The 144,179-nt window shown below is 48.4% G+C and overlaps 2 protein-coding genes across 2 annotated transcripts; both read left to right on the plus strand.

The window, feature by feature from the left end:
• The first annotated feature begins 1,341 nt into the window (after nt 1-1,341).
• Nucleotides 1,342-51,234, plus strand: LOC147106466 (CD9 antigen-like). Its single transcript, XM_086009667.1, has 8 exons — nt 1,342-1,496; nt 8,283-8,385; nt 13,995-14,092; nt 28,781-28,855; nt 38,151-38,249; nt 42,579-42,644; nt 47,923-48,006; nt 48,090-51,234. Exons 1-8 carry the CDS (start codon nt 1,434-1,436, stop codon nt 48,150-48,152), a joined length of 651 nt encoding a protein of 216 aa, XP_085865793.1. The 5' UTR covers nt 1,342-1,433; the 3' UTR covers nt 48,153-51,234.
• Nucleotides 51,235-96,885: 45,651 nt separating this feature from the next.
• On the plus strand, nt 96,886-125,043 carry LOC147106467 (guanylyl cyclase inhibitory protein). Its single transcript, XM_086009763.1, has 5 exons — nt 96,886-96,956; nt 101,036-101,168; nt 114,244-114,393; nt 115,218-115,323; nt 123,994-125,043. Exons 1-5 carry the CDS (start codon nt 96,886-96,888, stop codon nt 124,134-124,136), a joined length of 603 nt encoding a protein of 200 aa, XP_085865889.1. The 3' UTR covers nt 124,137-125,043.
• The last annotated feature ends 19,136 nt before the right edge of the window (nt 125,044-144,179 follow it).

The raw sequence follows: 144,179 nt of genomic DNA on the forward strand, positions 1-144,179 counted from the left end.
CTGCCCCTCTGACAGTGCGGCGCTCCCTCAGTACTGCCCGTCCGACAGTGTGGCGCTCCCTCAGTACTGCCCCTCCGACAGTGCGGCGCTCCCTCAATACTGCCCCTATGACATTGCAGTGCTCCCTCAGTACTGCCCCTCTGACAGTGTGGCGCTCCCTCAGTACTGCACTGGAGTGTCAGCCTGGATTATGGGCTCAATCTCTGGAGCCGGACTCGAACCCTGACTTGGAGGTGAGAGCTGCCCAATGAGCCAAGGCTGACAACTTGACCGTCCCTGCAAACTCCATTCACTCACCACCGATTCCATCCCCTTCTCCGGCCACTGTCTCAGGCTAAATCAGACTGTTCACAACCTCGGTGTCTTACTTGACCCTGAGCTGACCGTCTGTCCCCATATCCCCTCCGTCACCAGGACCGCCTACATCCACCTCTGTCCCATCACCCCCCTCCCCCCAAATGCTGCTGAAACCCTCCAGTCTCGACTATTCCAATGCTCTGGAATAGGTCCTGGGAGACGAAAGGGAAGTGATCAGAGGGAGGGCGTGCTTGGGATAGAGGGGGGAGTGATTGGGAGGGAGTGGAGGCGATCAGGAGCGGGCCGAGTGGGAGGCGGTGACGGGCTCTCATGGTCCCTTTAAGGATCGCTGGTTAGGCCACATGTGAACCTGGTTTTCCTGAACGCAGATGGCTCCGGCACAGGCTGTGTTCAGGGAAGGCCAATTTTGCAAAGGGGGCCTCAAACCAGGTGTTAGGACCCCTAATTTGCATACAGTGCGTAATGAGTGCGCCATGTTGGATCCTTAGGTTCCCGTTTTTGCGCCTGGAATACGATCGTGGCGCCGTCTAATTTCTAGGCAACAATTTTTCTGCTTAATGCCCCTATATTCCCCCCCGCGCCACCCCCCCCCCCGCCATGTCATCGCAGCTGAGGTTAATGTTCAGTTCCTGGAGACTCCAGGCCAATCCTGCTGGGTTGGGAACTCCAATCCAAGTCCGGGTCGAGAGTCATTCTGGATGATTCCCATCCAATATGGGATTACGTTGGAACAGCTGTTAACTTTTATTAGCTTTTATTTCCCACTCTTGTACATTTGCTCACTTCTAACTCAGCTGCCCAAAAGTATGAAAACATTCAAAAGTAAAAATATCTTAATAAATCTACCAACTAGGATCTAATTTGGTGGACCCTTTACGCTGTTAGCTTTCCGCTTTGTTGGCTGACTCCCACTGTGGAATCTCTGTAATATTTAGGGCTCCTGAGTTTGATTTCACTGAGGAAGTGTCGCCACTTGCAGCGAGTCACAGGGTCGACAGGAAGCCGCCCGCTCTGCTGATTTTATTTAAATACCAGGATGCCACTCACTTTGGGCTGGTTATGTTCTGCATCAAAACAGTGCAGGGTGAAAGGTTTTGCTAAAAGATTCTGTCAGAATGGTGGCAGTTCAGGCACAATGCATCAAATGCTGTCTGATCATCCTCAATCTGCTATTCACAGTAAGTTGGATTTTCTGTCTGTTTTTTTATTGTTTTGTGTGCGTGTCTGTTAAATTGTTTTTTTTAACTATTTTAACAATTTCTGATCTGAATATTGGCCACAATAAGGTCATTGTCGACCCTGGGCTGTATTCGAATCTGTTGGGGTTTATTTTCGGTTTTGTTCATTGTTCGGTTAATAATGTGCCGATATCTATTTCTTCTATCAATTTGCTAATGCTTCATTTCAGCTGGAGTACTGCGTCCAATTCTGCGCACTACACTTTAGGAAGGATGTGACAGCCTTCGAGAGGTTGCAGAATAATTTGTAGGGCTGCAGCGAGAGGGCGGGGGCGTGGGTGAATAGCTCTTGCAGAGAGCCGGCACGGGCTTGATGGGCCAAATGGCCTCCTACTGTGCTGTAACCATTCTATGATTCTTGATCCTATGATTTTGAAATAATCTAAAAGGATCATGCGAAAAGTGTGTTTCTTAAAAGCATTTTTATTGTGTCTTAAAATGGGGATAAAAACAAGGCGATTGCACTGGAGAGGGTGCAGGGGAGATTTACCAGGATGTTGCCTGGGCTGGCGAATTTTAGCTATGAGGAGAGATTAGATAGGCTGGGGTTGTTTTCTTTGGAACAGAGGAGGCTGAGGGGAGACCTAATTGAGGTGTATAAAATTATGAGGGGCCTGGATAGAGTGGATAGGAAGGACCTATTTCCCTTAGCAGAGAGGTCAATAACCAGGGGGCACAGATTTAAAGTAATTGGGAGAAGGATTAGAGGGGAGTTGAGGAGAACTTTTTTCACCCCGAGGGTGGTGGGGGTCTGGAACTCAGTGCCTGAAAGGGTGATCGAGGCAGAAACCCTCATTACATTTAAAAAGTACTTGAATATACACTTGAAGTGCCGTAACCTACAGGGCTACGGACCAAGAGCTGGAGAGTGGGATTAGGCTGGATAGCGCTTCTTCAGCTGGCACAGAAGCGATGGGCCGAATGGCCTCCTTCTGTGCAGTAAATTTCTATGATTCTAATACAAAATATGATGCAACACAGGAAGAGGGAGGGGGAGAGGGTGCTAGTCTAATCTTCAGAGGTTCTCTGGATGTGTTTCTGAATCAAAATACAGATAAAAAGAAAGTCCTGCATTTCTGTAGCGCCTTTCACAATGCCCCAAAGCGCTATTGACAGCCAATGAAGTACCTTTTTGAAGTGTGGTCACTGTTGTAATGTAGAAAACGTGGCAGCGAATTTGCACACAGCACGATCCCACAAACAGCAATGTGATAACGACCAGATCATCTGCATTATTAATGATGTTGATTGAGGGATAAATATTGGCCCAGGACACCGAGGAGCACTCCCCTGCTCTTCTTCAAGACAGTGCCGTGGGATCTTTTACTTCCACCTGAGAGGGCAGACGGGGCCTCGGTTTAAGGTGATTGGCAAAAGAACCAGAGGGGGGATATGAGGAGAATTTTTTTTACACCCTTTGTGTGAAGAAGTGCTTCCTGACATCACCCCTGAACGGCCTGGCTCTAATTTCAAGGTTCTGCCCCCTTGTTCTGGACTCCCCCCACCAGAGGAAATAGTTTCTCTCTCTACCCTATCGAACCCTTTAATCCTCCTAAACACCTCGATTAAATCACCTCTTAATCTTCTAAACTCGAGGGAACACAAGCCCAGTCTGCGCAACCTGTCCTCGGAATTTAACCCTTTTAGCCCCGGTACCATTCCGTTGAATCTGCGCTGCTCCCCCTCCGAGGCCAACATATCCTTCCTGAGGGGCGGGGCCCAGAACTGAACGCGGTCACTCCAGGCAGGGTCTGACCAGAGCTCCGTACAACTGTAACTGTAACTCCCTCACTTTTGTATCCCAGCCCCCGAGGTAAAGACCAACATTCCATTAGCCTTTTTCATTATTTTTTGTACCTGTCCACCAGCTTTTGGTGATTTCTACACTTGGATTTCTAAATCTCTCTGCTCCTCCAATTCCTAGCAGCTCTCCCTTTTAGAAAATATTAATACGACCAAGATGTTAGCAGTCGTTTTATTATTGTGTTATTATTGTAACACTATGGGCTGGATTTTCATTGCGGAGGCGGGTAGGAGGCGGGACTACAACTTTCGGGGTTGTAGTCCCGCCTCCATCGAGTTCTAGCCAACCCACGTGATTTTGACTTGATTGACCTTGTTGAGCCCGCCCAGCGGGTTCAGCAGGCCAATTAAGGGCCATCCGGCAACAGGTGACGTCACAGATTGACATTTCATCTGTCAAGACCTTTTGACAGATGAAATATCAGCGTTTCACAGCTGTTTGAAGCTGTCAAACACTGACAATCTGTACTCCAGGTTAATTCCTTCCTCTCAGGATGATTTAGAGATCTCTCCAGAACAGAAAGCAGAGGCTGCAGATTTTGACAGCTGGCGGCCATTCTGCTTTCTGTGCCGGTGAGATGAGAGACTCCCAAGACCTGAAGGAAGGAAGGCTGTAAAGGTAAGTAAAGGTTAGTAGAACTTCTTTAAACACTTTACACACACCAAACACACTTACCTCTGCACTCATGCACCCATCACTCACCTGAACACCGGACATCTCGACCCCTCCATACCCTTCATCCCGACGGCCCGTCTCGCTAACTTGGCGTGGTTTGGAGCCATCGGGAATCCCACATTTCAACAATAAATATAGGGATTAGGCTAAAAACTGCCTGTTAACTACCTGTTAACAGGCAATTAATTGGCACTAATCCCCTTCCCGCCTCGGGGAGGCGGCTCCCAGCACAGGTCGGGTATCCGCCTCCTTTGAAACTGACATGGAGGCGAGTTGGGGGCGGGATGGGGTCGGGACCCCCGATTTCGGGATTTTAACCCCCCACACGCCGCCAATCCCGCCTCCACGGCCCAATGAAAATCCTGCCCTGTGTGTCTAAATGCTGCATAAAAATGAATTGGGGGCGGGGGGAAGGGGAGGGTGAAAATCTAAAGTTCTCCTGGTCATCCTGATCGTAAAAGCCGACAAATCCTCTGGACCTGATGGCCTACATCCAAGGGTTCTAAGAGGTGGCTGCAGAGATAGTGGATCTATTGGCTGTGATCTTCCAGAATTCCATAGATCCTAGAACGGTCCCCACGGATTGGAAGGAAGTAAATGTAACCCCACTAATTAAGAAAGGAGGGAGAGAGAAAACAGCGAACTACAGACCAGTTAGCCTGACATCAGTAGTAGGGAAAATGCTAGTTAGGGACGTGGTAACAGGACACTTAGAAAATCATATCAGGCCAACATTTGCGATCGGAGGCTTCCTGTGGGCGGACACCTCCGACCTGCAGAATGTCTACGAAAGTACCTGGTGGCCCGGGAGGTACGTAGACTCGTGATCCTGGGCCTCTCCGGGTCCGCGTGGGCAGAGCCCCACGGATCCCAGGGACGCAGGCGGTTCATAGGCGCTCTGGGATCACCTGGGCCGGCCCAACCAATGGAAGAAGGGAATCCCCATTCATACTTTTGACAGTTCTGTACGTACGGAACTGTGATAAGTATGAATGGGGATCACTTAAAAAATACACCAACACATGAAAATAGATTTTTTTTAAATTACATATTTAAAATGAATTAAAATGCCATTTAATTAAATATTTTAAGCAAAAATTTAATTTTTTGGAAAAAAAAGTGAAATGTTTTTACCGGGCTAAAAATAAACGTATCTTTTTGAAGAGTATTTTAAATTTATAAATGTGTGATAAAATTTTATTTTTCTATTTTTTAAAACTCTTATGCTGGTTTTTACCAGGCTAAGAATGTGACAGGCATTCAGCGGGTGGAAGTTGGGCAAATAGCACAACTCTCCGCCCGCAATGTCCCGTCTCCCGGGGATGCGGAGGATCTGTCCAGAGAACTCTGGACAGATCGCAACTGCCGAGTTTTAGTGCATGCGCTTTGCGCGGCTAAAATTGGAACTTGTGCGGCCCCTACGTGCACGTACACACCTCATACGCACCCGTGGGGGTCGCAAAATACGGCCCAACTTAGAAAATAATAATAGGATTGGGCAGAGTCAATACGAATTTATGAAAGGGAAACCATGTTTGACAAATCTTTCAGAGTTTTTTGAGGTTGTAACTCGCAGGATGGATAAGGGGGAACCAGTAGATGTAGTGTATTTGGATTTTCAGAAGCCATTCGATAAGGTTCCACACAAGAGGTTATTAAACAAAATTAGGGCTCATGGGATTGGGGGTAATATACTAGCACGGACTGAGGATTGGTTAACGGACAGAAAACAGAGAGTAGGAATAAACAGGTCATTTTCGGGTTGGCAGGCTGTAACTAGTGGGATACCGCAAGGATCAGTGCTTGGGCCTCAGCTATTCACAATCTACATCAATGGTTTGGATGAAGGGACCAAATGTAATATATCCAAGTTTGCTGATGATACAAAGCTGGGTGGGAATGTAAGTTGTGAGGAGGATGCAAGGAGCCTGCAAAGGGATATAGACAGGCTGAGTGGGCAAGAACATGGCAAATGGAATATAATGTGGAGAAATGTGAAGTTATTCACTTCGGTAGGAAAAATAGAAAAGCAAAGTATTTTTTAAATGGTGAGAGATTGGGAAATGTTGGTTTCAGAGGGACCTCGGTGTCCTTGTACACGAATCACTGACAGTTAACATGCGGGTACAGCAAGTAATTAGGAAAGCAAATGGTATGTTGGCCTTTATTACAAGAGGATTTGAGTATAAGAGTAAAGACGTCTTACTGTAATTATATCCCAGAGAGCTGTGGAAGCTGCAACATTAAATAAATTTAAAACGGAGATAGACAGTTTCCTAGCAGATACGGGAATTAGGGGTTACGGGGAGAGGGCAGGGAAGTGGACGTGAGTCTAGATTCGGATCAGTCATGATCCTATTGAATGGCGGAGCAGGCCCGATGGGCTGTATGGCCTACTCCTGCTCCTACTTCTTATGTTCTTATGTTCTTATAGGGCCCTGGTGAGACCACACCTGGAGTATTGTGTACAGTTTTGGTCTCCTTACCTAAGGAAGGATATACTTGCCATAGAGGGAGTGCAACGAAGGTTCACCAGACTGGTTCCTGGGATGGGGGGATTGTCCTATGAGGAGAGATTGAGTAGACTAGGCCTATAATCTCTAGAGTTTAGAAGAATGAGAGGTGATCTCATTGAAACATACAAATTCTTAAGGGGTTTGACAGGGTAGATGCAGGGAGGATGTTTCCCCTGGCTGGGGAGTCTAGAACCAGGGGTCACAGTCTCAGAATAAGGGGTCGGCCATTTAGGACTGAGATGAGGAGAAATTTCTTCACTCAGAGGTTGGTGAATCTTTGGAATTCTCTACCCCAGAGGGCTGTGGAGGCTCAGTCGTTGAGTATATTTAAGGCTGAGATCAATAGATTTTTGGATATTCAGGGAATCAAGGGATATGGGGATAATGCAGGAAAGTGGAGTTGAGGTTGAAGATCAGCCATAATCTTATTGAATGGCGGAGCAGGTTCGAGGGGCCGAATGGTCTACTCCTGCTCCTAATTCTTATGTTCTTATGTCTTCTGTAACTTCAGGCAAGAATTGCGGAAACACTGAATGAACAGCGTATATGAGGTCTCACCGTTTTTCTGACTTGTCCATAGCTCGTCCTCCGAACTTCTGGCAGACAATCAGAAGAACTGATGTGGAAATTCATGGCCAAAGAGCTATAAAATTAATTTTCTTAGTGTCTTTTTCCTTCCTTTTCTTTGTTGTCGCTTTGTGTTTTCTTGATGATCAATTTTGCTCTGTACTTTCTCGTTTACTTGGTTCTGCACGTATCCGTTTCACACTGCTTTGGCCAACCTACCAGTCACAGTGCTTAATGTGCACCTCTGATTGGCTGAAAACTAGCTTCATAGTCAATGTTTTCAGCCAATCAGGAGATTGATTAGTAAAGTCTGACCTGAGCACAGCAATAGGCAACTTGGCTGACTGCAGGAATGAAGCATTTTTTGTTCTTGGGTTGTGGGCATCGCCGACAAGGTTATAATTTATTGGCTGTCGGCTGGGGCTCAGTGGGCAGCACTCTCGCCTCTGAGTCAGAAGGTCGTGGGTTCAAGGTCCACTCCAGAGACTGGAGCATGTAATCTAGGCTGACCCTCCAGCGCAGTGCCGAGGGAGGGCTGCACTGTCAGTGGTGCCGTCTTTTGGATGAGACCTTAAACCACGGTCCTATGATACTATTTTGAAGAAGAGATGGGGAGTTCTCCCCAGTGTCCTGGGCCAATACTTATCCCTCAATCAACATCGTTAAAAAACAGATGATCTGGTCATTGCCACATTGCTGCTTGTGGGAGCTTGCTGTGCGCAAATTGGCTGCCGCGTTTCCTACATTACAACAGTGACTACACTTCAAAAAGTACTTCATTGGCTGTAAAGTGCTTTGGGATGTCCTGGGATCATGAAAGGTGCTGTAGAAATACAAGATAGATAGTTCTTTCTTTCTCTCTCTCTCTCTCTCTCTCTTTCTCCTCTCTCTTTCTCTCTCTCTCTCTCTCTTTCTCTCTTCCATCCCTCCTTCCCTGAGTAGGTGGTATTAAGCCTACACCTTGTGCTCCCATGAATGGTGTTAGACAGGAAATTCCACAATATTGACCCAATGATGATGAATCCGAGGATAATTCATCTGTCAGAATAGCTTGACCCATCACCTTTACTAATTGTATTAATATCTGCCACTGCTGCCCATAAAACGTTCAATGTTGACAATGTTGTGGCCTCATGAATCATCCCTTTATTTGTTGCTTTCCAGTTGCTGGGACTCATCATATTGCTGCTGGCATTTTGGTTTCGTTTTGATCAGAGGACAAGGAACCTTTTTGAAGTTGCTGAACATGCGACCAGTTTCAATTTTGGTGAGTTATCGAAGAGACTTTCTATATTGTGAGCGGCAATTAAAGCCTGAACTCTGGCTGCTTAAAGCTTTTGTTCCTCCCAAACTTTACTTCTTCTCCCTGCGCTCTGGGAGCACAAGGCGTAGGCTCAATACCACCTCTCTAGGACCCCTCTCTGCTATAATCCAAAACTCGGCTGACCGTGTCCTAACTCGCACCAAGTCCCGTTCGCCCATCTCCCCTGTGCTTGCCGACTTCCATTAGCAGCCGGTTAAGCAACGCCTCAATTTTAAAATTCTCATCCTTGTTTTCAAATCCCTCCATGGCCTCGCCCCCTCCCTGTCTCTGTAATCTCCTCCAGCACCCCCCCCCCCCCGAGATATCTGAGCTCCTCCAATTCCGGCCTCTTGCGCATCCCTGATTTCCATCGCTCCACCATTGGCGGCCGTGCCTTCAGCTGCCGAGGTCCTAAGCTCTGGGATTCCCTCCCTAAACCTCTCCGCCTCTCTCTCCTCCTTTAAGACGCTTCGTAAAACCGACCTCTTTGACCAAGCTTTTGGTCACCTGTCCCAATATCTCTTTATGGGACTTGGTGTCAAATTTCATTTGATAATCGCTCCTGCGAAGCGGCCTTGGGACGTTTTACTTCGTTAAAGGCGCTATATAAATACAAGTTGTTGTTGTTGTACACCTTTCTCCAGACAGGTAGACTCTGTCACCAGGTGTCATTTATTGTCCATACCTGGACCCGCAGAATGACAACAGACCACTTGAGTTGGCATGCGTGTGTGGAGGAGGGGGAGGTGGGGAGGGGAAGGAATGTGCAAGGGGGAAAATGAATTTCCCATCCCTCGCTGTCAGGCAGGACCTTTTCTCTACTTGGAATTTAACCCAATAGAATGATACAGCTCAGATTCTACCCGCTGTTATGTTCATTAATAACTAGTCGTTTTTATTAAGAACAACTAGCTTTTGCTAGACACTTTATTGAGCACATGTGGACTAGGTACAGTATCTGTAGAGGCCTCCATCTTGACTGCTGCCTTGTGGGTAGCCTAGTGCATCGTGGGTAGCCCACTCTTATATACATACAGCACCACCTAGTGTACCATTCCAGAATGACAGGTTACTGATCATTACATCCCCCTTTCTTTGAGGTTAAACAAAATCAGTATCAATCAATATCAATCAATAACAACATAAACATCTTCAACAGTCAATACATTTTCAATGTAGTTTTCTTTGTACTCAAAGATTAAGTCTATCAGGCTTTTTTACTTCACATGTGGACTAGGTACAGTATCTGTAGAGGCCTCCATCTTGACTGCTGCCTTGTGGGTAGCCTAGTGCATCGTGGGTAGCCCACTCTTGTATACATACAGCACCACCTAGTGTACCATTCCAGAATGACAGGTTACTGATCATTACACCCGCCGTGCCGGTACCTCTTTCAAGGAGCTCTCCAATTAGTCCCAGTCCTTCTGCTCTTTCCCCATAGCCCTGTAAATTGTTTCCCCTTCTAGTATTTATCTAATTCCCTTTTGAAAGTTACTATTAAATCTGCTTCCACCACCCTTTCAGGCAGCGTATTCCAGATCACAACAACTCGCTGCGTAAAATGATTCTCCTCATCTCCCCTCTGGTTCTTTTGCCAATTATTTTAAATCTGTGTCCTCTGGTTACCAACCCTCCTGCCGCTGGAAACAGTTTCTCATTATTCACTCTATCAAAACCCTTCATGGCTGACTCATGATGTGGACTTTATTATGTAGGGAAATGGGGTAAAGTGCGTGGTATAACATGGTTATCTGCCCCAGTTAACACTCAGCCATCTGAATAAAGACGATCAAGCAGATGGTAAATTATGATTCATAAAATACACCTGTTTCACTCTATTCAGGTCTAGTCTGCATCCTTTCTGAGTTTAATGAGCGTCACAGTTTAGTTTACCCGGACTTCAAGGGTTAAGTTACGAGGAGAGATTACACAAGTTAGGGTTGTATTCCCTGGAATTTAGAAGGTTAAGGGGTGATCTGATCGAAGTTTTCAGGATATTAAGGGGAACAGATAGGGTAGAGAGAGAGAAACTATTTCCGCTGGTTGGGGATTCTAGGACTAGGGGGCATCATCTAAAAATTAGAGCCAGACCTTTCAGCAGTGAAATTAGGAAACACTTCGACACAAAGGGTGGTAGAAGTTTGGAACCCTCATCCGCAAATGGCAGTTGATGCTAGATCAATTGTTAATTTTAAATCTGAGATTGATAGCTATTTGTTAACCAAAGGTATTAAGAGAAACGGGGCAAAGGCGGGTAAATGGAGTTAGGTCGCAGATCAGCCATGATCTCATTGAATGGCGGAGCAGGCTCGAGGGGCTGAATGGCCTCCTCCTGTTCCTATGTGCCTGGGGTGGGGAGGCGTACAAAACACTCTGACGCCTAGAAATTCATTGACACGCCGCCCATTTTAAACTGGTGTGAAACTGGTGCAGAAGCATCCAATATGGTGGAGGCGCAGATTCTGAGCCGAAGTGCGCCACCCGCCATATTGGTATCCGCATCAAAAGATGCTTCCAGGCCCGCACCTGAAAACCAGGTCTACATGTGGCCTAACCAGGCGGACCTTAAAGAAACCGCTACAGACCACTTGAGTTGGCATGTGTGTGTGGAGGAGGGGGAGGTGGGGAGGGGAAGGAGCTGCACATTGGAAGGAATATGCAAGGGGGAAAATGAATTTCCCACCCTTGCTGTCAGGCAGGACCTTTTCTCCACTTGGAATTTAACCCAATAGAATGATATAATATAAAATACTGACCTGTGTGTGGGGTCGGGACGGGCAGCAGTGCTGCTGGACACCGCTCGCACCGCTCCCGACTACCTCCCCCTCCCCTCCCCTTCCCCACTCCCTCCCCTCCCTCCCTCACCCCCTCCCCTTCCCCACCCCCTCCCTCCCTCACCCCTCCCCTCCCTCAATCAATGCCCCCTCCCCCTCCCCAACCCTTCCCCTCCCCTCCCTCACCCCCTCCCTCACCCCCTCCCTCACCCCCTCCCTTCCCTCGATCACTGCCCCCTCCCCCTCCCCCTCCCCCTCACCAACCCTCCCCTTCCCCCTCCCGCACCCCGTCCCCCTCCCTCACCCCCTCCCCTCCCTCCCTCCCTTCCCTCGATCACTGCCCCCTCCCCCTCCCCAACCCTCCCCCTCCCCCACCCCCTCCCCTTCCTTCCCCCGATCACTGCCCCCTCCACCTCCCCCACCCCCTCCCCTCCTCCTCCCTCCCAGGGCTAAAAGGGTTAAATTACGAGGACAGGTTGCACAGACTGGGCTTGTGTTCCCTCGAGTTTAGAAGATTAAGGGGTGATCTAATTGAGGTGTTTAAGATGATTAAAGGAGTTGATCGGTTCGATAGAGAGAAACTATTTCCTCTGGTGGGGGGAGTCCAGAAGAAGGGGGCAGAACCTTAAAATTAGAGCCAGGCCGTTCAGGGGTGATGTCAGGAAGCACTTCCTCACACAAAGGGTGGTGGAAATCTGGAACTCTCTCCCCCAAAAGCTGTTGCGGCTGGGGGTCAATTGAAAATTTCAAAACTGAGATTGATCGATTTTTGTTAGGTAAGGGTATTAAGGGTTACGGAACCAAGGCTGGTAAATGGAGTGAAGATACAGATCAGCCCTGATCTCATTGAATGGTGGAACAGGCTCGAGAATCTCATGTGGGAGACTTATGTTAGGACCTGTCCCTGGGGTACAACACAAAGGACCCCCTGCGCGTCTATATTCAAGGGTGATATTCACCCTTCCTTCTGCAAATGCTGTAGATGTAAAAGTGTCAGTTACGCACGTGAAATGTACAGAAAATGATGCAGTTCAGATTTGCGGGAGTAGATTTATGGAGCAGGTCAGGTTGGGACTTCCCTAGCAGGAGACAAGCAAGTCAACAAGATGGGGCCACATCCACCTCTTCCTGTCCAAATCGGCCACTGATTGCTTTTAAACAATTACAAGGATTTGCTGAGCTGATACATCCAACCCTGCCCTTCCTTCATAAGATTAGCTCTCGTTGTGATTGAAATTCACAGCTCAATCTTCACGCTGGCCTTGGAGGGGGTGCTGCGTAGATACACCAGAATGATATCGGGGCTAAAAGTGTTAAATTATGAGGACAGTTTGCACAAACCTGGCTTGTAAACCCGTGAGTTTAGAAGGTTGAGTGGTGATCTAATCGAGGTGTTTAAAATGATGAAAGGATTTTCTGGGATAGAGAGAGGAACTATTTCCTGTGATGAGGGAGTTCAGAACAATCTTAAATTTAGAGGCAGGTCATTTAGGAGTGAAATCAGGAAGCACATTTTTACAAAAAGGGTAGTGGAAATCTAGAATTCTCCCCCTAAATAAGCCGTGGAGGCTGGGGGTCAATTGTAAGTTTCAAGCCTGAGGTGGGTAGATGTTTGTTGGGTAAGGGTATCGAGGGAGACGGAGCACAGATGGGTCAATGAAGCTGTGACACAGATCAGTCGGGATCAAATAGAATGGCGGAATAGGCTCGAGGGGCTGAATGGCCTCCTCCTGTTCCTATAAGCTCTCCCGCGCCTGCCCCTCTCGCCTACCCCCACCCCCCCCACCGCCCCACATAAACCCCAAGGACATCGGAATGATTTTCCGCTAAGCTGTAGGCTTGCCTTGGAGAGCAGCTGTAATAATAGAAATTCTGTTAATACTTTCTGCTGATCGTGCCAATCCTGGGGAAATATTTTCCCCTGTTGTTTAATGGCAATGATGACAGAGATGGATTAAACCTCAGTTCCAAAAAAAAGGGAGTGAAATTATTAATATTTCTTGTGAAAAATCGGATGTTGCTCATTATGGCCTTGTTATCAGAAACCAATGTGGCAGTTTCGTGCTGGTAGAAATTAAAATAACCTGTTAGCATCGAGGTCACCTGTCCGGTGAAGCTCAGGTGCAGCAACTCTTTCGGCAGAATGCCCATCGAGCTTGGTTCAGTGCTGCTATTGGTCGCAGTGGGCCTATTAGATACTGAGCACTCATCCCACTAACGACCATCAGCTTGTCTACCTTCCTTCCTTCCTTCCCTCCCCCTCAATTCCTTCCTTCCTTCCATCCTTACTTCCTACTCTCCCTCCCTGCTATCCTCCCTTTGTTCTTTCCTTTCTTCTTTCCTTCCCTCCTTCCACCCCTCCATCCTTCTTTCCTTCATTCCTTCCTTCCTTCCTTCCGTCCTTCCTTCTTCTGTTCTCTCCTTTCTTTTTTCTTTTCCTCCTTCCTTCACTTCCTTCTTTATTTCCTTCCTTCTCCCCTTCCTTTCCTACTTATTTACTTTCTTTATTTCCTCTTTCCTTCTTTTCTTCCTTCATTCGCTTCTTCTTTCCCTTTCTTCCTCCCTTCCACCCTTCCCTTCTTCTTTATACGATGCCGTTAAGAAGGAAAGAAAGACTTGCATTTCTGTAGCGCCTTTCACAACCACCGGACGTCCCAAAGCGCTTTACAGCCAATGAAGTACTTTTTTGAAGTGTAGTCACTGTTGTAATGTGGGAAATTAGATGAAGTAGGGTGGGAGGAGGCTCAAACAAAATGAAAAAAATGATCCTGAATTTTACAATTTCTGCTTCCCCACTAGGTATCTACGCCATGTGGACAGCAGGAGGTTTGCTGTTGGTCGCGGGTTTCACAGGATACTTTGGTACAACTCGGGAATCAAAGTGTCTGCTTTGGATTGTAAGTACACACTAGTTACACTCGGAGCCTTGTACGTGGGACTTGGAAATGTTATCAGCACTGGTGCAGGTATATCAATAAGAGTAAAAATGACTATTAAAACTTAATTATTCCAGTGAATGTGTAGTCTGGTATATTGGCTGTATGTGTATGTTATCTGTGTGTTTCTCTCCATCTACCCTATCAACTTCTTTCAAAATCCTAAAAACCTCAATCAAATCACCTCTTAACCTTCTATATTCCAGGGAATACAAGCCTAGTTTGTGTAATCTCTCCTCATAATCTAACCCTCGGAGCCCTGGTAACACTCTGGTGAATCTGTGCTGCACTCCTTCCAAGGCCAATATATCCAATCTATATTAACGATTTGGAGGAAGGGACCGAGTGCAACGTATCCAAGTTTGCCGACGATACAAGATGGGAGGGAAAGCAGTGAGTGAGGAGGACATAAAAAACCTGCAAAAGGACATAGACAGGCTAAGTGAGTGGGCAGAGATTTGGCAGATGCAATATAATGTTGGAAAGTGTGAGGTTGTGCACTTTGGCACAAAAAATCGAAGAGCAAGTTATTATCTAAATGGAGAGAAACTGCAAAGTGCTACAGTACAAAGGGATCTGGGGGTCCTGGTGCTTGAAACACAAAAAGTTAGTATGCAGGTGCAGCAGGTGATCAGGAAGGCCAATAGAATCTTGGCTTTTATTGCAAGGGGGATGGAGTATAAAAACAGGGAAGTCTTGCTGCAGTTATACAGGGTATTGGTGAGGCCACACCTGGAATACTGCGTGCAGTTTTGGTTTCCATATTTAAGAAAAGATATACTTGCTCTCGAGGCGGTTCAGAGAAGGTTCACTCGGTTGATTCCAGAGATGAGGGGGTTGACGTATGAGGAAAGGTTGAGTAGGTTGGGACTCTACTCATTGGAGTTCAGAAGAATGAGAGGCGATCTTATCGAAACATATAAGATTGTGAGGGGGCTTGATCGGGTGGATGCGGTGAGGATGTTTCCACTGATGGGTGAGATTAGAACTAGGGGGCATAATCTTAGAATAAGGGGCTGCCCTTTCAAAACTGAGATGAGGAGAAACTTCTTCACTCAGAGGGTAGTAAATCTATGGAATTTGCTGCCCCAGAGAGCTGTGGAAGCTGCAACATTAAATAAATTTAAAATGGAGATAGACATTTTCCTAGCAGATAAGGGAATTAGGGGTTACGGGGAGAGGGCAGGGAAGTGGACGTGAGTCTAGATTCGGATCAGCCATGATCCTATTGAATGGCGGAGCAGGCCCGAGGGGCCGTATGGCCTACTCTTGCTCCTATTTCTTATGTTTTTATGTTCTTTCTCAGGTGCGGTGCCCAGAACTGCTCACAGTGCTCCAGATGTGGTCTGACCAGGGCTTTGTGTAGCTGTAACAAAACTTCCTCCCCGTTATATTCTAGCCCTCTAGTTATAAACGCTAACATTCCATTAGCCTTTTTGATTATTTTTTGTATCTGACTACTACATTTCAGTGATCTGTGTACATGGACCCCTAAATCTCTTTGGACCTCCACTGTTCCCAGCTTTTCACCTTTTAAATAATACTTGGATCTCTCCTTTTTTGGTCTAAAATGGATGACCTCACTCTTACCTGTGTTGAAATCCATCTGCCACTGTTTCAGCCACTCACTCAATCTATCGATGTCTCTGTAATTTTATGCTCCCGTCAACACTACTTACTATGCGACCAATCTTTGTGTCATCGGCAAACTTGCCGATATGACTCTCTATTGTGTTACCTAAGTCATTAATAAATATAGTGACTAGTAGAGGTCCCAGCACAGACCCTTGTGGGACACCACTAGTCAATTCCTTCCAATTTGAGTACCTACCCATTATCCCTACTCTCTGTCTTCTACTGGCTAACCAATCTCCTAACCAGGTCAATAATTTGCCATAAATTCCATGAGCTTTAATTTTAGCTAACAGTCTTTTATGTGGAACCTTATTGAATGCCTTCTGGAAGTCCATATAAACTGTATCCGTAGACATTCTCCTGTCTGCTACTTTAGTTACTCCCTCAAAAATTACAATTAGGTTCGTTAGACATGACCTACCCCTTATAAATCCATGTTGGCTCTCTCTAATCAGCTGAAGTTTCTCTAAGTGCTCAGTCACTCTGTCCTTAATTATAGATTCCAATAACTTCCCACAACAGATGTTAGACTAACAGGTCTGTAATTTCCTGGTTTCTCTCTCTCACCTCTCTTAACTAATGGAGTTACATTTGCAATTTTCCAATCGAAAGGGACAATTCCTGAATCGAGAGAACTTTGGAAGATTATGGCTAAAGCACCTGCAATTTCCTCACCTCCTTCCTTTAAAACCCTGGGGTGGAAACCATCAGGTCCGGGGGATTTAGAATCATAGAAACTTACAGCACAGAAAGAGGCCATTCGGCCCATCGTGCCTGTGCCGGCTCTTTGAAAGAGGAGTCGTGCTTAGTCCCACTCCCTCACTTTTATCAGTCCTTAATGTCATTATTTTGTCTAATATCGTTTTCTTGCTTATGTTAACTTTAGCGAGTTCCAGTCCTTGATTCATTATTAGTTTACCTGGAATATCAGGTACATTATCCTCGTCCTATATTGTGAAGACTGACACAGTCATTATTCAACAAGTCTGCCATTTCCTTATTTTCATTTGCAATATTACCCATATTTGTTTATAAAGAGCCCACATTACCCTTGACTCCCCTTTTTCTTCTAATAGAATTACAAACCATTTTGTGTTAGTCTTTATATCCCTCACAAGTTTCATTTCGTATTTTTTTTGCAACTCTTAAAATCTTTTTTCTGTCTTCCTTTTCTGTTCTTTATATCTCTCCCAGTTCCCAGGTTTGGGCCGAATGGCCTGTTTCTGTGCTGTACATTCTATGTACCAGTAATTTAAGGCTTGACCCACGTTCAGGGTATGTGCACTGTACCGTGCTGAACACCCCATCATTTCCTCTTCAGCTGTCTGACTAATTTGGAAATTTATAGAAATTTGACAGATCTTATACAGAAGAGCAATTTGTTTAAAAATAGAACCAGGCAAAGTTTCAACAAACACCAGCACCTGACAGAAACAGAGTTTAGTCTGTGGTCTTGTTATAATCCGATGCTCTGTGACTCTCCCTCGAGGGAACTATGCTGCAGAATGCCTTATTATTTTCTGTGACGGTTGTTAAAACTTTTTGGACTTATGAAGTAAAAAGTACCAACAAAAGTGATATACCTATCAATTCATCCAATGAAAAGCGACGAGTTAAGATAGTAACTATAGGTTTTTATTGGCTAAATAACAGAGCCCACCCTCGTGGGCGATTGGGTCCAACAAGGAGGAATACCAGCCAGTCGACCACCTTTATACCTGGGCAAGCAGGTGGAGCCATGGGCGGAGTCAGCTGTGGTCAGCCCAGGTATAACAGCGTGACAAGAGGAGACCTTGTGTAGTGACACAACAGTGTAAACAGTGATAACCATAGTGTAACGATATATACAGTGATAACCATAGTGTAACGATAGTGAATGATAAAAGTGGTTTACCACATTCACCCCTTGTTTAGATTTGAGTCCGGCGGGGTGAAGTGTACTACCAGTTCGGGTATGTCAGTCTGTCCGGAGGCCTCGTAAGTCTTTCTGATCGGCGCAGCAGCGGCGGCGGTGATGCAGTATCCGATGTTAATGCTGGTGTCTGCGTGGTCGGCGAAGGCTCGTGGGGTTCCGGCATGCCGTCTACCTGGGCTGGATTTGGGGGGGTGGGGGGTAACGGTGGTGTCTCAGGGGTGCCCGAGGGTGCAAGGTCTCGTAAGGAGACTGTGTCCTCCCGCCCGTCTGGGTATGCCACATAGGCGTACTGGGGGTTGGCGTGCAGGAGGTCCACCCTCTCGACCAGGGGGTCCGTTTTATGGGCCCTCACGTGCTTTCGCAGCAAGACGGGCCCCGGAGAAGTCAGCCATGTTGGTAGCGAGGTTCCCGTAGTCGACTTCCTGGGGAAAACAAACATTCGTTCATGGGGGGTGGTGTTAATGGCCGTGCAAAGCAGTGACCAGATGGAATGCAGTGCTGCCGGGAGGACTTCCTGCCAGCGAGAGGTTGGCAGGCCCTTAGACTTTAAGGCTAAGAGAACGGCCTTCCAGACAGTCGCGTTCTCTCTTTCCACCTGGCCGTTCCCTCGGGGGTTGTAGCTGGTGGTCCTGCTTGCAGCAATGCCTCTCGCTAGTAGGAACTGGCGAAGTTCCTCGCTCATGAAGGATGAGCCCCGGTCGCTATGTATATAGTTCGGGAACCCGAACAAGGCGAAGAGGTCGTTCAGGCATTTGATGACCGTGGTACTGGTCATGTCTGGGCAGGGGAAGGCAAAGGGGAAACGGGAGTACTCATCAATGATGTTGAGGAAGTACACATTACGGTCAGAGGACGGGAGGGGCCCCTTAAAATCGATGCTCAAGCGCTCGAAGGGGCGGGTGGCCTTGATCAGGCTTGCTCTGTCCGGCCTAAAGAAATGCGGTTTGCATTCGGCACAGGTTTGGCAGTTCCTGGTCATGGTCCTGACCTCCTCGATGGAGTAGGGCAGGTTGCGGGCCTTAATGAAGTGGTAAAGTCTGGTGACCCCGGGGTGGCAGAGGTCGTTGTGGAGGGTCTGCAGTCTATCAATTTGCGCGTTGGCGCATGTACTTCGTGATAGAGCATCTGGGGGTTCGTTCAGTTTACCCGGCCGGTACAAGATCTCATAATCATAGGTGGAGAGCTCGATTCTCCACCTCAAGATCTTGTCGTTCTTGATTTTGCCCCTCAGCTTGTTATTAAACATAAAAGCGACCGAACGCTGGTCGGTGAGGAGGGTAAATCGTTTGCCTGCCAGGTAATGCCTCCAGCGTCTTACTGCCTCCACGATCGCCTGGGCCTCCTTCTCGACCGAAGAGTGTCGGATCTCAGGGCCCTGGAGGGTCCTTGAGAAGAAGGCCACAGGTCTCCCCGCCTGGTTAAGGGTTGCTGCTAGGGCGAAGTCGGATGCATCGCTCTCCACTTGGAAAGGGATGCACTCATCCACCGCGTGCATTGTGGCCTTAGCAATGTCTCCCTTTATGAGGGAGAAGGCTGCGCACGCTTCTGCCGTCAGGGGGAAGGAGGTTGACTTCATGAGGGGTCTGGCTTTGTCCGCATAATTCGGCACCCATTGGGCATAGTAGGCGAAGAGCCCCAGGGTTCTCTTCAGCGCCTTTGGACAGTGGGGGAGGGGAAGCTCCATGAGGGGGCGCATTCTTTCGGGGTCGGGGCCGATGACTCCGTTCTCTACTACGCAGCCGAGGATGGCGAGACGCGAGGTGTTAAACACGCATTTCTCCTTATTGTAAGTGAGGTTCAGCCGTTCAGCCGTACGGAGGAATTTCTCCAGATTAACATCGTGGTCCTGCCGGTCGCGGCCGCAGATGGTGACGTTATCTAGATAAGGGAACGTGGCCTGCAGCCCGTTCTGGTCAACCATCCGGTCCATCTCCCTTTGGAAGACCGAAACCCCGTTGGTGACGCCGAAGGGAACCCTAAGGAAGTGGTAGAGACGGCCATTCGCCTCGAAAGCGGTATACTGGCGGTCCTCTGGGCGGATAGGGAGTTGGTGATAGGCCGACTTAAGGTCGATGGTGGAGAATACCCGGTACTGTGCAATCTGATTGACCATATCAGATATGCGGGGAAGGGGGTATGCGTCCAGCTGGGTGTACCGGTTTATGGTTTGGCTGTAGTCGATGACCAGGCGGTTTTTATTGCCGGTCTTAACGACTACGACCTGGGCACGCAATGACCCCACTCCTAACTCATTTATTGGCCGAGTCTCGGTGATGTATTTATGGCATTCTGCACTAGCTGTTCACAGCTGCAATGCTAAATAATCTTATCCTGCGACCACAAACTAGAGAAAGTGTCAAACTAAGTTAAACTGTGTTAAACAAAGTTAAACTGTGTTAAACTGTGTTAAACTGTGTTAAACAAAGTTAAACTGTGTTAAACTGTGTCAGACTAAGTTAAACTGTGTTAAACTATGTAAAACTGTGTTAAACTATGTAAAACTGTGTTAAACTAAGTTAAACTGTGTCAGACTAAGTTAAACTGTGTTAAACTGTGTTAAACTATGTAAAACTGTGTTAAACTAAGTTAAACTGTGTCAGACTAAGTTAAACTGTGTTAAACTGTGTTAAACTAAGTTAACACAATAGCAAAATACTGCGGATGCTGGAAATCTGAAATAACAACAGAGAATGCTGGAAATACTCAGCGGGTTGGGCAGCATCTGTGGAGAGAGAAACAGGGTTAACGTTTCTGGTCTGTGACCCTGCATCAGAACTGGAAAAAGTTAGAGATGTAACAGATTTTTAAGCAAGTGTAGGAGCAGGGAAAGGGGTGGGGGGAGGGGAGGAAAGAACAAAAGGGAATGTCTGTGATAGGATGGAAGGCAGGAGCGATTTAAAAAAGAAAGAAAGACTTGCATTTATATAGCGTCTTTCATGACCACCGGATGTCTCAAAGCGCTTTTTAGCCAATGAAGTATTTTTAAAGTGGAGTCACTGTTGTAATGTGGGAACAGTAATGTGCCAAAAATGTGCCAAAAGCCAAAAGGGATGATGGTGCAAGGCAAAAGGAGTTGGTAATGGGACAAGTTAACATAGAAACATAGAAGATAGGAGCAGGAGTCGGCCATTCGGCCCCTCGAGCCTGCTCCGCAATTTAATGAGATCATGGCTTATCATCCAAATTCAGTACCCTGTCCCTGCTTTCTCCCCATACCCCTTGATCCCTTTAGCCTTAAGAAATATATCTAACTCCTTTTTGAATATATTTAATGAATTGGCCTCAACTGCCTTGTGTGGTAGAGAATTCCACAGGTTCACCACTCTCTGGGTGAAGAAATTTCTCCTCATCTCTGTCCTAAATGGCTTACCCCTTATCTTTAGACTGTGACCCCTGGTTCTGGACTCCCCCGTCATTGGGAACATCCTTCCTGCATCTAGTCTGTCTAGTCCTGTTGGAATTTTATAAGTTTCAATGAGATTCCCTCTCATTCTTCTAAACTCCAGCGAATATAAGCCCAATCGACCCAATCTCTCCTCATACGTCATTCCTGCCATCCCAGGTATCAGTCTGGTGAATCTTTGCTGCACTCCCTCCATGGCAAGAACATCCTTCCTCAGATAAGGTGACCAAAACTGCACACAATACTCAAGGTGTGGTCTCACCAAGGCCCTGTACAACTGCAGCAAGACATCCTTGTTCCTGTACTCGAACCCTCTCGCTACGAAGGCCAACATACCATTTGCCTTCTTAACCGCCTGCTGCCCCTGCATACTTACCTTCAGCGACTGGTGCACAAGGACACCCAGGTCTCGCTGCACTTCCCCTTCTCCCAATCTATTGCCGTTCATATAATAATCTGCCTTCCTGTTTTTGCCACCAAAGTGGATAACCTCGCATTTATCCACATTATACTGCATCTGCCATGCATCTGCCCAATCACCCAAACTGTTCAAATCATACTGGAGTTTCTCAGCATCCTCCTCACAGTACACACGCCCACCCAGCTTTGTGTCATCTGCAAACTTGGAGATATTGGGGGAGATATTCGGTATCACCCCATTTGGGGCTCAATTATCGGCCGGGTGCAAAGATTAACGCCTGGCGCTAATTATCGCCTCCAACTGCAAACTTGGCTTTTATCGCCCCTGGAGGTGATTGGAGCGCTAAATCAGGTGCTTCACATCTGTGTGAAGGCGCAAAGGTCAAGGAGCGAGGCGCTAACTCACAGCGCTGGCGAAGCTCATGTGATGTCAGTCAGCAATGGAACACAGGCACACTGGCACCGTCCAATTCTTAAAGGGGAGTTCTGATGAAAGGTCATCGACCTGAAACATTAACTCTGTTTCCCTCTTCACAGATGCTGCCTGACCTGCTGAGTTTCTCCAGCATTTTTTGTTTTTATCTTAAAGGGGAGGGTCGATCTTGCTCTCCATCCACATCCTGCTCATTGCAGCCTTGAATTTCGGCCTGGAGAGACCTGTACATCAAATCTGCTGGAAAGAACAATGGAGAGACCCAGGGAAAGAGCTCGGAGTGCAGCCCCCACAGTCTCTTCTAAATCGATACAAGGAAGGGCAAATCAAAATGAACCTGCAAAGTGCTGCTCAGTACCCAAAACTCCTTCACACAGCGTTGAATCTCTCCAGAAGTCTCTCTCTCTCTCAGAATGCGTGGTGCAAAAATGTCACCAACAAAAAAAGGCAGGAAGCGGTCGCCTTTAAATAGCGCTCCCCCAGTCCCTTTCTGACTGCAAAACGCTCCCCTCAACCTGTCTTTGCTAGCGGTAAGGCGGTAAGGCAGGGGGCGCCACTCAATTTCCAGTCCGGGGCGCTACCGGGGCGTTGCGCACTCGACTGACGTCACAATCTGCCGGCGCAGGAGTTCGTGGCTGCCGCAAAATGTCCGGTCAATTTCGCGAGAGGCGCAGATATCACCGCGCCCGGGCGCTAGTTGGTTTGCTCCCTGCTTAGCGCCCTCTTAAGGTGCTAACGGGTGGCGCTACCAACTGAATTTTTCCCCCATTACATCTAGTTCCCTCATCTAGATCATTAGTATATATTGTGAATAGCTGGGGTCCTAGGACCGATCCCTGCGGTACCCCACTAGTCACTGCCTGCCACTTGGAAAAAGACCCGTTTATTCCAACTCTTTGCTTCCTGTCTGCCAACCAGTTCTCTATCCAAGTCAGTACCTTACCCCCAATCCCATGTGCTTTAACTTTGCACGCCAATCTCTTATGCGGGAACTTATCGAAAGCCTTCTGGAAGTCCAAATACACCACAGCCGCTGGTTCTCCCTTATCTATTCTACCAGTTACATCCTCAAAAAATTTCAGTAGATTAGTCAAGCACGATTTACCTTTTGTAAATCCATGTTGACTTTGTCCGATCCTGTCACTGTTTTCCAAGTGCTCTGCTATTACATCTTTTATAATGGACTCTAGCATTTTCCCCGCTACTGTTGTCAGGCCTATAATTCCCCGTTTTCTCTATAGCACCTTTTTTGAATAGTGGGGTAACATTAGCTACCCTCCAATCCATGGGAACTGTTCCAGAGTCTATAGAATTTTGGAAGATGACCAGCAATGCATCTAGTATTTCTAGGGCCACTTCCTTGAGTACCCTAGGATGTAGATTATCAGGCCCTGGGGATTTATCGGCCTTCGATCCCGTCAATTTCCCTAACACCATTTCCCTACAAATACTGATTTCATTCAGTTCCTCCCTCTCATTAGACCCTATGTTCCCCGACATCTCTGGGAGGTTATCTGTGTCCTCCTTTGTGAAGACAGAACCAAAGTATGTATTTAATTGGTCAGCCATTTCTTTGTTCCCCATTATAAATTCCCCTGATTCTGACTGCAAGGGACCTATGCTTGACTTCACCAATCTTTTTCTCTTCACATATCTATAGAAACTTTTACAGTCAGTATTTATGTTCCCTGCAAGCTTACTCTCATCATCTATTTTCCCCATCTTAATTAATCCCTTTGTCCTCCTTTGCTGAATCCTAAACTGCTCCCAATCCTCAGTTTTGCTGCTTTTTCTGGCCAATTTATATGTCCTCTCCTTGGATCTTATGCTATTCCTAATTTCCCTTGTTAGCCACATTTGAGTCACCTTCTTTGTTTTATTTTATGCCAAACAGGGATGAACAAATTCTGTTGTTCATCCATGCGATCTTTAAATATTTGCCATTGCCTATCCGTTTAAGTAACGTTACCCAATCCATCCTAGCCAACTCGTGCCTCATACCATCGTAGTTTCCTTTATTTAAATTCAGGACCCTAGTCTCTGAGTCAAATACTTCACTTTGCATCTTAATGAAGAATTCTATCATATTATGATCACTCCGCCCCAAGGGGCCTCGCACAACAAGATTGCTAATTAACCTTTCTCATTACATAATACCCAGTCTAAGATGGCCTGATCTCTAGTTGGTTCCTCAGCATATTGGTCCAGGAAACCATCCCGTATACACTTCAGGAATTCCTCCTCCACAGTATTGTGACTAATTTGGTTAGCCCAATCTATATGTAGATTAAAGTCACCTATGGTAACTGCTGTGCCCTTATTGCACGTGTCCCTAATTTCCCATTTAATGCCACCCCCAACCTCAGCTTTACTGTTTGGGGGTCTGTATACAACTCCCACTAACGTTTTCTGCCCCTTGGTATTTCTCAGCTCTACCCATACAGATTCCACATCATCAGAGCTAATATCCTTCCTTACTATTGTGTTAATCCCCTCTTTAACCAGCAATGCAACCCCACCTCCTTTTCCTTTTTGCCTGTCTTTCCTGAATATTGAATACCCCTGGATGTTGAATTCCCACTGTGTGAATATGAGTATTGACATCACATGACCAGCGACGGTGTCGATTACTCATTTCTTATTTACTAATCAGAAATGCAATTAACCACACCTGGACTCCCCAATTAGCCAGATGTGGCCAGTGGCTAACGTATCGAACAACACTGGTATAGCCGAGTGGTACCTTGCCATTCCACCTGAGGGTCTTCCACCACCCCCCCCCGCAAGGCTACTCTTCATGTCCCACCGGAATCAGTGCAATGCCAGAGAAGGCGACTGATCCGCTCTACGATTGATTATCTTAGTCGAGTAAAGGTTTGGTGATGGCATGAGTTCCACTGAGGCCTTTCAAGAGGATTAAGGGAGTAATTCCGTAGGAGATCCTGGAAACTCCCTCCCACTCCGCACACCAACCCCAGCCCCAGGGTTGCAGGGATAGAAATCCCCTCCCTGGGTCTTCCCCGTCCAGAATTTAAAGATGCGGTTTAAATGGGGGTGGAATCCCGGCAGACTTGAATATTCCAGAATGATCCCGTGGCTAAAAGGGTTAAATTCTGAGGACAGGTTGCACAGACTGGGCTTGTATTCCCCTGAGTTTAAGGGGTGATCTAATTGAGGTGATTAAGATGATTAAAGGATTTGATAGGGTGGATAGAGAGAAACTATTTCCTCTGGTGGGGGGAGTCCAGAACAAGGGGGCAGAACCTTAAAATTAGAGCCAGGCCGTTCAGGGGTGATGTCAGGAAGCACTTCTTCACACAAAGGGGAGTGGAAATCTGGAACTCTCTCCCTCACAACCTGTTGAGGCTGGGGGGTCAATTGAAAATTACAAAACTGAGATTGATCGATTTTTGTTTGGCAAGGGTATTAAGGGATACAGGACCAAGGCGGGTAGCTGGAGTTAAGATACAGATCACAGATTAATGCGTGGCTAAAGAGTTGGTGCAGGAGGGAGGGCTTTAGTTTCCTGGATCACTGGATCTGTTTCTGGGGAAGGTGGGAACTGTACAAGTCGGACGGGTTGTACCTGAACCGGAACGGGACCAACATCCTTGCGGGGAGGTTTGCTACTACTGTTGGGGGGGAGGTTTAAACTAACTTGGCAGGGGGATGGGATACAGAGTGGAGCTATAGTAGGGGGTGATGCACATCCAAATATAGAGGAAAAAACAAGTAAGCCTGGAAGGCAGAGCAAATATGTAATGGCACAAGGGAGTATGGCAAGACTGAATCATTTATTTTAATGCAAGGAGTCTTGCGAGTAAGGCAGATGAATTGAAGGTGTTGATGAACACATGGGAGTATGATGTTGCTAGCACAGAGACATGGTTGAGGGAGGGGCAGGACTGGCAGCTCAATATTCTGGGGTATAGAATCTTCAGGCGAGTCAGAGGGGGGTGTAAAAGAGGAGGGGGTGTTGCAATATTAATCAAGGAGTCAATTACTGCTGTAAGGAGGGATGATATCTTAGCAGGTTCCTCTAATGAAGCCATATGGGTAGAAGTTAAAAACAAAAAGGGGGCAAGCACTTTGCTGGGAGTGTACTATAGGCCCCCAAACAGTCAGGGGGAGATAGAAGAACAGATATGTAGGCAAATCTCAGAGAAGTGTAGAAATAATAGGGTAATAATAGTAGGGGATTTCAACTTCCCCAATATTAACTGGGATAGTCAGAGTGTGAAAGGCTTAGAGGGTGCGGAATTCTTAAAGTGCATCCAGGAGAGCTTTCTGAGCCAGCATGTAGAAAGTCCTACAAGAGAGGGGGCGGTACTGGACCTAATTCTAGGGAATGTAGCCGGGCAAGTGGTAGAAGTGTCAGTAGGATAGCATTTTGGTGACAGTGACCATAATTCGGTGAGATTTAAGGTAGTCATGGAAAAGGACAAAGATGGACCGGAAATAAAGGTTCTAAGTTGGGGGAAGGCCGATTTTAATATGATAAGGCAGGATCTGGCCAAAGTGGACTGGGATCAGCTACTTGTAGGAAAATCCACATCAGAGCAGTGGGAGTCTTTCAGAAAGGAAATAGAGAGAGTACAACGCCAACATGTTCCCGTAAAGGTCAAGGGTGGGACCAACAAACCCAGGGAACCCTGGATGTCAAGGGATATACAAGAACGGATTAGGAAAAAAAGGGAGGCTTTTGGCAGATACAAATGACTAAAAATAGTGGAAGCCCTAGAGGAGTATAGAAAGTACATGGGGGTAATTAAAAATGAAATTAGGAGAGCGAAGAGGGGGCATGAAAAAACACTGGCGGGCAAAATAAAGGAAAATCCCAAGGTGTTTTATAAGTATATTAAGGGCAAGAGGATAACCAGGGAAAGAGTAGGGCCCATTAGGGACCAAAATGGCAATCTCTGTGTAGAGCCGAAAGACGTGGGTGAGGTTTTAAATGAATATTTTGCATCTGTATTCACTATGGAGAAGGACGATTTAGGTATAGAAATCAGGCAGGGGGATTGTGATATACTTGAACAAATTAGTATTGAGAGGGAGGAGGTACTAGCTGTTTTAGCGGGCTTAAAAGTGGATAAATCTCCAGGCCCAGATGAGATGTATCCCAGGCTGCTGTGTGAGGCAAGGGAGGAGATTGCAGGGGCTCTGACACAAATTTTCAGAACCTCTCTGGCCACAGGGGAGGTGCCAGAGGACTGGAGGACAGCTAACGTAGTAACATTATTCAAGAAGGGTAGTAATGAGAAACCAGGGAATTACAGGCCAGTGAGCCTAACATTAGTGGTAGGGAAATTATTGTAAAAAATTCTGAGGGACAGAATTAGTCTCCACTTGGCGAGGCAAGGATTAATCAAGGATAGTCAGCATAGCTTTGTTAGGGGGAGATCATGTCTAACCAATTTGATTGAATTTTTCGAGGGGTGACTAGGTGTGTGGATGAGGGTAGTGCAGTTGATGTAGTGTACATGGACTTTGGTAAGGCTTTTGACAAAGTCCCACATGGGAAACTGGTCAAGCGGGTAAGAGCCCATGGGATCCAGGGCAATTTGGCACATTGGATCCAAAATCGGCTTAGTGGCAGGAGGCAGACAGTGATGGTCAAAGGTTGTTTTTGTGACTGGAAGCCTGTGTCCAGTGGTGTAACGCAGGGATCGGTTCTGGGTCCTTTGCTGTTTGTAGTGTACATTAATGATTTAGATATGAATGTAGGAGGTATGATCAGTAAGTTCGCAGATGACGCGAAAATTGGTGGAGTGGTAAATAGCGAGGAGGGAAGCCTCAGACTACAGGACGATATAGACAGGTTGGTCAGATGGGCAGAACAGTGGCAAATGGAATTTAACCCTGAAAAGTGTGAGGTGATGCATTTTGGGAGGATTAACAGGGCAAGGGAATATACAATGAATGGTAGGACCCTCGGAAGGACAGAGGATCAGAGGGACCTGGTGTGCATGTACTGTACATAGATCCCAGGAGGCAGCAGGACAGGTAGATAAGGTGGTTAAAAATGCATATGGGATACTTGCCTTCATTAGCCGAGGCATAGAATATAAGAGCAGGGAGGTTATGATGGAGCTGTACAAAACGCTAGTTAGGCCACAGCTGGAATATTGTGTGCAGTTCTGGTCGCCACATTATAGGAAGGATGTAATTGCATTGGAGAGGGTGCAGAGGAGATTCACCAGGATGTTACCTGGGCTGGAGCGCTTCAGCTATGAAGAGAGACTGGACAGGCTGGGGTTGTTTTCCTTAGAGCAGAGAAGGCTGAGGGGGGACCTGATTGAGGTGTACAAAATTATGAGGGGCATAGATAGGGTAGATAGAAAGGAACTTTTCCCCTTAGTAGAGGGGTCAATAAACAGGGGGCATAGTTTCAAGGTAAGGGGCAGGAGATTTAGAGGGGATTTGAGGAAAAGCTTTTTCACCCAGAGGGTGGTTGGAATCTGGAACTCACTGCCTGAAAGGGTGGTAGAGGCAGGAACCCTCACAACATTCAAGAAGCATTTAGATGAGCACTTGAAACGCCACAGCATACAAGGCTATGGTCCAAGTGCTGGAAAATGGGATTAGAACAGAGGGCTTGATGGCCGACGCGGACACGACGGGCCGAAGGGTCTCTTTCTGTGCTGTATTACTCTATGACTCTATCAGCCATGATCTAAGTGAATGGCGGAACAGGGTGAAGGGGCTAAATGGCCTCCTCCTGTTCCTATCTTTGAACCAAGGAATTTGAGGGCCTATATCTTTACAGCAATAAAATAGGTCAAATCAGAGAAGTGATCATGCGAGCCCTGAGTTTCACTCACTGCCACCTTTCTCTTTCAGTACCTTGCCCTTCTGGTTGTTTTATCTCTAGTGGAAATGGGAGTTGCGATCTGGGCCTTTGTACAAAAAGATGAGGTATGTTTATTTCGTGTTTGATGCAACGTGCTTTTATTTATGATTTTCTCGCGGCCAGTGTCAGCTAACTGCAGTGTACGAATTTATTTTGCCAAGATAGTGTTGAAAATCGCATCAAAAATTAATTCCTGTGATCTGGATCCCTGAACGTTGTCACAGAATATATGAAATGTTGGAATCTGATCGAGTTATTTACAGCAATGTATCAAACTGAAGATGCCACCTTCAAATGCGATGTTGATTGTAATAAATTGCTTTTACAGAGGGAATCTTTACACTGTTAGATTATAGTGCGGTAAGGGGAGGTGCCAAACTACAAGTAAAAGTTTCTCACCCATCACCCTGCTCTTCGCTGACCGACATTGGCTCCCAATTCCCCCAACACCTCAAATTTAAAATTCTCATTTTTGTGTTTAAATCCCTCCATGGCCTCGCCCCCTCTCAATCTCTGTAACCTCCTCCAGCCCCACAGATTTTTTCTTCAAATCAATACCTGGGAAATTGAGTCCTCCCTGATTTCTCCATCCAATGATGGTATTGTAAGCCACCAAGGCTGGTTTCCCTTCCCATAAAAATCTCTCGGATGGACTTTTCCGCCCACTCAGGAATATCCTCCACCGTCAATAAGTACCATAGCTTAGATAGCAGGAGAGCGGACACCACTGTCGCTCTTTCTTGCACTTTCAACCACCTTCTTTCCCATCTTCCCAAAATCTTTTTAAATTTCATAACCTTTGGTTCCCAATTTAATCGATCCACTTCATCCCTGTCTTTCTTGCACCCCATATGCATCCCCAGAATTTCCAAAACCTCCACCACCTTAAAGGGGCTTTCCCCCAACCATTCCCCTTACCCCTTCCTGCAATCAGGCATTGGGACTTACTATAATTCACTCTGGCACCTGAAGCTCTACAGTACTCCTCCACTAGTCCCATAGCTTTCCTCACTAACTCCACATCTCTCAACGTTAAGGTTGTGTCATCTGCATATTGATGTATCACCGACACCAGCCCGGAACTGGGAACTGCAATCCCAACTACACCTTGTTCCTTTTGCATCATGTAACCTAATGGTTCTGCTACCAATGTGCACAACAATGGGGACAGAGGACAACCCTGTCTCACTGATCTCTGTGTCGGAAAATACTTGGATAAAAAACCATTACATTTAATACAGCTAAATGTGTTTGAATAAAAAATCCTTATCAACTCAATGAAATTTTTCCCGAAAACAAATGCTTCCAAAACCATCAATAAAAACCCCATGAGAGACCCTATCGAAGGCTTTCTCTTGAGCTATCTTTAACACAAAAGCTTCCCTCCCACTCACTTCCATGATCTCGATCGCAACTTGGATTGAGGCCACAGAGCCTGCGATGTCCCGGCCTATGGCTCCATAGGACTGAGAGTGTAAAGCTATCTGCGGCAACACCTCCTTCATACGATTTGCCATAACCTTCGCCAAGATCTTATAATCCACATTTAATAATGTGATGGGCCTCCAATTCTTCAGAACCCTTCTATCCCCTTTATTTTTATAAGCTAAGCTTATGACACCTCTCCTCATAGATGGGGCCAAGCTTTCCTCAATTTTAATCTCCTTAAAAACCTCTAAGAACAATGGACTTAAAATGTCTAAAAACTCTTTATAAAATTCTGCACTCTTTATAAAAAACTCTTTATAAAAGCCGATCGGACCCTGGGCTTCCCCCCCCCCCCTTCATTCCACTTATGGCTACTTTTATTTCTGCTAATCCTACTTCTTTGTCACACATGCTTCTCTCAACAAACCAGGGAAGGAGCTGACTGGTAAGTAGGACCTCATGAGTATTTCTACAGTCCAGTCATTGAAGTAAAAGTAAGGTCTCTAGTTTAGAGTAAGTAGTGTTTAAAGTGAAGTAAGGTCCCTAGTGTATTTAATATTCTTTAATTTAAAGGAAGTAAAGGGAGTAAATTAAGGGTAGGACATGGCAGAGCAGCTCGGCAGCGTGAAGTGCTCCTCCTGTGCTATGTGGGAAGTCAGGGACACTTTAGGTGTCCAGGGCGAACACATGTGCAGGAAGTATCTCCAGCTGCAGCTACTCGAAATCCACATTTCGGAGCTGGAGCTGCAGCTGGAGTCACTGTGGAGCATCCGCGAAGCTGAGATCTTCGTGGATAGCACGTTTAACGAGGTGGTCACACCGCAGGTAAAGAGTGCACAGGCAGACAGGGAATGGGTGACCGCCAGACAGAGTCAAAGAACTAAGAAGGTAGTGCAGGAGTCCCCTGGGTCCATCTCCCTCTCCAACAGATTTTCCATTTTGGATACTGCTGGGGGAGATGATTTTTCAGGGGAATGCAGCAAGAGCCAAGTCCGTGACAGCACGAGTGGCTCAGCTGCACAGGAGGGGAGGAAAGAGAGTGGGAGAGCAATAGTGATAGGGGATTCTATCGTAATGGGAACAGATAGACGTTTCTGTGACCGCAGGTGTGACTCCAGGATGGTATGTTGCCTCCCTGGTGCCAGGGTCAAGGATGTCACTGAATGGCTGCAGGGCATTCTGAAGGGGGAGGGCGAACAGTCAGAGGTCGTGGTTCACATTGGTACCAACGACATAGGTTGAAAGAGGGATGAGGTCCTGCAACTAGAATTTAGGGAGCTAGGTAGCAGATTAAAAAGCAGGACCTCAAAGGTTGTAATCTCTGGATTACTCCCGGTGCCACGTGCTAGTGAGTATAGAAAATGAGGAGAGAGCAGATGAATGCGTGGCTAAAGAGTTGGTGCAAGAGGGAGGGTCTTAGTTTCCTGGATCACTGGGTCTGCTTCTGGGGAAGGTGGGACCTGTACAAGTCGGACGGGTTGCACCTGAACCAGAACGGGACCAACATCCTTGCGGGGAGGTTTGCTAGTACTGTTGGGGGGTGGGTTTAAACTAACTTGGCAGGGGGATGGGATACGGAATGGAGCTATAGTAGTGGGTGATGCACAGCCAAATATAGAGGAAAAAACAAGTCAGTCTGGAAGGCAGAGCAAATATGTAACGGCACAAGGGAGTATGGCAAGGCTGAATGGCATTTATTTTAATGCAAGGAGTCTTGCGAGTAAGGCAGATGAATTGAAGGTGTTGATGAACACATGGGAGTATGATATTGTTGCTATCACAGAGACATGGTTGAGGGAGGGGCAGGACTGGCAGCTCAATATTCCGGGGTATAGAATCTTCAGGTGAGACAGAGGGGGGTGTAAAAGAGGAGGGGGTGTCGCAATATTAATCACAGAGTTAATTACTGCTGTAAGGAGGGATGATATATTAGCGGGTTCCTCTAATGAGGCCATATGGGTAGAACTTAAAAACAAAAAGGGGGCAAGCACTTTGCTGGGAGTGTACTATAGGCCCCCAAACAGTCAGGGGGAGATAGAGGAACAGATATGTAGGCAAATCTCAGAGAAGTGTAAAAATAATAGGGTAATAATAGTAGGGGATTTCAACTTCCCCAATATTAACTGGGATAGTCAGAGTGTGAAAGGCTTAGAGGGTGCGGAATTCTTAAAGTGCATCCAGGAGAGCTTTTTGAGTCAGCATGTAGAAAGTCCTACAAGAGAGGGGGCGGTACTGGACCTAATTCTAGGGAATGTAGCCGGGCAAGTGGTAGAAGTGTCAGTAGGAGAGCATTTTGATGACAGTGACCATAATTCGGTGAGATTTAAGGTAGCCATGGAAAAGGACAAAGATGGACTGGAAATAAAGGTTCTAAATTGGGGGAAGGCTGATTTTAATATGATAAGGCAGAATCTGGCCAAAGTGGATTGGTACAAGCTACTTGTAGGAAAATCCACATCAGAGCAGTAGGAGTCTTTCAGAAAGGAAATAGAAAGAGTACAACGCCAACATGTTCCCGTAAAGGTCAAGGGTGGGACCAACAAGCCCAGGGAACCCTGGATGTCAAGGGATATACAAGAATGGATTAGGAAAAAAAGGGAGGCTTTTGGCAGATACAAAGGACTAAAAACAATGGAAGCCTTAGAGGAGTAAAGAAATTAGGAGAGCGAAGAGGGGGCATGAAAAAACACTGGCGGGCAAAAATAAAGGAAAATCCCAAAGTGTTTTATAAGTATATTAAGGGCATGAGGATAACCAGGGAAAGAGTAGGGCCCATTAGGGACCAAAGTGGCAATCTGTGTGTAAAGCCGGGAGATGTGGGTGAGGTTTTAAATGAATATTTTGCATCTGTGTTCACTATGCAAAAGGACGATGTAGGCATAGAAATCAGGCAGGGAGATTGTGATATACTTGAACAAATTAGTATTGAGAGGCAGGAGGTACTAGCGGTTTTAGTGGGCTTAAAAGTGGATAAATCCCCAGGCCCAGATGAAATGTATCCCAGGCTGCTGTGTGAGGCAAGGGAGGAGATTGCAGGGGCTCTGACACAAATTTTCAGAACCACTCTGGCCACAGGGGAGGTGCCAGAGGACTGGAGGACAGCTAACATAGTACCATTATTCAAGAAGGGTAGTAGAGATAAACCAGGGATTACAGGCCAGTGAGCCTAACATCAGTGGTAGGGAAATTATTGGAAAAAATTCTGAGGGACAGAATTAGTCTCCACTTGGAGAGGCAAGGATTAATCAAGGATAGTCAGCATGGCTTTGTCAGGGGGAGATCATGTCTAACCAATTTGACTGAATTTTTCGAGGGGGCGACTAGGTGTGTGGATGAGGGTAGTGCAGTTGATGTACTCTACATGGACTTCAGTAAGGCTTTTGGCAAAGTCTCGCATGGGAGACTGTTCAAGAGGGTAAGAGCACATGGGATCCAGGGCAATTTGGCACATTGGATCCAAAATTGGTTTAGTGGCAGGAGGCAAAGGGTGATGGTTGAAGGTTGTTTTTGTGACTGGAAGCCTGTGTCCAGTGGTGTACCGCAGGGATCGGTGCTGGGTCCTTTGCTGTTTGTAGTGTACATTAATGATTTAGATATGCATGCAGGAGATATGATCAGTAAGTTCGCAGATGACACGAAAATTGGTGGAGTGGTAAATCGCGAGGAGGGAAGCCTCAAGCTACAGGACGATATAGACAGGTTGGTCAGGACAGTGGCAAATGGAATTTAACCCTGAAAAGTGTGAGGTGATGCATTTTGGGAGGACTAACAAGGCAAGGGAATACACAATGAACGGTAGGATCCTAGGGAGGACAGAGGATCAGAGGGACCTTGGTGTGCATGTACATAGATCCCTGAAGGCAGCACGACAGGTAGATAAGTTGGTTAAGAAGGCATATGGGATACTTGCCTTCATTAGCCGAGGCATAGAATATAAGAGCAGGGAGGTTATGATGGAGCTGTACAAAACGCTGGTTAGGCCACAGCTGGAACACTGTGTGCAGTTCTGGTCGCCACACTATAGGAGGGATGTGATTGCATTGGAGAGGGTGCAGAGGAGATTCACCAGGATGTTACCTGGGCTGGAGCACTTCAACAATGAAGAGAGACTGGACAGGCTGGGGTTGTTTTCCTTAGAGCAGAGAAGGCTGAGGGGGGACCTGATTGAGGTGTACAAAATTATGAGGGGCATAGATAGGGTAGATAGAAAGGAACTTTTCCCCTTAGTAGAGGGGTCAATAACCAGGGGGCATAGTTTCAAGATAAGGGGCAGGAGGTTTAGAGGGGATTTGAGGAAAAACTTTTTCACCCAGAGGGTGGTTGGAATCTGGAACTCACTGCCTGAAAGGGTGGTAGAGGCAGGAACCCTCACAACATTCAAGAAGCATTTAGATGAGCACTTGAAATGCCACAGCATACAAGGCTACGGACCAAGTGCTGGAAAATGGGATTAGAATAGACAGGACTTGATGGCCAGCGCGGACACGATGGGTCGAAGGGCCTCTTTCTGTGCTGTATAAATCTATGTCTATGTTTATCCTCCTTTAAACCCTCTTCAATAAAAGCACTAACCTTCTCCATCGCCAATTTGGAAATGTCTTCTTTTGTATAAGAACATAAGAAACAGGAGCAGGAGTAGGCCATAAAGCTCTTGATAAAAGCTACTAGCCGCCTCCAAAATCTCCCCACTTTCCTGAATGATCTTCTCCCCAACCTTCAACTCTCCAAATAATGATAATCTCTGTCACAGCTTCTCTTGCTCTAGAAAATATTTAGTGCATCTTTCTCCCTCCAATGCATCTTTAGCTTTTGCCCGGAGGATGGCCCCCTTGCATTTTTCAGCTTGCAATAATTCCCACTCTTCCTGTAAAGCCACCCACTTGGTCTCTGCTGCCTTATCCCCTCTGTCAACTGCTTTACAGATATCCGTAAACCTTCTGTTACTATTCTCTTCTCGACGCTGGTTAGTTGCCGAAAAAACTTTGACCTCATATTTGAAATTGTCCCACCAAACTCTTCTTTCTTTCAAGAACAAAGGTTCCTTCTGAGTATTCTTTATTATATTTATAATCCCTTCTTTATAAGCAATTTATTTCAGTTATTGGTTGTTTAAAATCCACATCCCTGGACCGATCTTAACTCTGCTGTTCCTAATTCTAAGAACCAAAGCCGAGTGATCACTAAAAAATACTTTTTTATAATAAATCTCCATCACCTCAGAACTTAACCCTTCCCGCATTAACACAAAATCTATTCGGCTCTGTTTTAAAACATCACCCACCCAACCTCTTCTGGAGAACTCCCTTTTATGCGGTTCCGATCCCTCCATAAGTCTCTCAAATTTAAATTTGCCATCATTTTTACAATCATCCCTCTGGAGTTATCATCCTTAAAGGTCATCTGGGCTGAAATGTCCATCCGAGATAAAAATATATTAAAATCCCCCACTATACAAGGGCTTGCCGTCTCTGCCAATTCAGTGAATAACTACTGAAAAAACTTGCGACGCTTGCAATGGTCGTTCGGTGCATAGATATTAAAGAGATCGCAATTAAATTCCTCCATCTTTACCCTTAGCCATAAAAATCTCCCCTCAGTGTCCTTGTCCACCAAGGCAACGTTCTCTTTTATGGACGGACTCACCAAAACAACCACCCCTCTACAGTTATTGTTTGCACAACTGCAAACACCTCTCCCTTCCAAACCTTTCGAACTCTTTCTAGGATATCCTCATCCCAAAAGGTTTCTTGCAGACACAAGTCCGTGCCTTTAAAACACTGCAACAACTGCTGCAATTCTTCTCACCCCTCAGTCCGTTCATATTAATCGAGACCAATGTAATCATGGCTCCGAATAAGGGAAGTGTGCCTGATAATCCCCCCCATCATTTAATTTCTGACCCTTCCCTCCTCTCATGCTCCTTCCCAACTTTTTGGTCAGCTGTTGCTTTTTCCTGCAGCCTCCGACTCTTTTTCACCTCCTGTTTGAACCTTCCCTGTTTCAGCCTCTTCCTTACATTAGGTTTGGGCCGAGGAGCTGCCCCTTCTCCCTCCTTCTGCCCCTCACTAACCTTTCCCTTTCCACATGATGCCACCCCACCCCCCACTGCATGTCTCTGTCCCCCTCTGACTCCTCACTCTCGAGCACTTCTGTAACCTCCCGTCCCTGCTCCCCGTCAGATAGATAATCTCCCTTAGAGAGTCTTCGTGCTATCACGGTTTCTCCAACAGTGCCACTCCCTTCGGCCTCCTCTCCACCGCTGACCCTTGCTCCCCGTTTCTTCTCTCTCTGGGTCAATGGTGCATCTGCACCTATCTTGCTCCCTTCTGGCACCTTTGTCTCCCTGCTCCCATCCTGCTGCCCCTTTAAGGCTCCTGCCTCTTGCACCCTCTCCTTGTCTTGCCCCCTCCTGCTCCCCGAGATGTCTGACTCTTCGTCTTTCTTTGGAGTACTTACACTTACCCCACACCCCGCCTCCTCTCCCCCCCACGGACACCAGATTATTTAGGAAGAGCCGAGCCGTATTATGGCTCGACTCTGCCCTCGACCCGTGCTGCCCTCTGCTGTCTTTGTCCTTTTCCACCGTACTTGGTGTGTTTTCCACCACCTCCATCTTGTTCCCTGCTCTGCAATTTTCTGCCTCTTCCTGCACTTTTTTCTCCTTCCAGTCACCAGCTGTGTCCTCCGCCTGCTCCGCTCCTCCAGCCGCTCCACTCACACCTCCTGCTCCTTCTCCCATCTCCTCATCACTCAAGGGGCTTCCTTCTTCCGCACACTCACAGCGGGCGGGGCCTGTGACACACCCCACAGCTCTCCACCTTGCAACTCCGAGCGATGTGTCCAGACTCGCTGCAATTACAATAATACAAGTCTGGACAGCTTCTTACAAGATGGTCGTGTCCAAGACAATAATAACAAACCTTCACTTGGTTTGCAGTACCCGGAAGTACTGCATTACTTCCATTGTCTCGAATTTTATGCTATACAGCAATGACTTCACCCCCTCTGGAAACCGTACCTTTACATAACGGGTTCCATCTGCTACACACGTTCCTGGATCGTATTTCCTCTTTATTGCCGAGTAAATTTTAATGTCCCACGACTCCAACTTTTTGATTAGCACATCGTCCTCAATATAAACCAGTAGGTTAAAGAATGAGACCACCACCTCTTCCGAATATAGCAGAGATACCTCCAAGAACTTATCTCCAACCTTCAAACTTAGTAAAAGTCTTTCCACCTCCTCCCGGCCACTGACCGTCACCTCAAACCCAACATTTGGCTTTGGTCGGCAGGAAAAGCAGCTTCCCTCGCTGCAGTCCTCATGTACCACCTGGATAATATCCCAAGCTCGTATCTCCTTATCCTCCCACTGAACCATCACCGTGTTTTCTTTTCCAAACCTCCTGGAGTCCCGGCCCAAATCTTTGGGCCTTTTTCTCTCCCTTCCCCCAACATTTTCTCCCCTGATTAAATTCATCCTGAGAACATTGTCCTCTGAGGGGCCCGGCACTCTGGGCCCCTCAGCAGCCATCTGGCTGCTGTTTAAAGACCAAAAAGGCCCTAAAACCTGAAAAAAAACCCCACCATCAACTTTTTACAAACTCACTCCAACTCCCTGCAGTAATCAAGCAGCCAGCAGCACCTGCTCACTCCTAGCCCCTCCCACCTAGAGAGTGCCACCCACTGAGCCACTGGCTGACTGACCAGAGCAGGAGCACCAGCGCCCCCTCCAGGCACTATGAAACATACCGCCCATTTAAAGCAAACAAGATCCGAGGCCAAATTTCAATCGGGTCTCAGCCCACCTTCTCTGTCTTACCGCCCGTTTTGAGCGGAGGTCCAACGAGGTTTCTGCAGTGCAACGTGAAAGGAAAGCTTTGCACCAACAGACCAGCAAACTGAGATTGTCTTTTCCTCTTTCCCATCCAGGTCATTAAGCAGTTGCAGGACGCCTACGCTGGTACCATTGAATTGGGCAGCGCAGATGATGTTGACTTTCAGTGCATGATCAACGCTCTGCACAAAACTGTAGGTTGAGTCTATTCTCAAATATACAACTCACGGCGGGGGGGTACGGTATTGCAGTGGTTCTGTTACTGGACGAGTAATCCACAGGCCTGGCTAATAATCCTGCAAAAGTGAGTTTGGCCGGAATTTTGCCTACCTGGGCAGGTCTGGTGCAGCCAGTGTCTGTGGCGGGTCGCGACCCCACTGCTGGCTCCATCCCACTGTTGAAAATGAACCATAATGGTGCCTATTAAGCCCACCCAGTGCACTACCAATGAGATGGTGCAGGTCTGCTGACGTTATTTGTTATGAATCTTATGATCCATGAAGAAAGACTCATGAAATAACACTGGACGGCCAGCTGGTGGCACCGTCCAAGGAGTATAAATACTCGGGCGTGGGCCCAGCTTACCCAGGACATTTTGTAAACAGGAACTAGTGAAAGATAACTAGACCTCCATGTTTTGAAACAAGTTGATTAAAGCCTTGCTTTATACTCGAACCAAGTGCGTAGTGAGTTTTATTATGTCATCATTCATGACGCGTTTTCAGCCGGGATCCTTAAAGGGACCCTGGCCACATTAGATTTGACGTTTAATCTAACAGTGCTTTCAGTGCACGACAGCATTGGAGTGCTGCAAACACTGACAATGACTGCACAGAGGCAGAGGGCTGCACCCAGGTTCTCCGATGACTCCCTCCATATGCTTATGGAGGGAGTCAGAGCACGCAGGGAGGGTCTCTTCCCTTGCAACGGGCAGAAGCGGCCTCCCCAGGAGATCAAGACAGCCTGGCTGCACATTGCAGAGGAGGTCACAAGCAGGGATGTGGTCAGGAGGACAAGGCTGCAGTGGCACAACCATTTCAATGATGATCTCAGTAGATCAGGAAACATTACTGCAAAGCCACACTCAACCTCATCCTGCTGTGCCTCTCATCACATCCCCATCACTCTGCCTTCCCTGCCCTACTCCTGCACATTTTTACTCACACCAACTTACCTTGCACCTCCACCCATCCCTCTCTATCTACATTATCACTTCCCATTCTCACTAGCCACCCATTCGGTGTCACTCCATATAAACACGATGGGACTAATAGCGCGTTGGGGGTGTCCTGTATTACAGGGCTGCACCAGATGTGTTGCGCACCCGATGTGTAGTTATCCCCATGGTAACATCGCTGATAGGGCGGGAGAGGCTTGACTAGTGGCCTCCCTCCAGCCTGCAGTGCTCTGAAAGACAGAAGGACCTGCATTTCTATAGCGCCTTTCACCACCTCAGGATGTCCCAAAGCACTTTACAGCCAATGATGTACTTTTGGAGTGTGGTCACTGTCGTAATGTAGGAAACGTGACAGCCAATTTGCGCACAGCAAGATCCCACAAACAGCAATGTGACAATGACCAGATAATCTGTTTTAGTGATGTTGATTGAGGGATAAATATTGGCCAGGATACCGGGGAGAACTCTGCTGCTCTTCATCGGATTAGTGCCATGGGATCTTTTACTACTCTTCTTGGCAACATGATTAGTGCCATGAGAGAGCAAATGGGGCCTCGGTTTAATGTCTCATCCGAAAGGCGGCACCTCCAACAGTGCAGCACTCCCTCAGTACTGCCCCTCCGACAGTGCGGTGCTCCCTCAGTACTGCCCCTCCGACAGTGCAGCGCTCCCTCAGTACTGCCCCTCCGACAGTGCGGTGCTCCCTCAGTACTGCCCCTCCGACAGTGTAGCGGCTCCTCGGTACTGCCCCTGCGACAGTGCAGCGCTCCCTCAGTATTGCCCCTCCGACAGTGCAGTGCTCCCTCAGTACTGCCCCTCCGACAGTACGGCGCTCCCTCAGTACTGCCCCTCCGACAATGCGGCGCTCCCTCAGTACTGCCCCTCCGACAATGCGGCGCTCCCTCAGTACTACACCTCCGACAGTGCGGCGCTCCCTCAGTACTGCCCCTCCGACAGTGCGGCGCTCCCTCAGTACTGCCCCTCCGACAGTGCGGTGCTCCCTCAGCACTGCCCCTCCGACAGTGCGGCGCTCACTCAGCGCTGCCCCTCTGACAGTGCGGCGCTCCCTCAGTACTGCCCCTCCAACAGTGCGGCGCTCCCTCAGTACTGCCCCTCCGACAGTGCGGCGCTCCCTCAGTACTGCCCCTCCGACAGTGCGGCGCTCCCTCAGTACTGCCCCTCCGACAGTGCGGCGCTCCCTCAGTACTGCCCTTCCAACAGTGCGGCGCTCCCTCAGTACTGCCCCTCCGACAGTGCGGCGCACCCTCAGTACTGCACTGGAGTGTCAGCCTGGATTTTTTGCTCAAGTCTCTGGAGTGGGACTTGAACCCACAACCTTCTGACTCAGAGGCGAGAGTGCTGCCCACTGAGCCACAGCTGACACTAACCTTACAGAAGCTCTTATATTCTGATTTTATATTTCTTGATAGTTTACTCTCATATTTTATTTTCTCCCTTTTTATCAATTTTTTTGGTCATCCTTTGCTGGTTTCTAAAGCTCTTCCAATCCTTAGGCTTACTACTCTTCATGGCAACATGATAAGCCTCTTCTTGTAATCTAATTCAATCCTTAACTTCTTTCGTTAGCCACGGATGGATCACTTTTCCTGCGGAGTTTTTATTTCTGAATGGAATGTATTTTCGTTCGTCCCCCGTATAAATACTGTGGCTACAAGAGCAGGCCAGAAGCTGGGAATTCTGCGGCGAGTATCTCACCTCCTGACTCCCCAAAGCCTTTCCACCATCTACAAGGCACAAGTCAGGAGTGTGATGGAATACTCTCCACTTGCCTGGATGAGTGCAGCTCCAACAACACTCAAGAAGCTCGACACCATTCAGGATAAAGCAGCCCGCTTGATTGGCACTCCATCCACCACCTTCAACATTCACTCCCTCCACCACCGGCACACTGTGGCTGCAGTGTGTACCATCTACAAGATGCACTGCAGCAACTCGCCAAAGCTCCTTCAACAGCACCTTCCAAATTCGCGATCTCTACCACTTAGAAGGACAAGGGCAGCAGACGCATGGGAACATCACCACCTACAAGTTCCCCTCCAAGCCACACGCCATCCTGCCTTGGACCTGTATCGCCGTTCCTTCACTGTCGCTGGGCCAAAATCCTGGAACTCCCTTCCTAACAGCATTGTGGGTGTACCTACACCATATGGACTGCAGCGGTTCAAGAAGGTGGCTCACCACCATCTTCTCAAGGGCAATTAGGGATGGGCACTAAATGCAGGCCTAGCCAGTGACGCCCACATCCCATCAATGAATTAAAAAATTTTTTTTTTGAAAATCAGCAAACCCTGCCCCAGTCTTCAGAGACCTTGAGAATTGGGTCTGTATCTGTGGGACTGTTACTTTGACTGCAGAGGCAAGTAGCCTGGGTGCCTCTGTCAATGGTACTTAGGGGTCAACGGGTTGACGGCAGGTCAACCCAAAGTTAGCTGAGTCAGTGGTCTAACTGACATGAATCTTGTCGTTCATGTGGAAATGACTTATGAAATAATACTGGGCGGCCTGCTGGTGGCGCTGCCCAGGGAGAGTATAAATACTCGGGCATGGGCCCAGCTTGCTCAGGACATTCTTTAACAGGAACTAGTGAAGGACACAACTAGACCTCCATGTTGAAAACAGTTGATTAAAGCCTTGTTTAACACTCAGACCAAGTGCCTCGTAGTTTTCTTACCTCACTAGCCTCCTCAGTAATAACTCCAGACTCTGTCAGGGGGCAACATGTTGAAACATTGGCCCAGATATTCTGATCCCTACGGGTGTGCACGTGCTGTGTACCCACCCGTAGGGACATTGGAAATGCCGGTTTCAGGCATGCACTGTGCAAGCGCTGAAAACCGGCATTTCCGATTTAATTTATTGTAATTTCAACCAATTTAAAAAGGTGATGTTTTTTAAAAAATTTATTTAAAGTTTTACTATGTTTTTTCATTGATCTCCATTCATATATTTGACAGGTCTATCTGTCAAGTGTATGAAGGCAGATTCCCTTCTCCTATTGGCTGACCTGGCCCTCGTGATCACAGGGACGCTGCGAACCGCCTGCGCCCCTGGGATACGTGGGCCCTGCGCACTTGGAGTTTGGAGAGGCCCAGCACCGGAAATGTTCGCACCTCGGGAGCCCTCAGGTAAGCTCGTAGATTTTTCCAGATCAGAGGCCTCCGCACGCGGGAAGCCTCCGATCGGGAAATACGGCCCGTTAACTGCAAACTGAATATTATTTTGCCATCGGTTGCTGGGATTTCTGTTTGTATTGTACTGTGTAAATGTTTCTGTTCGTTGTGATGTTTTCTTCTTTGGTACTAACAGAAATATTTCTGTGCTCTAGTTGGACTGTTGCGGTTACACAGATAACTCCGGGAGTGAAAAAGGATGTCACAGTGGCCAACATAAAGTAAGGTTCTAACCATCAATATTGTCTTTACAGGAGCTGAGGTTGGTGTTTATTGGAATAAGCCTGGAGACAGACTGCTTGCTCACGCTTACAGCTTTGGTTCATCATAGAGTCACAGAATAGTACAGCACAGAAGGAAGCCATTTGGCCCATCGAGTCTGCGCCGGCTCATTTGAAGAGCAATCCAGTTAGTCCCACTCCCTCCCCCGCTCTTTCCCCATATCCCTGCAATTTGTTCTCCTTCAAGTATTTATCGAATCCCCTTTTGAAAGCTACCATTGAATCTGTATCCACCGCCCTATCAGGCCGTGCATTCCAAATCACAACAACTCACTGCGTAAAAAAGCTTTTCCTCATCTCCCCCTCTGGTTCTTTTGCCAATCACCTTAAATCTGTGCCCTCTGGTTACTGACCCTTCAGCCATTGGAAACAGTTTCTCTTTATTTACTCTGTCCAAACCCTTCATGATTTTAAACACCTCTATCAAATCTCTTCTTCGCCTTCTCTGCTCTAAGGAGAACAACCCCAGCTTCTCCAGTCTCTCCACGTAACTGAAGTCCCTCATCCCTGGAACCATTCTCGTAAACCTCTTCTGACCCTCTCCAAAGCCTTCACGCCCTTCCTAAAGTGTGGAGAGGGGAGGGCAAACAATAATGGGGAAAAAATAACATTTAATTAGGCACACTTGCTCATTTGAAGTCTTCTCTGTGAAGCCGGTGGGAATGACGTCACCGCCAGTGGGCGGGAGTCAACATTGGTTGAGGGGGCAGGGCGGTGGCCAGGCTGCCGGGGGTCCATGGAAATGCTCCCCGGCAAATTAATTAGGGATTGGGGAGGGGGGTGCGGGGGTGGGTGCCGTCAGTGGAGATGGCTATGATATCCTTGTGGACCAGCCCTCCCGGCCCGGAGTCTTGCCTTCTTCTGACGGGCCATAGTTGGGGCCTGGTTAAAATAACGTGACATCATCGGGGCACAACACTGCCATTTAAATCAGGCCCCTGCTCCCGCTCCTCAGGGCCAGGGCAGCCTTCCCGTGCCTGAAGACAGGCAAGTAAACTGCACCAGCCACCCACGCTGTTCCTCACAGGCACACAATGCGGGGGGGGGGGCGGGGGGTGTGGGGGGGGGGTGCGTGGGGAGGATAAAATCGACCCTTAAATGTTTACTACTTTTATAAAACAATGACAGCGGATTTGTGTGGAGTAAATGACCCACCTGAAACTCGCCCTTGAATAGATTTGCGTGATGTCTGTTTGCAAAGTCGGAATTGCGAAGGACTTTACAGTTATGGAAGCAAAGTTCAGGACAATTTGTGGGGTTTGATCTCGAGTGGCGCTGGATAGAAAAGAACAACAATGTGCAGAACTCAGATTATTAGTGTCGCTAAAGAAAGAAAGACTTTCACCACCTCAGGACGTCCCAAAGCGTTTCACAGCCAATGAAATACTTAGAAACATAGAAACATAGAACATAGGAGCAGGAGGAGACCATTCGGCCCCTCGAGCCTGCTCTACCATTCAATGAGATCGTGGCTGATCATCCAAACTCAGTACCCTGTCCCTGCTTTCTCCCCATATCCCTTGATCCCTTGATCCCTTTAGCCTTAAGAAATATATCTAACTCCTTCTTGAATATATTTAATGAATTGGCCTCAACTGCCTTCTGTGGTAGAGAATTCCACAGGTTCACCACTCTCTGGGTGAAGAAATTCCTCCTCATCTCTGTCGTTGTAGTGTATGTACCCGTCTACCTTTAAGAGAACTATTGTATGTAACCGTTCACCTTTAAGAGAACTATTTTAGGTGTGGCACTACTTTGTTTGGCTTCTGTATACTGTAATACCGACGGTGACCACACCAGTATATAAGTGTTGTGTCAGGATTTATTGGGCAGATTCGCCCTGACCTTCGAATAGTAAAGTCCTGTTTTAAGTACTCTGGTAGTCTGTGTATTAATTAACTAAACAACCCACAGACTTTACAGTCGTAAATGGCTTACCCCTTATCCTTAGACTGTGACCCCTGGTTCTGGACTCCCCGACCATTGGGAACATCCTTCCTGCATCTAGTTTGTCTAGTCCTGTTAGAATTTTATAAGTTTCAATGAGATCCCCTCTCATTCTTCTAAACTCCAATGAGTATAAGCCCAATCGACCCAATCTCTCCTCATACATCATTCCTGCCATCCCAGGTATCAGTCTGGTGAATCTTCGCTGTACTCCCTCCATGGCAAGAACATCCTTCCTCAGATAAGGCGACCAAAACTGCACACAGTACTCAAGGTGTGGCCTCACCAAGGCCCTGTACAATTGCAGCAGGACATTCTTGTTCCTGTACTTGAACCCTCTTGCTACGAAGGCCAACATACCATTTGCCTTCTTAATCGCCTGCTGCACCTGCATGCTTACCTTCAGCGACTGGTGCACAAGGACACCCAGGTCTCGTTGCACTTCCCCTTCTGCCAATGTATTGCCATTCAGATAATAATCTGCCTTCCTGTTTTTGACACCAAAGTGGATAACCTCGCATTTATCCACGTTATATTGCATCTGCCATGCTTCTGCCCAATCACCCAACCTGTCCAAATCGTACTGGAGTTTCTCGGCATCCTCCTCACAGCACACACGCCCACCCAGCTTTGTGTCGTCTGCAAACTAGGAGATATTACATCTAGTTCCCTCGTCTAGATCATTAATATATATTGTGAATAGCTGGGGTCCTAGGACTTATCCCTGCGGTACCCACTAGTCACTGCCTGCCACTCGGAAAAAGATCCGTTTATTCCAACTCTTTGCTTTCTGTCTGCCAACCAGTTCTCTATCCAAGTCAATACCTTGCCCCACAATCCCATGTGCCTTAACTTTACACGCTAATCTCTTATGTGGGACCTTATCGATATTCAATATGATCATGGCTGATCCCCTATCTCAGTACCATATTCCTGCTCCCTCCCCATATCCCTTGATGCCTTTTGTGTCTAGAAATCTATCTATCTCCTTCTTAAATATATTCAGTGACTTGGCCTCAACAGCCTTCTGTGGTAGAGAATTCCACAGGTTCACCACCCTCTGAGTGAAGAAATTTCTCCTCATCTCAGTCCTAAATGTCCTACCCCGTATCCTGAGACTGTGACTCCTCGTTCTAGACCCCCCAGCCAGGGGAAACATCCTCCCTGCATCCAGTCTGTCGAGCCCGGTCAGAATTTTATACGTTTCAATGAGATCCCCTCTCATTCTTCTAAACACTAGTGAGTAACCTCTTTTTTGAAGTGTAGTCACTGTTGTAATGTAGGAAGCGCAGCAGCCAATTTGTGCACAGCAAGCTCCCACAAACAGCAATGTGATAATTACCAGATAATCTGTTTTAAGTCGTGTTTAATCTTTAGATGCTGAGAGGTTGTTTCCCCTGGCTGGAGAGTCTAGAACCAGGGGTCAGAGTCTTGAGAGAAGGGGTCGGCCATTTAAGTCTGAAATGAGGAATTTCTTCACTCAGAGGGTTATGAATCTTTGGAATTCTCTACCCCAGAGAGCTGTGGATGCTCAGTCGTTGAGTATATTCAAGGCTGAGATCGATAGATGTTTGGTCTCTAGGGGTATCAAGGGATATGGGGATCGGGCGGGAAAGTGGAGTTGAGGTCGAAGATCAGCCATGATCTTATTGAATGCCAGAGCAGGCTCGAGGGGCCATATGGCCTACTCCTGCTCCTAATTCTTATGTCCTTATGTTCTTATGTGTTGGTTGTGGGATAAACATTGGCCCAGGACACTGGTGATAACTCTCCTCCGGGTTAGATCGTGAGGCATCCTGCCCGGTGGAAATGGGACGGTAACAACCTGAAAATGGTGGGGAATGACTTACCGCATGGCTGTGGCAATCCTTCCCGCGGACTACCACGGTGCGGCCGGAGCTCTGGCCAGAGACAGGCGGTCAGCTCTTTTAAAATATGAATCAGGGTCCTGTGATGTCAATAGGACCCTGTCTGCCATTCTAGGACAGTACCGGGTGGAGCAAGCCTGCTGGCTGTCCAATCCAAGACAAGCCCACAGTCTGTGTTTATTATTCTGGGGCCGGGAGACCTCAGACACTCACTCACATAAGGGAGGCCGCTTGATTTCCCTCTCCCTAGGGTGCCCAGACAATCCTTTGCATCGATAAGCAGTGACAAGAAATTCTGTCCTTCCATCTTCTCAGCCTGGGTTGATTGTGAAGGTGAAAGGGCAATGTTCTGTTCTTGAGTCAACCCATTTCTTTCACCATCCAGGAGATCACGCTCTGGGTTTTCTCCAAAACAAAGACTCTTTTAATGTGGACAGGTCATTAGCCTGACCAGGGGATGAGGGAGGCGGGGAGTGGGGGCTGGCTAGATGTTATTGGGGGGATTCTTCACTCCACTCCCATCAGATGTGAGTATCCCACTGGATGATCACCCAGCATTCGAAGACCAGGGGGAAAAAATTGGGTTGCTTTGTGCTTCCTGTTAGCGCCCCAAGGGGTGCAAAGCCCCTAGCGCCCGGGCACGGCGCCGGTAGCACCCTGCGGTGCTGCGCCTCCGGCGATGACATCATCACCGTGCGCAGCGCCCTGCTCGCACCCCGGCTGCAAACTTGGCTCATGCCCCCTGACCTACTGCTGGACACGATGTCCGACAGGGTCAGGGGGGCGTTTTTGTAGCCGCAGCGGCGCTAATTAAAAGGCAGATGCCGGGCGGCCATTTTTTTTGGGCCGCCTGCCAGCACCCGCCCCCTCTCGCCTCCTCCTGCGGGGTGCCGGCCACGATCCGTCAGCCCAGCGCTCCTCTTGAGTGCCGGGCTCTTTTCCCAGCACCCCCACTCTCCGGTGGTCCAGCAGGGCCCCGGTGTGTGCTGCGCTAGGCCTCGCCCCTTTAATCGGGGGAGGGAGGCAGGCCTGCAGTACCGCGGCGTTATGAGCCGACGCACGTGGCACTGCTGCAAGTAACGCCGCGATATTCAATGGGAGTGCCCCAAGAGGCAGGGGGAGCGCTTACAGTAGCCCCCCGCCTCCTGCTTGGGGCGCTACCGCTCAAATTCGGGTGCGGGGCGCTAACTTTTAGAGCCAATTATCCCCCCCAGAACTCTTCTCTCCTGCTTGGTGGGACCGTCTGGAGTGGGGCTCAAACCCAGAACCTTCTGCCTCAGAGGCAGTGACGCCAGTGCTGAGCCAAGGCTCACTGGCTCCCCAATGATCTATTACAGTGATGTCAATGAATGTCTTTCACTCCTGGTAACCAGCTAACTCTGACTTTTCATGTTCCGGTGCAGGATTGTCTGCAAGCCATTGAACAAATCATCAACTCCAAACTTCACATCTTCGCAGCAATTGCCTTTAGCATCGCCCTTGTTACAGTAAGGAGATCCCGTGATGCTTTGATTCAGGTCTTTGGTTCAAACCTTCTGCAGGTTGCTGACATCTGTTTATTATATTTCAGCTTTTCGGGATAATCTTCACGATCCTGTTGCAGCGATTTATCAAATCATCCGGTGTAATCTAACACCTGGAACATCAAAGTGCCGTTTTGAAACTAAATATGTTTCCTTTTTATAACGCAAATGCTTTTTAAAATATAAACGAGCCAGTAACAATTAATTTCCATTTACTAATTGTGGTTATCTTTGGTTAAAGGTTATTTTCATTGTATCAATCAAAAGTTTTGAGGGATTTTCTTACTGCTAATTTTGCTGAGAGTGTGACCGATGTTTGGAATTAGTAAATAACTGGCCTGTCGCAGTAGGTTATTAAAGTTTAAGACACAGACGAGGAATGAACACATCTGGGGTTAGAAGTCAGGGAGCGTGGCCGCTGGAAAGGATACAAAATCAAAGCAGTATCTACTGTCACATTCCCACCCTGAGCTAAACTTCCCTCCCATTGCCAAGGCCTCCGCTGACTACCCCTTCCTGCCTGTATCAGATCCCAGAGGGACCCGGGTTCCAAATGATTCGAGGTTGACCCGTATTGGGGACAGTGATTTAACTTTATTCAGCACAAGCAAGACTTAATGCATTGCAGTATTCGAACAGCAGTTTGCGGAGAATAATTGAGACTTATATTACCTCGTTATCCTCTGGGTAGAAGCCGCAACCGTGAGTAAGCTGCACCCTCTGTCTCTTGTCTCGCTTCATCTCCCGGGTGTCTCCTTGATTGTTCCTGAAATCTTCCACTGTGTCTCTGAAATCTTCTACTCTTTCTGAAATCTTCTGTGGCTGTTAAGAACCCCTCCTTATACCCTTACTCTCATTCAAAACCTATGGAGTCCTCCTGAACCAATCACTGGCCGACACCCCAAACCCAAAACCCGATTCTCAAGATGTCACGCCCGTAGCACCTTGGCTTTGGCAGCTTCTAGTCTGATGACCCCCCTGACATCAGCTGTTGTTGACCATCAAGATTCATATCTGCGGTTGTTATGGCAACACAAAGGGAACATGTCCCCATCGCATCCTTGCTCTTCGCTGTGAGTGGCCTTTGCTTTTAATTCACTGCAGATATCATAACATTCCAACACAGTGGCAGCTGCACCTGACCTTGGTCCCCAGGATAGCTGACTCTATTCGACCAGGACAGTCTTCTTTCTCACCCCAGGCCGTCTGGTTGCAGCTTACTCACAGACTTTCACTTATAAGCAAAAAGGGTTACAAGTCCTAAATAATTCAGGTTACCATCGCATACAATTGATGATTACAAACTTCTACATTTAATTCTTACACACGATTATAAATCCATTACTGATGATTATAAGATATTAAAACAAGTATTCTAAATCCAACCAATCCATGATAATCTTACGCGTGCCAGGTGGAAATGCCGGTGAGGGGAGGGGGCTGGGGGAATGTTTACTTGTCCTGTTTATCTCCTGTCCAGTGATTGGTTCTCCCCTGCACTGCCTTTTCCAACAACAACCACTTTCATTTATATAGCGCCTTTAACATAAAACGTCCCAGGAGCGTAAATCAGACAAAATTTGACACTGAGCCAAAGAAGGAGATATTCGGGCAGGTGATCAAAAGCTTGGTCAAAGAGGTAGGTTTTAAGGAGCGTCTTAAAGGAGGAGAGAGAGGCGGAGAGGTTTAGGGAGGTGAATTCCAGAGTTCAGGGCCCAGGCAGCTGAAGGCACGGCCGCCAATGGTGGAGTGATTAAAATCAGGGATGTGCAAGAGGCCAGAATTGGAGGAGCGCAGAGATCTCGAAGGATTCTCCCTATCCCTGTTACCTCCTACAACCCTGCACTTCTCCTAGCCTGGCCTCTTGTGCTTCTCCCCTTTTGCCCCCATTGGGGGCCGTGCCTTCAGCCATTTAGACCCCACCCTCTGGAATCTATTTACTAATCCCCTCCGCCCCTCCACTTCCCTCTCCTCCTTTAAGGCCCTCATTAAAACCCAGCTCTTTGACCAAGCTTTTGGCCATCCTTCCTACCATCTCCTCCTTTGGCCTCTGCAGGGCTAGAGGTGGGTGATGTTACCGAGGTGGAAGTAGGTGGGCTCGCTGCCTCTGTGAAGCACTTTGGGATGGTTTTCTACATTAAAAGCGCTTTAATAAATGCAACCTGTTGTTGTTGTAATTGGGTCTGTGCCCAGGTGCACTGGGCGTGGTGAAAGACCTCACTCCTGGAACTGAACCCGCCTGATGTTCCACACTCGCTACTAACCGGCATTCCAAGGATGCAGAGCCATGAAAATCTATCCCAATAAATCAAATTCTATTGTTATTGTACATGATTTTGGTTGAGATTTTTGGGAATCGCGTTCCATAATTCCATCCTATTTTGTCGTGAAGACCACCAGCAGTAATGCAGCGGGAGATCTGTTGGTAATTTTAAAACAGATTGAGCTTAACAATCTGCTTAGACCACACCTGGAATACTGTGAGCAGTTCTGGGCACCACACCTTAGGAAGGATATATTGGCCTTTGAGGGAGTGCAGCGCGGGTTTACCAGAATGATACCCGGACTTCAAGGGTTAAGTTACGAGGAGAGATTACACAAATTAGGGTTGTATTTCCTGGAATTTAGAAGGTTAAGGGGTGATCTGATCGAAGTTTTCAGGATATTAAGGGGAACAGATAGGGTAGAGAGAGAGAAACTATTTCCACTGGTTAGGGATTCTCGGACTAGGGGACATAGTCTAGAAATTAGAGCCAGACCTTTCAGGAGTGAAATTAGGAAACACTACTACACACAAAGGTTGGTAGAAGTTTGGAACCCTCATCCGCAAATGGCAGTTGATGCTGGGTCAATGGTTAATTTTAAATCTGAGATTGATAACCAAAGGTATTAAGGGATACGGGCCAAAGGCGGGTATATGGAGTTAGGTCACAGGTCAACCATGATCTCATTGAATGGCAGAACAGGTTCGAGGGGCTGAATGGCCTCCTCCTGTTCCGATGTTCCACTCTTTGAATCCAACCATGGTTTAAGCTCGATCACAATACTTATTTTGTTGGTGATAAAATGCAGCTTTTCTTTGACACGATTCTCTGTACGATATTGATTAATGCTTTGAAAAAAATAAAATAAATGTAAATGCTAATTATAAAAAAATGTCAATAAAGATATTCTTTTGTGTTTTACAAAGAATTCCATAGAATGTCCAGCACAGAAACAGGCCATTCGGCCCATCTGGTCCGTGTCTCTTCCCACCCCTCTTCATCTCACCCCATCAGCATATCCTTCTATTCCTTTTTCCCTCATGTGTTTATCCAGTTTCTCCTTAAAGGCATCGCTGCTCTTCGCCTCAACCACTCCCTGTGGTAGCGAGTTCCACATTCTCACCACTCTCTGGGTGTAAGTTGCCATGAAATGCTTGTGTTTGTTCTCCTGGTTGAAGGATGTGTGAAAGGACAAGTTGAGGCTGCAGGGAATTAGTGCTGGTGCAACACAGTGGAGGAAATTTTCACCTTCAGCCCAAAACAGGTGCAATTTTGGCACCCGTCCAGCTCCCGGTTCAACTGAGACAGCAACAACAACTTGTATTTATACAACACCTTATTACTGATTAAAATATCCCAAGGCGCTTCATAGGAGCAATTATCAAACAAAAGTTGACACCGAGCCACATAAGGAGATATTGGGACAGGCGGCCAGAAGCTTGGTCACAGCGGTAGGTTTTAAGGAGCGTCTTAAAGGAGGAGAGAGAGGCGGAGAGGTTTAGGGAGGGAATTCCAGAGCTTAGGGCCCAGGCAGCTGAAGGCACGGCCACCAATGGTGGAGCGATTAAAATCGGGGATGCGCAAGAGGGCAGAGTTGGAGGAGCGCAGAGGGTTGTGGGGCTGGAGGAGGTTACAGATATAGGGAGGAGCGAGGCCATGGAGGGATTTGAAAACCAGGATGAGTATTTTAACATCGAGGCGTTGCTGGACCAGGAGCCAGTGTAGGTCAGCGAGCACAGGGGAGATGGGTGAACGGGACCTGGTGCGAGTTAGGACACGGGGCAGCAGAGTTTTGGATGAGCTGAAGTTTACGGAGGGTGGAGGGTGGGAGGCCGGCCAGGAGAGCTAGCATGCACGCGCGTGCTCTGTCCATCCGTGCATTAGAATTGTGATCGGGGTCCTACGACTAGCGTTGGCTTCCTATTTGCATATTTAACCAGCCTCCCACCTGTTTTGGGTGGGAGTGCTGGCCGCACATTTGAAGGCCAGTCTGAAAGTTGAATCAGGCGGGCAATTGGGTGTCTGGAAACAGCTGGGGATGGGGGGGGGCGGGGGCGGTAGGGGCATTGAATCGTGAATCTGAACGAGCGGCAGTAGAGATCAGGGGTGAGGTAGATTCGTGAGTATTGCCTGCAGTTTTGGGCACACTACCCGAGAAGGATACAATGGCGTTAGGAAGGGTTCAGAGCAGAATGACCAGGTTGATTCAATGCCTTAGGGGATGAGTTATAAACAACATCTCATGCAACTAAGCATAGTGCCACTGGAGAAAGATAATCCAAGTCTTCAAAACAATGAAAAGATACAGAGGAAGTCTGAGTAAACAAGCCTTTTGAATTGGGCAGTGAGCATGGAACTACAAACACAAGTACAAAATACACAAGGCCAGACAAGATTTGAGATTGGAGCAGTGGTTCAGTTAGTAGCCCTCTCACCTCTGAGTCAGAAGGTTGTGGGTTCAAGTCCCACTCTGAGAGGGACCTGAGCACATAATCTAGGCTGACACTCCCAGTGCAGTACTGAGGGAGCGCCGCACTGTCGGAGGTGCCGTCTTTTGGATGAGACGTTAAACCAAGGCCCTGTCTGCCCTCTCAGATGGACATAAAAGATCCCATGGCACTATTTCGAAAAAGAGCAGGGGAGTTCTCCCTGGTGTCCTAGCCAATATTTATCCCTCAACCAACATCCCTAAAACAGATGAATGGTTATTATCTATTTGCTGTTTGCGGGATTTTGCTGTGCACTAATTGGCTACCGCGTTTCCTACATTACAACAGTGACTACACTTCAAACAGTTAAATATTGGAGAATTCCCCTGCTCTTCTTTGAAATAGCACCATGGGATCTTTTACGTCCACCTGAGAGAGCAGACAAGGCCTCGGTTTAACGTCTCATCCAAAAGACGGCACCTCCGACAGTGCTCAAGTCTCTGGAGTGGGACTCGAGCCCACAACCTCCTGACTCAGAGTGTCGATGCTTTCAGCCAGAACCGCCCCTCCCACCCCCAACGCCACCCCCCCCCAGCCCCAGCAGTTGGTAGCGGACACCTCCACACTCTCCGACATGTTGCAAAAATTCCCTGGCAGGTAGACCACTGCACTCACATATTAATGGGGCACTTTGTTCTGCGTGACCTGATAATTTTAATGTGTGGTCCCTTTACATAAGAACATAACAATTAGGAGCAGGAGTCGGCCATTTGGCCCCTCGAGCCTGCTCCGCCATTCAATAAGATCATGGCTGATCTTCTACCTCAACTCAACTTTCCTGCACTATCCCCATATCCCTCGATTCCATTAATATCCAAAAATCTATCGATCTCTGTCTCGAATATACTCAACGACTGAGCCTCCACAGCCCTCTGGGGTAGAGAATTCCAAAGATTCACCACCCTCGGAGTGAAGAAATTCCTCCTCATCGCAGTCCTAAATGGCCGGCCCCTTATCCTGAGACTGTGACCCCTGGTTCTAGACTCCCCAGCCAGGGGAAACATCCTCCCTGCATCTACCCTTTCAAGTCCTGTAAGAATTTTGTATGTTTCAATGAGGTCAGTCTGGTGAACCTTCGTTGCACTTCCTCTATGGCAAGTATATCCTTCCTTAGGTAAGGAGACCAAAACTGTACCCAATACTCCAGGTGTGGTCTCACCAGGGCCCTATATAATTGCAGTAAGACGTCTTTACTCTTATACTCAAATCCTCTTGTAATAAAGGCCAACATACCATTTGCTTTCCTAATTGCTTGCTGTACCTGCATGTTAACTTTCAGTGATTCGTGTACAAGGACACCCAGGTCCCTCTGAACACCAACATTTCCCAATCTCTCACCATTTAAAAAATACTCTGCTTTACTATTTTTCCTACCAAAGTGGATAACTTCACATTTCTCCACATTATATTCCATTTGCCATGTTCTTGCCCACTCACTTACCTTGTCTATATCCCCTTGAAGCCTCCTTGCATCCTCCTCACAACTTACATTCCCACCCAGCTTTGTATCATCAGCAAACTTGGATATATTACATTTGGTCCCCTCATCCAAATCATTGATGTAGATTGTGAATAGCTGAGGCCCAAGCACTGATCCTTGTGGTACCCCACGAGTTACAGCCTGCCAACCCAAAAATGACCCATTTATTCCTACTCTTTGTTTTCTGTCCGTTAACCAATTCTCAATCCATGCTAGTATATTACCCCCAATCCCATGAGCCCTAATTTTGTTTCATAACCTCTTGTGTGGCACCTTATCAAATGCCTTCTGAAAATCCAAATACACCACATCCACTGGTTCCCCCTTATCTATTCTGCTAGTTACAACCTCAAAAAGCTCTAACAAATTTGTCAAACATGATTTCCCTTTCATAAATCTGTGTTGACTCTGCCCAATCCTATTATTATTTTCTAAGTGCTCTGTTACCACCTCCTTAATAATAGATTCTAGTATTTTCCCTACTACTGATGTCAGGCTAACTGGTCTGTAGTTCCCCGTTTTCTCCCTCTAGCCTTTCTTAAATAGTGGGGTTACATTTGCCACCTTCCAATCCGCGGGAACCGTTCCACAACCAATGCATCCACTATCTCTATAGCTTTACATTTCCGCACCTGCGCGGTGTTTGCAATATAAAAGCCCGTGAGCGGCCTGCTCTGGACCTTTCCCTTTACTGCGCTTAGATGGAGCTCTGGTTGTGAGTTGAACCTCCAATGAGCTGGTTCCTCGGCCATCCATTCCACCGGCTCTGCTCACTTGTGTTTCGTTCGCAAGCTTGGCGTTCTATTCCACCCTGAGCTGGGCTCCCGACCCCACATCTGCTGCACCACCAAGACTGCCTACTGCCATCTCCGTAACATTGCTCGTCTCTGTCTCCACCCCGCCTCATCTCAGCTGCTGCTGAAACCCTCATCCATGCATTTATTACTTCCAGACTCGACTACTCCAACGCACTCCTGGCTGGCTTCCCACCTTGCACCCCCGTAAACTTGAGCTCATCCAAAACTCTGCTGTCCCGTGTCCTAACTTGTACCAAGTCCCATTCACCCATCACCCCTGTGCTCGCTGACCTACATTGGCTCCCGGTCCGGCAATGCCTCGATTTTAAAATTCCCATCCACGTGTTCAAATCCCTCCATGGCCCTCGCCCCTTCCTATCTCTGTAACCCTACAGCCCTCTGAGAGCTCCGCGCTCCTCCAATTCTGGCCTCTTGCGTAAACTCGATTTTAATCGCTCCACCATTGGCGGCCGTGCCTTCAGCTGCCGCGGCCCTAAGCTCTGGAATTCCCTCCCTAAACCTCTCCACCTCTCTCTCCTCCTTTAAGTTCACTGGCCTTCGACCCAATCACTCCTCCCTGTGACAGGAGATGGGAATTCTCGCTGTGATTCTCCCTCCCCCATCCTTTTATTCAGTTTTTGCTAGAGTTTCACTTACCCTTGACTTTCCAATCCTGATGATGGGTACTCATCCCAAATATAAAACCCACAGCTTCTCTTTTCTGAGACCAATGGACCTGCTGTGTATTTCCAGCATTTGCTGTTGATATTTCTGGCTAAAGAACAGAAAGCAGAGAGTAGCGGTGAATGGTTGTTTTTCAGACTGGAGGGCCGTATACAGTGGTGTTCCCAGGGGTCAGTATTAGGACCACTGCTCTTTTTGATATATATTAATGACCTAGACTTGGGCAGACAGGGCACAATTTCAAAGATTGCAGACAATGCAAAACTTGGAAATGTAGTAATCAATGAGAAGAATAGTAACAGACTTCAGGAGGACATAGACAGACTGGTGAAATGGGCAGACACAGGGCAGATGAAGTTTAAGGCAGAGGAGTGTGAAGTGATACATATTGGAAGGAAGAATGAGGAGAGGCAATATAAACTAAATGGTACAATTTTAAAGGGGGTGTATGAACACAGAGACCTGGGGGTGTGTGTACACAAATCTTTGAAGGTGGCAGGGCAGGTTGAGTAGGCTGTTAAAAAAGCATACGGGATCCTGGGCTTCATTAATAGAGGCATTAAGTACAAAAGCAGAGAGGTTACGGCAAACCTTTACAAAACACTGGTTAGACCTCAACTGGAATACTGTGTCCAATTCTGGGCAGCACGCTTTAGGAAGGATGTCAAGGCCTTGGAGAGGGTGCAGAGGAGACCTGCAGTGGTTCCAGGGATGAAAGACTTCAGTGATGTGGAGAGACTGGAGAAGCTGGGGTTGTTCTCCTTACAGCAGAGAAGGTTAAGAGGAGGTTTAATAGAAGTGTTCAAAATCATGAAGGGTTTAGATAGAGTAAATAAAGAGAATCTGTTTCCAGTGGAAGGAGGGTCGGTAACCAGAGGACACAGATTTAATGTGATTGGCAAAAGGACCAGAGGCTTTTACGCAGCGAGTTGTTGCAATCTGGAATGCGCTGCCTGAAAGGGCGGTGGAAGCAGATTCAATAGTAACTTTCAAAAGGGAATTGTATAAATACTTGAAAATAAAAAAATTGCAGGGCTATGGGGAAAGAGCAGGGGGGAGTGGGACTAATTGGAGAGCTCGACCAAAGAGCCGGCACAGGCACGATGGGCTGAATGGCCTCCTCCTGTGCTGTAAGATTCTATGAGAGTCGTGCACTTTTTGAAACTAGTGAGAGACTATGGAAAGGAGCAGTTATAGGACGGCATAAAGCATTAATTTAGATTTTGGGTTAGGGTTAGGGTTATGAGAAGGCATTAAGGGGGAAAAATTGGGTCGGGCTACCTTTAGCGCCCCGAAAAAGTTAGCGCCCCTACGCTCGAAATTGAATGGTAGCAGGAGGCGGGGCTCTACTGGAAGCGTGCCCATTGAATATCGCGACACTACGTGCAGCAGTTCCACGCCCGTCGGCTCGTAGCGCTGCAGGACTGCAGGCCTCCCTCCCCTGATTAAAGTGGAGGGGCCTAGCGCAGCGTGCACCGGGGCCCTGCTGGACTACCGGGGAGTGGGGTGCCCTCAAGAGGAGCACCGGGCTGACGGATCGCGGCTGGCACCCCACGGGAGGAGGCGAGAGGGGGCGGGTGCTGGCAGGTGGCCCAAACAAAAATGGCCGCCCGGCACCTGCCCTTTAATTTTTTTTATTCGTTCCTGGGATGTGGGCATCGCTGGCAAGGCTGGCATTTATTGCCCATCCCTAGTTGCCCTTGAGAAGGTGGTGGTGGGCCACCTTCTTGAACCGCTGCAGTCCGTGTGGTGTTACGGAGGGAGTTCCAGGATTTTGACCCAGCGACATAAAAACATAAGAACATAAGAAATAGGAGCAGGAGTCGGCCATTTGGCCCCTCGAGCTTGCTCCACCATTCAATGAGATCATGGCTGATCATCTGTCTCAACTCCATTCACCGGCCCTATCGCCATATCCCTTGATGCCCTTACTAGTCAGAAATCTATCGACTTCTGTTTTGAATATACCCAATGACTGAGCCTCCACAGCCCTCTGGGGTAGAGAATTCCAAAGATTCACCACCCTCTGTGTGGAGAAATGTCTTCTCATCTCAGTCCTGAATGGCCTACCCTTTATCCTGAGGTTGTGGCCCCTGGTTCTAGACTCCCCAGCCAAGGGAAATATTCTCCCAGCATCCACCCTATCAAGCCCTGGAATAATTTTGTATGCTTCAATGAGATCCCCTCTCATTCTTCTGAATTCAAGAGAATACAGGCCTAGTTTACTCAATCTCTTCTCATACGACAGTCCCGCCATCCCAGGAATCAATCTCGTGAACCTTCATTCCTTAGGTAAGGAGACCAAAATTGTACACATTACTCCAGGTGTGGTCTCACCAAGGCCCTATATAATTGGAGTAAGACTTCTTTACTCCTGTACTCAAATCCTCTTGTAATGAAGGCCAGCATACCATTTGCCTTCCTAGTGGCTTGCTGCACCTGCACATTCACTTTCAGTGACTCATGTACAAGGACACCCAGGTCCCTTTGAGCATCTGCATTCCCCAATCTTTCACCATTTAGGAAATACTCTGCCTTTCTGTTTTTTCTACCAAAGTGGATAACTTCACATTTATCCACATTATATTCCATCTGCCATGTTCTCGCCCACTCACTGAGCCTGTCGAGATCCCCTTGAAGTCTCTTCACATCCTCTTCACAACTGACACTGCCACATAGCTTTGTATCATCAGCAAATTTGGAAATGTTACATTTAGTCCCCTCATCCAAATCATTGATATAGATTGTGAATAGCTGGGGCCCAAGCACCGATCCTTGCGGTACCCCACTAGTCACAGCCTGCCATCCTGAAAAAGACCCGTTTATCCCTACTCTTTGTTTTCTGTCTGTTAACCAATTCTTAATCTATGCTAGTATATTACCCCCAATTCCATGTGCCCTAATTTTGTTCACCAACCTCTTGTGTGGGACCTTATCGAAGACCTTCTGAAAATCCAGATACACCGGTTCCCCTTTGTCTACTCCACTTGTTACATCTTCAAAGAACTCCAATAGGTTTGTCAAATAGGATTTCCCTTTCATAAATCCATGTTGACTCTGCCCAATCTTACTATTAGTTTCTAAGTGCCCAGTTATTGCATCCTTTATAATAGATTCCAGCATTTTCCCAACTACTGATGTGAGGCTAACAGGTCTGTAGTTCCCCGTTTTCTCTCTCCCTCCTTTATTAAATAGTGGGGTTACATTTGCTATCCTCCAATCTGCAGGAACCGTTCCAGAATCTATAGGATTTTGGAAGATGACAACCAATGTGTCCACTATTCCAATGGCCACCTCTTTCAAAACCCTAGGATGTAGTTAATCCGGTCCTTGGGATTTGTCGACTGTTAGTCCGATTAATTTTGCTAGTGCTGTTTTTTTACTAATAATAATTTCTTTAAGTTCCTCATTCTCGCCACACCCTTGGTTTTCTCATATTTCTGTGAGGATTTTTGTGTCTTCCTCCGTAAAGACAGAAACAAAGTATTTATTTAATTTCTCAGCCATTTCCTCATTCCCCATTATAAATTCTCCAGTCTCTGACTGTAAAGGACCTACATTCGCCAGTCTTTTCCTTTTCACATACCTATAGAAGCTTTTACAATCCGTTTTTATATTTTTCACTAGTTTGTGCTCATATTCCATTTTCCCTTTCTTTATCAATTTCTTGGTTCCCCTTTTATGATTTCTAAAAAGATCCCAATCCTCAGGCTGACTGCTTTTTCTGGCAACTTTATAAGCTTCCTCCTTTGACTTAATAGTAGCTTTAATTTCTTTTGTTAGCCATGGTTGGGTCACTTTTCCTTCTTGGTTTTTATGCCCTAGAGGAATATATGTTTGTTGCAAATTATGCATTATTTCCTTGAATGTTAGCCATTGTATGTTCACCTTCATACCTTTTAGTGTAGTCTCCCAATCTACCATGGCCAACTTGTCCCTTATTCCCTTGTAGTTACCTCTGTTTAGATTGAAGATCTTAGTTTCAGATTGGACTACATCACCCTCAAACTTAATGTAAAATTCAATCATACTATGGTCACTTGTCCCTAAAGGCCCCTTTACTGCAAGATTATTGATTAGCCCTTTCTCATTACACAGTACCAGATCCAGTTTTGAAGAAGGGTTCGACCCGAAACGTCAACTCAAATTTCTGCCCACGGATGTTGCCTGACCTGCTGAGTTTTTCCAGCATTTTCTGTTGTTATTTTGGATTTCCAACATCCGCAGTATTTTGCTATCGTCAGAATAGCCTGTTCCCTGGTTGGTTCCTCCACATACTGATCCAGAAAACCATCTCGCATGCATTCCAAGAATTCGTCCTCCACACCATTAGTGGTAATTTGATTTGCCCAGTCAATATGTAGATTAAAGTCCTCCATGATTACTGTATTGCCCTTGTTACATGCACTTCTAATCTCTTGATTGATACTGTGCCCTAATTACCACTACTGTTTGGTGGCCTATACACAACTCCCACCAATGTTATCCGCCCTTTGCTGTTTCTTAGCTCCACCCAAACTGATTCCAGTTCTACATCACGATCTGCTGAGCCAAGATCTTTTATCTCTACCGTACCGATCTCATCCCTTATTAACAGCGCTACGCCACCTCCTTTTCCTTTTTGACTGTCCTTCCTAAATGTTGAGTACCCTGGAACATTCAGTTCCCAGCTTTGGTTACCCTGCAACCATGTCTCTGTAATGGCAATTACATCGTACCCATCTACTTCTATTAGTGCCAGTAATTCATCCATCTTGTTGCGAATGCTACGTGCATTTAGATAAAATGCCTTCAACTTTGCCTGTTTAATATTTTTCTGCACTTTGACCCTCTTTACTGTTGGCCTTTGTTTCTGCTCCCTACTAGTTTTGCTGACTACTTTTCTAACTTGCACTTCCAGCTTTGTTTTTCTCCGTTCTGGGCCCACACTTAGGTTCCCAGTTCCCAACAGCACTAGCAAACCCCCCTGTGAGAATGTTGGTCTCGTTTCTGCCGAGGTGTAACCTGTCCAGCTTGTACAGGTCCCACCTTCCCCAGAATCAGTCCCAATGCCTCAGGATGAAGGAACGGCAATATACTTCTAAGTCAGGATGGTGTGTGACTTGAAGGGGTACTTAGAGGTGGTGGTGTTCCCATGCGCCTGCTGCCCTTGTCCTTCTATGTGGAAGAGGTCGCGGGTTTGGGAGGTGCTGCCGAAGAAGTCTTGGCGAGTTGTTGCAGTTCATCTTGTAGATGGTACACACTGCAGCCACGGTGCGCCGGTGGTGGAGGGAGTGAATGTTTAAGGTGGTGGATGGGGTGCCAATCAAATGGGCTGCTTTGTCCTGTGTCAAGCTTCTTGAGTGTTGTTGGAGCTGCAGTCATCCAAGTAAGTGGAGAGTATTCCATCACACTCTTTACTTGTGCCTTGTAGATGGTAGAAAGGCTTTGGGGAGTCAGGAGGTGAGACACTCGCCACAGAATACCTAGCCTCTGACCTGCTCTTGTTGCCACAGTATTTATGTGGCTGGTCCAGTTAAGTTTCTGGTCAATGGTGACCCCCAGGATGTTGATGGTGGGAGATTCGGTGAAGGTCATTGATGAAGCAGCTGAAGATGGTTGGGCCTAGGACAGTGCCCTGAGAAACTACTGCAGCGATGTCCTGGGGCTGTGATGATTGACCTTCAACCACCACAACCATCTTCCTTTGTGTTAGGTATGACTCCAGCCCGTGGAGATTTTTCTCCCTGATTTCCACTGACTTCAGTTTTACTAGGGCTCCTTGATGCCACACTCGGTCAAATGCTGCCTTGATGTCAAGGGCAGTCACTCTCATCTCACCTCTGGAATTCAGCTCCTTTGTCCATGTTTGGACCAAGGCTGTAATGAGGTTGGGAGCCGAATGGTCTCGGCGGAACCCAAACTGGGCATCAGTGAGCAGGTTATTGGTGAGTAAGTGTCACTTGATAGCACTGTCGACGACACCTTCCATCACTTTGCTGATGATTGAGAGTAGACTGATAGGGCGGTAATTGGCTGGGTTGGATTTGTCCTGCTTTTTGTGGACAGGACATACCTGGGCAGTTTTCCACATTGTCGGATAGATGCCAGTGTTGTAGCTGTACTGGAACAGCTTGGCTAGAGGCGCGGCTAGTTCTGGAGCACAAGTCTTGAGCATGATAGCCGGGATATTGTCGGGGCCCACAGCCTTTGCTGTATCCAGTGCGCTCAGCCGTTTCTTGATATCACGTGGAGTGAATTGAATTGGCTGATGACTGGCTCCTGTGATGGTGGGGATCTCAGGAGGAGGCCGATATGGATCATCCACTCGGCACTTCTGGCTGAAGATGGTTGCAAACACTTCAGCCTTGTCTTTTGCACTCACGTGCTGGGCTCCACCATCATTGAGGATGGGGGTATTCATGGAGCCTCCTCCTCCCATTAGTTGTTTAATGGTCCACCGCCATTCACGACTGGATGTGGCAGGACTGCAGAGCTTTGATCTGATCTGATCCGTTGTGCCGCATAGCGTCCGGCGGCAGGTCAGGGGGCGCGAGCAAACTTTGCGGCTGGAGTGCTGCGCATGGCGATGACGTCGTCACTGGCAGCGCAGCGCTGCGGGGCGCTACTGGCTACCGCCGCCTCTCACCTCCCGCTGAATTTTACGGGAGGCGATAGCGGCGCCGCGCCCGGGTGCTAGGGGCTCTTCATTCCGTTGGCAACCACTCGGAGCACTAACGGGAGGTGCAAAGCAACCCAATTTTCCCCCTAAGTTTGTTACAGCAGCCCTTCCAGATTTGATTTGGTAGAAAACACATCGTGTTTCTCTGAATTTCACAATTGACGGAGTAATTTCCTTTATCATCTTTGCTGAAGCATGAATATGCTGAGATTAAATATTGAAGCTTTTCCAGAAAACGGGGCGATGTTCAGTTATAGGAAATGACAGCATGTCCTGTGACTGAAAGGTCCTCGCACTCTTTTACACACTTGCAAAAACAGCTAAAAATTGAACTAAATTCTCATTCTTTGACTGAATATACTGAGCCTTACAAGCCATGGACAAGTTAGAAGTTTTCGAGGGTGCGATAAGTTACGAGAACAGTCAAGTAACTAATAATTGATGAGGTGGAATTAAATCGTGAATCGGACAAGGAGTTGCTCCAGTGTGATGCCGGAGATGAGAAAAATTCAGTGTCACTGACCAGCTGAGAATATTGGAAGATTATTTTTGTAAATTAAAACCATTGTGCTTTAAATGATGACTCCTACATAAAAGAAAGACGTGCATTTCTATAGCGCCTTACACGACCACCAGACATCCCAAAGCACTTCACAGCCAATGAAGTACTTTTTGAAGTGTAGTCACTGTTGTAATGTGGGAAAGGCAGCTACCAATTTGCACACAGCAAGATTCCACAACCAGCAATGGGACAATGATCTGGTCTCTGGTTCAGTGATGTTGGTTGAGGGATAAATATTGGCCAGTACACCAGGGAGAACTCCCCTGCTCTTCTTCCAATAGTGGCCGTGGGATATTTTACGTCCACCTGAGAGGGTAGACGGGGCTTCGGTTTAACGTCTCACCCAAAAGATAGTGAATCTCAAGGGTCACCCTTGGCACACCGGCAGCACCAGGGTTGGAGGTTAACGCCTCATCTGAAAGGCAGCACCTCCGACAGCACAGCGCTCCCTCAGTACTGCACTGAGGTGCTGACCTGAATTGTGTGTTCCATTCTTATGGAGCGAAAACCTTCTGACTCAGAGGTGAAAGAGCGACCTCACTGAGCCACAGCTGACTCCTGGAATAGCGCTTTGTGTACTGGAGCACAAGGGACAGAGATCAGAATCTCCACACAATTCAATAATAGACCACAAACCTCTTCACCTATATTCCTGAAGTGCGGAATTCCATGCTGGGGGAACGCATTTGTCAAATCAAGACATTATCATTTTTTAGATAGGGTAAGTTTCCCATCTTGTGATGGTCGTGTTACACATGTGTACACACTCACTGGAAGTTTCTTTTAACTGGTTCAGTCTCACTGTTAAGTGGAAGATTCAATCACTATACCCTATTAAATCTGAATTAAGCTGACGACACACTTCACGATACTCTGGTCTGATCCTATAAGCTGACTGTCAGCTCACTTGACTATCTGAACAGATGCAAGCTTTCTCTTTTCAATTTCAAAAATAAAATGCTTCCTTTTTCTGGCGATTTTCTCAGAATTTGATTTTCCCAGCAATGTGCGATTCCACGGTATCCAGGAAAGACCTGGACTGAAAACAACTCCAGTCGCAAAATCCAATCCCATCTGAATTGTCCGCGGCCTGAGATAGTGATCTCCTTCTCCCTTAAGTAATCCAGAGCATTATTTCAGCCGCACCTTGACTGTAGGATTCAAGTACAGGTCCTGGGGCCAAATGAATGCAGGGATAATCTTTTACAACTAGGTGATATCCGGAGCAGGGTGTTGTGTGAGGAGAGGGAATGTTGGGCATTTGGGCATGAATGCCAGGGGCCTGTTTCCTGCCCCTGTGAATTGCTGCCCATTAAGTTTGCCTGAATGCACCAGCAGAACTTAACCGGCAGGGGACAGGCTCGCCTGCATGACCTCAACCCCTTGGAGGAGACAGTGCTGGCCATTCTTGGCAGGGACATGGCTGAGCCCTTGGCCAGCGGCGGGGCTGAAAGAATACAAGATGCTGGTATCCTCATACATAATCCTTCTTCTCACATCCCACTTCCTCCTCATCCCACAATCTCTTCTGACTTACAAGCTGCGCATGGTGTAAGCGTGCACCTCTTGGTTTCCCCCCCTCCCCTCACCACAGCCCTACCCTTGTGCATTTCTCATTTCAGAGACCCAAGAAATCCAGGCTGCCCAGCCCGTGGTTCAACAAGAAGAGGGCGAGGAGAGTGAAGAAGAAGAAGAAACACCGTCACTCGATTTCACGCTCCCAGCCACCAGCTCAGATACTGACACTCCGCGTACTTTAGAGGATAGGTTAGTCATGGGATCTGCATGTGGTGAGACACCGGGCATGAGTGGGCTGCAGCCAGGGTGGGGGTGGGGGTGGGGGGTAAAGGGTAGCGCAGGTGCCAGCTCCCCGGAGGGTGAGGTCACACATGAGTTCTGCTGCACAGGATTCAGATGGGGAATTCAATGGGGCGGCCTACAGCAGAACGCTGATGGGTATGCACAATGAAATGCTTGGTGCATTGGCAGGTCTGCCAGAAAGCTTGAATACAATGTCAAGGAGTCCAGCTCCAGCCTTGCACAGAGCTTTGGGCAGAGCTTGGAGCCCATCCTCTCCAGCGTGGAAGAGCTGGGCAGATCCATTAACGCACTTGTGGACCCAACAATCACAGAATCACAGAATCACAGAAACCCCACAGTGCAGATAGAGGCCATTTCGGCCCATCGAGCCTGCACTGACACTTATCCCACCCGATCCCCGTAACCCCTACACCAACACATATCCCACCCTATCCCCGTAACCCCACGTATTTAATCCCCCTAACACTAAGGGTCAATTTTTTATCATAGCCAATCAACCTAACCCGCACATCTTTGGACTGTGGGAGGAAACCGGAGCACCCGGAGGAAACCCACGCAAACACGGGGAGAATGTGCAAACTCCACACAGACAGTCGCCCGAGGCCGGATTCGAACCCGGGTCCCTGGCGCTGTGAGGCAACAGTGCTAACCACTATGCCACCGTGCTGCCCAACATAGAGGGTCTGCTGTCCGAAGTCTCAGCTTCCATTGCAGCACAAGCAGAAGCTGCCCAACGTCTGAGTGCTGCAGTGGAAGCTCAGCTAGCTGCCACGCAAGCACATGCTGCCATCATGGCTGGGTTTACCACTGTTGAAAGGGGCTTGCAGGGTGTCACAGCAGTCCAGCAGTCTGTACTCCATCAGATTACTAGGATTGCTGAGGCGCTGCCCCGGGGGAGTGGCCATGGATCCGTGGAGGCCGAACCTGCTGTGCGCTCTCAGGGTGACAGCATTTGTCCTCCCACCACTGCCACTCCACCAGTGCCCTTGCTGTTGCCTGTCAGCCAGCCAGCCCAGACTGCTGTGCCCATGCCGAAGTGGTGCAGTCCGAAGCTGGGCCTACTAGGCCCAGAGCTCCTCACGGTCGTCCTGCAAGGCCATCTGCAGTCTCCCCCACAGAAAGTCAGCAGCCTTTCACCAGCCATGCTGCAGCCACTGGGGTTGCACTTCATAGGAGCGCTAGGATAGGCAAAGGCACGCACAAGACAGGCACTAAGGGAATGCACAAGGGTGATTAGTTGATTTTTGATATAATATTAGATGGATAGATGTCTAAAGTTGGATTGGAAAGTTTGGTTTGTGGTGTCTTTAATTTCAGCATTGTGGCCAAGAGGACACTGTGATGGTCAGTAACAGAGGGAAGGTAAGGTGTGGAATAAGGTTGAAAGAGGAATTGGAGTTGTGGTCACTGGTACCACAAGCGGATGATTTGATTCTGGATATCCAGGCCAGAAAGGGGCTGTCTGGGTTGCCTCCTTCCTTCCACTTCCTCCTCCTCCGCTTCTTCCTCCTCCTCCTTCGCTTCCTCCTCCTGCTCCTGAGCTGATGGCTGTGTCCCTGGTGGCAAGAGCTGCGCTTTCATGATGGGCAGGTCGTGGAGGATACGGCAGACCACCATGGATCGGGACACAAGCTCTGGTAAGTACGGCGGGGCTCCTCCAGACCCGCCCAGGCAGCGGAGCCGTTACTTCAGCACCCCGATGGTCTGCTCTGTGATGTTTCATGTGGCAGCACGGCTCTTGTTGTCCACATGCTGGCCACATGTGGTTGGGTTGCGGAGCGAAGTCATGAGCAAGGTGGTCAAGGGATAGCTCTTGTCGCCCAACAGCCAGCCTCTGGATTGATGCGGTGGCTAAAAGACTGACGCAGAATAAAAGCACCGTGACTGTGGCCGGGATACCGGGCATTCACCATCATGATGCGCTGAGCATAGCCGCACACCAACTGCACATTCAGCGAGTGGAAACCTTTGCGGTTGCGATCCATCTCAGCATTTAGAGGCAAAGCCGCGTGTGTGCAGTCGATGGCGCCCTGCACCATGGTGAAGGCCACATGCACACTTCGCCTGCTTCTCGCTGTTCAGAGAGAAGACAATGAAGTCCCCTCTCCTGGCAATAAAGAGCGCCTGTCACCTCTATTATGCAGCAGTGGACGGCGAACTGGGGGATGTTACAGACATCGCCTGTTCCAGCCTGGAAGGATCCCAACACGAGGAAATTCAGGGCCACGATTACCTTCACAGCCACTGGCAGCGCTGTCCTTGCCCTGGTGTGAGGCGGCTAGCCTGTCAGCACCTGCTTCGTAAAGTGCAGACGCGTCACACACTGCTCTTAGCTCAGGCTGAGGGAAGAGAATTGCTCTCGGAAGACCCGAGGTGGGTATGGCCTCCTGCTGAGTGAGCTTCTCCCCCTCCTCCTCCTCCCTCTGCGAGCAGCTTGTCCTCTTCTTCGCCGCCTCTGCTCCTTCTCCCTGTCATGCAGCAGGCCAAGGGGGGTGAGAACTGGAGCACCCAACGACTGGGAGCAAATGGTCTGAGCAGAACCCTCGAAGTCAGAAGCAAGGCCTTCTCCACTAGCAGCACCACTCCCTGTCACCTCGCCAAACTGTGGAAAGCATCAAAGACTTCTACAAAATTACACAGAGCCAGCAGAAATCTAAAGCAAGTTACCTGAAAGTTGGTGATGATCCCTTTAAATATCGCTGGTGGGGGGTCCTTCCTGCTACTGAAGGCATGTTCAGCTGTGCGAAGTTAAGAGAGGGCGTTATCTTCAGCGATGACGACAAAAATGGCAGCACTGGCGTCAAATCAGTGTTGTGCGCTGATTGAGGTCACGATCTGCCTACTTAGCCATACTTCCAGCGCGCGCTCCTAACAGCCGCCCTGCCGCCCTCACCAATATGGCGTCCGGTGCGGCCCGCACCAGAAGCTTGCGCGCGCTGCTCAGACGCCATTTTGGGCCCAATTCGGCACCCGTAGCACCCAAACGATGGGCGCTACGCAACCGGATTTTTAGCCCCCTCTGTTTGTTGCTCATAGTGGTTAGGACGTGTTGACAACCTCACTGCAAATGGCAATCGGGTGAGATGAAGTAAATAGAGTGGGAGCTGGCTCGAGTGGAGCATCAATGGCCCATTTCTGTGCGGTAATTTCGATGCAATTCTCAGTAAATAACACCGGTGAGCTCCCCTGGATTTGTTCATTCAATTTCCAGGGCCTCATATTCCAACTGGCAATCCGCTCATGTGGTTGTTTAACGCGTCATCTCATATTTCTGTTTGTATTATTTTAACCCATTCAGGTTACCGCCTGTGTTAAACTAGCAGAGAGAGGAACTGGGGAAGAATGTGTTAATCATTTGAGGAGAAATGTGGGATGATTCCATCAAAGTGTTTGAAATGATAAAGGGATTCGTTAGGATAGATGCGGAGAAACTGTTTCCTCTAATGGGCGAGTTCACAACAAAGTATTTACTATAGGCCAGTTAGCCCAACATCTGTCATTGGGAAAATGCTGGAATCCATTATTAAGGAAGTAATAGCAGGACATTTAGAAAATCATAATACAATCAAGCAGAGTCAACTTTTATGAAAGGGAAATCGTGTTTGACAAATTTGCTGGAGTTCTTTGAGGATGTAACGAGCAGGTGGATAAAGGGGAACCAGTAGATGTCGTGTATTTTGATTTCCAAAAGGTATTCGATAAAGTGCCACATAAAAGGTTACTGCACAAGATAAGAGCTCACGGGGTTGGGGGTAATATATTAGCATGGATAGAGGATTGGCTAACTAACCAAAAACAGAGAGTTGGGATAAATGGGTCATTTTCAGGTTGGCAAATGGTAACTGGTGGGTTGCCACAGGGATCAGTGCTGGGGCCTCAACTATTTACAATCTATATTAATGATTTGAATGAAGTGACCAAGTGTACTGTAGCCAAATTTGCTGATGATACTAAGATAGGTGGGAAAGCAAGTTGTGAGGAGGACACAGAGTCTGCAAAGGGGTATAGACAGGTTAAATGAGTGGGCAAAAATTCAGCAGATGGAGTATAATGTGGGAAAATGTGAGGTTATCCACTTAGGTAGGAAGGGTAAAAAAGCAAATTATTATTTAAATAGAGAGAGACTACAGAATGCTGCAGTACAGAGGGATCTGGGAGTCCTCGTACATGAAACACAAAAAGTTAGCATGGAGGTACAGCAAGTAATTATGAAGCCAAATGGAATGTTGGCCCTTATTGCAAGGGGGATGGAGTATAAAAGTCGGGAAGTCTTTCTACAACTGTATAGGGTGTTGGCGAGACCACATCTGGAGTACCGCGTACAGTTTTGGTCTCTTTATTTAAGGAGGGATATACTTGCATTGGAGGCAGTTCAGAGAAGGTTCACGAGGTTGATTCCTGAGATGAAGGGGTTGTCTTATGAGGAAAGGTTGAGCAGGTTGGGCCTATACTCATTGGAGTTTAGAAGAATGAGAGGTGATCTTATTGAAACATATAAGATTCTGAGGGACTTGACAGGGTAGATGCTGAGAGGATGTTTCCCCTCGTGGGGGAATCTAGAACTAGGGGGCATAGTTTCAGAATAAGGGGTCGCCCATTTAAAACGGAGATGAGGAGGAATTTCTTCTCTGAGGGTCGTGAATCTTTGGAATTCTCCACCCCGGAGAGCTGTGGAGGTGGAATCATTGAATATTTTCAAGGCGATGATAGGCAGATATTTGAGCTACAGAGTCGTCGAGGGTTGTGGGGAGCGGGCAGGAAAGTGGAATTGAGGCCAAGATCAGATCAGCCATGATCTTATTGAATGGCGGAGCAGGCTCGAGGGGCCAAATGACCGACTCCTGCTCCTATTTCTTATTTCTTATGTTCTTATGTTCTTGTTAGGACAGAAACAGGCCATTCGGCCTGTCTGGTCCATGCCGGTGTTTATGCTCCACACGAGCCTCCTCCCACCCCCCTTCATCTCACCCTATCAGCATATCCTTCTATGACAAGAGTGATTCCACTAGAGGGGGTGCAGAGGAGATTTACGAGGATGTTGCCAGGACTGGAGAATTTTAGCTATGAGGAAAGATTGGATAGGCTGGGGTTGTTTTCTTTGGAACAGAGGAGGCTGAGGGGAGACTTAATTGAGGTGTATAAAATTTCGAGGGGCCCAGATAGAGTGGATAGGAAGGACCTATTTCCCTTAGTAGAGAGGTCAATGACCAGGGGGCAGAGATTTAAAGTATTTGGTAGAAGGATTAGAGAGGAGTTGAGGAGAACTCTTTTCACCCAGAGGGTGGTGGGGGTCTGGAACTCACTGCCTGAAAGGGTGGTAGAGGCAGAGACCCTCATCACATTTAAAAAGTACTTGGATATTCACTTGAAGTGCCGTAACCTATGAAAGGATAATTACTAGTCCTAGCCCCTTTAGGGCTACCCCAGATCAGGCGTATTCCTCAGACGTTCACTTTCAACTAAAGTTTGAGGTAGCCGAATCCTAAAGACGGTTAATTGGGTCTAAAGGCCCCGACTATCTCTCCCTAAAGGAAAGGAACAACCCGAGAATGTTACTGTCCTTCAGATAGCACTTTTAATAAGTTTAGCTAGACTGTAACATTCCGGATATTATGAGGGTCTGGAAAACTCCCCCAGAATTCTGCAACTCCTCACCAAAGAGCATACAGAGATTGAGTTTGCAAGTTTAATACAGAAGTATTATGTGAGACAATTCTAAAAATATATAGATTTATTAAAGAGCCGACATATAATTTACAATTGGTGAGTCAATCGCAACATTAACAGTTCCAAAAAGAGAATGCTTTACTATTCTATTAGCAGAGAACCTACTCTCAAATCTTAACTTCGCTACAGTTGTACAGTTCTTAAAGTTTATTCAGGATATCCACCAAAATCAAATACAGTACCTTGATCCCCGAGGTACAAATAGTTGTAGACTTACAGAGCTAGCCCTGAAGCCGAGAATTGCTTTGCCCCTTTAAGCAAGTCTATTATCCCATTTGAGTGTTCAATATTTATACCCTTTTCCAGTAGTATTTCCTTTAAGGTTTTCTGCTGATGTAAGCTAATTATCTCTAGTCATTTTTGCTGACCCCTACAATTCTTAGTCACCTCAGCTGGTAGCACTACAGAACCATGTCTCTCCACTAGGTGTGCTAAGCTTATCATAAAAAACGGTGTAATCAGCAGGTGTGCTTTACTTGCTATCATTTTTATGACGGCAGATGTTTGTTGCTTTTATGTGCTCCTTTACGAGGTGTAAATTAGAACACCTTGTACCGGGTAACTATTGTCTTGTTCCCAATGATTCAGACTTCAGGAGCCTTTAACCTTCTGTTTCAATAAGGTTATTGATTCAATGTCAACAACTTATCTTATCGCAATAGCCAGAATGCTATCACAGCTTTTTCATGGTTAGGTTTCTAGATTTCCAGACCCAGTTTGTCATGTTTTAAGAAGGCCAGAATGCTTTCATAGAATGGTGTATTTTTCTGAATAGGTTATATTGCTTATTCCTTCACACCTACAGAGCTACGGACCTAGAGCTGGAAAGTGGGATTAGAAACATAGAAACATAGAGATAGGAACAGGAGTAGGCCATTCGGCCCTTCGAGCCTGCTCCGCCATTCAATGAGATCATGGCTGATCTTCGTCTGAGATCATAGCTGATCTTACCAGTTCAGTACCCCGTCCCCGCCTTTTCTCCGTAACCCTTAATCCCCTTAGCCTTCAGAAATATATCCAATTCTCTCTTGAAAATATTTATTGAATTAGCCTTCACAGCCCTCTGTGGCAGGGAATTCCACAGGCTCACCACTCTTTGAGTGAAGAAATTCTTCCTCATCTCTGTTTTAAATGATTTGCCCGCTATTTTTAGACTGTGGCCCCTGGTTCTGTGCTCCCCGGCCATTGGAAACATTCTCTCTGAATTCAGCCTGTCCAGGCCTGCCATAATTTTATATGTTTCGATGAGATCCCCTCTCAATCTTCTAAACTCCAGTGAGTACAAGCCCAAACTATTTAATCTCTCTTCGTAGGTCATTCCCGCCATTCCAGGTATCAGCCTGGTGAATCGCCGTTGCACTCTTTCCATGGCAAGAACATCCTTCCGCAGATGGGGCGACCAAAACTGTACACAATACTCCAGATGCGGTCTCACCAGCACCTTGTACAGCTGTAGTAAGGTATCCCTATTCCTATACTCGAACCCCCTTGATATGAAGGCCAACATACCATTTGCCTTCTTAATCGCCTGTTGCACCTGCATGCTCTCCTTCAGTGACTGGTGCACAAGAACACCCAGGTCCCTCTGCATTTCCCCATCTCCCAATCTATTGCCATTTAGATAATAATCTACCCTCCTGTTTTTACCCCCAAAGTGGATAACCTCGCATTTATCCACATTATAGTGCATCTGCCACGTATCCGCCCATTCCCCCAACCTGTCCAAATCGCACTGTAGCCTCCTGACATCCTCATCAGAGCCCACCCCTCCTCCTAGTTTAGTGTCGTCAGCGAATTTGGAAATATTGCATCCAATTCCCTGATCCAGATCATTTATATATATTGTGAACAGCTGGGGTCCCAGGACAGATCCTTGCGGCACCCCGCTGGTCACTGCCTGCCACTCCGAAAACGAGCCGTTTATTCCAACTCTCTGTTTTCTATCCGCCAGCCAGTTCTCTATCCACGTTAATACTTTGCCCCCAATTCCATGAGCCTTAATTTTGCATGATAATCTTTTGTGTGGAACCTTATCGAAGGCTTTCTGGAAGTCAAGGTACACCACATCCACTGGCTCTCCCCCATCTATTTTACCAGTTACTTCCTCAAAAAATTCCAGCAGATTAGTCAAACACGATTTACCCTTTGTAAATCCATGTTGACTCTGTCCGATCCTTTCCCCATTTGTCAAGTGCTCCGCTATTTTATCCTTAATAATGGACTCTAGCATTTTGCCCACAACCGATGTAAGGCTTACTGGTCTATAATTCCCTGCTTTCTCTCTACCCCCCTTTTTAAATATTGGGGTAACATTAGCTACCCTCCAATCCACGGGTACTGTTCCCGAGTCAATGGAGTTCCGGAAGATGATCCTTAGAGCATCTGCTATCTCCAGGGCCACCTCCTTAAGTACCCTAGGATGTAGTTTATCAGGCCCCGGGGATTTGTCGGCCTTCAGTCCCCTCAACTTACCCAACACCATATCCCTAGAGATACTAATTTCTGTCAGCTCCTCCTTCTCATTAGTCCCTATGTTTGCCGATATTCCTGGGAGGTTATTTGTGTCCTCCTTTGTGAATACAGAACCAAAGTATGAGTTTAATTGGTCTGCCATTTCCTTATTCTCCATTATATATTCTCCCGAATCGGACTGCAAGGGACCGATTTGGGATTTTACCAGTCTTTTCCTCCTGATATACCGATAAAAGCTTTTGCAGTCTGTCTTTATGTTTGCTGCAAGTTTACTTTCGTATTCTATTTTCCCCTTCCTGATTAATCCCTTTGTGGTGGTGGTGTTCCCATGTGCCTGCTGCCCTTGGCCTTCTAGGTGGAAGAGGTCGTGGGTTTGGGAGGTGCTGCCAAAGAAGCCTTGGCGAGTTGCTGCAGTGCATCTTGTAGATGGTGCACACTGCAGCCACGGTACGCCGGTGGTGGAGGGAGTGAATGTTTAAGGTGGCGGAGGGGGTGTACATCAAACGGGCTGATTTATCGTGGATGGTGTCGAGCTTTTTGATTGTTGTTGGAGCTGCACTCATCCAGGCAAGTGGAGAGTATTCCATCACACTCTTTACTTGTGCCTTGTAGATGGTAGAAAGGCTTTGGGGAGTCAGGAGGTGAGACACTCGCCACAGAATACCTAGCCTCTGACCTGCTCTTGTTGCCACAGTATTTATGTGGCTGGTCCAGTTAAGTTTCTGGTCAATGGTGACCCCCAGGATGTTGATGGTGGGAGATTCGGTGAAGGTCATTGATGAAGCAGCTGAAGATGGTTGGGCCTAGGACACTGCCCTGAGAAACTACTGCAGCGATGTCCTGGGGCTGTGATGATTGACCTTCAACCACCACAACCATCTTCCTTTGTGTTAGGTATGACTCCAGCCCGTGGAGATTTTTCTCCCTGATTCCCAATGACTTCAGTTTTACTAGGGCTCCTTGATGCCACACTCGGTCAAATGCTGCCTTGATGTCAAGGGCAGTCACTCTCATCTCACCTCTGGAATTCAGCTCCTTTGTCCATGTTTGGACCAAGGCTGTAATGAGGTTGGGAGCCGAATGGTCTCGGCGGAACCCAAACTGGGCATCAGTGAGCAGGTTATTGGTGAGTAAGTGTCACTTGATAGCACTGTCGACGACACCTTCCATCACTTTGCTGATGATTGAGAGTAGACTGATAGGGCGGTAATTGGCTGGGTTGGATTTGTCCTGCTTTTTGTGGACAGGACATACCTGGGCAGTTTTCCACATTGTCGGATAGATGCCAGTGTTGTAGCTGTACTGGAACAGCTTGGCTAGAGGCGCGGCTAGTTCTGGAGCACAAGTCTTGAGCATGATAGCCGGGATATTGTCGGGGCCCACAGCCTTTGCTGTATCCAGTGCGCTCAGCCGTTTCTTGATATCACGTGGAGTGAATTGAATTGGCTGATGACTGGCTCCTGTGATGGTGGGGATCTCAGGAGGAGGCCGATATGGATCATCCACTCGGCACTTCTGGCTGAAGATGGTTGCAAACACTTCAGCCTTGTCTTTTGCACTCACGTGCTGGGCTCCACCATCATTGAGGATGGGGGTATTCATGGAGCCTCCTCCTCCCATTAGTTGTTTAATGGTCCACCGCCATTCACGACTGGATGTGGCAGGACTGCAGAGCTTTGATCTGATCTGATCCGTTGTGCCGCATAGCGTCCGGCGGCAGGTCAGGGGGCGCGAGCAAACTTTGCGGCTGGAGTGCTGCACATGGCGATGACGTCGTCACTGGCGGCGCAGCGCTGCGGGGCGCTACTGGCTACCGCCGCCTCTCACCTCCCGCTGAATTTTACGGGAGGCGATAGCGGCGCCGCGCCCGGGTGCTAGGGGCTCTTCATTCCGTTGGCAACCACTCGGAGCACTAACGGGAGGTGCAAAGCAACCCAATTTTCCCCCTAAGTTTGTTACAGCAGCCTTTCCAGATTTGATTTGGTAGAAAGCACATCGTGTTTCTCTGAATTTCACAATTGATGGAGTAATTTCCTTTATCATCTTTGCTGAAGCATGAATATGCTGAGATTAAATATTGAAGCTTTTCCAGAAAACGGGGCGATGTTCAGTTATATGAAATGACAGCATGTCCTGTGACTGAAAGGTCCTCGCACTCTTTTACACACTTGCAAAAACAGCTAAAAATTGAACTAAATTCTCATTCTTTGACTGAATATACTGAGCCTTACAAGCCATGGACAAGTTAGAAGTTTTCGAGGGTGCGATAAGTTACGAGAACAGCCAAGTAACTAATAATTGATGAGGTGGAATTAAATCGTGAATCGGACAAGGAGTTGCTCCAGTGTGATGCCGGAGATGAGAAAAATTCAGTGTCACTGACCAGCTGAGAATATTGGAAGATTATTTTTGTAAATTAAAACCATTGTGCTTTAAATGATGACTCCTACATAAAAGAAAGACGTGCATTTCTATAGCGCCTTACACGACCACCGGACATCCCAAAGCACTTCACAGCCAATGAAGTACTTTTTGAAGTGTAGTCACTGTTGTAATGTGGGAAAGGCAGCTACCAATTTGCACACAGCAAGATTCCACAACCAGCAATGGGACAATGATCTGGTCTCTGGTTCAGTGATGTTGGTTGAGGGATAAATATTGGCCAGTACACCAGGGAGAACTCCCCTGCTCTTCTTCCAATAGTGGCCGTGGGATATTTTACGTCCACCTGAGAGGGTAGACGGGGCTTCGGTTTAACGTCTCACCCAAAAGATAGTGAATCTCAAGGGTCACCCTTGGCACACCGGCAGCACCAGGGTTGGAGGTTAACGCCTCATCTGAAAGGCAGCACCTCCGACAGCACAGCGCTCCCTCAGTACTGCACTGAGGTGCTGACCTGAATTGTGTGTTCCATTCTTATGGAGCGAAAACCTTCTGACTCAGAGGTGAAAGAGCGACCTCACTGAGCCACAGCTGACTCCTGGAATAGCGCTTTGTGTACTGGAGCACAAGGGACAGAGATCAGAATCTCCACACAATTCAATAATAGACCACAAACCTCTTCACCTATATTCCTGAAGTGCGGAATTCCATGCTGGGGGAACGCATTTGTCAAATCAAGACATTATCATTTTTTAGATAGGGTAAGTTTCCCATCTTGTGATGGTCGTGTTACACATGTGTACACACTCACTGGAAGTTTCTTTTAACTGGTTCAGTCTCACTGTTAAGTGGAAGATTCAATCACTATACCCTATTAAATCTGAATTAAGCTGACGACACACTTCACGATACTCTGGTCTGATCCTATAAGCTGACTGTCAGCTCACTTGACTATCTGAACAGATGCAAGCTTTCTCTTTTCAATTTCAAAAATAAAATGCTTCCTTTTTCTGACGATTTTCTCAGAATTTGATTTTCCCAGCAATGTGCGATTCCACGGTATCCAGGAAAGACCTGGACTGAAAACAACTCCAGTCGCAAAATCCAATCCCATCTGAATCGTCCGCGGCCTGAGATAGTGATCTCCTTCTCCCTTAAGTAATCCAGAGCATTATTTCAGCCGCACCTTGACTGTAGGATTCAAGTACAGGTCCTGGGGCCAAATGAATGCAGGGATAACCTTTTACAACTAGGTGCTATCCGGAGCAGGGTGTTGTGTGAGGAGAGGGAATGTTGGGCATTTGGGCATGAATGCCAGGGGCCTGTTTCCTGCCCCTGTGAATTGCTGCCCATTAAGTTTGCCTGAATGCACCAGCAGAACTTAACCGGCAGGGGACAGGCTCGCCTGCATGACCTCAACCCCTTGGAGGAGACAGTGCTGGCCATTCTTGGCAGGGACATGGCTGAGCCCTTGGCCAGCGGCGGGGCTGAAAGAATACAAGATGCTGGTATCCTCATACATAATCCTTCTTCTCACATCCCACTTCCTCCTCATCCCACAATCTCTTCTGACTTACAAGCTGCGCATGGTGTAAGCGTGCACCTCTTGGTTTCCCCCCCTCCCCTCACCACAGCCCTACCCTTGTGCATTTCTCATTTCAGAGACCCAAGAAATCCAGGCTGCCCAGCCCGTGGTTCAACAAGAAGAGGGCGAGGAGAGTGAAGAAGAAGAAGAAACACCGTCACTCGATTTCACGCTCCCAGCCACCAGCTCAGATACTGACACTCCGCGTACTTTAGAGGATAGGTTAGTCATGGGATCTGCATGTGGTGAGACACCGGGCATGAGTGGGCTGCAGCCAGGGTGGGGGTGGGGGTGGGGGGTAAAGGGTAGCGCAGGTGCCAGCTCCCCGGAGGGTGAGGTCACACATGAGTTCTGCTGCACAGGATTCAGATGGGGAATTCAATGGGGCGGCCTACAGCAGAACGCTGATGGGTATGCACAATGAAATGCTTGGTGCATTGGCAGGTCTGCCAGAAAGCTTGAATACAATGTCAAGGAGTCCAGCTCCAGCCTTGCACAGAGCTTTGGGCAGAGCTTGGAGCCCATCCTCTCCAGCGTGGAAGAGCTGGGCAGATCCATTAACGCACTTGTGGACCCAACAATCACAGAATCACAGAATCACAGAAACCCCACAGTGCAGATAGAGGCCATTTCGGCCCATCGAGCCTGCACTGACACTTATCCCACCCGATCCCCGTAACCCCTACACCAACACATATCCCACCCTATCCCCGTAACCCCACGTATTTAATCCCCCTAACACTAAGGGTCAATTTTTTATCATAGCCAATCAACCTAACCCGCACATCTTTGGACTGTGGGAGGAAACCGGAGCACCCGGAGGAAACCCACGCAAACACGGGGAGAATGTGCAAACTCCACACAGACAGTCGCCCGAGGCCGGATTCGAACCCGGGTCCCTGGCGCTGTGAGGCAACAGTGCTAACCACTATGCCACCGTGCTGCCCAACATAGAGGGTCTGCTGTCCGAAGTCTCAGCTTCCATTGCAGCACAAGCAGAAGCTGCCCAACGTCTGAGTGCTGCAGTGGAAGCTCAGCTAGCTGCCACGCAAGCACATGCTGCCATCATGGCTGGGTTTACCACTGTTGAAAGGGGCTTGCAGGGTGTCACAGCAGTCCAGCAGTCTGTACTCCATCAGATTACTAGGATTGCTGAGGCGCTGCCCCGGGGGAGTGGCCATGGATCCGTGGAGGCCGAACCTGCTGTGCGCTCTCAGGGTGACAGCATTTGTCCTCCCACCACTGCCACTCCACCAGTGCCCTTGCTGTTGCCTGTCAGCCAGCCAGCCCAGACTGCTGTGCCCATGCCGAAGTGGTGCAGTCCGAAGCTGGGCCTACTAGGCCCAGAGCTCCTCACGGTCGTCCTGCAAGGCCATCTGCAGTCTCCCCCACAGAAAGTCAGCAGCCTTTCACCAGCCATGCTGCAGCCACTGGGGTTGCACTTCATAGGAGCGCTAGGATAGGCAAAGGCACGCACAAGACAGGCACTAAGGGAATGCACAAGGGTGATTAGTTGATTTTTGATATAATATTAGATGGATAGATGTCTAAAGTTGGATTGGAAAGTTTGGTTTGTGGTGTCTTTAATTTCAGCATTGTGGCCAAGAGGACACTGTGATGGTCAGTAACAGAGGGAAGGTAAGGTGTGGAATAAGGTTGAAAGAGGAATTGGAGTTGTGGTCACTGGTACCACAAGCGGATGATTTGATTCTGGATATCCAGGCCAGAAAGGGGCTGTCTGGGTTGCCTCCTTCCTTCCACTTCCTCCTCCTCCGCTTCTTCCTCCTCCTCCTTCGCTTCCTCCTCCTGCTCCTGAGCTGATGGCTGTGTCCCTGGTGGCAAGAGCTGCGCTTTCATGATGGGCAGGTCGTGGAGGATACGGCAGACCACCATGGATCGGGACACAAGCTCTGGTAAGTACGGCGGGGCTCCTCCAGACCCGCCCAGGCAGCGGAGCCGTTACTTCAGCACCCCGATGGTCTGCTCTGTGATGTTTCATGTGGCAGCACGGCTCTTGTTGTCCACATGCTGGCCACATGTGGTTGGGTTGCGGAGCGAAGTCATGAGCAAGGTGGTCAAGGGATAGCTCTTGTCGCCCAACAGCCAGCCTCTGGATTGATGCGGTGGCTAAAAGACTGACGCAGAATAAAAGCACCGTGACTGTGGCCGGGATACCGGGCATTCACCATCATGATGCGCTGAGCATAGCCGCACACCAACTGCACATTCAGCGAGTGGAAACCTTTGCGGTTGCGATCCATCTCAGCATTTAGAGGCAAAGCCGCGTGTGTGCAGTCGATGGCGCCCTGCACCATGGTGAAGGCCACATGCACACTTCGCCTGCTTCTCGCTGTTCAGAGAGAAGACAATGAAGTCCCCTCTCCTGGCAATAAAGAGCGCCTGTCACCTCTATTATGCAGCAGTGGACGGCGAACTGGGGGATGTTACAGACATCGCCTGTTCCAGCCTGGAAGGATCCCAACACGAGGAAATTCAGGGCCACGATTACCTTCACAGCCACTGGCAGCGCTGTCCTTGCCCTGGTGTGAGGCGGCTAGCCTGTCAGCACCTGCTTCGTAAAGTGCAGACGCGTCACACACTGCTCTTAGCTCAGGCTGAGGGAAGAGAATTGCTCTCGGAAGACCCGAGGTGGGTATGGCCTCCTGCTGAGTGAGCTTCTCCCCCTCCTCCTCCTCCCTCTGCGAGCAGCTTGTCCTCTTCTTCGCCGCCTCTGCTCCTTCTCCCTGTCATGCAGCAGGCCAAGGGGGGTGAGAACTGGAGCACCCAACGACTGGGAGCAAATGGTCTGAGCAGAACCCTCGAAGTCAGAAGCAAGGCCTTCTCCACTAGCAGCACCACTCCCTGTCACCTCGCCAAACTGTGGAAAGCATCAAAGACTTCTACAAAATTACACAGAGCCAGCAGAAATCTAAAGCAAGTTACCTGAAAGTTGGTGATGATCCCTTTAAATATCGCTGGTGGGGGGTCCTTCCTGCTACTGAAGGCATGTTCAGCTGTGCGAAGTTAAGAGAGGGCGTTATCTTCAGCGATGACGACAAAAATGGCAGCACTGGCGTCAAATCAGTGTTGTGCGCTGATTGAGGTCACGATCTGCCTACTTAGCCATACTTCCAGCGCGCGCTCCTAACAGCCGCCCTGCCGCCCTCACCAATATGGCGTCCGGTGCGGCCCGCACCAGAAGCTTGCGCGCGCTGCTCAGACGCCATTTTGGGCCCAATTCGGCACCCGTAGCACCCAAACGATGGGCGCTACGCAACCGGATTTTTAGCCCCCTCTGTTTGTTGCTCATAGTGGTTAGGACGTGTTGACAACCTCACTGCAAATGGCAATCGGGTGAGATGAAGTAAATAGAGTGGGAGCTGGCTCGAGTGGAGCATCAATGGCCCATTTCTGTGCGGTAATTTCGATGCAATTCTCAGTAAATAACACCGGTGAGCTCCCCTGGATTTGTTCATTCAATTTCCAGGGCCTCATATTCCAACTGGCAATCCGCTCATGTGGTTGTTTAACGCGTCATCTCATATTTCTGTTTGTATTATTTTAACCCATTCAGGTTACCGCCTGTGTTAAACTAGCAGAGAGAGGAACTGGGGAAGAATGTGTTAATCATTTGAGGAGAAATGTGGGATGATTCCATCAAAGTGTTTGAAATGATAAAGGGATTCGTTAGGATAGATGCGGAGAAACTGTTTCCTCTAATGGGCGAGTTCACAACAAAGTATTTACTATAGGCCAGTTAGCCCAACATCTGTCATTGGGAAAATGCTGGAATCCATTATTAAGGAAGTAATAGCAGGACATTTAGAAAATCATAATACAATCAAGCAGAGTCAACTTTTATGAAAGGGAAATCGTGTTTGACAAATTTGCTGGAGTTCTTTGAGGATGTAACGAGCAGGTGGATAAAGGGGAACCAGTAGATGTCGTGTATTTTGATTTCCAAAAGGTATTCGATAAAGTGCCACATAAAAGGTTACTGCACAAGATAAGAGCTCACGGGGTTGGGGGTAATATATTAGCATGGATAGAGGATTGGCTAACTAACCAAAAACAGAGAGTTGGGATAAATGGGTCATTTTCAGGTTGGCAAATGGTAACTGGTGGGTTGCCACAGGGATCAGTGCTGGGGCCTCAACTATTTACAATCTATATTAATGATTTGAATGAAGTGACCAAGTGTACTGTAGCCAAATTTGCTGATGATACTAAGATAGGTGGGAAAGCAAGTTGTGAGGAGGACACAGAGTCTGCAAAGGGGTATAGACAGGTTAAATGAGTGGGCAAAAATTCAGCAGATGGAGTATAATGTGGGAAAATGTGAGGTTATCCACTTAGGTAGGAAGGGTAAAAAAGCAAATTATTATTTAAATAGAGAGAGACTACAGAATGCTGCAGTACAGAGGGATCTGGGAGTCCTCGTACATGAAACACAAAAAGTTAGCATGGAGGTACAGCAAGTAATTATGAAGCCAAATGGAATGTTGGCCCTTATTGCAAGGGGGATGGAGTATAAAAGTCGGGAAGTCTTTCTACAACTGTATAGGGTGTTGGCGAGACCACATCTGGAGTACCGCGTACAGTTTTGGTCTCTTTATTTAAGGAGGGATATACTTGCATTGGAGGCAGTTCAGAGAAGGTTCACGAGGTTGATTCCTGAGATGAAGGGGTTGTCTTATGAGGAAAGGTTGAGCAGGTTGGGCCTATACTCATTGGAGTTTAGAAGAATGAGAGGTGATCTTATTGAAACATATAAGATTCTGAGGGACTTGACAGGGTAGATGCTGAGAGGATGTTTCCCCTCGTGGGGGAATCTAGAACTAGGGGGCATAGTTTCAGAATAAGGGGTCGCCCATTTAAAACGGAGATGAGGAGGAATTTCTTCTCTGAGGGTCGTGAATCTTTGGAATTCTCCACCCCGGAGAGCTGTGGAGGTGGAATCATTGAATATTTTCAAGGCGATGATAGGCAGATATTTGAGCTACAGAGTCGTCGAGGGTTGTGGGGAGCGGGCAGGAAAGTGGAATTGAGGCCAAGATCAGATCAGCCATGATCTTATTGAATGGCGGAGCAGGCTCGAGGGGCCAAATGACCGACTCCTGCTCCTATTTCTTATTTCTTATGTTCTTATGTTCTTGTTAGGACAGAAACAGGCCATTCGGCCTGTCTGGTCCATGCCGGTGTTTATGCTCCACACGAGCCTCCTCCCACCCCCCTTCATCTCACCCTATCAGCATATCCTTCTATGACAAGAGTGATTCCACTAGAGGGGGTGCAGAGGAGATTTACGAGGATGTTGCCAGGACTGGAGAATTTTAGCTATGAGGAAAGATTGGATAGGCTGGGGTTGTTTTCTTTGGAACAGAGGAGGCTGAGGGGAGACTTAATTGAGGTGTATAAAATTTCGAGGGGCCCAGATAGAGTGGATAGGAAGGACCTATTTCCCTTAGTAGAGAGGTCAATGACCAGGGGACAGAGATTTAAAGTATTTGGTAGAAGGATTAGAGAGGAGTTGAGGAGAACTCTTTTCACCCAGAGGGTGGTGGGGGTCTGGAACTCACTGCCTGAAAGGGTGGTAGAGGCAGAGACCCTCATCACATTTAAAAAGTACTTGGATATTCACTTGAAGTGCCGTAACCTATGAAAGGATAATTACTAGTCCTAGCCCCTTTAGGGCTACCCCAGATCAGGCGTATTCCTCAGACGTTCACTTTCAACTAAAGTTTGAGGTAGCCGAATCCTAAAGACGGTTAATTGGGTCTAAAGGCCCCGACTATCTCTCCCTAAAGGAAAGGAACAACCCGAGAATGTTACTGTCCTTCAGATAGCACTTTTAATAAGTTTAGCTAGACTGTAACATTCCGGATATTATGAGGGTCTGGAAAACTCCCCCAGAATTCTGCAACTCCTCACCAAAGAGCATACAGAGATTGAGTTTGCAAGTTTAATACAGAAGTATTATGTGAGACAATTCTAAAAATATATAGATTTATTAAAGAGCCGACATATAATTTACAATTGGTGAGTCAATCGCAACATTAACAGTTCCAAAAAGAGAATGCTTTACTATTCTATTAGCAGAGAACCTACTCTCAAATCTTAACTTCGCTACAGTTGTACAGTTCTTAAAGTTTATTCAGGATATCCACCAAAATCAAATACAGTACCTTGATCCCCGAGGTACAAATAGTTGTAGACTTACAGAGCTAGCCCTGAAGCCGAGAATTGCTTTGCCCCTTTAAGCAAGTCTATTATCCCATTTGAGTGTTCAATATTTATACCCTTTTCCAGTAGTATTTCCTTTAAGGTTTTCTGCTGATGTAAGCTAATTATCTCTAGTCATTTTTGCTGACCCCTACAATTCTTAGTCACCTCAGCTGGTAGCACTACAGAACCATGTCTCTCCACTAGGTGTGCTAAGCTTATCATAAAAAACGGTGTAATCAGCAGGTGTGCTTTACTTGCTATCATTTTTATGACGGCAGATGTTTGTTGCTTTTATGTGCTCCTTTACGAGGTGTAAATTAGAACACCTTGTACCGGGTAACTATTGTCTTGTTCCCAATGATTCAGACTTCAGGAGCCTTTAACCTTCTGTTTCAATAAGGTTATTGATTCAATGTCAACAACTTATCTTATCGCAATAGCCAGAATGCTATCACAGCTTTTTCATGGTTAGGTTTCTAGATTTCCAGACCCAGTTTGTCATGTTTTAAGAAGGCCAGAATGCTTTCATAGAATGGTGTATTTTTCTGAATAGGTTATATTGCTTATTCCTTCACACCTACAGAGCTACGGACCTAGAGCTGGAAAGTGGGATTAGAAACATAGAAACATAGAGATAGGAACAGGAGTAGGCCATTCGGCCCTTCGAGCCTGCTCCGCCATTCAATGAGATCATGGCTGATCTTCGTCTGAGATCATAGCTGATCTTACCAGTTCAGTACCCCGTCCCCGCCTTTTCTCCGTAACCCTTAATCCCCTTAGCCTTCAGAAATATATCCAATTCTCTCTTGAAAATATTTATTGAATTAGCCTTCACAGCCCTCTGTGGCAGGGAATTCCACAGGCTCACCACTCTTTGAGTGAAGAAATTCTTCCTCATCTCTGTTTTAAATGATTTGCCCGCTATTTTTAGACTGTGGCCCCTGGTTCTGTGCTCCCCGGCCATTGGAAACATTCTCTCTGAATTCAGCCTGTCCAGGCCTGCCATAATTTTATATGTTTCGATGAGATCCCCTCTCAATCTTCTAAACTCCAGTGAGTACAAGCCCAAACTATTTAATCTCTCTTCGTAGGTCATTCCCGCCATTCCAGGTATCAGCCTGGTGAATCGCCGTTGCACTCTTTCCATGGCAAGAACATCCTTCCGCAGATGGGGCGACCAAAACTGTACACAATACTCCAGATGCGGTCTCACCAGCACCTTGTACAGCTGTAGTAAGGTATCCCTATTCCTATACTCGAACCCCCTTGATATGAAGGCCAACATACCATTTGCCTTCTTAATCGCCTGTTGCACCTGCATGCTCTCCTTCAGTGACTGGTGCACAAGAACACCCAGGTCCCTCTGCACTTCCCCATCTCCCAATCTATTGCCATTTAGATAATAATCTACCCTCCTGTTTTTACCCCCAAAGTGGATAACCTCGCATTTATCCACATTATAGTGCATCTGCCACGTATCCGCCCATTCCCCCAACCTGTCCAAATCGCACTGTAGCCTCCTGACATCCTCATCAGAGCCCACCCCTCCTCCTAGTTTAGTGTCGTCAGCGAATTTGGAAATATTGCATCCAATTCCCTGATCCAGATCATTTATATATATTGTGAACAGCTGGGGTCCCAGGACAGATCCTTGCGGCACCCCGCTGGTCACTGCCTGCCACTCCGAAAACGAGCCGTTTATTCCAACTCTCTGTTTTCTATCCGCCAGCCAGTTCTCTATCCACGTTAATACTTTGCCCCCAATTCCATGAGCCTTAATTTTGCATGATAATCTTTTGTGTGGAACCTTATCGAAGGCTTTCTGGAAGTCAAGGTACACCACATCCACTGGCTCTCCCCCATCTATTTTACCAGTTACTTCCTCAAAAAATTCCAGCAGATTAGTCAAACACGATTTACCCTTTGTAAATCCATGTTGACTCTGTCCGATCCTTTCCCCATTTGTCAAGTGCTCCGCTATTTTATCCTTAATAATGGACTCTAGCATTTTGCCCACAACCGATGTAAGGCTTACTGGTCTATAATTCCCTGCTTTCTCTCTACCCCCCTTTTTAAATATTGGGGTAACATTAGCTACCCTCCAATCCACGGGTACTGTTCCCGAGTCAATGGAGTTCCGGAAGATGATCCTTAGAGCATCTGCTATCTCCAGGGCCACCTCCTTAAGTACCCTAGGATGTAGTTTATCAGGCCCCGGGGATTTGTCGGCCTTCAGTCCCCTCAACTTACCCAACACCATATCCCTAGAGATACTAATTTCTGTCAGCTCCTCCCTCTCATTAGTCCCTATGTTTGCCGATATTCCTGGGAGGTTATTTGTGTCCTCCTTTGTGAATACAGAACCAAAGTATGAGTTTAATTGGTCTGCCATTTCCTTATTCTCCATTATATATTCTCCCGAATCGGACTGCAAGGGACCGATTTGGGATTTTACCAGTCTTTTCCTCCTGATATACCGATAAAAGCTTTTGCAGTCTGTCTTTATGTTTGCTGCAAGTTTACTTTCGTATTCTATTTTCCCCTTCCTGATTAATCCCTTTGTGGTGGTGGTGTTCCCATGTGCCTGCTGCCCTTGGCCTTCTAGGTGGAAGAGGTCGTGGGTTTGGGAGGTGCTGCCAAAGAAGCCTTGGCGAGTTGCTGCAGTGCATCTTGTAGATGGTGCACACTGCAGCCACGGTACGCCGGTGGTGGAGGGAGTGAATGTTTAAGGTGGCGGAGGGGGTGTACATCAAACGGGCTGATTTATCGTGGATGGTGTCGAGCTTTTTGATTGTTGTTGGAGCTGCACTCATCCAGGCAAGTGGAGAGTATTCCATCACACTCTTTACTTGTGCCTTGTAGATGGTAGAAAGGCTTTGGGGAGTCAGGAGGTGAGACACTCGCCACAGAATACCTAGCCTCTGACCTGCTCTTGTTGCCACAGTATTTATGTGGCTGGTCCAGTTAAGTTTCTGGTCAATGGTGACCCCCAGGATGTTGATGGTGGGAGATTCGGTGAAGGTCATTGATGAAGCAGCTGAAGATGGTTGGGCCTAGGACACTGCCCTGAGAAACTACTGCAGCGATGTCCTGGGGCTGTGATGATTGACCTTCAACCACCACAACCATCTTCCTTTGTGTTAGGTATGACTCCAGCCCGTGGAGATTTTTCTCCCTGATTCCCAATGACTTCAGTTTTACTAGGGCTCCTTGATGCCACACTCGGTCAAATGCTGCCTTGATGTCAAGGGCAGTCACTCTCATCTCACCTCTGGAATTCAGCTCCTTTGTCCATGTTTGGACCAAGGCTGTAATGAGGTTGGGAGCCGAATGGTCTCGGCGGAACCCAAACTGGGCATCAGTGAGCAGGTTATTGGTGAGTAAGTGTCACTTGATAGCACTGTCGACGACACCTTCCATCACTTTGCTGATGATTGAGAGTAGACTGATAGGGCGGTAATTGGCTGGGTTGGATTTGTCCTGCTTTTTGTGGACAGGACATACCTGGGCAGTTTTCCACATTGTCGGATAGATGCCAGTGTTGTAGCTGTACTGGAACAGCTTGGCTAGAGGCGCGGCTAGTTCTGGAGCACAAGTCTTGAGCATGATAGCCGGGATATTGTCGGGGCCCACAGCCTTTGCTGTATCCAGTGCGCTCAGCCGTTTCTTGATATCACGTGGAGTGAATTGAATTGGCTGATGACTGGCTCCTGTGATGGTGGGGATCTCAGGAGGAGGCCGATATGGATCATCCACTCGGCACTTCTGGCTGAAGATGGTTGCAAACACTTCAGCCTTGTCTTTTGCACTCACGTGCTGGGCTCCACCATCATTGAGGATGGGGGTATTCATGGAGCCTCCTCCTCCCATTAGTTGTTTAATGGTCCACCGCCATTCACGACTGGATGTGGCAGGACTGCAGAGCTTTGATCTGATCTGATCCGTTGTGCCGCATAGCGTCCGGCGGCAGGTCAGGGGGCGCGAGCAAACTTTGCGGCTGGAGTGCTGCACATGGCGATGACGTCGTCACTGGCGGCGCAGCGCTGCGGGGCGCTACTGGCTACCGCCGCCTCTCACCTCCCGCTGAATTTTACGGGAGGCGATAGCGGCGCCGCGCCCGGGTGCTAGGGGCTCTTCATTCCGTTGGCAACCACTCGGAGCACTAACGGGAGGTGCAAAGCAACCCAATTTTCCCCCTAAGTTTGTTACAGCAGCCTTTCCAGATTTGATTTGGTAGAAAGCACATCGTGTTTCTCTGAATTTCACAATTGATGGAGTAATTTCCTTTATCATCTTTGCTGAAGCATGAATATGCTGAGATTAAATATTGAAGCTTTTCCAGAAAACGGGGCGATGTTCAGTTATATGAAATGACAGCATGTCCTGTGACTGAAAGGTCCTCGCACTCTTTTACACACTTGCAAAAACAGCTAAAAATTGAACTAAATTCTCATTCTTTGACTGAATATACTGAGCCTTACAAGCCATGGACAAGTTAGAAGTTTTCGAGGGTGCGATAAGTTACGAGAACAGCCAAGTAACTAATAATTGATGAGGTGGAATTAAATCGTGAATCGGACAAGGAGTTGCTCCAGTGTGATGCCGGAGATGAGAAAAATTCAGTGTCACTGACCAGCTGAGAATATTGGAAGATTATTTTTGTAAATTAAAACCATTGTGCTTTAAATGATGACTCCTACATAAAAGAAAGACGTGCATTTCTATAGCGCCTTACACGACCACCGGACATCCCAAAGCACTTCACAGCCAATGAAGTACTTTTTGAAGTGTAGTCACTGTTGTAATGTGGGAAAGGCAGCTACCAATTTGCACACAGCAAGATTCCACAACCAGCAATGGGACAATGATCTGGTCTCTGGTTCAGTGATGTTGGTTGAGGGATAAATATTGGCCAGTACACCAGGGAGAACTCCCCTGCTCTTCTTCCAATAGTGGCCGTGGGATATTTTACGTCCACCTGAGAGGGTAGACGGGGCTTCGGTTTAACGTCTCACCCAAAAGATAGTGAATCTCAAGGGTCACCCTTGGCACACCGGCAGCACCAGGGTTGGAGGTTAACGCCTCATCTGAAAGGCAGCACCTCCGACAGCACAGCGCTCCCTCAGTACTGCACTGAGGTGCTGACCTGAATTGTGTGTTCCATTCTTATGGAGCGAAAACCTTCTGACTCAGAGGTGAAAGAGCGACCTCACTGAGCCACAGCTGACTCCTGGAATAGCGCTTTGTGTACTGGAGCACAAGGGACAGAGATCAGAATCTCCACACAATTCAATAATAGACCACAAACCTCTTCACCTATATTCCTGAAGTGCGGAATTCCATGCTGGGGGAACGCATTTGTCAAATCAAGACATTATCATTTTTTAGATAGGGTAAGTTTCCCATCTTGTGATGGTCGTGTTACACATGTGTACACACTCACTGGAAGTTTCTTTTAACTGGTTCAGTCTCACTGTTAAGTGGAAGATTCAATCACTATACCCTATTAAATCTGAATTAAGCTGACGACACACTTCACGATACTCTGGTCTGATCCTATAAGCTGACTGTCAGCTCACTTGACTATCTGAACAGATGCAAGCTTTCTCTTTTCAATTTCAAAAATAAAATGCTTCCTTTTTCTGACGATTTTCTCAGAATTTGATTTTCCCAGCAATGTGCGATTCCACGGTATCCAGGAAAGACCTGGACTGAAAACAACTCCAGTCGCAAAATCCAATCCCATCTGAATCGTCCGCGGCCTGAGATAGTGATCTCCTTCTCCCTTAAGTAATCCAGAGCATTATTTCAGCCGCACCTTGACTGTAGGATTCAAGTACAGGTCCTGGGGCCAAATGAATGCAGGGATAACCTTTTACAACTAGGTGCTATCCGGAGCAGGGTGTTGTGTGAGGAGAGGGAATGTTGGGCATTTGGGCATGAATGCCAGGGGCCTGTTTCCTGCCCCTGTGAATTGCTGCCCATTAAGTTTGCCTGAATGCACCAGCAGAACTTAACCGGCAGGGGACAGGCTCGCCTGCATGACCTCAACCCCTTGGAGGAGACAGTGCTGGCCATTCTTGGCAGGGACATGGCTGAGCCCTTGGCCAGCGGCGGGGCTGAAAGAATACAAGATGCTGGTATCCTCATACATAATCCTTCTTCTCACATCCCACTTCCTCCTCATCCCACAATCTCTTCTGACTTACAAGCTGCGCATGGTGTAAGCGTGCACCTCTTGGTTTCCCCCCCTCCCCTCACCACAGCCCTACCCTTGTGCATTTCTCATTTCAGAGACCCAAGAAATCCAGGCTGCCCAGCCCGTGGTTCAACAAGAAGAGGGCGAGGAGAGTGAAGAAGAAGAAGAAACACCGTCACTCGATTTCACGCTCCCAGCCACCAGCTCAGATACTGACACTCCGTGTACTTTAGAGGATAGGTTAGTCATGGGATCTGCATGTGGTGAGACACCGGGCATGAGTGGGCTGCAGCCAGGGTGGGGGTGGGGGTGGGGGGTAAAGGGTAGCGCAGGTGCCAGCTCCCCGGAGGGTGAGGTCACACATGAGTTCTGCTGCACAGGATTCAGATGGGGAATTCAATGGGGCGGCCTACAGCAGAACGCTGATGGGTATGCACAATGAAATGCTTGGTGCATTGGCAGGTCTGCCAGAAAGCTTGAATACAATGTCAAGGAGTCCAGCTCCAGCCTTGCACAGAGCTTTGGGCAGAGCTTGGAGCCCATCCTCTCCAGCGTGGAAGAGCTGGGCAGATCCATTAACGCACTTGTGGACCCAACAATCATAGAGGGTCTGCTGTCCGAAGTCTCAGCTTCCATTGCAGCACAAGCAGAAGCTGCCCAACGTCTGAGTGCTGCAGTGGAAGCTCAGCTAGCTGCCACGCAAGCACATGCTGCCATCATGGCTGGGTTTACCACTGTTGAAAGGGGCTTGCAGGGTGTCACAGCAGTCCAGCAGTCTGTACTCCATCAGATTACTAGGATTGCTGAGGCGCTGCCCCGGGGGAGTGGCCATGGATCCGTGGAGGCCGAACCTGCTGTGCGCTCTCAGGGTGACAGCATTTGTCCTCCCACCACTGCCACTCCACCAGTGCCCTTGCTGTTGCCTGTCAGCCAGCCAGCCCAGACTGCTGTGCCCATGCCGAAGTGGTGCAGTCCGAAGCTGGGCCTACTAGGCCCAGAGCTCCTCACGGTCGTCCTGCAAGGCCATCTGCAGTCTCCCCCACAGAAAGTCAGCAGCCTTTCACCAGCCATGCTGCAGCCACTGGGGTTGCACTTCATAGGAGCGCTAGGATAGGCAAAGGCACGCACAAGACAGGCACTAAGGGAATGCACAAGGGTGATTAGTTGATTTTTGATATAATATTAGATGGATAGATGTCTAAAGTTGGATTGGAAAGTTTGGTTTGTGGTGTCTTTAATTTCAGCATTGTGGCCAAGAGGACACTGTGATGGTCAGTAACAGAGGGAAGGTAAGGTGTGGAATAAGGTTGAAAGAGGAATTGGAGTTGTGGTCACTGGTACCACAAGCGGATGATTTGATTCTGGATATCCAGGCCAGAAAGGGGCTGTCTGGGTTGCCTCCTTCCTTCCACTTCCTCCTCCTCCGCTTCTTCCTCCTCCTCCTTCGCTTCCTCCTCCTGCTCCTGAGCTGATGGCTGTGTCCCTGGTGGCAAGAGCTGCGCTTTCATGATGGGCAGGTCGTGGAGGATACGGCAGACCACCATGGATCGGGACACAAGCTCTGGTAAGTACGGCGGGGCTCCTCCAGACCCGCCCAGGCAGCGGAGCCGTTACTTCAGCACCCCGATGGTCTGCTCTGTGATGTTTCATGTGGCAGCACGGCTCTTGTTGTCCACATGCTGGCCACATGTGGTTGGGTTGCGGAGCGAAGTCATGAGCAAGGTGGTCAAGGGATAGCTCTTGTCGCCCAACAGCCAGCCTCTGGATTGATGCGGTGGCTAAAAGACTGACGCAGAATAAAAGCACCGTGACTGTGGCCGGGATACCGGGCATTCACCATCATGATGCGCTGAGCATAGCCGCACACCAACTGCACATTCAGCGAGTGGAAACCTTTGCGGTTGCGATCCATCTCAGCATTTAGAGGCAAAGCCGCGTGTGTGCAGTCGATGGCGCCCTGCACCATGGTGAAGGCCACATGCACACTTCGCCTGCTTCTCGCTGTTCAGAGAGAAGACAATGAAGTCCCCTCTCCTGGCAATAAAGAGCGCCTGTCACCTCTATTATGCAGCAGTGGACGGCGAACTGGGGGATGTTACAGACATCGCCTGTTCCAGCCTGGAAGGATCCCAACACGAGGAAATTCAGGGCCACGATTACCTTCACAGCCACTGGCAGCGCTGTCCTTGCCCTGGTGTGAGGCGGCTAGCCTGTCAGCACCTGCTTCGTAAAGTGCAGACGCGTCACACACTGCTCTTAGCTCAGGCTGAGGGAAGAGAATTGCTCTCGGAAGACCCGAGGTGGGTATGGCCTCCTGCTGAGTGAGCTTCTCCCCCTCCTCCTCCTCCCTCTGCGAGCAGCTTGTCCTCTTCTTCGCCGCCTCTGCTCCTTCTCCCTGTCATGCAGCAGGCCAAGGGGGGTGAGAACTGGAGCACCCAACGACTGGGAGCAAATGGTCTGAGCAGAACCCTCGAAGTCAGAAGCAAGGCCTTCTCCACTAGCAGCACCACTCCCTGTCACCTCGCCAAACTGTGGAAAGCATCAAAGACTTCTACAAAATTACACAGAGCCAGCAGAAATCTAAAGCAAGTTACCTGAAAGTTGGTGATGATCCCTTTAAATATCGCTGGTGGGGGGTCCTTCCTGCTACTGAAGGCATGTTCAGCTGTGCGAAGTTAAGAGAGGGCGTTATCTTCAGCGATGACGACAAAAATGGCAGCACTGGCGTCAAATCAGTGTTGTGCGCTGATTGAGGTCACGATCTGCCTACTTAGCCATACTTCCAGCGCGCGCTCCTAACAGCCGCCCTGCCGCCCTCACCAATATGGCGTCCGGTGCGGCCCGCACCAGAAGCTTGCGCGCGCTGCTCAGACGCCATTTTGGGCCCAATTCGGCACCCGTAGCACCCAAACGATGGGCGCTACGCAACCGGATTTTTAGCCCCCTCTGTTTGTTGCTCATAGTGGTTAGGACGTGTTGACAACCTCACTGCAAATGGCAATCGGGTGAGATGAAGTAAATAGAGTGGGAGCTGGCTCGAGTGGAGCATCAATGGCCCATTTCTGTGCGGTAATTTCGATGCAATTCTCAGTAAATAACACCGGTGAGCTCCCCTGGATTTGTTCATTCAATTTCCAGGGCCTCATATTCCAACTGGCAATCCGCTCATGTGGTTGTTTAACGCGTCATCTCATATTTCTGTTTGTATTATTTTAACCCATTCAGGTTACCGCCTGTGTTAAACTAGCAGAGAGAGGAACTGGGGAAGAATGTGTTAATCATTTGAGGAGAAATGTGGGATGATTCCATCAAAGTGTTTGAAATGATAAAGGGATTCGTTAGGATAGATGCGGAGAAACTGTTTCCTCTAATGGGCGAGTTCACAACAAAGTATTTACTATAGGCCAGTTAGCCCAACATCTGTCATTGGGAAAATGCTGGAATCCATTATTAAGGAAGTAATAGCAGGACATTTAGAAAATCATAATACAATCAAGCAGAGTCAACTTTTATGAAAGGGAAATCGTGTTTGACAAATTTGCTGGAGTTCTTTGAGGATGTAACGAGCAGGTGGATAAAGGGGAACCAGTAGATGTCGTGTATTTTGATTTCCAAAAGGTATTCGATAAAGTGCCACATAAAAGGTTACTGCACAAGATAAGAGCTCACGGGGTTGGGGGTAATATATTAGCATGGATAGAGGATTGGCTAACTAACCAAAAACAGAGAGTTGGGATAAATGGGTCATTTTCAGGTTGGCAAATGGTAACTGGTGGGTTGCCACAGGGATCAGTGCTGGGGCCTCAACTATTTACAATCTATATTAATGATTTGAATGAAGGGACCGAGTGTACTGTAGCCAAATTTGCTGATGATACTAAGATAGGTGGGAAAGCAAGTTGTGAGGAGGACACAGAGTCTGCAAAGGGGTATAGACAGGTTAAATGAGTGGGCAAAAATTCAGCAGATGGAGTATAATGTGGGAAAATGTGAGGTTATCCACTTAGGTAGGAAGGGTAAAAAAGCAAATTATTATTTAAATAGAGAGAGACTACAGAATGCTGCAGTACAGAGGGATCTGGGAGTCCTCGTACATGAAACACAAAAAGTTAGCATGGAGGTACAGCAAGTAATTATGAAGCCAAATGGAATGTTGGCCCTTATTGCAAGGGGGATGGAGTATAAAAGTCGGGAAGTCTTTCTACAACTGTATAGGGTGTTGGCGAGACCACATCTGGAGTACCGCGTACAGTTTTGGTCTCTTTATTTAAGGAGGGATATACTTGCATTGGAGGCAGTTCAGAGAAGGTTCACGAGGTTGATTCCTGAGATGAAGGGGTTGTCTTATGAGGAAAGGTTGAGCAGGTTGGGCCGATACTCATTGGAGTTTAGAAGAATGAGAGGTGATCTTATTGAAACATATAAGAATCTGAGGGACTTGACAGGGTAGATGCTGAGAGGATGTTTCCCCTCGTGGGGGAATCTAGAACTAGGGGGCATAGTTTCAGAATAAGGGGTCGCCCATTTAAAACGGAGATGAGGAGGAATTTCTTCTCTGAGGGTCGTGAATCTTTGGAATTCTCCACCCCGGAGAGCTGTGGAGGTGGAATCATTGAATATTTTCAAGGCGATGATAGGCAGATATTTGAGCTACAGAGTCGTCGAGGGTTGTGGGGAGCGGGCAGGAAAGTGGAATTGAGGCCAAGATCAGATCAGCCATGATCTTATTGAATGGCGGAGCAGGCTCGAGGGGCCAAATGACCGACTCCTGCTCCTATTTCTTATTTCTTATGTTCTTATGTTCTTGTTAGGACAGAAACAGGCCATTCGGCCTGTCTGGTCCATGCCGGTGTTTATGCTCCACACGAGCCTCCTCCCACCCCCCTTCATCTCACCCTATCAGCATATCCTTCTATGACAAGAGTGATTCCACTAGAGGGGGTGCAGAGGAGATTTACGAGGATGTTGCCGGGACTGGAGAATTTTAGCTATGAGGAAAGATTGGATAGGCTGGGGTTGTTTTCTTTGGAACAGAGGAGGCTGAGGGGAGACTTAATTGAGGTGTATAAAATTTCGAGGGGCCCAGATAGAGTGGATAGGAAGGACCTATTTCCCTTAGTAGAGAGGTCAATGACCAGGGGGCAGAGATTTAAAGTATTTGGTAGAAGGATTAGAGGGGAGTTGAGGAGAACTCTTTTCACCCAGAGGGTGGTGGGGGTCTGGAACTCACTGCCTGAAAGGGTGGTAGAGGCAGAGACCCTCATCACATTTAAAAAGTACTTGGATATTCACTTGAAGTGCCGTAACCTATGAAAGGATAATTACTAGTCCTAGCCCCTTTAGGGCTACCCCAGATCAGGCGTATTCCTCAGACGTTCACTTTCAACTAAAGTTTGAGGTAGCCGAATCCTAAAGACGGTTAATTGGGTCTAAAGGCCCCGACTATCTCTCCCTAAAGGAAAGGAACAACCCGAGAATGTTACTGTCCTTCAGATAGCACTTTTAATAAGTTTAGCTAGACTGTAACATTCCGGATATTATGAGGGTCCGGAAAACTCCCCCAGAATTCTGCAACTCCTCACCAAAGAGCATACAGAGATTGAGTTTGCAAGTTTAATACAAAAGTATTATGTGAGACAATTCTAAAAATATATAGATTTATTAAAGAACCGACATATAATTTACAGTTGGTGAGTCAATCGCAACATTAACAGTTCCAAAAAGAGAATGCTTTACTATTCTATTAGCAGAGAACCTACTCTCAAATCTTAACTTCGCTACAGTTGTACAGTTCTTAAAGTTTATTCAGGATATCCACCAAAATCAAATACAGTACCTTGATCCCCGAGGTACAAATAGTTGTAGACTTACAGAGCTAGCCCTGAAGCCGAGAATTGCTTTGCCCCTTTAAGCAAGTCTATTATCCCATTTGAGTGTTCAATATTTATACCCTTTTCCAGTAGTATTTCCTTTAAGGTTTTCTGCTGATGTAAGCTAATTATCTCTAGTCATTTTTGCTGACCCCTACAATTCTTAGTCACCTCAGCTGGTAGCACTACAGAACCATGTCTCTCCACTAGGTGTGCTAAGCTTATCATAAAAAACGGTGTAATCAGCAGGTGTGCTTTACTTGCTATCATTTTTATGACGGCAGATGTTTGTTGCTTTTATGTGCTCCTTTACGAGGTGTAAATTAGAACACCTTGTACCGGGTAACTATTGTCTTGTTCCCAATGATTCAGACTTCAGGAGCCTTTAACCTTCTGTTTCAATAAGGTTATTGATTCAATGTCAACAACTTATCTTATCGCAATAGCCAGAATGCTATCACAGCTTTTTCATGGTTAGGTTTCTAGATTTCCAGACCCAGTTTGTCATGTTTTAAGAAGGCCAGAATGCTTTCATAGAATGGTGTATTTTTCTGAATAGGTTATATTGCTTATTCCTTCACACCTACAGAGCTACGGACCTAGAGCTGGAAAGTGGGATTAGGCTCTTCCTCGGCCGGCACAGGCACGATGGGCTGAATGGCCTCCTCCTGTGCCATAAATTTCTATGATTCTATGCTTCTATGACCAAGGGGGACATAATCTTAAAATTAGAGCTAGGCCGTTAAGGAGTGAAACCAGAAAGCACTTCTTCACACAAAGGATAGTGGAAATCGGAAACTCTCCCCCAAAGGGCTGTGGCTGCTGGGGTTCAATTGACATTTTCAAGGCTGAGATCGAGAGATTTTTGTTGGGTAAGGGTATCAGGGATACGGAGCAAAGCAGGGTAAATGGAGTTGAGGTGCTGATCAGCCAGGATCTGATTGAATGGCAGAGCAGGCTGGAGGGGCTGAAGGGCCTCCTGCTGTTCCTATGTTTCGATATTCCTATTTGCAGAAGGATATCACTGATTTAGATTTTTGCCCTAGTTATGCCTTCAGTGTTAAACATTCATTGCTCACAGTTATGTGGTTTAGGCTGTGTCGTGGTTAAGGTAGTAGGCAAACAATTCAAATCCCTCTAATAAATCTGGTAATTTATGTCTTAGATTTGGAAAAATGGTTATCAAGGGCATGGATCTCTGTAAAAACCCAACTGGTTCACAGATGTCCTTCAGGGAAGGGCACTTACTGTCTTTACTCGGTCTGGGTCTACACGCGAGTGCAGTCCCAGAATGTGGTTGACTTTCAATGCCCTCTGAAGTGGCTTAACAGCAGTTCAAGAAGAAGGCCCACCACCACCTTCTCAGGGCAACAAGGGATGGGCAATCAACACCGGCCTTGCCAGCGAGGGCTGCATCCCGGGAACAAATGATCAGAGTCAGTTTGTTAATTAAACTCCATTAATTATAAAGTAATCGTCTTTGTGAGGCTCGCGGAAGATTATGTTCTTTAAGGTTAATTCTCGAAGTGCACCCAACATCATTCCAGTTAATCTTCCCTTGTGTATATAAAGAAAAGGCGCATTACAGGTCACATCGCAATCTGAAGCATCACTGCACATGAACCATGGGCCAGACTGCAATACTTCCTCCAAGGAGGAAGGACACCTATGTCATGGAACTTCACGTGTGGTACAGGTAATCTTTCTTATGATTCCATTAGCAAACTGTACTTGCTTGTGTACCATGTAGTTATTTTCTAGGTGATATATCATAGCTGAATCCCTTGGGACAAGAGGCTGAAAGCATTTGCTGTAAGTGTCAGCCGAGGCTCAGTGGGTAGCACTCTCCCACCTCTGAGGCAGTAGGTTGTGGGTTCAAGTCCCACTCCAGGACACTTAAGCACAAAAATCTAGGCTGACACTCAGTACTGAGGGAGTGCTGCACTGTCGGAGGTGCTGTCTTTCAGATGAGATGTTAAACTGAGGTCCTGTCTGCTCTCTCTGGTGAATGTAAAAGATCCTGTGGGCACTATTTCGAAGAGCAGGGGAGTTCTCCCCGGTGTCCTGGGCCAATATTTATCCCTCAACAAACATCACTAAAACAGATTATCTGGTCATTATCACATTGCTGTTTGTGGGAGCTTGCTGTCTGCATAATTGGCTGCCGCGTTTCCTACATTACAACAGTGACTACACTTCAAAAAGTACTTCATTGGCTGTAAAGCGCTTTGGGACGTCCTGAGATTGTGAAAGGCGCTGGAGAAATGCAAGTCTTTATTGTTTTTAGTAAATAGTGGGAAATTAGAGCAGACTCGTAACTGTACAGGAAACAGTGGAATAAGAAGCTACAGCACAGAGGAATTCTGCATGAATAATTGCTTCCGATAAAAGTGCTTACAGTATCTCAGTGTTGTGGTGCTTTATCACAAGGCTGCAGTATTTTCGCAGATTTGATAATTTAAAAAAAACACTTCATTTTCATAAACTCCAGGGTAACTTCAAGTTGGTAAACAGCAACTGCAAGTGCTGGAAATGGACTGATACTCAACTGTGGAGATAAAAAATGAGTTAATATTTCAGGCCATTCGAACTATTAACACAGGTTGCCTAGACCAGCACTTTCTGTTCTGCTTTCAGATGACCAGCTGCAGTTTTTTTGTTGCAGTTTTTGAGCAAAGCTACAAACAACATCTACAGCCTCACAACACAATGTGGTGCATTCCAAAATACAGTGGTCAGGACACAAAGCGTCACGCAATGAAAGAAAGAAAGAAAGAAAGAAAGACTTGCATTTCTATAGCGCCTTTCACAACCACCAGATGTCCCAAAGCGCTTCACTGCCAATGAAGTACTTTTTGAAGTGTAGTCACTGTTGTAATGTGGGAAACGTGGCAAGAGAATTTGCGTACAGCAAGCTCCCACAAACAGCAATGTGATAATGACCAGATAATCTGTTTTAGTGATTGTTGAGCGATAAACATTGGCCAGGACACCGGGGAAAACGCCCCTGCTCTTCGAAATAGTGGGTGTGGGGTCTTTTACGTCTGCCTGAGAGGCCAGATGAAGCCTCGGTTTAACGTCTCACTTGAAAGATGGTGCCTCCGACAGTGCAGCACTCACTCAGTACTGCCCCTCTGACAGTGTAGCACTCCCTCAGTACTGCCGCTCCGACAGTGCAGCACTCCCTCAGTACTGCCCCTCCGTCAGGGCAGCGCTCCCTCAGTACTGCCCCTCCAACAGTGTAGCACTCCCTTAGTACTGCCCCTCCGACAGTGCAGCACTCCCTCAGTACTGCCCCTCCGACAGGGCAGCACTCCCTCAGTACTGCCCCTCCAACAGTGTAGCACTCCCTTAGTACTGCCCCTCCGACAGTGCAGCACTCCCTCAGTACTGCCCCTCCGACAGTGCAGCACTCCCTCAGTACCGCCCCTCCGACAGTGCAGCACTCCCTCAGTACTGCCCCTCCATCAGGGCAGCACTCCCTCAGTACTGACCCTCCGACAGTGCAGCACTCCCTCAGTACTGCTCCTCTGACAGTGTAGCACTCCCTCAGTACTGACCTTCCGACAGTGCAGCACTCCCTCAGTACTGCCCCTCCGTCAGGGCAGCACTCCCTCAGTACTGCCCCTCCGTCAGGGCAGCGCTCCCTCTGTACTGCCCCTCCGACAGTGCAGCACTCCCTCAGTACTGCCCCTCCGACAGTGTAGCACCCTCTCAAGACTGACCCTCCGACAGTGCAGCACTCCCTCAGTACTGCCCCTCTGACAGTGTAGCACTCCCTCAGTACTGACCCTCCGACAGTGCAGCACTCCCTCAGTACTGCCCCTCCGACAGTGTAGCACTCCCTCTGTACTGCCCCTCCGACAGTGCAGCGCTCCCTCAGTACTGCCCCTCCATCAGTGCAGCGCTCCCTCAATACTGCCATTCCATCAGGGCAGCACTCCCTTAGTACTGCCCCTCCGAGAGTGTAGCGCTCCCTCTGTACTGCCCCTCCGACAGTGCAGCACTCCCTCAGTACTGCCCCTCCGACAGTGCAGCACTCCCTCAGTACCATCCCTCCGACAGTGCAGCACTCCCTCAGTACTGCCCCTCCGACAGTGCAGCACTCCCTCAGTACCGCCCCTCCGACAGTGCAGCGCTCCCTCGGTACTGCCCCTCCGGAGCGCTGCACTGTCGAAGATGCCGTCTTTCAGATGAAACATTAAATCGAGGCCCTGTCTGCCCTCTCAGGTGGATGTAAAGGATCCTGTGGCACTATTTTGATGAAGAGCAGGGGGAGTTCTCCCCGGTGTCCTCCCCGGTGTCCTGGCCAATATTTATCCCTCAATCAACATCATTTAAAGACAGATGATCTGGTCATTATCACATTGTTGTTTGTGGGAGCTTACTGTGCGCAAATTGGCTGCCACATTTCCTACATTACAACACTTCAAAAGTACTTCATTGGCTGTGAAGAGCTTTGGGACATCCTGGGGTGGTGAAAGGCGCTATAGAAATGCAAGTTCTTGCTTTCTTACAGAATTTGATGAAATGTCCCTCAAACTACAATGGTTTTTATTTACAAAAATAATCTTCCAATATTCTCAGCTTGTCAGTAACACCAAATTTTCCTACTCTCCGGCCTCACTCTGGAGCAACTCCTTGTCCAATTCACGATTTAATTCCACCTCATCGATTAGGCAAGTTCTTTCTTTCTTTACGTGATGGATCTGAGTTTGGATTGGTTCAGCCGTGTAACATTTGGACCCGGGGTGACACCCACATCCCGAGGAAGAATTAAAAAAATTAAAATCACCAAATGAAGCTAAAGCCCGCACTAAGGTGGATCATCCTGGCCCTCGGCTTCAGCCAATCCGGCCACGGCTGCCCCGGCGTGGGCACCGCTCTCGCCGAGACCCACAGGTCAGGAGTCGGAGGCATCAGCGCCAAGGCTGAGAACCAATCACCAGGAGCGCAGTAGCGCAAGGCCAGTGACACAGACGGTCAGCGGTCACTCAGTGCATTTACAAAGCAATGGACTCTCCGTAAGACGATCGCAGCCATTCTGTCGGTGGCCGGTTGATTAACTTCTGAAATTGGTTCAATGGATTCTGTTTTTATTGGATTTTTTTGCATTTTGCATCACGCTCTTGCGTTTTGTTAATCAACAGAAATTCTCAGAACTCACTAATTAGCGGGTGTGTTGTGAACCACAGACTTGAAGGAATGAAATACATTGGGAGTCAAACTTTCTCTTATTCACTCGGGATATATTTCTGCACTCTGATATGTGAAGAGAACGAAAGAAAGACTTGCAGTGACGCAGCGCCTTTCACCACCTTGGGTCGTCCCAACGTACTTTTGAAGTGTGGTCACTGTTGTAATTTAGGTAACGCAGCAGCCAATTTGCGCACAGCAAGATCCCACAAAGCGCAATGAGATAAATGACCTGATAATCTGTTTTAGGTGCTGGTTGAGGAATGAATGTTGGGCCAGGACACCGGGGAGAACTCCCCTGCTCTTCTTTGAAATAGTGGCAGCGGGATCTTTTACATGCACCCGAGAGAGCAGATGCGGCCTCGGTTTAGCGTCTCATCCAAAAGACGGCACCGCCGACAGTGCGGCGCTCCCTCAGTACTGCACTGGAGTCTCCGCCTAGAGTTGTGCCCAAGTCTCATGGAGTGGGATGCGAACCCATGACCTTCTGACTCAGAGACTAAAGTGTTACTCCCTGAGCCACAGATGAATATTGCAAAGTACACTGTTTTTTAAGTTAAAAGTATTATTTTATTACAGAAAATTCATCAAGGAATGTCCAAGTGGGCTGATCACCCTTCATGAGTTCAGGCGACACTTTTGTGATGGGACTGCGGGTCCAAAGTCCTCCGAATATGCCGAGCAGATCTTCAGGACTCTGGATGACAACAGGGTAAAACAGACAAGCATCAACAGTGCTGATCTTTCTCCTCTGCTTCTGTTTACATAGGGTATACGGCACAGATAAAGGCCATTCGGCCCAACCAGCCCATGCCGGCATTTATGCTCCACTCGAACCTCCTCCCGTCTTTCCTCATCTAACCCTATCAGCATAACCCTCTATTCCTCCTCTCCCTATCTCTGTAACCAACCCTACAACCCTCTGAGATCTTTGTGTTGCTCAAAATTCTGGCCTCTTCCTTTGCTCCACCATTGGCGGCCGTGTCTTCTGCTGCCTGGGCCCTAAGTTCTGGAATTCCCTCCCTAAACCTCTCCGCCTCTCTCTCCACCTTTAAGTTGTTGTTTAAAACCTCCCTGTTTGACCAAGCTTTTGGTCACCTGCCCTAATATCTCCTTATGTGGCTCGGTGTCAAATTTTGTCTGATTTACGCCTTGGGACGTTTTACTACGTTAAAGGCGCTATATAAATACACGTTGGTGTTGATATTATTTTGCCCTTATACCAGACCTATGATGAATTGTTCCTAATTTAAGATTATTTTGAATCACCTTGACCTGAGGATTTTATCCCTTGAGATATGATGATCACACCTCATGTTGGCCTCACCTCATGCCATGCCAGCCCGTCCCTTTAATGTGCTCTCACTCAGCTTGACCGGCTCCTCCCCACCCTGACACTGTCTCTCACAACTTGCCCTCTATTTCCAAACCAGTTTTCACTCTCTCGGTTGGGATCCTTTTCTTACATTAGCCTCGAAGTGATTATTGATTATCGGTGATCGAATGCTGAATGTGTTTGTACGACGTTCTTTAATTTTGCTAGTTCAGCGGGAGTCATGAGCCTATTTAAAGTAAATAGTTAACGCCTGGATTATAATAACAGACTGAGGAACATCGCTCCAACGCATTGCGCATTCACCCACTAACATCAACAACAATCATTTCTAGGCTGTTGCTTCACTCGCTGGGATCTCAGTTCTGAGTGCCAGGATTCCAATATCAGCTACTGACACACTTGCACTAAATCCCTCTGGACGCTTTTTAACGCCATTTACTTTAATTGACTTAATGCCCGCATGAAAAGAATCACATGGAGACATTTAGTACGAGAACATGAAGTGTTCATTTGGGAACAGCACAAGTCCTGGTGGATGCTCTATTAAAGCCACCCTTGCAGAGAAGGGCTGAAGAACATTTTGGTCTTTTTCCTTTTTTCCTTTACATTGAATTACAGAGTATTTACAGCACAGAACCAGGCCACTCAGCCCGAGAGGTCCGTGCCGGTGTTTATGCTCCACACCAGCCTCCTCCCACCCCTCTTCAGCTCACCCCGTCAACACATCCTTCTATTCCTCTCTCCCTCATGTGGTTCTGTAGCTGCCCCTTAACTGTATCTCTGCTATTCACCTCAACCACTCCCTGTGGTAGCGAGTTCCACACTCTAACCACTTTCTGAGGAAAGAGACTCTCTTTAAGATGCAGTGGAAGGAAAAGCTCGTGTTGCAGAAGATGAGTGTCCAAGGAGTTCTCCTTCATGTTTCAGAGCCCCTAGGGCATGCAATGGAAGGGCTCCCTGAGCTCGCTGACCCACACTGGCTCCCGGTCTGACAGCGCCTCAATTTAAAAATTCTCATCCTTGTGTTCAAATCCCTCCATGGCCTCGCCCCTCCCTATCTCTGGAACCTCCTCCAGCTCCACAATCCCCCGAGATATCTACTAACTCATTAATGGAACCTGGAGGGATAGATCTGTGACTGGTTCTGGGATTCTTCTCACTCTCCTCCTGAAAACCATTGCCCCAACAGGTGGTCTGTGAGGAGCAGCAAGAAGTAGCTCTGGGAATCTATGCAGTCTTACCAGGGTAAACCCCAGCAGCAGCTTAGGGGTACGACAGCATAGTGGTTCTGTTACTAGATTAGATCTGGACTAATGATCCTGAGACGTAGGAGTTCAAACCCCACCACTAGCAGCTGGGCAGTTTAAATTCAATTAGTTAAATAAATCTGGAATAAAACGCTAGTGTCAGTTATGGTGACCATGAAACTACCGGATTGTCATAAAAACCCACCTGGTTCACTGATGTCCTTTAGGGAAGGAAATCTACCGCCCTTACCCAGTCTGGCCGACATGTGACTCCAGACCCACAGCCAATGTGGTTGACTTTTAACTGTCCTCTGAAATGGCCCAGCGACCCACGCAGTTGCCAGGAAGGTGGCTCACCACCACCTTCTCGTGGGCAATTAGGGATGGCAATGAATGCCGGCCTTGCCAGTGACGCCCACATCCCAGGAACGAATTTTTAAAAATCCCTGGGGGCTCTCTAAACCTTGTAAGGGGTGGTGTGTGTTGGCAGCTTCACCTCTGACTCCCTTGAGCAGTTTGAATCACTCCCACTCCTTTGGTTCTAGACTTTGGACTTATTTCGGAGTCGTAATGAAAGTGCAACAGACACCTGGGTTGGTCAAAAGGATTTAGATCTTTATTTTGAGACAGGAAAATATACAATACAATAAAATCTTATACTCTAAAAGGGTGGGGAACACTCGGAATATGCGAGGGAGAATTACAATATACAAAAATCCCTTACCCTCCCAACCCCACTATCCTAGCTAGGTAGAAATCCAGAGGACCAGGAAATGCTCACCAAAACGACTCTCTTGACAGATTGTAGAGTTTCGCGATTTCGGGGTTCTCCTTAGTTGTGGCAGTTGGGGCCTGCCGTACCCCGGACGTGGTAGAAGACTGCACCTGCGTTGGGTCTTCAGTTTGGGTTTGTCCGCTGATTCGGTTAGCTGCGTAGTTGGATGAATCATGTGAGTAGACAAATTTCTTTAGTTAGGTAAAGTTTTTGGGGTCTTTTGTGTCAAAATCTTTCCCAGGGGTAAGTCAGACTAGCCTGTAGAGTGGAAACAAGTTTTTGATTTTTGAACTTTCAGCGGTTGGTTTCTTGTTGGTCGCGGTGGCCCAATATTATCTGGTTGGTGGTAATATTGGTAGTTGTTGGTTCCTTGACGCCTTTGGTTGCCGCGACTTTCTTTTTCTTCTTCTTTCTTCAAGTCTCCGATTCTCCGACTAAGAACGGTAATGATGATATCTTTTTCTGAACCGTACTTTTCTCTCCTGTACTGAACTTACTCGATCTTACTCGAACTGTACTGAACTCCTTCTCCGATCTTGCCGACTGTTTCACTGAACAAGCATACCTCAATTATACTGGTTTGAGGCCTGGCTTATCTGACCGCCAAATCTCTGGTTTCTTTGTTGAGTTTTGGCGGGCTCGTTATTTTTAATGGCCCAGAAATTTGGCTCTCCCCGGGTGAGTACGCATGGGGTACTCACCCGTAGGCCGAATGGAATTGCCGGTTTCCCGCATGCACTGCGCATGCGCGGGAAACCGGCACTTCCGATCCTCTGAACAAAGAGGTTCAGAGGTCGAATGCACGCGCAGGGGAGGCTGCGCGTGCACTTTGAACTTAGGTTATTTTTACAGGTTTTCCCGGGAGGGTAAGCCTGCAGGATTTACACATTTAAAAAGCAGGCGTAAGGCCTGCTTTTTGCAAGGTAAGTGGTCAATTAATTAAAATGAAAACATTTTTTCCACAGGTTTATTATTTTTAAATACTTTAAAGCAAGGTAAGTTTATTTTTTGCCCCGTTATAATATAAAATTATTTTTTTCAACAATTTAAATTATAGTTTAAAATAATTATTTAATGTAATTGATAGTTTATTTAAAAAGTGTGATTTAAAAAAAAAATTATTTGAAGGTTTACTGCTATTTTGGGCCCGTAGTATTTATAAGTTTTGACAGGTCTACCTGTCAATCTTATGAATGGGCTTTTCCCTCCTCCGATTGGCTGCCCATGGCTCACGTGATCCCAGGGGACGCATCGCACTAACTACGCCCCTGGGACACGCAAGCACAGCGTACCGGCAGCTGGGCCAGGCCCGGAGCGGAATTCCACGTGGGCCCACAGCTCAACTGCTGGCACGCAAGGTAAGTGCAGGTCGGGGGCTTACACCCGCGGGAAGCCCCCGACCCGAATTTCTGGGCCAATATGTTTTAAAACTTTAACGAGCTTCGGGGATGGCCCATCTAACTTTAACGAGCTTTGGGGATGGTCCATCTATTCTTAATTGGCCTTTAACTGGTTTCGGGATTGACTTGAAACCAGTTTAAAATGTAAAACGTTTTGGAAATCTCTCTGATTGGTATTGAACTGCTGTTTGATTGTTGTTTCCTGCTGGGCCATGTTCTTTCTTTTGTTTTGCTGTGGGCATGTACTGTTTTATTCATGTACTTTGGTGACTCTGCGAGTTTTGGCGGGAACAGGTTTTATTGTCTTTATGTAAAGGTTGAGGTGGCCCAGGACATTCCCAGATGGCCTATCCCACCTTCCTTTGTCACAGTTTCTCACATGCCTGAACATGCCTTTTAAACCAGCCAAATCTTCCTGGGGTTTTGATTTTTAAATCCCTTTGGCCCAATATTTCCTTCAAACAGTCCAATATCTCTTCTTTCTTACTTTGGGGGAAATTGTGTAATTTTGCGAGCCTTACACACCCCCTGTGATACTTTATAGCACTATAGTATCATGCAGATGTGAGCAAAATTTTCTGATCCTCGGGAGCCAACCTTCCCCTGTTTTATTTAACTAATACCCAAAACAAAACACTCTCTCCCATTCCCTTTAGGTGTAGTGTTTACCAAAATACACAAGGTAAAAACGTTTATTACATTCACATCCAAGCACGGAGGGGGTCCAACACCCCTGCACCACTTGGAAAAATCACATAAACATAGGAAAAATAAATTGACACACACTCATCAAACTTTATTTTTAATAACGGTCAAGGTTGGTTTTATACCTGGTCATAAACTTTATTTTTGTCCCATGCTCCCTCATGTTGAGAGCGGAGCATCTGGTCCCTTCCTTTGCACTTTGTACACAACAAGTAGAAAACTATGCCCAGCTGACAAACCACTAAAGTGTGTGAAGCCAGCCTAATCCAAGAGGGGACCTCTATATTTTCAAAAATGTCCCACCAGGGTGGAACCACAATATCCAAGATTTTGGCCCCTATCTCGACTGTCTTCTGCTCTAATGTATAGAAATGTTTCTGTGAGATGACCACTGCTTTTAATAGGGCGGTAAGATGTTCTGGTAGAGGGGGAATCTCATAGCCAAAATGTGTCACATAACTTTGCAGGTTGGTGATGTTTTCCCTGACAGTGAGGTGAACAGTTGAGGGTTCAGGGATGGTTACAATCCATTCCTGGGCCACTTAAACTTCTGCCTCGGGTTTAAAACAAAAACTGCTGTCACTCACCGGACACCAGATGTACTGTCCATGCTGGTAGTGGGGCGCACTTGTGGTGACACAATATGTCCCACCCCCTATGAATGCTACCTGTGGGGAAACATGACCTTGTGCCATTACCTCCATGGTACAGTTCACAGGTTGTGCGCCAGCAGCTTTAAACTCGAACTGTGGTCTCGAATAGGCATTCAAGTGCTGGGGACACAGTATTATGTGTGCTCCCCGGCTCCAGCACCCGGAGAGGTCTGTACCTATCATAGTGTGATGAAATATTCCATTCATCACTCATCAGTATTTCCCTGCCTGTGACTGTGGTTGGTTTCAGTTTCATTTCCATTGTATTGTACTGTGTGTAGGGCTCCGCCCATACCTGGCTCCTATGTAAGCTGGCCCAGCCTGCAGCACATCCAGTACGGCAGACCTCTGGATGGAAGATACATTCTCCTCTGTGTGTTACCTTCTAAGTCAATAAAAGCCTTGTTTTGTTTCGCTAACATCGAGTCTCGGATTTATTGAGGCACATCAATTTTATTGACTTAATTTTCAACACAATGGATCAACTCTTGAAACCCGAACGTTTGGATTTGGACCAGCATGCTTCGGACGCATCGGCACGCTTCGGACACTGGTTTATGTGTATGGAATTCTTCCTGGACAATTCCGCAGCCGTCAAAGACGCTACGGACGCTGCGAGTATGAAACTCGGAATTCTGCGGAATTGGGTAAGCCACCGGGTTTACCCCCTCATCCAAGACGCCGACACGTACCCGGCCGCCTGCGACATCTTAAAGGCGCATTACCAGCAGCCTACGAATGAGGTGTATGCTAGGCATCTGCTCGCTACTCGCGCACAGCGACCTGGGGAATCGGTGGAGGAGTTCCTAGGCACCCTGAAAACGCTTGGCAAAGACTGCAAGTGCCAAGATGTAAAAGCCGCAGTGTACACTGACGAGCTTGTTCGCGATGCCTTTATCACAGGCCTCAGCTCCACTTACATCCGGCAGAGACTGCTGGAAAAAACGGGATTGGACCTGAAACAGGCTGCGGACACAGCACGATCCCTGAATGTGGCCCAGAGAAACTCGGACGCCTACTCTTCAGCCCGCGCCGTCCACGCCGCCACGTGTGCACCAAGGGCGCCGCCATCTTGGAAGGCACCTTCCCCGCCCGGCAGCCCGACACCGTCGGGGCCCCGCTCTCCCCCCAGAAGCCCTACGACAGCCGCGACGCGTTGGGGACCCAACTGCTACTTCTGCGGGCAGCCGAAGCACACCAGAAACCTGTGCCCGGCAAAAGGCACCACCTGCTTTAAGTGCGGTAAGAAGGGGCACTTCGGGAAGGTGTGCAGAGGGAACCCCGCCGGAAAACCCGCCACCGCCGCGTGTGCGCCGTGGGAGCGGCCATCTTGGATGCCATCTTGCCCGACCTCGTGGGGTCCGCCATCTTGTGAGCAGACAGCGTGGACGCCATCTTGTCTCGATCAGGGCCCTACAGTGGCATCGGTCACAGTGGACCAGACCAGGCCGCACCCGCTATCCAAATCAATGGTGGACATCGAGGTAAACGGGTGCAGGGTTAAATGTTTAATTGACAGTGGAAGCACGGAGAGTTTTATCCACCCTGAACTGGTACAACAACTCTCCCTAAAGGTGGTCCCTACTCAGGGTACCATCTCTATGGCTGATAAAACCCAGACATCGACCATTATGGGTTACTGCACGGTACAATTGTCCATTAACGGAACTGTATACGATAATTTTAAAGTATTAATCATGAAGAATCTATGTGCGAGCGTGATCTTGGGCCTGGATTTCCAGTGCTACCACCAAAGCATCACGCTCAATTACGGTGGGTCCCAGCCGCCCCTCACAGTGTGCGGTCTGGCTACCCTGAAGGTAAAGCCGCCTTCGCTATTCGTGAACCTTACCCCTAACTGCCGGCCAATAGCGACCAAAAGCAGGAGGTACAGCTGGGAGGACAGGCGGTTTATCACGACCGAGGTAGACAGGCTCCTGAAAGAGCACATTATTGAACGCAGCAATAGCCCGTGGCGTGCCCAAGTGGTGGTGGTAAGGGGTAGCGAGAAGAAACGGATGGTGATCGACTATAGCCAAACGATCAACAGGTACACCCAACTAGATGCCTACCCGCTACCCCGCATATCAGAAATGGTGAACCAAATCGCCCAATACCGGGTGTTCTCCACCATCGACCTCAAGTCAGCGTACCACCAGCTCCCTATCAGACCAGAGGATCGCCCGTACACCGCCTTCGAGGCGAACGGACACCTCTACCAATTCCTCAGAGTCCCCTTTGGGGTGACGAATGGGGTCTCGGTCTTCCAGAGGGAGATGGACCGCATGGTCGATGACCACCACTTGCAGGCAACCTTCCCCTACCTCGACAATGTCACCATCTGCGGTCACAACCAGCAGGATCACGACTCGAACCTCGAGAGGTTCCTGAAAACCGCACAAAAACTCAACCTCACCTACAACGAGGACAAGTGCGTTTACAACACCACACGCCTCTGCATACTAGGCAGCGTGGTGGAGAATGGGGAAATCGGACCAGACCCCGACCGATTGCGCCCCCTACGGGAGCTGCCCCTGCCCAACACTCCCAAAGCCCTGAAAAGGTGCCTGGGGTCATTTTCTTATTATTCCCAATGGGTCCCCAACTACTCCGACAAAGCCCGCCCCGTCTTGAAAGCATCCTCTTTTCCGCTCTCTGCTGAGGCCCATGCCGCCTTCAAAAGCATTAAGCAGGATATTGAGCGGGCCACGCTACAGGCAGTGGACGAGAACACTCCCTTTCAAGTGGAAAGTGATGCGTCTGACTTTGCCTTGGCGGCCACCCTCAACCAGGCGGGGCGGCCCGTAGCTTTCTTCTCGAGGACCCTCCAAGGGCCCGAGATCAGACACTCCTCCATAGAAAAGGAGGCCCAAGCCATCGTGGAGGCAGTGCGCCACTGGCGCCACTACCTAGCCGGCAAACGCTTCACCCTACTTACCGACCAGCGGTCGGTAGCGTTTATGTTCAATAATAAACAGAGGGGGAAGATTAAAAATGATAAGATTCTTAGGTGGCGGATCGAGCTCTCCACCTTCGATTATGACATCATTTACCGGCCAGGGGCCCTTAACGAATCCCCCGACGCCCTCTCACGAGGGATGTGTGCCAGCGCCACCGGGGATCGGCTACAGACCCTCCACAATGACCTCTGCCACCCAGGGGTCACGCGGCTGTTCCACTTCATAAAGTCCCGCAACTTACCCTACTCGATTGAGGAAGTTCGGTCCCTGACCAGGAACTGTCGCACTTGCGCTGAGTGCAAGCCTCGGTTCTACTGCCCAGATAGAGCCCACTTAATCAAAGCTACACGGCCCTTTGAGCGGCTCAGCTTAGATTTCAAGGGCCCCCTCCCGTCCGTCGACCGCAATGTTTACTTCCTGAACATTGTGGACGAATACTCTCGTTTCCCATTCGCCTTCCCCTGCCCAGACATGACCAGCGCCACGGTCATTAAATGCCTCAACAGCCTGTTCTGCCTGTTCGGTATGCCGAGCTACATCCATACGGATAGGGGGGGCGTCCTTCATGAGTGAAGAGCTACGCCAGTACATGCTGTCCAGGGGGATCGCCACGAGCCATACCACCAGCTACAACCCCCGGGGTAACGGTCAAGTGGAGCGAGAGAACGGGACAGTATGGAAAGCAGTCACTCTAGCTCTAAGGACCAAAGGCCTCCCTATCTCCCGCTGGCAGGAAGTCCTCCCAGATGTGCTCCATTCGATACGGTCGCTATTGTGTACTGCCACTAATGCCACGCCTCACGAGCGAATGTTTGTCTTTCCCCGGAAATCCACCTCAGGCGTATCCATGCCGTCATGGCTCTCCACCCCAGGTCCGGTATTCATGCGAAGGCATGTGAGGGGCCACAAGACGGACCCTCTCATGGAGTCAGTGCACCTACTCCACGCCAACCCCCAATACGCGTATGTCCGGCACGCCGACGGAAGGGAGGACACTGTGTCCATAAAAGACGTCACCCCAGCCGGTAATGACAACAACCACGACAACAGCAGCAACAACGACCACAGCAACTCTTACCCACCCACTACTCTTTCATCACCCCCGGAAGAACATCGACCAACGGTACCCCCACCAACTGCCCCTTCAACAACCCTGGCGGCACCCCCGGCAGAGACCCAGGAGGCCACCGGGGACACCCAGCCGACACCCGCGGCACCACAACAGCCACGTCGGTCGCAGAGGACTATCAAACCCCCGAACAGACTAAATCTATAGAAGGGGTGAATGTGATGAAATATTCCATTCATCACTCATCAGTATTTCCCTGCCTGTGACTGTGGTTGGTTTCAGTTTCATTTCCATTGTATTGTACTGTGTGTAGGGCTCCGCCCATACCTGGCTCCTATGTAAGCTGGCCCAGCCTGCAGCACATCCAGTACGGCAGACCTCTGGATGGAAGATACATTCTCCTCTGTGTGTTACCTTCTAAGTCAATAAAAGCCTTGTTTTGTTTCGCTAACATCGAGTCTCGGATTTATTGAGGCACATCACATAGCGTGCTCCCATTTCATGACATAAGGTGGGACCTCTGCAAAACAGACGGTGCACCCCCTTGAATGATCCCAATGTTCTCCACCCTGTATACCGGTGCGGGTTGGGCTGTTCCACCTATGACCGACATCTTCACTACTATCCCCATGATAGTGTGATTGGAACGTCCACAATCCACTGGGACAGGGTAGGCTTCAGAGGCTAGGTGGAGCAGACACGGGCTCAGCGAATTACTAAATGGGTGGAAGGCTGCGAGGTGCTTGTTGCTAATCCAGGAGGGGACTAAACCTTGTTTTAATTCCTCCAGGTTGCTGCAGCCCTCGCCCAGCAACCATGCCCCGTATAGCACGCACACCTCATTCTGTGCAGCTTGATCTGAAGCATTCCTGTCCTCCCGTATAAGTGCATTTACTGTTTTGGGGTGTCTTTCCAGCTCAGCTATTATCTCTTTTAAATGGACCATCATAGCCTGGTCCTCATGTAGCTCTGAGCCCACCACTGTGTTCTCTCTGTTAGGAGTTTTCTTAACTGGGTCTTTAAACCATTTATCTGGGTTTGCAGCTTTATATCATCTAGGCTGTTTATCACTGAGGATCCTGTACTATAGGCAGTGAAAATATAATTCCAGGTTCCTCTTTTTGTCTCCCCGCGCCCATATTATGCTCAGGATGTAAACTGTACAGTTTCACTTTGTCTACACTGGCAAAGTCGAATTCATAACATTTTCTAAACATTTCCTTCAACAGGGCTTGTTACAACTGTTCTGTCTCTTTAGAGCACCACTCAGGTAAGTGTACCTCGGTCAGGTTCAGGATCACTGAGGCCACTGCATAGTGTACCCTCTGGTACAGCAACTTGTCAGTTGGCAATAGGACTAACCCATTCCCTGGTCCCTTGGTGGTGGTAGGACACCTCTGGTCTATAGTCCGTGATGTCATGGTCGTGGGCAGTGGCTTCCGGGGGCGGGCTACAAGTTCAGTGGCATTCACTGGAATCGGGGAGTGTGGGATCGCACGCATGCAGGCTGGAATCCCACTCCATCCCCTCCCCAGCATCTTGCCATTGCCGGTGGAAAATGATGGACACGCCTGTGGGGCAGACCTTCTCTGACCCCCACATACAGACATAAATCCCCTGATCCGGTTCCCACCACTTGTCCCAACACACACTCAGTCCCCCTCGGGTCCCTGTAATCGTCCGATGGGTATTGTTCCCCAATCGTTCCCAATTGACTGCGGGGTTTCCTATATCCTTGCTCAGCTTTCTGAGCCACCACCACCTATCCAGGGGAACCTGTCCCTTGCATGTCAAACACACACATTTCCCCTCGGTGACACTGATCCTTGTGGCAACGATCTGTACCCTGGGGTATGGGATGGAGGCCTCCCCGTAAGTGAACCCGGTCTGGCTGGAGTACTGAGTTGAGTTAGGCCCCAACCACCTTGGCCACCTTCCCTCGTGGAAGTAGATGGCGAGCTCCTCCACACCCCGTTCGTCACCCCCTGCGGTAACGATCAGTGCTCTCTCTCCTGAGCACCCATAAATATGGGAGTTCTTCACGTCTCCTCGATCACTGATGCTCACCCCTACCAGGGCGAGCAGGAGTAGAACCTTTCTCATCCCGATTTCCTTTCTGTAGGGACACACAAACAAAATAGCCATCTCCCGAGAAGGTTCTCTGGCCTGACACAGTTATCAAAATTCAAAACTTAAACTTATACTAAACCAAAATTAAACTACTAAAATCCCAAACTTCCAAACTGTAAAACACACTTAAAATACTTCAGAAAGCTATATACACCCGCCGCCCGTCTCCGGACGGCCAGGCTAATTCCTGATAGGCCTCTGCCTTCTGTGGAATCTGGGCAGCTTGTACGCCTGGGCGTAAGGTGACCTGTGCCACCGGACTCGGAGAGTCCTCCTTAAAACGCCTGGGAGCTTCCCTGAATCCCAGTTAATCAGGGGAGTGTGTCCTTCTGTGTTGCAGCACACTACCCCTTTCTGTGTGGCTGCCGAGTCCCTATCCTGTCCTGTGGGTTCCCCGCAGACTGATGCCGCAGGCTGGGGACCCTTCTCTCTCTCTTTGCCCAACACTACCTCTCCTGTGAGTCCCTGACCTTTGGAGGCTGTAGGCTGGGGATCCGTATCCCTAGACTTGTCCCTGACCTTTGTTTTTCCCTTTCGGTTAAGGGTTCTCCTGGGCCTGGACCGCTTAAAATGATACTCGGGTGGCCAAGGTAGTCTAGGCTGTGGTGTGCGAGGAGACCTTCTTAAGGCTCTGGCTACTGGGGGTGTACCTGAATCCCACTTAATTGGTGGGAGGGCCTCTCCAGTCACACACGTCACTGCCCCCACCTTTGCGGTCTGTGAGTCTGTCAACAAGAGCATCGCTGCAGCCTGAGGCTTTAACCATAAATTCATGAGCTGCAATTATCAGTTCATTTGTTGGGATCCAGAGCATTGTACCTGAAAAGGGGGCAGTACCGAGGGAGCGCCACACTGTCGGAGGGGCAGTACTGAGGGAGAGTCGCACTGTCGGAGGGGCAGTACTGAGGGAGAGTCGCACTGTCGGAGGGGCAGAACTGAGGGAGTGCTGCACTGTCGGAGGGGCAGTACTGAGGGAGCGTCGCACTGTCGGAGGGGCAGAACTGAGGGAGTGCTGCAGTGTCGGAGGGGCTGTACTGAGGGAGCGCCGCACTGTCAGAGGGGCAGTACTGAGGGAGCGCAGCACTGTCGGAGGAGCAGTACTGAGGGAGTGCTGCACTGTCGGAGGGGCAGTACTGAGGGAGCGCCGCGCTGGCGGAGGGGCTGTACTGAGGGAGCGCTGCACTGTCGGAGGTGCTGTCTTTCGGATGAGACATCTCAGGTGGATGTAAAAGATCCCATGACACCAACTGTAGAGCAGGAGAGTGCTCCCCGGTATCCCGGCCAATATTTATAACTCAATTAACAACACCAGAAAGAGATTAGCTGGTCATTTATCTCATTGTTGTTTGTGGGATCTTGCTGCGAGTAAATCGGCTTCAAATGTACTTCATTGACCGTAAAGTGCTTTGGGATATGAAAGGTGCTATATTAATGCCAAGTTCTTTCTCTTTGTATCTCTGGGTTGTTAGCAAGTATGTGGCAGGACTAAGTGCGTTGTGTTTGTGTTTGAAGGATGGGATGGTCGATTATCATGAATATGTGACTGCTGTCAGCCTGCTGATACAGGGCACTCCGGAAGAAAAACTGAAGTGGTCATTTAAACTATACGACAAGGATAAGGATGGAGCAATTAGCCGGGCGGAGATGCTGGAGATTATGCAGGTTGGTTTCTGTTCTGTTACTCATAGGTTCACAAAGGTGAAATTGGTGTTTGGGTGTTAGCGCACAGACTGCCAGCGCCTGTGTGGGAGCGAGCTCGATGTCTTGGCCGCATTCTAGGCCTCAGCCCTCGGGTTTTCTGACTGCCCACCTTCATATTATCAGCCCAATTTGCTCTCTCCTAACCCGCCTGGCGGGAAACTGACGGGATTGGTTCAGCCACTCGATTGACACCCGATTGACACCTGATTGACACCCGATTGACACCCGATTGACACCCAATTGACACCCGATGGACACCCGATGGGCACCCAATTGACACCCGATTGACACCCGATGGACACCCGATGGACACCCGATTGACACCCGATTGACACCTGATTAACACCCGATTGACACCCGATGGACACCCGCCCGAATTTACTTTCAATCGAAGTCAGTGGATTGTAACACCGGGCAAGGTTCATGGGTTTCTCACCGGCTGGGTTAGGCTAACATGATTACAGTCTCAGAGGATCTTTCAACATCTACCTGAGCAGGTGGACAGGGGCCTCCAAAGGACTCCACCTCCAATAATGCTCAAAGGGCTTGAACCCAGAACTCTTCTGATTCAAGAGGCAAGAATGCTCCGCCTGTGCCAAGGTGAGAACATTTAAGAATAGCATCAGATTCTTGCCAATGCAAATAGACAGAAAATGCTCCGAGACTTTGGTTATAATATGAGAGCAAAATCTGGGCTCAGGAAACCTTTTTAAGTTTATTTAATTGCTATATTAATCCACATTGTTTTTAACTCACTTTTAAAAAGTAGTTTTCTCTCCGTGCAGTCGATATATAAAATGAGTGTGGCTGCCTCACTCACTAAAGTTGACCCCCAGACTGCGGAAGAATGTACCAACAGAATGTTCGTTCGACTGGACAAAGACAGAGATGGTGAGTGAAGCTCTGTGTAAGTTGAAGTTAGCCCATTACTTTTCATAGAAGCAGAGAATCGCACAGCGCAGGAGGAGGCCTTTCGGCCCATCGTGCCTGTGCCGGCTCTTTGAACAAGCTCACCGATTAGTCCCACTCCCCCCTGCTCTTTCCCTATAGCCCTGCCTTTAACCTTGCTATGGGGAGAGAGCGGGAATATGGTATTGAGATAGAGGATCAGCCATGATCATGTTGAATGGTGGATCATGCTCGAAGGGCCGAATGGCCGACTCCTGCTCCTATTCTTCTATGTTTCTATGTTACTCTGCCAGTGAGGGTGTAAGTTAAAGTTGTGGCTTATCTCACCTGATTTGCGGACTTTACTAATGATGAATTATATCGACTCTCGATAGATTAGAGGCTCATTTGGATCATTCACGGTTGAAGGAAGCTTTATTCGCACTATTTTCTGGAAACAGTAACTTGTTTTCAGATTTTCTTACCAAAACCCTCAGCCCTGCCTTTGCGACCTCCAGACTCGACTATTCCAACGTTCTCCTGGCCGACCTCCCATCTTCCGCCCTCCATAAACTTCAGCTGATCCAAAGGTCTGCCCGTGTTCAGGCCACTGACGTGGCGGGGGCGAGGCTGGGGGGGGCGGAGACTCAGCACTTTGGGACTTCCTCACACGGTCAGCTTCACAGGTGTAAGTTTGGAGACTGGTATCCCGAATGAGAAGGTGGTGTATCGCCCTCTGGAAGGGCAGAGGTGGGCCTCAACTCGGAGGAGGTGGGGTGGGTGGGAACTGAGCTCCCTGAGGATTCTTGGGATGTGGGCGTCGCTGGCAAGGCCAGCATTTATTGCCCATCCCTAATTGTCCTTGAGAAGGTGGTGGTGAGCCGCCTTCCTGAACCGCTGCAGTCCGTGTGGTGAAGGTGCTCCCACAGTGCTGTTAGGGAGGGAGTTCCAGGATTTTGACCCAGCAACGATGAAGGAACGGCCCGATATATTTCCAAGTCAGGATGGTGTGTGACTTGGAGGGGAACTTGGAGGTGGTGGTGTTCCCATGCACCTGCTGCCCTTGTCCTTCTAGGTGGAAGAGGTCACGGGTTTGGGAGGTGCTGCCAAAGAAGCCTTGGCGAGTTGCTGCAGTGCATCTTGTAGATGGTACACACTGCAGCCACGGTGCGTCGGTGGTGGAGGGAGTGAATGTTTAAGGTGGTGGATGTGGTGCCAATCAAGTGGGCTGCTTTGTCCTGGATGGTGTCGAGTTTCTTGAGTGTTGTTGGAGTAATGTAACTGCAGCGCTCTTACAATAGAGGGGGCCACTTGGGGGAATCCTTCTGCCTGGTCCGGGTGAGCTCCACCAGATGTTCTGAGCTGGTGGGGCAAGGCAGGTGCCCGAGATGTATCCCTAGTGGCCAGCCACATGCAGATCTGGTGTAGAACATAAGAACATAAGACGTAGGAGCAGGAGTTGGTCATTCGGCCCCTCGAGCCTGCTCCGCCATTCAATAAGATCATGGCTGATCTGATCTTGGCCTCAACTCCACTTCCCTGCCCGCTCCCCATAACCCTCGACTCCCTTATCGTTCAAAAATCTGTCTATCTCCACCTTAAATATATTCAATGACCCAGCCTCCACAGCTCTCTGGGGAAGAGAATTCCAAAGATTCACGACCCTCTGAGAGAAGAAATTCCTCCTCATCTCCGATTTAAATGGGTGACCCATTATTCTGAAACTATGCCCCCTAGTTCTAGATTCCCCCACGAGGGAAAACATCCTCTCTGCATCTACCTTGGTATCAAATTGTAAGCGAAGGCATACAATGTTGCCAAGATTGGTGGGAGGCCAGAGGATTGGGAAATTTTTAAAAACCAGCAAAGGATGACTAAAAAAAAATAAAGAGAGTGAAGATGAATTATGAGAGTAAACTAGCAAGAAATATTAAAACAGATAGTAAGAGCTTCTACAGGTATATAAAAAGGAAGAGAGTAGCTAAAGTAAACGTTGGTCCCTTAGAGGATGAGAAGGGGAAATTAATAATGGGGAACGGGGAAATGGCAGAGACTCTGAACAAATATTTTTGGGCCGGATTTTGTCATTGGGGTCGGGTTGGGGGCGGGTCAGGTGGTCGGTGGTTCCCGCTCCCGCCTCCGATGTCAAGCGGGAGAATTTATCAATTTTGCCCTAATTGGGCACTTGATTCCCAGCGTGTGTGAACCCCTGACCCAGTGAGTCTTTTGGTCCTGGAACTCGCCTCTGATGACGTCATTTATGCGGCTGCATTTAAGGCCTGCAAGCAGCCTTGGTTCATTTTCTGCCTTACAACTTTTATTGGAGATACTTCTGAGGGATTTATGGTGCATAGATGTCAGCCTCAAGGTCCAAGGCCGCACCCCGCTTTGATGAGGATTCCCTCCAAGCTCTGGTGGAGGGGGCCAGAGCTCAGAAGGAGGGAAAAACCTCCCCAGCAGACCAAAGCTGTGTGGCTACAAGTGGCCCAGGAGGTCAGTGCAAGATCAATGTGCAGCAGAACCTGGCTGCAGTGCCGAAAGAGGTTTAATGACCTTCTCCGCACAGGAAAAGTGAGTATTACATCACCAAGACCCTCAATCTGCTCCCCATCGCCTCTCATCACCAGCACACTGCATTGTCAACCTCCTCCTCCACATCCCACTTGACCCTTACATCCCTGCACCCTTCACCATTCCCTCTCTCTCTCTGTACACATTCACTGAACTATTCGACTATGCTGCCCTCACACTCCCTATCACTGTGATGCTATGACATCAACTTACAACACACAGGGAGGGCCCTTGGTCTTGTGACCTCACTCTATCTTTGTGTCCTTCTAAGCATCTATGCTATGGAGTCTCTATCATTCTCACTCAAACTCCACTTGTGTCCCTCATTGCAGGAAAAGAGAGCCCACAATAAGAAGGAAAGGGCAAAGACAGGAGGAGGGCCACCCTCAATAGTCCAGCTCACCAGCGCAGAGGAGGCGGTCCTCGAAATCGTGGGAGCCAAGGAAGATGCACAAGTGGGAGACGGACAGTCGGGCACATCAGAGCAAGCAGGTGACAGAATAGTTTTGCATCTCTCTCATTGACATTGCATGAGTGACTGATATTGATTCTGATGCTCTAACAGATTGACTTATGAGCATCTGCACAATTCAATGAGCATGCAACGTTTATATCACATGTCTAACTCTTTCCTTTACTCCCTCACAGGACCATCGACAGCCTCCCTCTCCACTGTCCAGGAGGAACAGCCTGAGCCAGAAGACTCCTCAGAGGAAGCTGCAAACTCTGAGGGCGCAGCATCACTAGAATTCAGCGCACCCAACACCAGCGCAGACACTCACACCTCAGTGGGACCTTCGGGACATAGAGTAGTGTTATCACCTGGTGTATCACAGCTCACAAGTGAGCATCAGCAGATGGTGGAGACATGGACAGCAGTGGAGAGTCCTCGTTGGTCCTAGCTCGGCTCAGCTGCATGTCGACCCTGTGCCTCTGGGTCCATCCAGAAGGAGAGTGGTGCTGGAACTCTAGGAACAGGTGCAGGAGTCTCTGGCAGGTTTTGTCTCCAGGGTCACTGCGAGTGTGGAACGGATGGAGGGGTCCATCGCTAACATGAGCAGAGCCTTTGTGGAGGCATTGGCGCATGAATGCATCACCACGGAAAGGATGGCAACGTCCATGGAAAGGATGGCTAGCTCCGTGGTAAGGCTGGCTACCATAGAGGAGAGGATGGCTACAGCCATGGAGGAGCTAAGTCACCAGGGTCTTGAAAACATGGTCATTGTTCAGAATAGACTGACATCTCTGGAGGAGCGATGGTCAGCTATTGAGCAGAGAAACCAGACCTTCATGGAAGTCCTCTTGAGTAGGACTTCCAGTGCAGAATTGGGTCCTCATGGCCCCCCTGAAGTGCAGCAAGGTGCTGTCAAGCCACTTGCTAGCACTGAAGTGGGGCTGACCCATGAGAGGGATGTTGGTGGCAGACAACAAGGAAGTGGGGGCTCTTCTCCAAGCGCTCACACTCACATGCCACTGCGAAGCCCTCGGTCAGATCCCTCGGTCAAAGCCCCACCAGAGTCCTCACCCAACTGAGATGGGCGTCTCAGCCCCTGCACAGCTGCAGGAGCAGCATACTGTTGGCAAGCCCTCACAGGCTCGCAACTCCAGAAGACGCCCGCCAAAGGTGTCGAGGCAGGAGCAGCATGAAAGTGAGCAAGGGGCTCCACATCTGCTGAAGCCACAGGGGAAGTACCACGTAGGAGCACGCATAAGAGGAAGATAAAGCACAAGTAGTCACAAGGGTAGTCACTTGGGTGTTCTGTTATGTTTAATTGTGAAATGCCATCATTTACTGGATTATGTAAAATGAAGTGATGGCAAACTGTTGAAGTTCTGGGCTGTGTCATTTTGCAAATGGAAGTTCCACATTGAGGGCTCAGGGCGACTTGGAATTGTCAGTATGGTGGTCAGAGTGATAGGAAGCCACAGGTTCTTGTCCATTGTCGATGGTGTGGTAAGAAGGTGTGAATCAAATGTGTTTGATTGGGCAGCCTAAGCAAATATGGCCAAGGTGAGTGCATCCCTTGCATCCCGGGCAGCAACGTTCTTGCGTGCTGCTGCCACTGGTTGATGTGCCTCCGCAATGCCTTCATTCTCGCTCTCCTCCTCCTCCTCCTCCTCTTCCTTCTCCTCCTCCTCCTCCTCCTCATCCTCATCTGAGGAGGCTATGTGCTGAGCCACTTGTCCCTCAGGCAGCTGCAAGTCACGATGCTGTGGGATGTTGTGAAGTGCACAGCAGACCCCGATGATTCTGGCTGCTAAGTACTGCAGGGCTCCACCTGATCTATCAAGGCATCTGAATCGCATCTTCAGCAAGCCGATAGTTTGCTCGATAATGGATCTGGTGGAAATGTGGTTGGAGTTGTAGCGCTCCTCAGCTTTGTTGGATGGCCTCCTGAATGGCATCATTAGCCAAGTCTTCAGGGGATAGCCCTTGTCTCCAAGTAGCCATCTGCAAAGTTGGTCTGGTGGACTGAAGAGCAGAGGCACACTCTACTGCCACAGGGTGAACGAGTCATGGCAACTGCCAGGGTTCTTGGCGCAAACATGCAAAATGTCCTTCTTGTGGTTACACACCAGCTGCACGTTGAGGGAGTGGAAGCCCTTGTGGTTGACAAAAAGACCTGGATTGCGATGGGGTGCCTTAAGGGCCACATGTGTGCAGTCTATGACGCCCTGCACCCTTGGAAAGCCTGCCAGATTAGCAAATCCAACCGCACGCGTAGTTACACTTGCTTGGTCCTTGGAGAAGCTGATGTAATTGTGTGCCTTTGCAAAGAGGGCATCGGTTACCTGCATGATGCAAGTGTGTGCGGCCGACTGGGAGATGCCGCTGATGTCTGCTGTAGATCCCTGGAATGAGCCTGAAGCAAAAAAGTTGAGTGCGGTGGTGACTTTGACGGCCACTGGTAAGGGTTGTCCACCTGGTCCTCTGGGCTCCAGGTCTTGGTGCAGCATTGCGCAGATGTCACCCACTACCTCTCGCGAAAGTCTCAGCCTCCTTTGGCACTGCTGCTCAGTCATGTTGAGGTAGCTCATCCTCTGTCTGTAAACCCTGTGTTGGGGGTATCTCCTGCGGCAATGTCCTTCCCTGCACTGGCGCCTTCTGCCCTGTGCAACTTCAGGTGGTTGAGCAGCAGGTTGGCGCTCCTGTTGTTGCTGCTACTGTTGGTGCTGCTGTTGTTCAGGGTTCTGCTGCTGCCGCGGCTGGTCTTCATCCAAAACTGAGGTCCAGGAGGAAAGGAAATAAATGGTTCCCATGCTGCAGGTATATACCTCAGTTGAGGAAGCGCTCAGTCAAGGTGAGGAGAGGGTTTTCCCAGGAGGTCACAGTGGAGATGGATCTTAGCTTCAAAACTTCCAAAATCAGTAGACATGCAAAAAGTTCTCCAAGACCTGAGGAAGGAAAGTTCTGCCACCTGCAACTGATCCTTGTGGAAAACGCTGTTTTTATGTTGGAGCTGCAGCTGTTAGTAAGCCAACCACTTGTGAACCCGACAGGATTAGCTGGCGTGTTCCAGGGGAGACACGCAGCATGCGGGAAATGTGGTGAACTCAGAAAGGCCTCTCAAAATGGGATTATAGAGGCACCTAAGTGGCTGTTAAGGGCCTTCAGGGCCTATCCCGCCGCTTGGAGGCGGGACCGAAATAGAGTCTGCAAGCTCGCCTTTGGGAAATTTGCGCAGAGGCGGGTTGAAGGCGGGATCCGAGCCGACGCCATTTGTTGCAACTTTCCCACCTGACCTGCCTTCAAACCCGCCTCCTCGGGGCTGGTAAAATCCAGCCCTTTGTATCTGTCTTCACGGTAGAAGACACTAACAACATCCCAATAATGGATAATCAAGGGGACACAGGGAGTGGGGAAACTAAAGACAATCACCATCGCTAAGGAAAACGTACTTGGTAAAATAGTGGCCTATTCCTGCTCCTATTTCTTATGTTCTTATGTTTTAAGCCCACTCAGCATCTTATATGTTTCTGTAAGATCACCTCTCATTCTTCTAAACTCCAATGAGTATAGGCCCAACCTGCTCAACCTTTCTTCATAAGACAACCCCTTCATCTCAGGAATCAACCTCGTGAACCTTCTCTGAACTGCCTCCAATGCAAATATATCCTTCCTTAAATAAGGAGACCAAAACTGTACGCAGTACTCCAGGTGTGGTCTCACCAGCGCCCTGTGCCATTGTAGCAGGACTTCCCTACTTTTATACTCCATCCCCCTTGCAATAAAGGCCAACATTCCATTTGCCTTCCTAATTACTTGCTGTACCTGCATGCTAACTTTTTGTGATTCATGTACAAGGACCCCCAAATCCCTCTGAACTGTAGCATTTTGTAATCTCTCTTCATTTAAATAATAATTTGCTTTTTATTTTTCCTACCAAAGTGGATAACCTCACATTTTCCCACATTAAACTCCATCTGCCAAAGTCTTGCCCACTCACTGAGCCTGTCTATATCCCTTTGCAGATTCTTTGTGTCCTCTTCACAACTTGCTTTCCCACCTATCTTTGTATCATCAGCAAATTTGGCTACATTACACTCGGTCCCTTCATCCAAGTCATTAATGTAGATTGTAAATAGTTGAGGCCCCAGCACTGATCCCTGTGGCACCCCACTAGTTACCGTTTGCCAACCAGAAAATGACCCATTTATCCCGACTCTCTGTTTTCTGTTAGTTAGCCAATCCTCTATCCATGCTAATATATTACCCCCAACCCCGTGAGCTCTTATCTTGTGTAGTAACCTTTTATGTGGCACCTTATCAAATGCCTTCTGGAAATCCAAATACACCACATCTACTGGTGCCCCTTTATCCACCTTGCTCGTTACATCCTCAAAGAACTCCAGCAAATTTGTTAAACATGATTTCCCTTTCATAAAACCATGCTGACTCTGCTTGATTGTATTATGATTATCTAAATTTCCTGCTACTACTTCCTAAATGATGGACTCCAGCATTTTCCCAATGACAAATGTTAGGCTAACTGGTCGATAGTTTTCAGCTTTCTTTCTCCCTCCTTTCTTAAATAGGGGCGTAACAACAGAAAATGCTGGAGGTACTCAGCAGGTCAGGCAGTATCCGTGGAGAGAGAAACAGAGTTAACGTTTCAGGTCAATGACCCTTCGCAGATCCGGTGTCCTCCCCTTGGCCCCACACCCCCCCGTAGGGTCAATGCTCTCGGTTACCAGTGAGCGAGATCCAGGCGTTAGGGCCAGGATTGCGACCCTATAATTTTAAGGAGTCTTTGGGTTAGAAATTCCTTTTAGGCAGTGGTACAGAGCGGTAGGTTACCACACGGGCTGCCCGCTATACGCTGAAGTCAATGGGCGGCCAATGAGATGCCGCCCGCTTTGTGCTACAGCCCGAGACCAATTTCCGCCCCTTTCCGTCCATTGAGTTTGGATGCAGTCGCAAATCTCAGCAACAACAACTTGTATTTATACAGCGCCTTTAAACTAGTAAAACGTCCCAAGGCGCTTCACAGGAACGTTATCGAACAAAGCTTGACACTGAGCCACCAAAGGAGCTATTGGGACAGGTGGCCAAAAGCTTGGTCAAAGAGGTAGGTTTTAAGGACCGTCTTCAAAGAGGAGGGAGAGGTAGAGAGGCGGAGAGGTTTAGGGAGGGAATTCCAGAGCTTGGGGCCTTGGCAGCTGAAGGCATGGCCACCAATGGTGGAGCAATTAAAATTGGGGATGCGCAAGTGGCCAGAATTGGAGGAGCGCAGAGATCTCGGAGGGTCGTGGGGCTGGAGGAGGTTTCAGAGATAGGGAGGGGCGAGGAGGCCACGGATTGATTTGAAAACAAGGATGAGAATTTTAAATTCAAGGCGTTGCTTAACCGGGAGCCAATGTAGGTCAACGAGCACAGGGGTGATGGGTGACCGGGACTTGGTGCGAATTAGGACACGGGCAGCCGAGTTTTGAATGACCTCAAGTTTACGTAGGGTAGAACGTGGGAGGCCAGCCAGGAGTGCGTTGGAATAGTCAAGTCTAGAGGTAACAAATGCCGAGTTTTATTGTGGGGCATTTATTTGTATAATTCTCTGGACGCTGGGACAGGTTGAGTGACAGTGATGGCCTTTAACCTTTCAGCAGTTATCAGCCAGCAGGAATTTATCGAGGGAGCGATGGGAGACGGGTGGATCCGCGCCATGCTGGAATGTGATCCGACTACAGTCGACATTCTGAGATCAGCATCGAAAGCTCAACTGAACAACGGGACTGATCGGAAGTAAAAGACTCAATGGATTCGCACTAGCATCCACCTCCGATAGGTGCTCCTATAAAGAACTTCTGTTGGCTGGCTGAGATCAGACAGAAACGGAACAGGCGGGACCGAGAATAAAACTGGCATCTGAAATGAACGTCACACAAAAAGCTTAACACATTTGTGGCGCACACTTGTGTTAAAATAATGCAGAGAGCAGCTGGGGGCGAGCACATGAAGCATTGGTGCGACAACATCGAGGATTGTGGGCTAAAGATTCTGCTGTGTTGCATCCTTTGCATGTCGCAGAATCACACATCGCTGAATGACACAGTCCCCAGCCTGTGATAATTCCAATTACTAACTGATAGGTGTCAGCTGTGGCTCAGCGGGCAGCGTTCTCGCCTCTGAGTCAGATAAATCGTGGGTTCAAAGCCCACTCCAGAGACTGGAGCGCAAAATTCTAGGCTGACACTCCCAGTGCAGTACTGAGGGAGTGCCGCACTGTCGGAGGTGTCGTCTTTTGGATGAGACGTTAAACCGAGGCCCCGTCTGCCCTCTCAGGTGAATGTAAAAGATCCCATGGCACTATTTCGAAGAAGAGCAGGGGAATTCTCCCCGGTGTCTTGGGGCCAATATTTATCCCTCAATCAACATCACTAAAAACATGATCTGGCCATCATCACATTGCTGTTTGTGGGAGCTTGCTGTGTGCAGATTGGCTGCTGTTTTACCCTGTTGTAAAGTTATATAATACCTTCTTCAACTGGAATATTCTTGCAGCTTAGTGACGGTTTAGTAGAAAAACTTTAATGTTACATAGCGAGGAGATGCGAGGAGATGTTGGTGACTGTGGTATTGTACGTGGTTCTATTACTCGATCTGACTTAGATTGTAAGAAGCACGTTAGGACCGGATTACCTTTAATAAATGTAAATTAATTATTGAAGGGAAGTCTTTGATCTTTTCCAGTTGTGTGTAAACAAACCATTTGATTTCCTTCCTAAACTCTGTGCCACATTGAAGTCTTGTCTCCCGGTTCGTAGTTCTAACCGAATACTAAATAATGAAGTAACGAGATTCAGTTGGGGGATGAGTTGCGTGACCAAGCATCCACCATGGATCCACATTCACAGGAGAGCGCATCGGGGAATCGAGTGTGACTTTAGTGCGACAGAAGCGCTGCTTCTTGGCGGTCGATTTCGACTTTCGACAGGAGGCCGGGGACGGAGGTGCTGGCAGGCGGCTGCCGAAAAAAACGGCCGCCCCGCACCTCCACCTTAATTTGCGCCACTGCCGCCACAGGTAGGCCCCGTGAACCGGGCGCGATTAGCGAGCGGTGCTACAGAGGTGGTCGCTGCCAAATATCGCGATCGGGGCGGTAGCGGGGCGCTGCGCACACCGATGACGTCATCGGTGGCGGTGCAGCGCAACAGGCTAACACTGCCATTAGCGCCCCAGCTAAATATCGCGGGAAGCATGGCCAGTGGCGCTAAAGACACTGAGTGCCCTCTTTAGGCGCTAACTGGTGGCGCAGCCCACCGAATTTCTCCAAGATGTTTCCATTTGTGGGGGAGATCAGAACTAGGGGCCATAAATACAAGAGAGTCACTAATAAATCCAACAGGGAATTCAGGAGAAACTTCTTTACCCAGAGAGTAGTGAGAATGTGGAACTCGCTACCACAGGGAGTGGTTGAGGTGAATAGTATAGATGCATTTAAGGGGAAGCTAGACAAACACATATACATTCCTTTAAGGCACAAAAACCCCACAGGGAAAGTGGTCCAATCGTGGCTAACAAGAGATGTTAAAGATAGTATTAGATCAAAGGAAGAGGCTCATAATGTTGCCAAAAAGAGTAAGCCTGAGGATTGGGAGGGTTTTAGAATTCAGCAAAAGTGGACCAAGAAATTGATAAAGAAAGGGAAAATAGAATATGAGAGTAAACTAGCGAGAGACATAAAAACAGATTGTAAAAGCTTCTATAGGTATGTAAAAAGGAAAAGATTAGCAAAAGTAAATGTGGGTCCCTTACAGGCTGAGACAGGAGAAAGTATAATGGGGAATAAGGAAATGGCAGAGAAATTAAACAAATACTTTGTCATAGAGTCATAACGGCACAGAAGGAGGCCATTCAGCCCATCGAGTCGGTGCCGGCTCTCTGTAGAGCAATCCAGTCAGTCCCATTCCCCTGCTCTATCCCCATAGTCCTGCAAGTTTATTTCCCTCAAGTGCCTATCCCGTCTCCCCTTGAAAACACTGAGTGTCTCCGCTTCCACCACTTCCGTCGGCAGCAAATTCCAGGTCAGTTGCGAGCTGAGGCCCGATCAGAGCATCGGACCTGTGAGGGGGCAGTGACCGGCGGCAGAGCTTAAAAGCGGCGGCAGTTTCAAATCGGCGGCAGTTGCGAGCTGGTGCAGTCGGGAGAGCAGGAGGCCAGTAACTGGTGAGTTTAAAAGCTCACCTTTCGCGGGCTTTTTCTTTCACAGCTGGTGAAGTCGGGAGAGCAGGAGGCCAGTAACTCTTATATAGGTGGAGCTGTTGCTAAACCCGAAACACTACAGTGTAGTGTCTCCCACCCTTCCACCTCCTCTAACCTTTTAGGGGTTAGGGGAAGTTGAAAAGGTAGGTTCAATTTATTTTATTTCAGGAGCCTAACCTCGGTGGAAAAGGTTCCAGGACAGGAGGCGGCAGTGAAAATACAACACCAGAAAACAGGTAGGTGACTGGTTGGTGAGTACTTTCACAAACTTATTCTAAGTAGAATTCAATAATTAAGCTAAATCGTAGTAAATAAAAGGGTATTGTAAGGGTTAAGTCATGGAAGGGCAGCTCAGACCCGTGTCATGCTCCTCCTGTGCCATGTGGGAAATCAGGGACACTGTCTCTGACAACTATGTGTGCAGGAAGTGTGTCCAGCTGCAGCTCCTAGCGGACCGCATGGCGGCGCTGGAGCTGCGAATGGACTCACTCTGGAGCATACGCGATGCTGAGGATGTTGTGGATAGCACATTCAGTGAGTTGGTCACACCGCAGGTAAAGGCTAGCTCAGACAGTAAATGGGTGACCAAAAGGCAGGGTAAAGGCAGGAAGGTAGTGCAGGAGTCACCTGTGGTCATCTCCCTCCAAAACAGGTTTACCGTTTTGGGTACTGTTGGGGGAGATGACTTACCAGGGGAAGGCACCAGCAGCCAGGTTCAGGGCACCATGATTGGCTCTGCTGCACAGAAGGGAGGGAAAAAGAGGGATAGGGCTATAGTGATAGGGGATTCAATTGTAAGGGGGATAGATAGGAGTTTCTGTGGCCGAGACCGAGACTCCAAGATGGTATGTTGCCTCCCTGGTGCAAGGGTCAAGGATGTCTCGGAGCGGGTGCAGAGCATTCTGAAGGGGGAGGGGGATCAGCCAGTTGTCGTGGTACATGTAGGTACCAACGATGTAGGTAAAAAGAGGGAGGAGGTCCTACAAGCTGAATTTAGGGAGTTAGGAGCTAAATTGAAAAGTAGGACTTCAAAGGTAGTAATCTCTGGATTGCTACCAGTGCCACGAGCTAATAAGATTAGAGAGAGTAAGATAGATAAGCTAAATACGTGGCTTGAGCAGTGGTGCAAGGGAGAGGGATTTAAATTCTTGAGGCATTGGAATCAGTTCTTGGGGAGGAGTGACCTGTACCAAGGGGACGGTCTACACCTGAACTGTGAGGGAGCCGATGTCCTCGGGGTAATATTTTCTAGGGCGGTTCGGGAGGATTTAAACTAATTTGGCAGGGGGATGGGAACCTAGGTAGTGGAAAAGAGGGAAGTCATATGAAGTCAGAAATAGATGGTAGAAAGGTGAGAAGCAATAAGCAAAGGAGAGAAACACAAAGGGCCAAACTAATTCATAATGAGAGTGTGAAAAAAGCAAGCCTGAAGGCTTTGTATCTTAATGCTAGAAGCATTAGGAACAAGGTGGATGAATTAGTTGTGGAAATAGAGGTAAACAAGTATGATTTGATTGGGATTACAGAAACGTGGCTGCAGGGTGGGCAAGGCTGGGAACTTAACATCCAGGGATATACAATATTTAGGAAGGATCGGCAAAAAGGTAGGGGAGGTGGGGTAGCATTGCTGGTAAAGGAGGGGATTAATGCAATGGAAAGGAAGGATATTAACTCGGATGAAACGGAATCTGTATGGGTAGAAATGAGAAATAGCAAGGGGAGGAAAACGTTAGTGGGTGTGATATATAGGCCTCCAAATAGTAATATGGAGGTGAGGGAAGGCATAAAAAGGGAAATTAGAGAAGCGTGCGATAAGAGCACAGCTGTCATCATGGGTGACTTTAATTTACATATTGATTGGACTACCCAAATTAGTAAAAATTCTGAGGAGGAGGAATTCCTGGAATGTTTTCGGGACGGTTATCTGGACCAATATGTCGAGGAGCCGACTCGAGATCAGGCCATTTTAGACTGGGTATTGTGCAATGAGAAGGGACTTATCACCAATCTTCTTGTACGAGGCCCCTTGGGTCAGAGCGATCATAATATGATCGAGCTCTCAGTCGAGATGGAGAGTGAGGAAATTGAATCAGAGACTAAGGTCCAGAACTTAAATAAAGGGAATTACGAGGGTATGAGACGGGAATTGGGTAAGATTGATTGGGTGGTGTTTCTGGGGGGATTGACAGTGGATAGACAATGGCAAGCATTCAAAGATAGAATGGAAGAATTCCAGAACATGCTTATACCGGTTTGGCATAAAAATAAACCTAAAAAGGTGACTCAACCGTGGATAACGAGGGAAATTAGGGACAGCATAAAATCAAAAAAAAGGGCATATCAACTGGCAAAAAAAAGCACCAGACCGGAAGACTGGGGGCAGTACAGGATACAGCAGAAGAGGACAAAGGGATTAATCAGGAAGGGGAAAATAGAATACGAAAGTAAACTTGCAGCAAACATAAAGACAGACTGCAAAAGCTTTTATCGGTATATCAGGAGGAAGAGACTGGTAAAATCCCAAGTCGGTCCCCTGCAGTCCGATTCGGGAGAATATATAATGGAGAATAAGGAAATGGCAGACCAATTAAACTCATACTTTGGTTCTGTATTCACAAAGGAGGACACAAATAACCTCCCAGGAATATCGGCAAACATAGGGACTAATGAGAGGGAGGAGCTGACAGAAATTAGTATCTCTAGGGATATGGTGTTGGGTAAGTTGAGGGGACTGAAGGCCGACAAATCCCCGGGGCCTGATAAACTACATCCTAGGGTACTTAAGGAGGTGGCCCTGGAGATAGCAGATGCTCTAAGGATCATCTTCCGGAACTCCATTGACTCGGGAACAGTACCCGTGGATTGGAGGGTAGCTAATGTTACCCCAATATTTAAAAAGGGGGGTAGAGAGAAAGCAGGGAATTATAGACCAGTAAGCCTTACATCGGTTGTGGGCAAAATGCTAGAGTCCATTATCAAGGATAAAATAGCGGAGCACTTGACAAATGGGGAAAGGATCGGACAGAGTCAACATGGATTTACAAAGGGTAAATCGTGTTTGACTAATCTGCTGGAATTTTTTGAGGAAGTAACTGGTAAAATAGATGGGGGAGAGCCAGTGGATGTGGTGTACCTTGACTTCCAGAAAGCCTTCGATAAGGTTCCACACAAAAGATTATCATGCAAAATTAAGGCTCATGGGATTGGGGGCAAAGTATTAACGTGGATAGAGAACTGGCTGGCGGATAGAAAACAGAGTTGGAATAAACGGCTCGTTTTCAGAGTGGCAGGCAGTGACCAGCGGGGTGCCGCAAGGATCTGTCCTGGGACCCCAGCTGTTCACAATATATATAAATGATCTGGATCAGGGAATTGGATGCAATATTTCCAAATTCGCTGACGACACTAAACTAGGAGGAGGGGTGGGCTCTGATGAGGATGTCAGGAGGCTACAGTGCGATTTGGACAGGTTGGGGGAATGGGCGGATACGTGGCAGATGCACTATAATGTGGATAAATGCGAGGTTATCCACTTTGGGGGTAAAAACAGGAGGGTAGATTATTATCTAAATGGCAATAGATTGGGAGATGGGGAAGTGCAGAGGGACCTGGGTGTTCTTGTGCACCAGTCACTGAAGGAGAGCATGCAGGTGCAACAGGCGATTAAGAAGGCAAATGGTATGTTGGCCTTCATATCAAGGGGGTTCGAGTATAGGAATAGGGATACCTTACTACAGCTATACAAGGTGCTGGTGAGACCGCATCTGGAGTATTGTGTACAGTTTTGGTCGCCCCATCTGCGGAAGGATGTTCTTGCCATGGAAAGAGTGCAACGGCGATTCACCAGGCTGATACCTGGAATGGCGGGAATGACCTACGAAGAGAGATTAAATAGTTTGGGCTTGTACTCACTGGAGTTTAGAAGATTGAGAGGGGATCTCATCGAAACATATAAAATTATGGCAGGCCTGGACAGGCTGAATTCAGAGAGAATGTTTCCAATGGCCAGGGAGCACAGAACCAGGGGCCACAGTCTAAAAATAGCGGGCAAATCATTTAAAACAGAGATGAGGAAGAATTTCTTCACTCAAAGAGTGGTGAGCCTGTGGAATTCCCTGCCACAGAGGGCTGTGAAGGCTAATTCAATAAATATTTTCAAGAGAGAATTGGATATATTTCTGAAGGCTAAGGGGATTAAGGGTTACGGAGAAAAGGCGGGGACGGGGTACTGAACTGGTAAGATCAGCTATGATCTCAGACGAGGATCAGCCATGATCTCATTGAATGGCGGAGCAGGCTCGAAGGGCCGAATGGCCTACTCCTGTTCCTATCTCTATGTTACTATGTTACTATCACCACTCGCTGCGTAAAAAAGTTTTCCCTCACGTCCCCCCTGCATCTCTTGCCCAAAACCTTAAATCTGTGTCCCCTAGTCCTTGTACCATCAAGTAGTGGGAACAGTCTTTCCCTGACTAGCCTATCCAAACGCGTCATAATCTTGTACACTTCGATCAATCACTCCTCAACCTCCTTTGCTCTAATGGAAACAAATCCAGCTTCTCCAACCTGTCCTTGTAGCTAAGATCCCCCATCCCTGGAACCATTCTGGTAAAGCTCCTCTGCACCCTCTCAAGGGCCTTCACATCCTTCCTAAAGTGTGGTGACCAGAACTGGATGCAATACTCCAGTTGTGGCCTAACTATCTGTCTATGTGTCTGCCTTCACGGAAGAAGACACAAAGGGCTGGATTTTCATTCAGGTGCGGGTTGGTGTCATTTAATCCGCATTTCGTGTTATCCAGTCGAATCTAAATGGATGTGGGAGATTGATGCAATTTTAACTTAATTGTCCAATTGATTTCCAACGTGTGGAAACCCTTGGCAAATGAGTTTCTCCTGACTGAAAGTTTCCTCCGATGACGTCATCATTGCTGCTGCATTTAAGGTCTACAGCAAGCCTTGCTTCTTCTGCAGACTGCCAAGCTTTTTGACCATGGAGTGAGAGGGACCTGGAGGCACCATGAGCAGCGGGAGACCCAGATCAGCACCTCGTTTTGACGAGGTGGCCTTGTAGGCTTTAGTAGATGGGGCTGCAGCCAACAGGGAGGTGCTCTTCCCTTCTACAGGGAGGAAGAGGCCCCCCAAGCAGACCAAGGCTGTGTGGATGCAGGTGGCTGAGGAGGTCAACTCCTTGGGAGTCACCCGCAGAACTTGGATTCAGTGCCGCAAGAGATTTCATGACCTTCTCCGCACTGGAAAAGTGAGTATGATTTTCCCATCACCCTCAATCTGATCCCCATTGCATTTCCTCACTGATGCGCTATCAATTACTCATAAAAGACGGAGGCCTAGAAATTGAGTGGGGTTAGCGCCCAATTAGAGGCGCTAGAGGGCCTTGCGCCGGAATTATAGCCGCTTCGGAAATTGATTTGGGCCCTACCATCGGCGTTAGCCGGTAGCGCTGCGCCAGCACCGATGACGTCATCAGTGTGCGCAGCGTCCCGGTTGCCGTGGTAACGCGGCCGGACGCCGAAATTCAGTTGCGGCCGCCTCGCCCGTGGCAGCCGCAACCAACGATTTTTCAAAAGTTTCTTGCTGGACTTAGCGCCGGCGCATTAAGGTGGCGCGGCGGCCGGCCGCTTTCCCGGCGGCCGCCTGCCCGCACCTCCCTCCCCGGACTCCTCCACCACCCCCCCGCGGCACAGATGTGTGTGGGCCTCGAGCCCGGCACTTCTCCGAGGTGCCGGGCTCATTTTTCGTGCGATTCCACCAGCCAGCGGTCGGCTGCAGGCAGCTCCTCCTTAACAGAAGGAGGAGGCCTGCAGTACCCCAGCCTGCCGCACCACATCGGGTGCCGCAGTGGGGGATTAGCGCCGCAATCCTGCATTCAGCGCCCATTGCGAGGCGCTGACACCCTCCATTAGCGCCCGCAGCCGTCTGGGCGCGGCGCAGCTGAATTTTTGGCGGGCGCAGCGGCAATTAACGCTGGCGCTAAATTTCGGGCGCTACAGCCCTGGCGGAGGCAAACTCAATTTCTAGGCCGGAGAGTTAGGAGAGTAACTAAAAGGCTTTTATTAGCAAAGAACAGAGCATGCCTCTCGTGGTTGACTGGGTTCCAGGAAGGCAGGGGGCTGCAGAGCGGTCACCTTTATACCTGGGCCTGTGGGTGGAGCCAGGGGCGGAGCCAGCAGAGACATGCTGAGGCATGCATAGGTACAACAGTGTGCAACAACAACAACAATGGTGAACAACAATAACAGTGGTTTACCACATTCACCCTTGTTTAAAATTGAGTCCGGCGGGGTGAAGTGTACTAAAGGTTCGTGTAAGTAAGTCTATCAGGTGGCCTTGTATGCTGTCCTGATCGTCATGGTGGCGGCGGTGATGGTGCAGCATCCAACGTTGAATCAGGCGTCTCATTGAGTGGTTGGGTGGTCAATGACGGGTCCTGGGGCTGCGGCATGCCGTCTAGCGGGGTTGGGTTGTGGGTAGTGGTGGATGGCAATGGTAGTGTTTCAGGGGCACCCGAAGGTGCGAGATCTCGTGTGGAGGCTGTGTCCTCCCGCCCGTCCGGGTACGCTACGTAAGCCTACTGGGGGTAGTCGTGGGTAGTGGTGGATGGCGAAGGAGGTGTTTCGGGAGCACCCGAAGGTGCGAGGTCTCGTATGGAGACTGTGTCCTCCCGCCCGTCCGGGTACACCACGTAAGCATACTGAGGGTTGGCATGGAGGAGGCTCACCCTCTCGACCAGGGGGTCCGTCTTATGGGACCTCACGTGCTTCCGCAGTAGGACGGGTCCTGGAGAAGTCAGCCATGTCGGTAGCGAGATCCCCGATGTGGACTTCCTGGGGAAGGAGAACATTCTCTCATGAGGGGTGGCATTGGTGGCTGTACAGAGCAGTGACCGAATGGAATGGAGCGCCGCAGGGAGGACCTCCTGCCAGCGAGAGGTCGGAAGGCCCTTAGATTTCAAGTTTAAAAGGACTGCCTTCCAGACCGTCGCATTCTCCCTTTCCACCTGGCCATTCCCCCGGGGGTTGTAGCTGGTGGTCCTGCTTGTAGCAATACCTCTCGCGAGCAGGTACTGACGAAGTTCATCGCTCATAAAGGATGAGCCCCTGTCGCTATGAATATAGCTAGGGAAACCGAACAAGGCGAAGAGGTCATTCAGACATTTAATGACCGTGGTACTGGTCATGTCTGAGCAAGGGATGGCAAACGGGAAACGGGAGTACTCGTCAATTATGTTGAGGAAGTACACATTGCGGTCAGAGGAGGGGAGGGGCCCTTTAAAATCGACGCTCAGCCGTTCAAAGGGGCGCGTGGCTTTGATCAGGCTTGCTCTGTCTGGCCTATAAAAATGCGGTTTGCACTCGGCACAGATTTGGCAGTTCCTGGTCATGGTCCTGACCTCCTCGATGGAGTAGGGCAGGTTACGGGATTTGATGAAGTGAAAAAACCTGGTGACCCCCGGGTGGCAGAGGTCATTGTGGAGGGTCTTCAGTCTATCAACCTGCGCGTTGGCGCATGTACCACGTGATAGGGCATCTGGGGGCTCATTGAGTTTCCCGGGCCGGTACAAGATATCGTAATTGTAGGTGGAGAGTTCGATTCTCCACCTCAAGATCTTGTCATTCTTGATTTTGCCCCTCTGCTTATTATTAAACATAAAAGCTACTGAACGCTGGTCAGTGAGCAGGGTAAATCGTTTTCCGGCCAGGTAATGCCTCCAATGTCGCACAGCTTCCACAATGGCCTGGGCCTCCTTTTCGACAGAGGAGTGTCGAATCTCGGGGCCCTGGAGGGTCCTTGAGAAAAAGGCCACGGGTCTCCCCGCCTGGTTAAGGGTTGCAGCTAGGGCAAAGTCGGATGCGTCGCTCTCCACTTGGAAAGTGATGGACTCATCCACTGCGTGCATCGTGGCCCTCGCAATATCTCTTTTTATGAGAGTGAAGGCTGCACAGACCTCTGCTGTCAGGGGGAAGGAGGTGGACTTGATGAGGGGTCTGGCTTTGTCCGCATAGTTGGGCACCCACTGAGCATAGTACGAGAAAAACCCTAGGTGTCTCTTCAGTGCTTTTTGGCAGTGGGGGAGGGGGAGCTCCATAAGGGGGCGCATCCTGTCGGGGTCGGGGCCGATGACTCCGTTCTCCACTACACAGCCAAGAATGGCAAGGCGCGTGGTACGAAACATACATTTGTCCTTGTTGTATCTTAGGTTCAGCCGCTGGGCCGTACGGAGGAATTTCTCTAGATTAACATCATGGTCCTGCTGGTCGTGGCCGCAGATGGTGACGTTGTCTAGATAGGGGAAAGTGGCCTGGAGCGCGTTCTGGTTGACCATCCGGTCCATCTCCCGTTGGAAGACTGAAACCCCGTTGGTGACGCCGAAGGGAACTCTGAGGAAGTGGTAGAGACGACCGTCAGCTTCAAAAGCTGTGTACTGGCGGTCCTCAGCCCTGATGGGGAGCTGGTGGTATGCCGACTTCAGATCAATCGTCGAGAACACCCGGTATTGTGCTATCTGATTGACCATGTCAGATATGCGGGGGAGTGGGTATGCATCTAGCTGGGTGTAGCGATTGATCGTCTGGCTGTAGTCAATAACTAGGCGCTGTTTTTCGCCAGTCTTCACTACCACCACTTGTGCTCGCCATGGGCTGGTGCTACTTTCAATAATCCCTTCCTTCAGGAGTCTCGCTACCTCGGATTTAATGAAGCTCCTATCCCCGGCACTGTAACGCCTGCTTTTGGTAGCGATGGGCTTACAGTCGCGGGTGAGGTTAGCGAACAAGGACGGGGGGGGACTTTAAGGGTGGAGAGGCTGCAAATGGTGCGCGGCGGGCGATTTAAAAACTGCTGGCTGCAGACTGTGAGTGGGGGGAGGGGTCCGTCGTACGCTAATGTGACACTCTTACAATGGCACTGAAAATCCAACCCCAGTAGAACGGCAGCGCAGAGATGGGGCAGGACCAGAAGTTTAAAATTTTTGTATTCTGTGCCCCTTACTGAAAGGGTCACTACACAGTAGCCACCGACGTCTGCTGACTGGGCTTTGGAAGCCAAAGAGATCCGATGGCGCGTCGGCAGGATCGGGAGAGAGTAACTGCGCACCGTGTCGGGGTGGATAAAGCTCTCCGTGCTCCCGCTGTCAAAAAGGCAGGTAGTGGCGCGGCCGTTTACCGTAATGTCCATCATGGACCTGGACAGTTGATGAGGGAGAGATTGGTCCAGCGTCACGGAGGCCAGCGTATGGTCGAGCAAGTCGACGTGGTCGTCAGATGAGGCGGTGGTTGAGTCCGGGTCCCCCGTGGTTGAAGTTGGAGACGTCCAAGATGGCGGACAAAGTGGCGGCGCCCAGGATCCCGATCCCCACGCGGCTGGGGGAGCCCAAGATGGCGGACAAGATGGCTGCCCCCACGGTTCGCACGCGGCGCTGCTGGCGTTAGCGGTTTTACCTTTGCAGGCGCTGACATAGTGTCCTTTCTTCCCACAGCCGGAGCAGGTAGCGTTTCTCGCCGGGCAGCGTGCTCTGGGGTGTTTTGCCTGGCCACAAAAATAACATTTCTGTGCCTTGGACATCGCAGCAGCAGTTGAAGGTGGCGGTCCCATGACCCAAGGTTGTGGCGTCCACGTTGCGGAGCGGTTAGGGGAGAAGGCGTCCATATTCCTGTGAGCCGCGTCGAGCGAGAGCGCGAGGGACACTGCCTTTCTCAGGTCCATTTCTCCCTTTTCCAACAGTCTCTGCCGGGAGTAGTCGGACCTTAGACCCGCGACGAAAGCATCTCGGATCAGTCCCTCCGTGTGTGCTGCGGCTGATACTTCTTTGCAATCGCAGCCTCGGCCGAGTATCCGTAGTGCCCGTAGGAAAGCCTCCACCGATTCCCCGGGCTGCTGTCTGCGGGGTCTTAAGAGGTGCCTGGCATAGACCGTATTTACCGGGCGTGCGTATTGCCCTTTTAGCAGATCGATAGCCGCCGCGTAGGTCGTCGCGTCCTGGATTATTGTATAAACTTGGTGGCTTACCTTTGAGGCCAGGATTTCCAGCTTGTTTTCGTCCAGGGTCACAGTTGAGGCTTGCAGGTAAGCCTCGAAGCAACGCAGCCAATGCGCGAATTTGGTAGCCAAACCCGCTTCTTGGGGGTCTAGGTCCAGGCATGTTGGTCTGAGGGCTCGCAGCAGCTCCTGCTGCTCGGTGTTTGGTGCAGCAGCCTGCTGCTCAGCGTTTGTTGCCAACATTTTGTTTTTGCTAATAAAATTGATGCGCTATCAATTACTCATAAAAGACGGAGAGTTAGGAGAGTAACTAAAAGGCTTTTATTGGCAAAGAACAGAGCATGCCTCTCGTGGTTGACTGGGTTCCAAGAAGGCAGGGGGCTGCAGAGCGGTCACCTTTATACCTGGGCCTGTGGGTGGAGCCAGGGGCGGAGCCAGCAGAGACATGCTGAGGCATGCATAGGGACAACAGTGTGCAACAACAACAACAACGGTGAACAACAATAACAGTGGTTTACCACACTCACCAGCACTCAGCTTCAGCAATCTCTTCCTCCAGATCCCACTTGACACTGACATCCATACACCCATACCCATTCCCTTTCTCTCTATGGTCACATTCACGTAACTATTCGACTATGCAGACCTCAGACTCCCTATCACTCTGATAGAAACATAGAAGATAGGAGCAGGAGTAGGCCATTCGGCCCCTCGAGCCTGCTCCGCCATTCAATTAGATCATGGCTGATCATCCAAACTCAGTACCCTGTCCCTGCTTTCTCCCCATATACCTTGATCCCTTTAGACTTGAGAAAAATATCTAACTCCTTCTTGAATATATTTAATGAATTGGCCTCAACTGCCTTCTGTGGTAGAGAATTCCACAGGTTCACCACTCTCTGGGTGAAGAAATTCCTCCTCATCCGTGTCCTAAATGGCTTATCCCTTATCCTTAGACTGTGACGCCTTGTTCTGGACTCCCTGGCCATTGGGAACATCCTTCCTGCATTTAGTCTGTCTAGTCCTGTTGGAATTTTATAAGTTGCAATGAGATCCCCTCTCCTTCTTCTAAACTCCAGTGAGTATAAGCCCAATCGACCCAATCTCTCCTCATACGTCATTCCTGCCATCCCAGGTATCAGTCTTGTGAATCTTCGCTGCACTCCCTCCATGGCAAGAACGTCCTTCCTCAGATAAGGCGACCAAAACTGCACACAATACTCAAGATGTGGTCTCACCAAGGCCCTGTACAACTGCAGCAAGACATCCTTGTTCCTGTACTCGAACCCTCTCGCTACGAAGGCCAACATAACATTTGCCTTTTTAATCGCCTGCTGCACCTGCATGCTTACCTTCAGCGACTGGTGCACAAGGACACCTAGGTCTCGTTGCACTTCCCCTTCTCCCAATCTATTGCCATTCAGATAATAATCTGCCTTCCTGTTTTTGCCACCAAAGTGGATAACCTCGCATTTATCCACATTATACTGCATCTGCCATGCATCTGCCCAATCACCCAACCTGTCCAAATCATACTGGAGTTTCTCGGCATCCTCCTCACAGCACACACACCCACCTAGCTTTGTGTCATCTGCAAACTTGGAGATATTACATCTAGTTCCCTCGTCTAGATCATTAATATATATATTGTGAATAGCTGGGGTCCTAGGACCGATCCATGCGGTACCCCACTAGTCACTGCCTGCCACTCGGAAAAAGACGCGTTTATTCCAACTCTTTGCTTCCTGTCTGCCAACCAGTGCTCTATCCAAGTCAGTACCTTGCCGCCAATCCCATGTGCCTTAACTTTACATGCTAACCTCTTACGCGGGACCTTATCGAAAGCCTTCTGAAAGTCCAAATACACCACATCCACTGGTTCTCCCTTATCTATTTTACCAGTTACATCCACAAAAAATTCCAATAGATTAGTAGATTAGTCAAGCATGATTTACCTTTTGTAAATCTATGTTGAGTTTGTCCGATCCTGTCACTGTTTTCCATCTTTTATAATGAACTCTAGCATTTTCCCCAGAGAAGGCTTACCAGTCTATAATTCCCCGTTTTCTCTCTACCACCTTTTTTTGAATAGTGGGGCAACATTAGCTACCCTCCAATCCATGGGAACTGTTCCAGAGTCTATAGAATTTTGGAAGATGACTAACAATGCATCTACTATTTCTAGGGCCACTTCCTTAAGTACCCTAGGATGTAGATTATCAGGCCCTGGGGATTTATCGGCCTTCAATCCCATCAATTTCCCTAACACCATTTCCCTACAAATATTGATTTCATTCAATTCCTCCCTCTCATTAGACCCTATGTTCCCCGACATCTCTGGGAGGTTATTTGTGTCCTCCTTTGTGAAGACAGAACCAAAGTATGTATTTAATTGGTCAGCCATTTCTTTGTTCCCCATTATAAATTCCCCTGATTCTGACTGCAAGGGACCTACACTTGACTTCACCAATCTTTTTCTCTTCACATATCTATAGAAGCTTTTACAGTCAGTTTTTATGTTCCCAACAAGCTATTTTCCCCCTCTTAATTAATCCCTTTGTCCTCCTTTGTTGTATCCTAAACTGCTCCCAATCCTCAGGTTTACTGCTTTTTCTGGCCAATTTATATGTCCTCTCCTTAGACCTTATGTTATCCCTAATTTCCCTTCTTAGCCACGGTTGAGTCACCTTTTTTGTTTTCTTTTTATGCCAGACAGGGATGAACAAATTCTGTAGTTCATCCATGCGATCTATAAATGTTTGCCATTGCCTAGCGACCGTCAACACTTTGAGTAACATTCCCAATCAATCCTACCCAACTTGCGCCTCATACCATCGTAGTTTCCTTTATTTAAATTTAGGACCCTAGTCTCTGAGTCAAATACTTCACTCGCCATCTTAATGAAGAATTCCATCATATTATGCTCGCTCCTCCCCAAGGGGCCTCACACAACAAGATTGCTAATGAATCCTTTCTCATTACATAATACCCAGCCTAAGATGGCGTGATCTCTAGTTGGTTCCTCGACATATTCGTCCAGGAAACCATGCCGTATACACTCCCGGAATTCCTCCTCCACAGTATTGTTACTAATTTGGTTAGCCCAATCTATAAGTAGATTAAAATCACCCATGCTGTGCCCTTATTGCACGCATCTCTAATTTCCTGTTTAATGCCACCCCCAACCTCCGTATTACTGTTTGGGGGTCTTTATGCTGCTCCCACTAACGTTTTCTGCCCCTTGGTATTTCTCAGTTCTACCCATACAGATTCCACATCATCAGAGCTAATATTCTTCCTTACAATTGTGTTAATCTTCTCTTTAACCAGCAATGCTACCCCACCTCCTTTTCCTTTTTGCCTGTCGTTCCTGAATATTGAATACCCCTGGATGTTAAGTTCCCAGCCCTGGTCACCCTGGAGCCACGTTTCCGTAATCCCAATCATATCATATCATTGCAAACAACTGACAACAGACAGGGAGGGCCCTTGGTCTTGCCACCTCACTCCATCTTTGTCTCCTTCTAAGTATCGATGCTATGGAATCTCTACACTCACTCCTTCATTCTCACTTTGTTGCAGCATTGCGCAGATGTTACTCACTACGTCTCGCGAAAGTTGGAGGCGCCTTTGGCACTGTTGCGCAGACATGTTGAGGTAGCTGACCCTGTGCCTGTAGACCCTGTTTTGGGGGTATCTCCTGCGCCGACAGGCTTCCAAGCGCTGGCCCCTTCTGGCCTGTGCAGCTTCAGGTGGGTGAGCAGCAGCCTGGCACCCCTGTTGCTGCTGCTGCTGTTGGTGCTGCTGTTGTTCCTGGTTCTGCTGGTGCTCGAGCTCATCTAATGCCCAGAAGGGAAGGAAATAAATCGCTCCCATCCTTCTGGTATATGCCTCAGTTGAGGAAGCGCTCAGTGAGGGTGGCGAGAGGGGTTTCCCAGGAGGTCACACTGGAGATGGGTATCAGGCTCCACACTTCCACAGCTATGGTTATACCTTCTAACGGTTCCCCCAGACCTGAGACAACAATGTCCTGCCACCTGCAAATGATGGCTGATCAAATCTCCTCTTTAATGGTTGACCTGCAGCTGATAGTCAGCAATCCAATTGTGCTCCCACCAGGTTTCACCATCGTGTTTCCCACCAGGCGCGTTTCACGTGGGAAAAGGATTCAATTCACAAGGGCCTTTCAAAATAGGATTATAGAGGCTATTTAGTGCTTGTTAAGGGCTTTAACGACCTATCCCGCCTGTTGGAGGCGGGACGGAGTCGGGACCATTAGACACGACTGAGTTAAAGTTGGTCGGAGTCGGGGATCAGGCGGGGGGGTCCCGATCGCCAGTTTTCGCAATTTTAACCCCCCGCCGCCTCCAATCATGCCTCCACGGCCCAATGAAAATCCTGGCCAAAAGCTTCCCGGAACTAGTGGAGAACCAAGGGTCTAGCGAGAATGAGGAACTGAAAGAAATTAGTATTAGTAAAAAAATAGTACTGGAGAAATTAATGGGACTGAAAGCTGATAAGTCCCCTGGACCTGATGGCCTACATCCTAGGGTTTTGAAAGAGGTGGCTATAGAGATAGTGGAGCTAGTATCTGTAATGGTAACCATGAAACTATCGGATTGTCGTAAAAACCCATCTGGTTCACTAATGTCCTTTACGGAAGGAAATCATAGAGTCATAGAGTCATAGAGTCATAGAGTTTTACAGCACAGAAAGAGGCCCTTCGGCCCATCGTGTCTGCGCCGCCCATCCATCCCTGTCCAGTCTAATCCCATTTTCCAGCATTTGGTCCATAGCCTTGTATGCAATGGCATTTCAAGTGCTCATCCAAATGTTTCTTGAATGTTGTGAGGGTTCCTGCCTCTACCACCCTTTTAGGCATTGAGTTCCACATTCCAACCACCCTCTGGGTGAAAAAGTTCCTCCTCAAATCCCCTCTAAATCTCCTGCCCCTTACCCTGAATCTATGCCCCCTTGTTATTGACCCCCCTACTAAGGGGAAAAGTTCCTCTTTGTCTACCCTATCTATGCCCCTCATCATTTTGTACACCTCAATCAGGTCCCCCCTCAGCCTTCTTTGCTCCAAGGAAAACAACCCCAGCCTGTTTAGCCTTTCTTCATAGCTGAGGCGCTCCATCCCAGGTAACATCCTGGTGAATCTTCTCTGCACCCTCTCCAAAGCAATCACATCCTTCCTATAGTGAGGCGACCAGAACTGCACACAGTACTCCAGCTGTGGCCTCACCAGCGTTTTGTACAGCTCCATCATAACCTCCCTGCTCTTATATTCTATGCCTCGGCTAATGAAGGCAAGTATCCCATATGCCTTTTTAACCACCTTATCTACTTGTTCCGCTGCCTTCAGAGATCTATGTACATGTACACCGAGGTCCCTCTGACCCTCTGTACTTCCTAGGGTCCTACCACTCATTGTGTATTCCCTTGCCTTATTTGTCCGTCCAAAATGCATCACCTCGCACTTTTCAGGGTTAAATTCCATTTGCCACTTTTCCGCCCATCTGACCAACCCGTCTATATCGTCCTGTAGCCTGAGGCTTTCCCCCTTGCAATTTACCACCCCACCAATTTTCGTGTCATCTGCAAACTTACTGATCATCCCTTTTACATTCTCATCCAAATCATTTATGTAGATCACAAACAACAAGGGACCCAGCACCGATCCCTGAGGTACCCCACTGGACACAGGCTTCCAGTCACAAAAGCAACCTTCGACCATCACCCTCTGCCTCCTGCCACTCAGCCAGTTTAGGATCCAACGCGCCGTCCTTTCCCGGTCTGGCCTATATGTGACTCCAGACCCACAGCAATGTGGTTGATTCTTAACTGCCCTCTGAAATGGCCTAGCAAGCCACTCAGTTGTAACAAACCGCTATGAAACAAATTAATAAGAATGAAACCGGACGGACCACCTGGCATCGATCTCGGCTCCGGCTACGGACACGGCAACGGCACATCCAGCCCAGTCGACCCTGCAAAGTCCTCCTCACCAACATCTGGGGACTTGTGCCAAAATTGGGAGAGCTGTCCCACAGAGTAGTCAAGCAACAGCCTGATATAATCATACTCACAGAATCATACCTAAATCAAATCAAAATCAAATCAACTTTTATTGTCATTGTTAGTGCACAAGTGCAGTACAATGAAATGTAGGCTTGCGGCTCCCGAGAGTGGACATTTAGATTAAGACATTTAAACATTCAACATACATTTGGCTTGTAATACATTAACATAAACATAACCATAATAAAGTGCATTGGCAGATGTGCAGGCTTTAGAGTTTATTTGTGGAGTTCAGTAGGATGACAGCCCTGGGAAAGAAGCTGTTCCTAAATCTGGTCGTACGGGTGCGAATGCATCTGTAGTGTCTCCCAGATGGCAGGAGGGCGAACAGACTGTGGCTGGGGTGGGTAGGGTCTTTGATGATGGACCGTGACCTCCGTAGACAGCGTTTCTGGTATATGTGCTCTATGGTCGGTAGCCGGGTGCCGGTAATGCGTTGGGCAGTTTTGACTACCCGCTGCAAGGCTTTCCGGTCATAGTAGCTACAGCTGCCATACCATACTGTGATACAGTTTGTCAGGATGCTCTCTATTGTGCAGCGGTAAAAGTTAGAGAGGATCAGGGGTGACAGGTTACATCCCTTCAGCCTCCTTAGGAAATATAGGCGCTGCTGGGCCTTCTTCACCAGAGAGGAGGTACTGAGGGACCAGGAGAGGTCTTCCGTGATGTCCCTTTCAGCCAATGTCCCAAACTCCTCCATCACCATCCCTGGGTATGTCCTGTCCCACCGGCAGGACAGACCCACCAGGGGTGGTGGCACTGTGGTATACAGTCAGGAAGGAGTGGCCCTGGGAATCCGCAACATTGACCCTGGACCCCATGAAGCCTCATGGCTTCAGGTCAAGCATGGGCAAGGAAACCTCCTGCTGATTACCACCTACTGCCCTCCCTCAGCTGATGAATCAGTACTCCTCCATGTTGAACATCACTTGGAAGAAGCACTGAGAGTAGCAAGGACACAGAATGTACTCTGGGTGGGGGACTTCAATGTCCATCACCAAGAGTGGCTCGGTAGCATCACTACTGATCGAGTCCTGAAGGACATAACTGCCAGTCTGGGCCTGCGACAGGTGGTGAGAGAACCAACACGAGGGAAAAACCTACTTGACCTCGTCCTCACCAATCTACCTGTCGCAGATGCATCTGTCCATGACAGTATTGGTAGCAGTGACCACCGCACAGTCATTGTGGAGACGAAGTCCCATCTTCACACTGAGGACACGCTCCATCATGTTGTGTGGCACTACCACCGTGCTAAATGGGACAGATTCAGAACAGATTTAGCAGCTCAAAACTGGGCATCCATGAGGCGCTGTGGGCCATCAGCAGCAGCAGAATTGTATTCCACCACAATCTGTAACCTCATGGCCTGGCATATCCCTCACTCTACCATTACCATCAAGCCAGGGGACCAACCCTGGTTCAATGAGGAGTGTAGAAGAGCATGCCAGGAACAGCACCAGGGATACCTAAAAATGAGGTGCCAACCTGGGGAAGCTGCAACACAGGAC

The sequence above is a fragment of the Somniosus microcephalus genome, chromosome 16, assembly GCF_052327205.1.
Source record: "Somniosus microcephalus isolate GS21.2 chromosome 16, FLI_Smic_1.0, whole genome shotgun sequence".
NCBI classification, from domain to species: Eukaryota; Metazoa; Chordata; class Chondrichthyes; order Squaliformes; family Somniosidae; genus Somniosus; species Somniosus microcephalus.

Coding starts and splice junctions, on each gene's coding strand:
- LOC147106466 (XM_086009667.1), top strand. CDS start 1,434: ATGGTGGCAGTTCAGGCACAATGCATCAAATGCTGTCTGATCATCCTC. Junction 28,856..38,150: donor CCTTTGTACAAAAAGATGAG/GTATGTTTATTT, acceptor TTTCCCATCCAG/GTCATTAAGCAGTTGCAGGA. Junction 42,645..47,922: donor GTCACAGTGGCCAACATAAA/GTAAGGTTCTAA, acceptor GTTCCGGTGCAG/GATTGTCTGCAAGCCATTGA.
- LOC147106467 (XM_086009763.1), top strand. CDS start 96,886: ATGGGCCAGACTGCAATACTTCCTCCAAGGAGGAAGGACACCTATGTC. Junction 114,394..115,217: donor AGATGCTGGAGATTATGCAG/GTTGGTTTCTGT, acceptor CTCTCCGTGCAG/TCGATATATAAAATGAGTGT. Junction 115,324..123,993: donor ACTGGACAAAGACAGAGATG/GTGAGTGAAGCT, acceptor TTAACCTTTCAG/CAGTTATCAGCCAGCAGGAA.